Source organism: Adiantum capillus-veneris, chromosome 5 (genome assembly GCF_014529385.1).
Source record: "Adiantum capillus-veneris isolate H3 chromosome 5, ASM1452938v2, whole genome shotgun sequence".
In the NCBI taxonomy this organism is placed as follows: Eukaryota; Viridiplantae; Streptophyta; class Polypodiopsida; order Polypodiales; family Pteridaceae; genus Adiantum; species Adiantum capillus-veneris.
In genome coordinates this window covers 81801322-81945500 of record NC_140935.1, presented here as the reverse complement: position 1 = coordinate 81945500, position 144179 = coordinate 81801322, and the positions used below count along the sequence as shown (strand labels likewise).

The 144179-nt window shown below is 44.1% G+C and overlaps 1 protein-coding gene across 1 annotated transcript; it reads right to left on the bottom strand.

Annotated features, from left to right (window-relative positions):
* Positions 1-23597: 23597 nt before the first annotated feature.
* LOC147457603 (uncharacterized) lies at positions 23598-134350 on the bottom strand. The gene is made up of 10 exons (XM_086512472.1): positions 133783-134350; positions 94465-94549; positions 67813-68076; positions 67429-67731; positions 67239-67343; positions 26902-27001; positions 26502-26824; positions 26178-26363; positions 25462-25599; positions 23598-24436 (listed from the first exon to the last, which is right to left on the bottom strand). Exons 1-10 carry the CDS (start codon positions 134247-134249, stop codon positions 24212-24214), a joined length of 2196 nt encoding a protein of 731 aa, XP_086368598.1. The 5' UTR covers positions 134250-134350; the 3' UTR covers positions 23598-24211.
* Positions 134351-144179: the final 9829 nt, after the last annotated feature.

Below are 144179 nucleotides of genomic sequence, written 5' to 3'. Positions count from 1 at the left end.
TGCGGCATCGACGGCGGCTCCTTCTTCACAGCACAGGATCCTTCACGATGGAAGCATTGAGCAGTGAGTGACACACCCTGCCCCTTTGAGCTTGGCAGGCTCTTATAGTTGTGTGTTTGCAGCCTTTCAAGGCTTTCCCACAGTGCACAGGCAAGTTCCTAGCTTTGACACGTACAGCAAAGCGTACATTTTTGGTGTCGTTGCCGGGAATGCCTTGCATTAAGCTTAAGGAGCACTCAGTGCTACCTCTGGAAGCATTTCTTCCATCTGTTTTCTGTTTTTTGATGTGTTGTGTGAGAATTGTTAATTGGCTGCAATAGGCAGATTAACAGGTTTTTGTCAGCTTCTGTTAAGAGGTTGTAAGCTTTGTTAGTGCTGCATTGTATTGTTTTTGTTAGTTTTGCAAGATCTCTAATGAGCAAGTGTTAATAGATCTGCTAGTGAGTGTAGACAATGAGAAGTAGAGTAGATAGTGAGCAGTAGAGTTGATTGTCTGTGAGTTTGAAGTGTACTATGTTTGACAGTGTGTTAGCAGACGTAGTTAGTTGTTAATTAGTTGTGTAGGAAAAAAGAGGTTAGACAAAGCTCGCAGGAGCGGATGTGTGTGCATGGGAGCTCGGCGTCCATGCGGCCACATTATCCTCAAAAAAAGTATTTTAATAAAAAAAAATTAAAAATTTTGAAAAAAAAGTGCTCTGGATATTTGGGACTAGAAAGAAAACTCAAAACAAAAATTAAAAAAAAACTTAACTTAAAAGGAATGGATCGGGATCGGGATCTTTCCCCAAGCCCAAGCCTAAGCCCAGGCCCAGGCCTCAGGCCTCAGTCCTATGATATACTATACACACCACTTTATATATAAAGATTAGGACCTCAAGTGAAGGGAGGGCATGTGGGACAAGTTCCTCAAGTCCTCCACCATCCCCTTCACACTCACCCTTTGGACTTACTAAATCTAGCCCTCTCTCCACCTAGGAAAAGACTAGTTTTAGGATTCCGAGAGTTGTGTGTAACCGAATTGGGGGCTGTAAAGCACGGCACGTCCCCTAGCCAAGACACTTGTTTTGAGCTATCATACGCCATATTCCGTGGCTTGGTTAAAAAAAGAGACCAAAAATAGCAAAAAATTTGGGTTGTAAACACCTAAAAAACTAGGTGAGCGGCCTCCACGGGCACTCACCAACACCTCTAGAGTGTTGAGGTCATATGCACCTACGCTCTGGTCATGTGCTAGAGGACGAGCACATAGAGAGTGTCTCCATTTACACAAGCACTCATTATTCCTCTACCTTAGGCTCTAGGTCCTCAGCAGGAACCCAAGGTAGTACCACTCATGATCCACATATTGCGTCTAGTGAATCTTCCTCTAACTACGACGTCATGGAGGGTTACCCGATGCCTAATTCCGATAGCTCAAGCCAAGACATGCATGCCATGGGCCCACGGTCCGGACCGAGTGTGCTTAGCCGCTTGAAGGAAACCTTTAGTAGATCCACTCGTTCCGAAAACAAAGCTAACGATGTAAATGATGGGGGTGGGGAAGTAAATTCCCCATTCATGACCAATGTAGATCCTATGCTCGTGGAGAGTGTGCACATGAATAACCCCCTGACTCTTCAGAGCTATTCCCCTCCGAGAAAATACTACTTGATGGGAGAAGCCTTGCCAAAGTGCAAGAGGTTGAGCGATATATCCGTGTAGTGAGGGAAAAGGAAATCGAGAGCTTACATAGGACAGAGCAATGAAGAGAGTTAAAAGCAAAAGCCCCTATGTCAACATCCATGCTAGGCGAGCAATTGAGTGCTTCTGAATTAGTGACAACTAAGGTCAACCCATAGAGAGCCACATTGCATCTAGTTCAAAGGACACCCCTAGCACCTCAATCCTAGATGAAGCATTTCTAAACAAAAATTGAGAGTATAAACTACAAACAAAGACTCTAACCGACCTATACACAGGTCACACCTATCACATGGGTTGGTTAGATGTCTTACAATCCACAACGGGTGCTACTAGTGTAGAGGATCAACAACAAAGAGTTTGTGAGGTCATCCATAGGGTTATTGAGCTGCAGAGACAAAAAAAGGGGATCCACATGCCTTCAACGGGTCTCATGAGATTCTTGGATACAAGGAAGGCTAAGCAACCAACCTTATCGCAAATGGAAACTCCCTCTGTGAGTTCGATGGATCCTCCATATGTTGTTTTGCCAGGGGTCTTAGTACAATCTGAGCCCACAAGTGATAGATTTACCTTTCCAAGTCTAACTCATCTTTCTCTTGATGACACCACGACTACCATGCCTAACCCAGTGATGGGCATGCCAGGGAACATGCCATGGACCTCATTTGTTAGTAAAGCATCACTACATGGTAGCTCAATACCGGCAACAATACCTACAAGTGTGTATCAATCATATGCACCTATAGGTCCTCGTACTCATATAGCTCCTATCCCTACCATTATTTCAACAACTTATGCACCACAACCACAACACCCAAGCTCTTATTTCAACGGGACCATACTGGCTAGCATTAGCATGTCACATCCGATGTCTGTTATGCCTAGGGCCACACATATGAACTTTAGGCCACCACATGGCACAACACCGTACCAAAATTGGAACCCGAGGGCTTCCTATGCGCCAAGCCCAACGCCAATACCTACTCCACATGTAGTCTCTAGAGCGCCTTTACCCACGGTGCCTGCTCCCTTAGGTGACTTGGCAACATTTTCTCAAGCTATCGGCCGATCTATTGCTGAGAATATGTGTAACACACCAGACAGGGAGCCTAGAAGTAAGGCAGTACAAATAGCCAAGCTCACATAAAAATTTAGTGGAGACGGGGATGTGAGAAAGCATATCAAAGTGTTTGAACAAATATGCAATTCTCTAGGAGAACACATGACCTGCTTCAAGCCTAACCTTAAGTGGGAAGGCTGGGATTGGTATAGAACCCTAAGGGTAGAAGAAAAAATGATTTACCCTACTCTTAGGAGACTATTAAGAATACATACGAGAGAGAGTGCTTTGGGGTGTAGCATCTTAGCTCCAAAAAGCCCAACGATAGGAAAGAGAGTCCATGAGAGACTTTATTAGTTGCTTGAAGCATTTGAATTCTTGTTACAATCCAAATGAGCACTTCAATAATAACCAATTGCTTGATAGATTCATCAGGGGATTACGACATGAGGATATCTACAATGGTCTAGTCGCTAGAGGTATCACCACTTGGAAAGCATTCACCACCAATGCAATTAAATTGGAAGATAATTTAATGATTCAAGGAGAAAGAGTGTCTATTCAACCTAAATCTACAAGCTCGCAAGCATCGGGGCATCATCCAATGACCTTAAAGCCTATTGCTAAGGAGCCAAAGATATCTGAGATGACTTTATCAGATCTCACCAAGGCCATTCAAGAGAGTCTTAGAGACAATCGTGCTCCACAAAACAATCATATGTATCCAAGAAGGGAGCAACAATGGTGCTCCGTTTTCTATGGTCCGCATAGTACTAGTGACTGCCCTACTTTTAAAATTTTATGGGAATTGCAATGTCTGTGGGAGGTATGGTCATCAAGCTAAGGATTGCAGTATTTAAGCACGCAATGGCCAATAGACCAACCTTAGCATGGATGGACACACCTCGAGTGCCTGCATTGATGTCGGCCCCATCTCTTGAACAAATGTCACAACACATGGTCCCTAGGGCCCAAAATGTTGTTCAAACAACACCCTTACCACCTCTAGTGCTAGGACCGCAACCACCACATCCGAGAATCACTTCTGTGAATCAAATGGGTTGTGAGTCATCTATTGCTTGTTTGGAAGGCTATGAGGAAGATATAGACCCTAATATTGCGTATGGGATTGATGTACTTTCTTCGAAGAAAGTCCACAATACTACATGGAGGACTATTGGGGACAAGTCAAACCTGTCTATCAAGTAGTTGCTCTTGCTGCAAGAGTCCAGAATATCAATTACACTGCCAAGAGACCACCTCTTCATTCTATGAGTGTAGGGGTCCCCATCATATAGCCGAGCGTCCTATTAGGCTACAAAATAATGCTACACTAATGGAAACCAATCAACCCAGCACGTCTACATTGCCGATACTCATGTGTAATCGATGTGGCATAGATCATTTGATTGCCCAATGTCCGAATAATCCAAATGCACCAAAGATCACGCCATTAAACTTGATTGAGGTTACCAAGGAGCCATCACAAAGTACACCTATGGTACCAATAAATGTACTCACACGATCGATGCTCCGAAAACAAAATTATATTCTTGAGGAAAGAGACACAGTATCAATTGCCCAATCTCAAAAGAAGAAGAAAACACGAAGGAAGAGATGGCAAAAAGCGGCGAAGTCAGATCCCAGTTCAAAGACCAAGGGACTAGTGATGAACCCGTATATGTGAACGACACTGAAGAGGATTCTGATTCGGGTGAAATCATGGAGACCAAAACGACCACTAGGAAAGAAACCAGCAAGGAAGATCTTCATGAGCCACAATGGCCAGGACCCAAGAAGAAGATAGGAACTTACCCCAACCCTATAAAGGAGATTGAGCGAGTCAAGCAATTAAGGAGTTTGGTAGAAGAGACCCAAAGGGATCTAGACCAGCACCTAGGTAGATCCAGATTACAGACATAGTGTTTCCTACGCAACAACAACCTCACAAAGTCCATAGACCCCTAGCCATACCTAGTGTCATCCAAGAAGAAAGTGACTTGAAGTCATGGGAATTTGGGTGTACTCACTTCTTGTTGGAGAGAATGTTTACAGAGGGACTACCTGACCCTATCAAATAAATGGAGATCCCGTCTTCCCCGCGTCAAGGGACTGAAGCCCAAAAGGTGCCATTAAATATTGCCAAATTGATGGATTTCATGGCTTCAAAAGTCAGAACCACCATCATGTCCAAACTATATGGAGACCCCGAGCTATTCTTAGCTCTTCGAGCTTTCCTCAATGGAGAAGTGAGGGCTACCACAATTTACACAGATGGATGGAGCTAGGGAGATTCCAATAGAGGAGGAACACTTAGATTCACAACCTAACCTAGATGAGAACTCTGTTGTAAAGATACATGTTAACAAGTTGGGACAATACTTTGAGGGCAATGAATCCAATGCGACCATACCAATCACTACCAAGGGATTAACTGTGAAGGGAATCCTTGATGGTGGCGCTGGGGTTAGCATTATGACTAAAAATTGATGGAAAACTATGGGAAGACCTCACCTTGGGACCACAAACACAATAGTAAAGATGGCCAATGGGACTATTGTTAAACCTATTGGGATGCTAGAAGATCTCAAGATCAAGGTATTTGGACACAAAATAAGGAATACCTTAATTGTTATGGATTTCTCCAAGCACACTATGCCATCTAAGATGATCTTAGGACGTCCTTTCATGAGTAAAGCAAAAATGGTGCATGGCTGGTCTAAAAACCATGTCTACTTGCAGTTCCAAGATTCTATCATTCGAGTGGATCTTGTAATTGGTTGAGCACATCCTCTAGGAAACATATTTATAATTGATCATAGATCTAACATCATAGTTCACTCGTCCCCATTGTAGTATTGTTACACATGTAAAATGGACACTAATGTCGGGGAACAGTCTCCTTATATGGAAGTTCTACCTGGGATGACTGAGCCTCACAATATAGATTGGGTCCACCTAGCAGCAACCATAGACACTTGGAGAAATAGTGAAATGACATGGGTAACACCAGAGGGGGATGAAATGCCACAACTCGTACCCTTAAATATGCAAGAAGCAATGCATATAGCTTCTGATGACCTACAGGATTAAGGCTTGACTGACATTGGAACCAGTAGCGTCTTACAAGACCATAGCCCACACAATTCAGAGTCAGAATCATCAGTTGAAGTTGAATCTGAGGACAAAAAATCTCAGTTAAATCTTAATGCAAATGTGTGGACAAGCCATTCAGGGCCCAATGGTACCCTAGATGACAATCTATCCAAGGGAGCAGAAGACACAATTAGCGATTCATCTAGTGACTCTTCACTAGAGATCGGTTGTAATAAAAAACTAGACAAGAAGAGTAAGAGATATAAGAGGCGATGATATCGAGCAAATGTGCGTGCTAGAATAAATGAAAAGAAATCTATCGCAGAATGGATTAATTATATAGGGGCATGTGATGCTCATCAAAAGTTGGTAGATAACTGGGATGAATACCTTCAAAGCGTTATGTGGTGTAATCCACAACCCATTGACATCACACAGCTAGAGGCTACAGAGAAGCCAAAGTTGAGCCGTACTGTAAGGAGATGACAAAATCGAGAGTTAGCTCAATAACAAAAGGAAGCCGAAGTGAAATCACAGTTCACAGAACAACAAGACCCCACAAACTTACACCCTGCACCCGATCATTTCAAATCCTACACCATGGAGAAGCATAAGGTTGTGTATAAAAAGGCTCAAAGAAAACCTATTGATGGAAGCAATGGAGTATATGATGGTCCAGCGATAGTTAAGGAGATAGAGTTAGCAGACCCAGGAGAAGAGTCCAAACTTGTTTGCAAAACCCAAGATCTGATGGAGACTATGTACTTAAAGAACTTCTCAAGGAATTCAAGGATATATTTGCCTGGACATATCATGATATGAAAGGTGTTCCACATTTCGTGGTGCAACACACGATTCCCATGAGTAGCATGGCAAAACCAGTCCAGCAACGACCCTATCCAATGAATCCTAAGTATGCAAAGATTGTTCAAGAAGAGATTGAAAATCTTGTCAAATGCGGATTCATATTTGAGCACTCAGAATGGGTGTCTCCAATAGTAATTGTGCCGAAAAAGAATGGGAAACTCAGACTGTGCGTGGATCTCAAGAAGATCAATGCTGCAACTAGGAGGGACCATTACCCCTTGCCATATTCAGAACATGTGCTTGAAAGACTTGCAAGAAAGGAAGCTTATAGCTTTTTAGATGGGTACTCTGGATAAAATCAAATCACAATTGCACTAGAGGACCAAGCTAAAATGGCTTTTATAAACGAATTCAGAGTGTTTGCATTTCGTGTTATGGCTTTTGGCTTTTGCAAAGATTAACAAAGACTACTTTTAGAGAATATTTGAGGGAGTTTTGCGAAGATTTCTCAAATGACCTTTGTGTTTATTCTTCTTGGAAAGAACATTTATCATGTTTACAAAAAGTGTTTGAGAAGTGTAGATTCTATAGCATCTCCTTAAACCCTTTCAAATGCCAATTTTGGGTTAAACATGAAGTCATTTTAGGGCATATAGTGTCCAAAAATGGGATTTCCACATATGAGAGCAAAATTAAAGCCATTGTTGAATTGCCACCACCTACAAACTATAAAGGAGTTCAAAGGTTCATGGGCCATGTTGGTTATTACTGGAGATTTATTCTAAACTTTGCTGAGATAGCTCGTCCATTGTACAAACTTCTTATTGAGTTCCACTGAACCACGGAGTGTGACCATGCTTATGAGTCATTGAAAAATACCTTGACAAGCGCTCCCATTCTACAAGTGCCAGATTGGAGTGTAATTTTCCATGTGCATATTGATGCATCAAACTTTGCTATTGGATGTGTTCTAGCTCAACCAGGAGAACATAAATCGGACTACCCCATTAGCTTTGCAAGTCCTCAATTGGCTGACGCTGAGAGAAACAACACCACTACAGAGTGGGAAGGTTTAGCTATGATTTACATAGTGAATAAATTTTGCTACTACCTTCTTGCCAACAAGTTTGTTTTCTATGTTGATCATCAAGGCTTGTTGTATCTAGTAAATAAGCCTTGTTCCACGGGAAGAATTACCCACGATGGTTGTTAATTCTTCTTGAGTTTGATTTCATCGTTGTGGTGAGACCTTGTAAAAGACGTGTCATGGTGGATCATTGGTCACACATACCTAATGGTGAAGCCGCTACTGGAGTCGATGATGAATTGCCCAATACTTCCCTATTCCTAGTCAAGACCATTCTTGAATGATGCATACTACTAGGGCTAGAGCCATGATGACACTCCTCATTTAGGTATTGAGTGACGACTTGCATGGCTCCACAATGCACAATGCTAATGTCAGTCATCGCATGACTGACAACTCCCACTGCAAATGCACCAACCACATAAGCAAGATTGGGTCTCGAGACCAAAAGGTCAGACATGAGAGACCCAAAAGCTGACGAAACATGTACTATGTGTGCCAACCTATCCCTGTCAGCAACCTCAATGCCATATGCATCCTCATCAAGAACCACCTGACTATGCATCAAAATGTCAGCATCGTCTGGCAAAGGCATATCTGTTGAGAATGATTGCAAAACCGAAAAATCAGCACCATTGCAATCACACACAGCTGTTTGAAGGACATTGTCGTCCTGAAACGTATTAGACGCATCATAGAACAATGCATCAATCTCTGGCTCAACTGATGTCACCTCAACTGATGACTGACCAAGCACTGCATCCCCAAAGATACCACTGTCTATGTGAACATCACCACAAGACAAATGCACAACCTGCTCTCCATGCAGCACATCCACAAAAGAGACACGCCTTGCCTCTTGCTCCAAACATAGCTGCAACAAACCGAGACTACACTGTCTCAAACCTCAGACACATGCATAGGAAATACCAGGCCATTGCGGGCTCCTCTGGCAATCACTAATGAACCGCAATGCATCTGGAAAGACTACTCTCTAAGCAATACATGACAACCAAAAGCTGCCAACTATCTCACTGAGATCAAGCTCTATCAAAATCGTGTCCGAACTGACAAAACCTGTCAATGTGAGAGCTAAGCTCGATCACAAACTATGGCGATTAAACTCCAACCACTATCCCACAAAAGCATACACAAAGCAAAAGCTCAAGACATCTGCTGTGTTGAAACCGGTATGCAAGCAAAAACACAGTTGAAGATGTCCTCAACTGCAAATGGCAACACCTGTGGGAGTACTAGACTCAACCTGTAGCTGGAAGTCAAAATTGGAAGCTCCAAATAGTCGAGCACTCATAGTTGAAGATCAAAAATGCAGAACAAAACACGCTCGCAATGCACCACCCAAAAGGGAAAACACTGCACACTAATCCTGAGTGCTACAAGCAATCTCGATCGCACCAACGATGCGCATGAAACTGCTATGAAAATTTCGCCAGAGTTTTGTCAGCAAAACAGCTACAAAACCAGTAACCAAAGTGACTGCACGCTCAAAACAATGAGCAACCAAAGCGCATCAAACCACACTCCAAATGCATGCACCAATCTCCACACTTTGCATAGAACATTGTAAACACCTGCAAATCTAGTACACAAATACTTGCTCTACCTGTGACTGCCAAAAAACATGCTCAAGGCAGACATTGCCGAGCTCAAAATGCAATCACATGAGTCTCCTTGAGCATTAAACCACATAAGGCATACATCGTATCCTCCCACCTGTGACGAAACTCGCAGCAAATACCACTCTCACATCCGAGAGCAAACCATGTGTGGAATCCTCGACACACACTAACAACTGTTGCTGCAAAAAATTCAGCACTCAAAATTTTAAAATTCTAATATGATCAGCGTGTTCGGAATGTGCCAAAACCCCAAGGTAGACTCCTGGATCAAATGTATCCGAGTCCGGGTGTAAAAGATATACCAAAAACCTCCGTTCCAATCCAAAAATGTAGCATAAACTGCCAAAAAAGGGCTGAAAACTGCAACTCCTGAACCGTAGCTCGAATGAGGTTTCTGATGGTTCGAATGGCTTCAAAAGGGGGGTAAAACTTCAAGACACAAACACCTGCTGGAAACGCTCTCGGAAAGCTGAATTTATCGATGCCGAAGTCGAAACCCTGTTTGCACTCTTGAAAGTGTGCGCACGTGCAGAAGCGGTTTCAGGAATGAACCTACTCTGATACGGTTGTGAGTGCGTGGATGCGGTGAGCGTGCACAGAGAGTGCAAAGGGGAGAAAGGGAGAGAGAGAGAGAGCAGGACACAGGATGTGGGGTGGAGCTCCCAAATCTCACTATATATGCACCATGTGAGAATGTGAGTGAGAGCTCCTTATTCTTTGTATGTATAAAGAATAAGGAAGTGAATGTGGGCGGTCGTACACTGGCCGACGGACACGGTCAAAGCATGGTCAAGCACACCGCCTTTACCTAACATCGATGGCGGCGAGGCGGTTGAGCGCGGCATCGACGGCGGCTCCTTCTTCTTCGCAGCACAGGATCCTTCACGACAGAAGCATTGAGTGGTGAGTGACACACCCCTATCCCTTTGAGCTTGCTAGGCTCTTCTAGTTGTGTGTTTGCAACCTTTCGAAGCTCCCACACAGTGCACAGGCAAGTTCCCAGCTTTGACACATATGGCGAAGCGTACAAGATACTAGCCATTGTTTCCTCCCAAAGAGGGGGTGGGAGGGATGGCCTCCCCCGCTTGCAAAAATAAGGACAGATAGAACAAGGAAAGAAGGATCGGCTCCTGTGGCTCTCTCCGAAGCGAACCCCCCTCCCCTCCGGTAGTGCCAGCTCCTTTTGCAAACGACGATAGCGATGCGTTACCCATCTCTCTACCCCATGCCATCCCCAAGAGCCTCCCTGCTACATGCACAGGCTGCAAGGAAGCACCAAGAGGGCATGGTGTGAAGCGTCTACTGTTGAGGGTTGATAGATGCATGTGACAGGGGCCAAGCTAGGTAGGTGGATGAGGAGCAGGTAGGCATCAATTGGTGTAGATGATCAGAGCTTGTTTGAGACACTGATGTAATGTTTGTCAAAGGGAAATCACAACTAGGTGTAGGAGGACAAGGCAAGACATGAACCATGAGTGAGCACTATGGTAATTGTCAAATTTCGGCTAGCATGCTATCGTGTTGGTGATGCTGATCGGCTCAGGTAGTCACGGTGCCTTTTCGGGGGAACTCTGCTTTCTCAAGAACAAAACTAAATAGGTTGTGTCTCCTTTGCAAGCGCACGCCGGTAGCATAGTGATTAAAGCTCTCACTTGTCACCTCTCCGAGGTTCTCGCTGGTCTGGTGGAGTGAACCATGTTGACTTTTTGTCATAGTCTTATTGCTGATTGAAAGTGATGGGCAACTAGATGAGTTTACTTTGCCACGATGGCAAGCAAGCCTAAATTTAACTAAAACCAAGCACCATAAAGCATGCTTCTTCTTCGGTTTTTTTTTTTGGCCCGGAAAAAGGGGGGGGGGGGGGGGGGGGGGGAGGGGGCCCTGCAAGTACTAATTTAATTTCAAATGAGCCACTACCTCTCTAGGGCAGGGTGTAGGTACACATCAAGCTAATTTCTCTGACTTCTCAAATTTTTCACATCCTAATCTAGTAGCACCACATTTTATAATGCCACCTGTAAGTAATTTACCTAATCCCATCCTATTCCAAAAGCACCCAAGTACTCATAGCTTTACATATACGTATACTAAAGGCACTTCTTTCCTAGTAGGATTTTTCCTCTTGGTTACCCAAAGTACAAAGACCCTAGCATAGGGCAATGAAACATTTTCTCTTCTTTTTGGGGACAACAAGTATGGGGTACCTAGCTGTAAAAAATGGGAAAAGATCCCCTTAAAAGCGAATATGCTTGGGACGCACTGGCTGAAGATGCGAGCGAAGAGGAGGGGGAAATCCACGTGGAGGCCATGCCCCTTCCTTTCCATTTTCTCTCCCCCTCTTGTTGAGACTCTCTCTCTCTCTCTCTCTCACAGACTCGCACGCGTCAGGGGCTACAAAGTTCGTCGAGAGTATTTTCGCAGGGTGGGGAGGTGCAGGTCGAAGGAGGGAGGAAAGGGTGAGGAGAGGAGGTAGGCGGGGATGAGGTCGAGAGTGATTGTGCAGGAACGTGCAGGTCGAAGGAGGGAGGAAAGGATGAGGAGAGGAGGAGGTAGGAGGGGGCTGACGGCAGGGCTGATGTCGAGACTATTTTTGCAGGAAGGTGCAGGTCGAAGGAGGGAGGAAAGGGTGAGGAGAGGAGGAGGCAGACGGCGGGGCTGAGGTGCAGCAGTACTGGCCAGGGAGGATGGCGAGGGCCTTAGTGCGACTTAGGGGAGGAGAGAATCTCGAAAAGAAATAATGCTTTTTATTTAGCGTGGAGCCAGTATGTTGGTCAGAAAGGGGGGAAGTTTTGGAATTACACTTTCAACAAAAGATTCTTCAATGATACCAATGGAGGATGATGTTTGAAGATGGATGATGTCAAGTGAAGATTGGAGCTAAGTGTCGTCATAAATTTTCTTGCATTTAAATTTGTTGGCCGTTGCGACAAATCCTTGTAGAATTAGTGAGAGCTCTATTTTTAAGGTAACAAGTGTATTTCACTGCAAATCTTTGTGCTTACTAATACCATATGTAAATGGGCCTAGGAGGTACAGTAGTGAGCCTAGTTCAGAAGAAGGTTCTGACTTTGGCCTGCTACTTAAGTTTTTGGCCAAGTATAAGGACACAAATTTCCATAGGTACTATGTATTTTAGGAAAAGATTGAGCAAAATAGAGCTTCTGTTGTATGATTTTGTAAAGTTCTTAGTCTTCATAGAGCATGGTAGTGACCCAAGGGCTTCACAGATTCATGGTTTATTTTTGTACATAATTAAAATTTGTCTATTCATAATGGAAAGTCTTCTTGAGAAAGGATGACCTCATAAAATCCGACCCTCTACACTATATCGATGTTAATTTTTGCTTGTTTTGAATACCTATATCACTAACAAATTGATTAATTCTATACAAAATGGTAATTCTTTTTGAGGGGGAGGGCCTCTTAAAATCCGTCTATCTAAACTATGCCAATGTTAATATTTCCTTGTACTGAATATCTCTATCATCAATAAATTGATTAATTAGGCAACATCTAATCAATTACAAGTTTCAATTTTACACTCGTATAAAAAATCAAGGTCATTTTTGTCTTTTTGAAGAAAGAAAATGTTCTAGGTCAAGCAAGAAGGTTGAGTTTGCAAATCAACAATAGAGCTTTAACCAAAGATGCATGGAATTCTAAAGAATTATTTCTCGATTCTTGAAGAAGAATAATTGAGACTCTTGATAAAAATGAGAGAAATATTCACCAGACTAAAATGGAGACTTGCATCTCGATCAATCTTTGTGCTAATGGATCTCACAAGCAATTTGCATGATGCATGAGATTGTTGCCTTGGAGTTGTTTTACTCCAAGAATGCCATACCAGTGGTTACCTTCTTTATGAAGTGGTTATCTTCTTTATGAAACGGTCAATGTATAACTTGCTCTTTAGAATCGAAGATTATGTGTGAATCATATGATCCACCTTATGATGGGTATAAAAGAATCCAAGTCACCATGAATGGTATTAAGAAATAATTCTATGGCTTGCAATGAAAATGAATATTGAATCCTTTGTGTGTCAATGTACAAAAGATAAAGTACATTAGAAGAAAATTCAAAATTCCTAATGATCTTGAAGGTGCATGGGAAGATCTTTACAAGCCAATGAAAGACAAGCCGATCACTTAGATCAACAAAGCTATGAAGGTTGCGTAACAAAAGCAAAAGGCTGCTACCGACAAGTCTAGGAGGAGTGATTTCATTTCATGTCACATTTTGCAAAGTCAATAGTTATAGTAATTACGGATCACTTTCAAGAGTAGATTATAATGGGCAGGTCGTTAGGGGTGGCTTCCCAAATAGCTGATGTAATTTTGGTCTCTGGATGGTGTCATGGCTCAGCACAAGCATGGCAAGTTCTTGTAATTTTTTGAGATGATCAATATAATTCACTCACAATTGTGAGTTTTGCAGAAAAAAGAGTAGATTATAATGGCTCAAAAACCTTTAGTATGGGTGTAGGTAGTTGACATGTCCATGAATCTTTGCATTGTAGATCATTTGCAAAAGTTTTTTACTCTTTTCTTTTTGCAAAACTCACACATTCCTGCCATGCTCGTGACGATGGGAGCCATGGCCACTTCAAAGTTTTTGACTCTTGAAAGTTGACACTATAGCATTCAAGAATACAAAAAGTGGTCTTTCCTCATCCATGCATGTTTCTTTTTAGCTCTTTAAATTTGACCCCTGCAACTGATTTCTTTCATAATGTCAAAAAATGGATGGATTTGGAAGATGGAAAAAGAAAAATGACACAAAAAGTTCCATACATATAGTGCAAAAAGTGAAGAAAAATAGGACATATATATACATAAAATAAGAAAAATGTCACAAAAACTTCCCCATAAATATAGTGTAAAAAGATGAAAAATAGGACATATAGATAAAAATTCGGGTAGAAAAAGAAATTATACTATATATTTGATGATATATATCAAAATTAAAATGCATAATGTATGTGTTCAATGATGAAACATCCTATATGCTTGCACAAAAAAACGCATAAAGAAAATCATGTGGTGCAAGAGAAGGGTATTGAGGGGTACTTCAAGGAGATGGTAATTATTAACACTCGTAGGTCATAGAAATAAATAAGGACTTGAAGCTTGGGCCTATGCTTTGCTCATTTAGGGACTTAGCTCCTTGACTCTAGATTTTTTATGCTAAACAAGGCTATTTTATGATCCGCCTTTATTCTCTCAAGCTTTTAACAAAGAGTATATCTAGAAGTCCAATGCTCAAATCCTCAAAGGCAGGATTATTCAAGGCCATGTTGGTTTGTTCATCTGTGTGTGTTTGATTCTTGGTGGTGGTATCTTGGTTGCTCGGGATTGCTTATTATTGGATTTCCATTGATGTGTCATTGAAGCATTGTAAGATTTTCTTATTGGTGGTTCACTACTCTTGGATTGATCATGTTGAGCACATGATTTAGGTAACCAAATTTGAGTGTTCCTACCATAAAGTCTTTGTTCCTTGAGTAGCATACTTGTTGGTATCCATCCATTGCTTATACTTGGCCTTTGGTGTTTCTTTGTTTTGTACCGGAGTGGCAATAGTGCAAATTTCTTTTTTGGTATCCACATAATTTGCTTATGCCTCAACACCCTCACTAGTAAAACTATTTACCTAGTTCAAAATGTCACCCATTGCATCCCTTTTTAGTTCCACTTAGCACCTCAATTGTTGGCTCAAAATTTTTCCTAACCCATTAACCAATTGAAGCAAGAATCTATTTTCCTTTAGTGAGGATTTCTTCCCAATGACATGAAATTATTAAAGGTTAACCTTTTGAAGGTTAGCCCTTGTTACATCCATCAGATATTCCTTCTCCTCTTTGCATTCTACACTTTTGTGTTAGGAAATAGGACGTAGTTAAGTAGATATTAGAGTAGTTTACTTAATGGAAAGAGATAATTTTCACACACGAGAGATTATATATATATATATATATATATATATATATATAGAGAGAGAGAGAGAGAGAGAGAGAGAAAGAGAGAGAGAGAGAGAGCACGATATACATAGTTCACCCAATGTGGGCTTCATCCACGAGAAATCAACCACTCAATGGCTTTAGTACTTCAAATTAGAAGTAGGTTACAAAAGGATTATACCCTTAATGGAGCTCCCGTCTTGCTTCACTCTCACCACCTCACATACACCTTGTTTCATCTCATTCACAATGCATTTTGTGTGTAGAAGAGGCCTCCTTTTATAGGCCAAAAGGATTGTCCTCGCTCATGAGAGGCAGTCGTGTGTAGCCGCTCTTGTGTAGACAAGTCCAAGGTGGACTCTCCAATGCACCCATGTATGGCCGCCCTTGACAAAACAAGTCAGTTTAGAAATCGGCCACCGGCCATTGAATTCGGCCATCGGCCAAAGACTTCCGTCCACCAGCCACACCGACCATTGACTTTCAACCACCGACCATTGACTTTGGCCACCGGCCATTTTTCGAACACTTTTCGGCCGTCGTCCGGCGATAATATTCCGGTGAGTGATTTTTCTTACGCACGATGGCTTCTCCTCATAATGGGGGCCTTACAAATGTACGTTTTCAAAACTAAAATTACAAGGGGTGAATCAGGCTCCATACTAAACATTTTGAACCTTTGTCCACCTTGGCACCTCCCTTTTGCTATTTCTCTCCTTTACAACTATTAATTGTTGAGCTAACACATGCCACTGAAAGCGAGATTCCATATTTTTTCATGTCCATGATTATATTTTGTTATTTTTATTAGCGTGTATGGGAGCTCTTGTTTAAATACGAGTTGTTATGGGTTAGATTAGGGCTGATGGCTTTCAGTTTGTATTTAGTTTGTGTACGACACTTAGTTTGCCAATTTTATGAGCCATACTAGACAAGGGACCAAATTTTGACCATTGGCAAATTATGAAGGTAAATTTTGTAAAATGAACACAAGAATTTTGGATAATGAATTGAGCGCTCAGCGTGCTGTGTACTTCTATCTACCTACATGCTTTGTGTTCTTGTATCTCCCTCGTGTGAAGTCTCTTTAAAAATCAGCATCATGTTTCGAGGTGAAAGCTCTACACATCAACATAAGTCACTCATCGTATTTTTGTGCCTTGGGCATGGCCCTCTACATGCAGTTTTTAGTCATATATTTTGATATAAGTATGTGTTTGTGATTTGAAAGTAGTTGTAGATAAAGCTTGACATTAAAGCTATAGGATATGTTGTGGCCAAAATTCATATGCTAAATTTAGACCTATTTTTTAGTATCATTTTTGTATCTGACAATATTTGAAGGATTTGAGGCCCTAGAGTGATCCTAAATAGTTTTTCTGTCTCTGTGGGTGGTAACTTTGGTTGCAATTAAATACCATCTGCTATGTGAAATGCAGGAGTTAGACTAGCAGCTCAAACTAGCTTTGAGTGATTTGGATGTCCCTTGAGATCAACGTTTGATTTTAGCATGTTGTGACTTAGCTTTTTAAGACCTTAACACCCTCTCGTAGCCTCCACACATCAATCAAAACAACTACGTCCTTCGAATTGATATTTTGGTCCAAGGTTATCACTATTATTGCAAATAAGTTTATTGAAGTTGGGGAATCTGATAATAACAACAAGCTTGACCTATGCACGAATTCCCATTTGAGCGAGTCTTGCTTTGTGATGGAGATCTTCCACCCTCTTGTCTTTGGCCTACCAAACTTCATCAGCCTCTTGACCAATGAAATGCATGAGTTAGACTAGTTGGTGCATATTAGCTTTTAGTGATTTGGGCATCACTTAAGATCAGCATTTGATTGAAGCATGTTGTGACTAGATTTCTTGGGAGCTTAACACTCTTATAGCATCCATATACTAGTGGAGTAAGCTACGTCCTTTGAATTGGTAATTTTGTTCAGGGTTCTCACTCTACTGTAATAAGATTAGTGGAGTTGGGAAACCCTATAACATTTGATGCCATTGTTGGAGATGAGACAACTTAAATTAGAGAAAACCATGTACATAGATTCATTATCCGGAGCTTCCTCTAAATCACTTTAGAGTATCCACCTTATTTTGTGAAGAGGCCAAAGCAAAGTAATTTCCCAAGGAAGAGAGATGTGGTTGACACCATGGCTGATAATATTGTAACAATTGTAATATCTTTCACAAATACAACCATCAAACAAAGTGAAAGAAGAACAAGAAAAGGGTACTACAAGGCAAGAAGCCTGTCAATTGCAAGAGTTGATCAAGCATTGTAAAATGAATCTTCATAAAAACCAAGGAGAAAGCTCTAAAAATACAATCCAACAAATGCATATAGAAGTGCATAATGAAAATAATTCAAGGAGATTTAGGTAGGTCATATCAATCATTCAAACCAAATCAAGTCTTTATCTTCTACATTGCCACAAACAAGGATCACAATTGTGCTAGGATGTACAAATCAAAATTAGCATCATCTGTGTAGCTCTATTGGTAAAACAAAGGAAAATATGGTCTCACACTAGGTTTGAAACAATCTTGGCAAGCCTTTGTATGCAAGGCAGACAACACAATGGCAGTTATATTTAACATTTAACATTTAGAAGAAATCAAAGAAGGTAGAATTTAGAGTGATGGCTCTAAGGAAAATGCTTGAAGATATAGTTCTTAGTCAATAATAAATGGTATACAGCCAATGCTTTAAAGGATCTACAAAGCCAATGCTCAAATAAGTAGTTCTTAGTTGGATGGTACAAAACCAATGCCATAGAGGATCTACTTTTTTTTTCTCCATGCCAGACATAGTTGCAAGTTCAAGTAGCTTTGGTGGAAGAGTGAAAAAAGAAGTCAAATGTAGCAACTTCAAAGTCACAAGGTTTGTTGGTCAACTCCTACTCTTGTGAAGGCTATATATCAAGAGAAAGGTGCAAGGGAGAATGTGGCACAAGAGTCTTTATAAGCACAAGAAATGACTCCTTGCACTCGGCTCAAGCAAAGAATCAAAGGTCTATCAACCAAAATATCCTACCATAGGATCTTTGAAGGAGAAACAAGTGGAGAAAGTTTTTGTCTCAAGCACTTATATTCAAACCAATGATTCAATATGGCTTGAAGATTCACATGTAGCAAAGAAAACAAGCACATGGGTGGATAGCTTCTCGGTGCAGCTTAGAAGTACGAAACTACTTTGATGGTCAAAGACAATTATTGGTACAAAGATAGGTCATAGCCTAGGCGGAGAAGCCAAAGACAATTGAGGCATCAAGAAATCATCAACCAAAGAAGGGGGTGAAGGCAAGTAGAGCTAAAAGAGAGTGAAGATGACGATCAAAGATTTTTGCCTCTCAAGAACTTTCCAACAAGCAATGAAAGTGGGGGTTCTAAAGCCTCATGTTGCAACATAAAGATGTAAGAATCTATCAATTGGATATTATGTTAGGCATGAAAAGCAGATGGTTTTAATCAAGCTACTTGAAGCACGAGGATTTTAACAAGGTAACACTTGGATATGGGTTTCAAAATCTTCTCATAAGCTAATTCAATATATACACAAAGGACATGAAGCAAGGTCTACACTAGAAACAAAGGCTCGTATACAATGGCCTATTTGGGAAGTAAAGCAAACAATGGAATTTTTCAAAATTCAAGAAGGACGGGTATTTTTGAGGATTCAAACCTACACTTTCTTGATGACATGTTTGCAATAAAGTTGAGAAATCACTAAGATGCAAAAAACATCCTTTTGCATAGTCAGAGTCGAGCAGCCAAGCTAATAAATGAGTAAGACCTTAGTTCCAAAGCTTCAAGTAACATTTTATGGCATCTTAGAGTCTTTGTCATTATAAGTACTGCTCAAGCTAGCACATTTCAACATATGCAAGTTGTGTTGCTCATGCTAGTATAGGTGAGTATAAGAGTTGAAGTCTATGTAGTTTAAGCCTAGTGGAGTAAGTAACAAGTAGAAGAACCTAATGCGAGAAGATGCCAACCGGAAGAAGAAATCCAAAAGACACCCACACATTGAACTCTATGAAATATGAGTGGAGATGCTTTTACATAAGAAACCCTTATTGAAAAATTGGAAACTATTGAAAGGTATTTTGATATCACATGTGCTACAATTTTTCCTTGAAGCACCTATCAACTCAATTTTTGCACTGCAAGCTTTCCTTGAAAGTTCTCTTGTATGCGTATAGAGCATCCCGTCATTGGCACTTGCATTAGGTACTCCTCTTTTGTTTCTCGCAAGCATTCACCTTACATGAACATGTAATTAAATGCCAAATGCTCAATTTAAGTAAGAGTGTATACCAAAGGCACCTTCTTCTCATAGGTTTTTTCCCTTTGGTCATTCACTTTTGGAACTTTAAAATAGTACATTCTCCACTACCCTCTTGTACATATTTCTTCTACAAAGTACAATAGTAATTCGGGGGCTTGCTACAAGTACTTGATGGAAAAAAAAGGGAGAGTGGGGACCTATAGGTTTAGCTATCCTTTTCCAACGGTAGATCTAAGCTTCGAAATCAAAAAAGATGCACGAAAGTGTCAAACAATTCATCTAGTGGAAAATAATGTGCAAAAGTCAAGATTTCTTGACCCAATAGCTGCAGCAAGTCAATATGAACCCATAAAAATTGTTGTAGTTCAGTTTGGACCACCATGCCAAGTTTGAGGTCAAGGAGTGCATTTTAGAGGCCTTAAGCTAGAGCAACCTCCCTACAGAGGTTCCACAACTCATAATTGCTCTGTGAATGAATCATCAAGGTATAGACACTTGGAGAAAGCAAAAAACCCAAGTTTTGGCATAATGTTTAGTATCACAATACTGAGATATTTACATATTGGACTATGATCATTACCATTTGGGTTCAATTTGGACTTAAGGGTACTACACAAGGGCGATTTCACACTGTTTCACACCAAAAGTGCTATACAAGGATAAATTTATGATTTCAAGTTTGCTTTTTAATGCATAAATGTGTTCTAAAGTATGTGGAGGATATGTGGGACAAGTCTCATTGAACTTTGAAATAATGTCTAGTATCGCAATATTAACACTCACATATTGGGGGGCAATCACTTCACCAATCCTTCCTACCATAGTTTTTTCACCATGCTCACCAAGTTGTACATCATTTAGATAACAAAACTCCACTGTATCAAGTGAATTTGTCATTTTCAAACTTCGAAGTCAAAATTGGGCCTCATTCATCATTCAATGATCCGAATGTATTAAAGACTACATAGGTTCATTGTTTTCATGCGTTTACTCAACTTCTAATGTCAAAAGTCCAACTTTGGTATAAACTATCACAATAATTAACAAATCTTCACAATGGGAAATTTTTTATTAGTAGAGGTTTTACCAACGTTTGAACTAATTTACACTTCAAAAATCACTACTAATCACACCAATAACCATTTTCAGAGTCTGCACAATTGCTTTTGGGATTTTCACCATCTTTTACAAATCCAAATCACTTGGCACTGCATAAAAACCTTCAAGGGTAGAAGAACATCTAAGCCATGCCATCTAGCTTGTATGAAATTTGTCTACAATACTTAGTTTGTCAATTTTATGAGCCATATTGGACAAGGGCCAAATTATGTCCATTGACAAAGTATAAAGGTCAATTTTTGTAAAATAAACACAAATTTCTTGGATAATGAATTGAGCGCTCAACATGTTGTGTACTTCTGTCTACCCACATGCATGATCTACCTATCTATCCCTCACGCAAAGTTTGCTTTTGAATCTGAGAGCGACATCGTTTTTCCATATGGAAGCTCTATTTCATCAACGTAAGTCACTTTGTCATCTTTTTGTGGTTTTAGTGTGGCCCTCTACATGCTAATTTTTGTATCTTGTGATTTAAGTATCCGTTTGTCATTCCAAGAGTAGATGTGGATAGAGTTGGACATTACAAAGCTATAGTGTATGTTGCCAAAATCGACGTGCTAAATTTAAACCTATTGTTTCGTATCATTTTCACATTTGGCATCCATTTGATGGATTTGAGTCCCTACGGTAGTCCTAAATGATTTTGAGGCCCTAGGGTAGTCCTAAATGATTTTGTCCATCTCTGTCATTAATTTTATCTTATACAAAAAGACAAGAAATAGGTTTTCAGATGAACTAAGTCGTCATCTTCAAGGTTAGAATATAACAAACCTAAATATTTCTAAGCAAGGTTAGGACTAACACTTTTAAATAGGGGATGGGGGCAACCAGTAAAATCAACCTTCACTTCTTTCTGCTACATCAAGAGCAAGTAAATCCAATGCAAGTAGTCCCATCAGCTAGTAGGTTCAATGTAAGGGGGAGCCTTTCAAGGCACATAGCTCTCCAATCAACACATGGAAGCCATCAATATTCACATGGGCAATGTAATGCCTAATATAAGGGCAAGAGATCCCTACTTAGATAATAAGATTGAGGCAAAATAGTCTTACATTGTCCATGAAGCAATAGTCCCACTCCACACAAGTGATGGGGCCATAGCAACACATGTGTACAGAGATAGTACCCATCAATAATGCTTCAACGTTGCAAATCCACTGAAATCATTGCATGCAAAGGCACGAGAGGAAAAATCTCCATGAGAAATGACAACCTCGCGGTGCGCGCGCGCGTGCACACACACACAGAGCCTTGTTTTTTTTCCTTAAAGCAAAGAAAAAAACTCCCAAAAATGTTCAGAGATAGACAAACAAGGCAATAAGACCCCACAAATTGCTTTAAAAATCCACAATGGAATTTTCAGAAATGTGCAGTCAACAATCAACCTCATGATTATAAAACTTTAGCACTAAACCGAATTCTAGGTCTCCATTGTCTACCCAGCATAGCAATACTTCCAACAATGGATATCGGAGTCATAGGATTCTAACCTTAATTAAAAAAGCCCTATCCATAAAGCCCTCGGAAGCTCTTTAGATTGCATTCAGATCTCAAACAATGCCCTCATCGAATCAAAAAATTAGACATTATTTCTTCATTAAAAGGAAATCTCTCCTTTTTCTCTAAAAGTTGAGCTGCCCAACTATAATGCACCCTGATTTGCTGAGTTTTAAACCACCTTTGGGAGGCCAAATCAACCATCCTCCGAAGAGACCACCTTTGTTTAGTTTGTGGTCTGTGGCACCAAAATTATGTGCACCTACAAAAAATGGGGTGCAGCCCCATCCATTTCCAAAAGTAGAGGGACTTTGATTTGCATTGTACTACAATGGAGCATCACCAACTAACAAGAAGGCTGCTCATAAAACCCAGGAGCAAAAACAAGCACTGGCCGAGCTCATAAGTTCGATCAATCCCAGAAGAAGAAGAAACATAATGACTGAATTGCCTAGAGTCATGTAGCAATTATCCATGGTTTCCAAGAACTCAAAGATCTCTAGTGCTTGCAAAGGAAGGGCAATGTTTGTTGCTAAGAAGTTTCCAGTGTCCCACCAGACCCGATGCCTCGTATGCAACAGAGTTAATATCAGACGGTGTCGAAGCTGTAAAGATGTTTCATTTTCTCGGCAAGGCAATTGAGAAAATCTGCAGCCCTTTCCCATTTAGAGGAGAATTATATAACAGAGGATCATATGCGAATACTCACCCAAAACACACACAAACGTTGGCATTCTAAAACTGAAAATGAAGCAGACCCACATGAGACTCTTAAATGAAAGGACCCATTTACAAAGTAAAATACCTAAGAAGATTGCAATCATTCAATGTTTCACGCGTAAAAGTCGAATGTATGCCTAACTGCCTTCTTCACTAAGACAGCCAAAAAGAGCTGCAAATGTGGAAGAATTTCATTTTTCTTCAAACCTTTCAAACGACTATCAACCCAGATGGTGTAGACACATTAAGTGGACATGTTGCAAACTTTCACACCAAGTGGTTGAACATCCCCACATACAAGCCATGTAGGTACATTGTGCCTGGTCTCAATGAGCCCCGAGTACAATTCAACCGTGAAGTTGAGCTGACATGCAACATAATCTTATTTGCTTTCCCATTTTCATTTTTGCTTTCCTACGCCTGTTAGGCACATCTCTGTTATACGCTTTGCCACCATTTTCTGGGGAGACAACATGAAACTCTGCTTAGACTGACCTCTCCTCGGTATTCTATGATTTGATACTCAGGAGAATTCTCCCTACATGCTAATCCTGCAACATTGGTATCATTTTTGACATCTATGTGATTTGTGCAGACTTTGTATACCAAACCACACTCATCACTCGGCAGAAGATAGACTTTTTAAAGAAATTTGACATCTGCCATAATCGGTTTACATGATAAAACACAAAGCAAGCCTTGTAATATAGTAAAACAAGGATACCAGCAAGTGTCATATGACACGCAGATTTTGTGGATGTAGGATGTAAGATTCAAAAATCATGCAAAATTCGCTGGAGACTGGGCCTCCTTGTTGAACCCTCCAGAGAAGATGCACCGATACATGGACTGCCTGTTGACTCTAATAGGATGCTTAACCATAGCAACCACCAATTTCCCGGCTTCGAGCACATTGCAGCATACTCTGTCAATCTCTTTATCGAACCTGGCATAAGTGTAACTTGGGCCTTAGCTCTCACGTGTATGCGTGCCCATGCCTGTCTCGGCAACGAAGCCAGCTTTCTTTCTTTCTTCGCCCAACTTTGGTCAAAGAAAGCAGCAACCAAGGTCTCTTACACATGGCACGTAGCACTCCCTGCACATCATACCGCTTCCAGCATTCTGAACAGCACGAAATGTGTGTTGTTTGCTTTCTTCGTTTTCAAATAATGTTGTCATGGAAGGTTCATCATGCCATTAGGGCTATTTGACACCACCTTCAACTGCAGTCTTTCAGTCACAAGGCCGAAGAGGCTGCACTAAGTTGTGCCTCCGAGTAGTGTCCTTCTAGCTTTGCAAGGATCTCCGCTTGTCCATCTTGCTTCAAGTTACTGATTAGTTCATCCCATCCCTCATCCTTGCCAACATTCAAGTTCTCTCTTTTGGTAAAATCCAATAGTTTGTGCATTGAAGTATAGAAGCCCTCTTTCGCATAGGCAGACAATATTGTTGAAAGTTTCACCTGCATCAACACTCTTCACTGCATTACTGTGATACGAAGTAACGAACATCCTCTTTCGTGAAAATAAGCCTAAAATATAGACCTCAACTCAAATAAAAAACATTGAACCCTTCTTAAGACTTTCTTATTGAGAAATCCTTTTGTTCGCAAAGGTTAACATCAGTAATCTACAAGATGAAGCAACACCACACAAGTCATTGCCTGTTTGTCTAATTCACAAAACCTCCTCGATCAACTCAAGCATGCATTTGCAAACAGTAAGGATCTAGGCACACATTAAATTTGCATAATAAATATATGAGTCCAGTGTCACAATGATCGTACGTTCGAATTAATTTTGATAGAATAAATAAAGTTTGTGAGTAAAAATTCTCTGACATTTGCACATGTTATTAAATCATTGATTTATTGGTACCTGTTTTTGCCAGTTACAACTTCGAGTCCGAGTATCACATACCAAGGATTGCAAAGGAAACTTCTTATGCTTATGCATACATGAACAGTCAGACTACTATGTAGTGTGTTACTTGAAGAGCTTTTGCAAGTAAGATGCTTCAACTTTATTTGCGTATGCCTTTTCTAAAAGCATTTGTAAGTGAGTAATGGTTTGTTTATCTAGTTTTGTTTAGTAGCAAATAAAGTGATTTAGTTTTTTCCCCCTTATGTCCCTTGCTTTTGTAGTTTTGTCAGTGTTTCATGATTCATCCCCTCTTATAATTCGTTAGTTCAGACTATTCTGAACTTAAGAAGGTATATCTATATAGCTTTGCAAGTAACTTGATCATCAATTTGTAAAACTCTTTGCCTTCTAAATTTGCTGTTGTGACAAAATGGTGTCTTCAAAACCATGTGTTTAGTACCCGAGTGATATGGATGACCAAACAGATGCGAGGCTAGTTGTGAAAGCTCATGCACATTGAAGATTCTGTTGCTTCATATAAGCCAGGTGCACACATGCCATATACAGTACTTCGCTTCTGTAAACCTTTCAGAAAATGTAAATTCCTTGACGCCCATTTACTGACCTCATTCAAAACCTTTGAGGCCATAGAGCCATATCCAAGGAGCTCGTCTACGATATCCAGGTTTGCTCCAGACGGGTTTGTTCCAGCAAGAATAAGAATATTCTGCAAGCAGCTTGGCAGAGGAGAGATGCCGGAATCCTGGCAAAAGACCAACATCACTGATTGTTATCAAAGTCATCGTCAATCTACATAAGCTTCCTACAAGTGCCTGCATTTTATTACATACCCCAAACAAAAACCTAGCAAAATGAAAAGAATGTGAAGCGTTACAGTGCTATGTTATGCATCTTTTCAACCTTTGACTCTACAAATAGCAAACCTACCACTATCATTAACAACTCCACGCTTACAAGAGTTCCCACCGAAAGCAGCCACATACAAAATTTCAACCAACATGAGCTATCCACAAGATTTCAGCAGCAACATGCCCATTATATCCAGCGTATTATAAGGCCCTTAACTTGAAGCACCCACATTCAGCAATCACCAAATCCTTCTTTATCTATCGGTCTTGCACAACCATAATGGATCTACACAAGAAACTCTGGAACTTTTCTTTCAGATCAAGTGACCATAGAGAAACTTTATAGGATTGCATAACCTCCAAGATTAACATACATTACTTACAGTGGCCAATGTTCCCAAAGCACAGACATAATGCAATTTTTAAAACTGAAAAGACAAATGTCCAAGAAGCCAGCTTTATAGTCACTCACTGCCATTGTTTTGTATTCAGTGAAAGCTTCATCAAGCCTATTTGCTGTACAAAGAGCATCAATGACTGAGCACCAGAGTGTTGCAGAGGGATGGACACCATATTCTCTTGATTCACAAAGAAGCTTTAGAGCCTCTTCTACTTTTCCAGTATTTGCTAGCTCAATAATCAAAGGGGCATAGCTGTTCTGCAAAGTCAACACTTGTTGAGTTTCTGTAGATTTTTCCCTCTTCCAGAAGAAAATCCTTGTAGCAAAAAATAAACTTGTGCGCTACCAAGGTCAATTTGATCCCGAAAACATGACAACAGGTTAATCAATCCATACCATATTTGGCCGAAACTTCCGAGCTTTTAAATCATTTAGCGTGTGAAGTGCAATATCTAGCATTCCTTGCTTGCAAAAGAAGCATATCAGAATGTTGAAAGTTGCACGATCTGGAGATACACATTCCTTATTCATTCTCTTTAATGTGTTCATGACCGCATCCATTAAACCTAGCTCACAGAAGGACTTAAGCACAGAGTTAAAAAGAACTGGATCAGACAGCCCTTCCTTTCTATTCTCCAGCTCCTTGTATAAAGAAATCACCACATCCGCATGGCCCATCTTTGCATAAGTTGTAATGAGAATAGCATAGACATAATTTCCTGGAGGAGAATACGAGCAGGTTTATTATCCAATGTAAACAAAATTCAATTGCCACATTAAGAAGAGAAAACTTCACCTGGATTGGAATCCTGCTTTTTCATATCCTCAAACAATGTTTGTGCCCTTTCCACAAGACCGGATTTGCAGTATGCATCTATCATGAGCGAATATGTTACCTGTAAAAGCCAAGCAGAAACTAAGCCTCAAAGATAAAAGAGCTTACTGTTCAGCTTTTGCAATAGAATATGCACATTCTCAAAGCTTCATTTTGAGACAGTAAATCATAGTTCACTTTTGTTGTCGTCACCTACTTTAAGCTTTGACAACATTAGGATGACTCAAATATCTGGCGTAAAACGTAATCAATTTAATTAGTGAGCAAAGCTTAATCAAGAGCTACAAACAAATACTGACACAGCCAATGAGGACAACAAGCAAATCCTGGCACAGCCAATAAGGACGTGGGTGTTCATCTAGTCAACAAATTTAATAAATTTGGCGCAAGCTTAATCACTTGGCCCGTGAGCCAGTCCTAAAGTTCACCATTGAGAAACAGAAGCATGTGTTACGGAATGCCAAACTACATCTCTGAGAAACGTCAAGCACACATGTCTAATAATTATGGCATACAGAAAGTCTTTCATTGTTGACAGCATAGGAAATCGTGTAGCAAGGTACCATCGAAATTCATGTTAAAGTTCAAAATTCCATTTACGGCTTACATGGCAATCAGAAGTTTGCACTGGTCTAGTTTCATCAAATCAGTGAGCCAGTAAATTACAGTCAGTTTGCATGACAAGAACACCATGTTAGGAGAAAAGGCCCTTTGAGGACATGGGTTCCGTTCTTGAAAACAATCCGCTCTTTCAACAAAACCAGCACAGTGCTATTAAAGAGCCCGAAAAAACTGCTGATTTCTTGAACATTTCCAGACTAAGGAAACATCGACAATCTTCAGAAGCAAGAAAGGAAATTTCCATTGAGAAGCCCATTCTTAGGATTCCCTTTCTCCACTCTTTAAGACAGAGTAAAGAGCAAGGTGTGTGTTTGCACCAGACGCAGATGCCAACGGCTATATAGTTGAACGGAGATGTACCAGGATTCATTTATTGCTGTCACGTTCACACACGAGAGAGAGAAAATGAAATGAAATGAAATGTTATATTAACGTCTTCAAAAGGCCAAAGTGACCTATGAGACCAGCAAGTTACAATGTGGTGGATCTGATACAAAGTCAGAGTCAGAGTAACAAGATGACAACAATGACAAAAATGAAATGACAAATGCCACAATAAAATACTATGGAATCCTAAACTACTAGGAGAGAGAGAGAGAGAGAGAGAGAGAGAGAGAGAGAGAGAGAGAGAGAGAGAGAGAGAGAGAGAGAGAGAGATGAAATAATATGCAATGTTATATTAACGTCTTCAGAAGGCCAGAATGACCTATGAGACCAGAAAGTTACAATGTGGTGGATCTGATATAAAGTCAGAGTAACAAAAATGACAAAATGAAATGACAGAATAAAATGCTATGGAATCCGAAAACGAAACTAGGTGTGATCTAAGCAACTAGGTGGGATAGCTAATTCACAGATCACAAAAGATCCAGCATCGGTCGTCGCTGGCGGATCTCATCAATCTCCTCCATGGTCAATAGCCTGACCGAGCGTCGTGCATGTCGGGCCAGAGTGATCCGAATCCTCTAATGCAGCCTCCGTTGATGCTGTGTAGTCCTCCGTAGTCGTGGGCGTCTATATCTCCCTAGCTCAGTTGCTCGGTCGATCAATGCGCCTCTCGTTTTAGGCGGCGAGATCTCCTGTGGTAGTAGCTCCTCCGAGTGTGCAATGTCTGCTCTAAAGAAGTCTGTGATCTGTCTCTGAGACTGGCTGGCCTCTCCCCTCATCAGGCTCTCTCTGTGTCTGAGCAGCTCGAGAAAAACACACCCAAGCATCTCTGATCCTCATACCGCATGACTCTGGAGAGTGGTCTGAAGCCCTCCCTGAACAAGCAGTGGAAGCGGCCGCGTATCTCGCAGTAGACGGGGCAGTGGCATGTGTAGTGCAACTCTATGTCGGGCTCCAGGTCACACAGGAGGCATGTCCTGGCCTCTACTGGTACTCTGCTGTATCTCCCAGTCTCGATCCGCAGCTGGTGTGAAGAAGTGTGTCTCTGGCAAATAGCACATTGTATCCCATGAGACAAGTGGGTGTCCATGTATTTGGGTCTTGTCACAAAACCGTCCTCCGTAAGCTGGAGAAGATGCTCTCTGTAGAAAGCCATCTTCGAGCCCAGCTCATGTGCTAGCTGTATCCATGTCCTCTTGGTGTCTAGCTGAGTCAGGTCCTGGCGGATGAGCCTGGTGATCTCGGACTGTGTGAGAGTCAGAGAGGGTGCATCCAGTGAGTACTGGAAGGGGGGCAGTCTGTCGATGCTGAACCCATGCGCCCGAAACCATGATGTCATCTCCCCATACCAACATGCCGTATCTACCTGCACGGCTAGCTGTCGAGAGGACTCAAGTGCAAGGCGAGCATATCTGTTTCTAGGAAGTTCCCACATGGGGTGTATGAAGGAGACCAATCTGGTGAGCGCCTCAACCACTAGTGGGGGGGCAGCTAGCTTTGCTCGGATAATGGCACGTGGTACTGAGACCTTGGCTCTAATGAGCCATGAGATCATAGAGACTAGTAGCTTCTCCATGCCCCCCATCCATCAGTGCGACATGTCCTCCCATGATGGTCCAATGAAGGTCCCCAAATCTCAGCTCCATAGAGCAATGCAGAAGTCACCAGGGTGTCAAAGAGCCAGAGCTTCGTCCGAGGCTCCTGAAACAGAACATGTAAACACATCCTCTCCAATCTACCCAATGTTGCATGGGCTCTGGTCAATCTAGTCTCTGTTGCTCTTCTCAATGAAAATGCTAATATCAGCCAAGCCCTCACACATGGCACGGTTAAAAATAACTGCTAGGAGCTCTACTAGTAGATCTCTGGCATGCATGAAGTGCTCAGCCACTAAACCATCATGATCATATGCTCTCCCCGTCCTCATCTTGTCAATGGCCTTCCTCACCATCTCAATGGTGAAAAAAGCACATGTGTGGGGGCATGGATGGGGGGGTCGGGAAGGGGCGGCTGTCCAGGAACTGTGTACAAGAATGACACATATTGGCCCCAGTTCTTTGTAGAGGTAATGGCGGGGGGGGGGGGGGGGGGGGGGGGGGGGGGGGGGGGGGGGGGGGGGGGGGGTGGAGAGGGAGGGAGCGCTCATGAAAGAGCCGCCATGCCTCACGTGAGTCTTGACTCAAGAATAGCTGGTATAGATCCTGCTCTAGGCGAGCCAAAAATGCCCTCTTCTTCCACCGCACTAGGCGTCAGAAGTTAATCTGTGACTGTCTGTGAGGAATGGCCCCCAAAAGCACCTTCCTCTGAAGTCTAGCTCTGATCTCGCGGCATTCCTCATCATATCATCTATTCTCGGGCATGCTCCCAAAACGACGTCTCTGCTCAGGCTGTGTGTGTGGGTATGCCTCCGTTGCTACGTCATGTAACGTTTGTGTTAGTATGGTAGTAAGCTCCTCCAAAGGTCGCCCTGGCTCTTCTATACACAAGCGTCTGTAGATCCCATCTATGTATACAGAGTCCGTCTCTCATGTGAAGGTGTAGCGAGTAGGAGCTGCTGCCTGTGGCCTGTGTGCTACACTAAACTCGAAAGAGATGGTCAGCGACACAAGAGCATGGTCCACTGCCACACCAACAGGTTTGGGTCCAACCGTGAAGTCCTAGATACTAGAGATGAGACTCGGCTGCGCCATGACATAATCCACTGTGCTAGCTCCATGTCTATGTGGAAAGCATGTAAAACCCCCCGCATCGGAAAATCTCTGTAGACCATTCAAGATGACCAATCCATGTGCAGTCCCCATTGTCTATCAAGTGTTGTCCATACTCAGTATGCTCCCCATCCTGTGATAGTCTGGATAGGCCCGTCTCTGCAACATCCAGCTCTCTCAGCATCTCCTCTGAAGTATCATAAAAAACTGTCTGATGATGGACAGTCCTAGCATTGAAATCCCCTAGAATGATGATGTCACCATCTCTAGAGAACTCCCAAATGTCATAATCCAAAATAGAAAAGGGGTACTGTCCTCTGGGTGGTGCATACACTGACGTACTCGGGGGGGAGTAGCAAATAGCAATGTAAAGATATCTGTCTGTCTCTGCTCTCAATCTCATCCACACACCTAGCTTGCTCTTCCCTTCAAGCTATATGTATCAATGGCTGCAACTCCTCCCTGAATAACACTGCCACCCCACCTGAGCCCCGCCCATTGTGCTTTGATCGTGTCTCCTGTCTACATGCGGTCTCCCATCTGTATCCACTAATGTGAGGCATAGACTGCCCAGGGGCTTGATGTGTCTCAGAGTAGAAGATGATATCTCTCCCACAAACTTTCCTCAAAAGCACCCACATCTAGACGCGTAGATCCATTACAATTGCAAGTAGCAACTTTGATTGTGGTCCCATAGGTCTCACACCGTCATGTGGAGCATGGCTCCAATATCACCACTCTTCCATCTCGGTAAAAAGCAATCTTACCTTTTTCCCTTGCCGCTCTAATCTCTGGCATTACTTCCTGCATATGAGCTATCTGTGAGAGAGTAAGGTCATCCCCGAGGAAGATGCCCGTTTTCTTAAGAGTTTCTCTTCTTCAAAAAGTCCTTCGCTTCCATGGAGGGAAAACGAAGGATGAGTGCCCTTTCTTTCGAGGTTTCCCCCTTGCTCCCATTTTTCTTGTTGCCCACTCTCCAAGCTCTTGAGTGCATCGGCTCATGAACCCCCATCAAAGCCATGAGTTCTTTTACCTCTTCGTCCACATTATCTTTGTCTTTAAAACCGCAAATCCTCACATGTAGAGAGCACACACGCCTTCTTTGCTCCTCTTTAAGTGTCAGGTTAATGATGGTGGGTGTGGACATAGTTTTTTCCTTGCTTTTCCCTTTCTTGGCAACCTCAATCCACTTCTCGGCCTCATTTGCCTTCTGTTGAGTCTTTGTAATAACGTCCACCCAAGAGGTCGTCATTTCTTTGTGATGCTCTTTCCCCCTCTTTGATGGCTCGCACTTGCTCTTTGATCGTGTTTAGCTCTTCTATTACTGAAGGTTGCAATTCTCCCTCTTCAAGAGTATTTCGTGATCGTGCCTCTGCGAGCTCCCTCTTGAGTGACGCAATCTCTTTGTCTTGGGCCATCACACGATCTCCCAGTGTAGCTATCTTGCTTTCTTGGGCCAACACGCGTTCGTGGAGCATTTTTATTGTGCCCAATAAGTTGCAGTTGATCTTGTCAATTGTTTCGGTCATTTCTTCTTTGCACTTTTGAACTGCATCTTCTAAAGGGTCAAGCTTATCGTTCTGTTTCCTCATGCTTGGTCGCCGCAAAAAACGCTCTCGCTCAATAATAACCAGGCAGCAAGTGAGTATCCACAACCCGATGCGGGTATATTCACAACCTCAGTTCACTGCGGACATTAGCAATAGAGCAAAAGAGCAAAAGAAAAAAATAAGATGAAAAACATTGCGCCCGCTGTCCTGCACTGAACCTGTCAAGCCTTCCAAGCATACAATCTATGTTTTCAGCGCGTCGTCGTCGCCATCGACATCGTCATTGACATAGAGTCAAATTCCAACAGATAAAGATTTGCAGATTTCAGCCATTAGCATTCTCAAATTTCAGCCTGTCTCGTCGTCGTCATCGTCGTCGACATCGTCGGCAAGTCCAAGCATTGTAGAGATTTGTGCGATCATAAGTAGACCGCTCTCGCCATAGAGAGTGGGGCCTTCGCACGAGGGTTTGACAACATTCTGGTGTCGTATTCTTCTCTCTCTATCTCTAAGTCTCATGCACCTTCATTCACAATGTCCATTCACTTTGTTTGTGACCACTTTCACTCTCTCATTAAAGCACCGAAGGCTCTCCCTTCCCTAAGTAAAAGGAACCTTGAGCACAGTTGGGAGCACTCATCTTGAGCAAAGTTCAACATTCAATTCCGCTACACCTTACATTGGTATCAGAGCTTTGGTAGTGTTCTATATCACTCAAGGAAAGAACCACAAAAAAAATAAAAATAAAAAAAATTGCTTGTTGCGGTCGCACGTAACCCAAGTCCACTTGGGCGTGTCGATTCCTGATCGTGTTTTTGAAGAGTGACACGAAACCCAAGAAAGAAGGGCTTGTCCAGCCTCCCCTTGTTCTCTTTTCACTCATTGAGAGCGGACCGTGCACTTAGCGACCGGCCAATCAACGTGAGGTGGGAAAAAACAACCTTGGTGTGAGAGCAAGGCCGCCAAGGGGTGCGCCCGCGGAAAAGAGCAGACCTCGGGTGAAGAGAAGATCGTTCTCTAACACAGATTGCAAGCGAAAGAAGAGCCCCAAGAACCTCAAGACCCCCAAGAAACCAAGACCCACAAGAACCCAAGTTCCTCGTGAACTTAAGAACCCAAGACCACAGGAATCCACAAGAACCCACGACTTCAGTGGATGGTCATCACTCAAAGCGAAATGGATACTTCGCTAGGAGGTGATGAGCATGAGAGAGACGAAGAAGAATTTTCCCCACCAGGAGGTTTTTCTGACCCTCCCCCTTCCCCATCTACGACAAGTATTGCACTAACTCCTATGGAATTGCCGCATTTGTTTATGGACAAGAAGTTAGAACATGAAGAGGAAGGGCAGCCATAGATCGTGACTACAAAGAAAGAAAATCAGAAATTGAGCGTAAATACGAAGACAGAATGGCAACCATAGCACGTGAGCGCGAGGAAAGAGAAGCCAAATTTGATCACAAGAACAAAGAAAGAAAAGCAGAAATGGACCGCGAGAACAAAGGAAGAAAAGCAATGAACGAACGACACATGAAGGAGATGTTGCAACTCTTTTCTCAAGTACAAGCACATATGCAAGAGATTCAGGAAAAGGAGACTCTCTCCGTCTCTTCTTCTCCAACGCATGACACACACGATTTGCATGATGATAAGCATGATGAATTGACTGATAATGATGAGCATGATGATTTGGATGATTTGGATGAAAATGACAAGCATGATGATTTGCATGATCAAGATGTGATTTCTCACAAGCATGATGATTTGTATGAAGATGACGTGATTGTTCACCAAGATGATGGTTTAATTGATGCTTTCTGTAGTGAAGCTAACCTCAATGCAGATTCCATCAATCAGAAAGAACCGATCTTGGCTCTCAAGTCAAGGTCCACAGAACCCCCACACGAAGATTCGATCAAACACGAAGAACCGATCTTGGCTCTCAAGCCTCGGTCCAAAGAACCCTCACAGGAAGTACTATGTGTTCGTATGATTAGTCAGCACGCATTGTATGAGTGTTTCATTCGTCTTTATGTGATCCCTTTTCCTAGGCATGACATATTGTACGTTCAGCACGTTACACTCAAAGAATAAACACGGATGTATGCGGATTGTTCATGAAAAGCTGAAAAGTAGGCATTCAAGGAAGTCACATTCCATGTCTCTTTCTTGGCACGACCCAGTTGTAGACAAAGCACAAGAAAGTATGAGCATCAAGTAGGGGCATTTCCATTGTGAATTGCAACAGTTGATTGATTTACATCAAAAACATAAGATTCAATCTCATTGTTTGCGTGTGTGTGGTGAACGGTTTGGCATGCCGTGTATTTGTTCATCTACATTGCATGCACGGTCTTTTAAAAAGACAAGAGATTTTCCAATCACTTTACATGGAATAGGTATGTTCATGTTATTGTGTTGGAAGTGGTTTCAGAAATTTTCAACCATGGAGATTCTTGAAGAAGAAAGAAGCATGGCTCTAGACGAAGTTAAAGTATCGAAGGAGCCACAAAAGACTTTGTGTCGCTCTCGAAGCGGCCCAAAGAAGCAAGCGTTGCAGACCTTTATGAAGTTCAAGTACCGCACGACCCACACATCAAAGTGGGCCGGCAAAGAGTCCCTTCCAGGATTCCGAATGCTATTGGCGATCTCCCTCGACGCCATACAGTTCGGTACCAGTACCTCACTTTGAAAAGGAGGGGATGTCACGTGACACATCCAACCCCATGTGTCCGTGGACAAGCTACAGCATGAAAAGGGTTAAGTTCAGTCAAGTCAATCTATCGTGGAAGTGATCTCGCACTTTTGTAAGCGTTCGCAGACCGTGCATGTCCAGACACTTAGATTAGATGCATATCCTCTGGTTGCACACAACATAATCATCAGCATTACCATCAAAATCCATCAAGAGCATTTTCCAGTGCACAGAACCTATTTTCCCTATTTTTGACATTTTTAACTTATTATTTTTAAGTGACTTTTGTTGGGAACTACGTAGGGCAAATTTACTAAGTTTGCATATATATAAACCTAGCGCTAGCACTTCCTGGCAGAAGAGGCAGCAGGAACAGTTTGTTCAATACACAACTTCTCAGCAAGACTCCCCCCCGCGACAACTCTGGCGTTTTCTTTCACCAGAAGGCCTAGCGTTTTTGCATAAGATCAGCCAGCGTTTTTGCACTTGTAGATTCTCGAAGACATTAGACAACAGATCAGCCCTAGCGTTAGCAGATTCCCCATAGAAGAAAGCAGATTCCCAGCGTTAGCAGATTCCACAGCAGATAGTAGTTTTCAGCCCTAGCGTTTTTGCATCAACCTGAGACCATCACGTTTTTGCAGATCTTCGTGACAAGACCTCAGTTAGCATCAGCGTTTTCAGTTTTCAACAGTCAGTACCCGCAGAAGAAGCCCCCAACCTCGCATATCTCACCTTCCCGCAGCAGATCCTCGCCGCATGATCAGATCCCATGAAGTTTGCAGATTCAGCCCGGAAAACGCAGATTTCAGCATCTGTGTTTTCAGCACGTCCTCGTCGCATCGTCCTTATCGACGCCGTCATTGACATAGAGTCAAAATCCAGCAGATAAAGATTTGCAGATTTCAGCCATTAGCATTCTCAGATTTCAGAGTATCTCGTCGTCGTCGACATCGTCGGCAAGTCCAAGCATTGTAGAGATTTGTGCAATCATAAGTAGACCGCTCTCGCCATAGAGAGTGGGGCCTTCGGAGGGGGGTTTGACACCGTTCTGGTGTCGTATTCTTCTCTCTCTATCTCTCAGTCTCATGCACCTTCATTCACAGTGTCCATTCACTTTGTTTGTGATCACTTGCACTCTCTCATTAAAGCACGGAAGGCTCTCCCTTCTGTCACCAGCGTGTGACTACTATCTATCCTTCTTGTTGATTTCTTTCTTATTATCTATTTACTTTCACTTTTTGGAAACACCCCTCGGGAAATCTAACTGCCCTGCATTGCATAGCTAGTGTGGAACTGTCCAAAGGGAGTCCAGGCCTGAGGGCAAGACAGCACTAAGGTTGGACAAGGACTATGGTTAGCCAAGTGGGGTCATTGACTAGCCAAAGTGGAATCCTTTGCTACAGAGGCTACATTTCAGTTCTGGATGTGGCCGCAGTGTACAAAGAGGGTCGGATGACCTAGAAAGATACAATGGCAACATCTCCTAAAATTTAGGGAACTGCTATTTTGGGACCTGAAAATGTGTTGGCGTCATTACCTCCGGAATGACAAGGGGAACATTTTCTTACTCTGCCGTGAAGTCAATTGGGCAACCGGTTGGGAGATTTTTAGGCGGCAACCCCGAAACGGGAAAATGCTTATAAATGTGCCAAGTGGCACCTTCTGGTGCACCTCATTTTCAGTTTTGTCACAGGTTAAGAGCTATGGAGTGCTTGCTTTCCCTCTTATGCACAGTGCGGTGCCAGGAGTGATGCCTTGCACGCTACGCACTGCCCTCTCTCTCCCTTTGGCAGTATGTTATGCCCCTCTAGTGGGCTTTTCATTTGACCAATGTACAGTTGTGTGGGTTCATGCGCGATTGCCGAGGCAAGAGCCTCTTGCACAGGTACTGGATTAGCTAGCGGCTAATCCCCCGCAGGTACAGGTGAATTCGGAGAGGTTTCACGCCAGAAATCTCGTCCGATTCAAAGGGCAAGTAGCCCTACAGGTGCGGGAGCTCGAGGACTTGCTAAGGATGCGACCGGCACGCGAAACGGAGTCCGAAACAGTAAATTACAGCCTGCTGTGTATTTTTGCAGGTTTAGGGTTTTGGCCCTAAACGGGACCCTAATACCCCCAGGAGGTTCGGGGACGCAAGGGGACCGCTGTACAGGCGATCTGGCGCATTTTCAGGGCTGAAAACAGAGAATTCAGCGTGCTGCAGATTCTCGCCAGGTTTTGCAAAGTGCCCGTATGCGTCGGAAAAGTCGGCCAATGCGTGGGAATACTGACTGTGAAGGGTTCTAGTACAGTTATGCTGCCGAAATCAAGCCAGAACAGTCAAAATTCAGCCAAGGTTGTACGGGGCAGCTTGGAAAGAACCACAGCGTATATTCCCTCTTTTAAACAATAAAGAAATACCGAAAGGGGCGCCTATGTTAGGGGCCAATCTGGTGTCGGTCTTCTCATACAGGTGCATTCTAGCATCTGTATCCCATTCCCCTCTCTTGTGTCACTATAGCGCAAGTAAAATAGACGACTAATAATGGGCGAAAGCTAAATCAAGGTTTGAAGTAAAGTCTACCGCCCTTTTTGGATTGAACAAGCCGGTTAGATGGTTCCATCGACGGGATTAAATCACTTTTTCCCATAGAAGTGAGCCTTGGTCAGATTGGGCTTGAAGACACAGGGGATCATAGACTAGACACAGGGAATTGCAATTATGGCTGACAGACCAGATGATGTGACTGAAGAGGTTTCCTCTTCACAGGGTCAACAGACACATCAAGTGGGTGAGTCCTCAAGACCACCACAGACAGATGACGATATATTCAGGACCCATTTGGCTACTGCTGTGGCTATGTTCACACAAGTAATGCAGAACCCGAGGTTTTTAGCCTTTCTGCAACCTCCTGTTCCATCTCAGCAAGTTGGGTCACTGCATCATATTCAAAAGCCTGTTAAGGCTCGAGCACAGGTGATTCATACCGCACAATCAATGGGAACACCTGTACACTTGACGGAGAACATGCAGTCTCCACAACCTATGCCTAAGGTGCAAGAACAGGTGGCTGAGATGTCAGTCTTTCAAGCTGTACCAGTTCAGCCCGCCACCTTTCAGCAGCCTATAGCTGGTTCTAATGGGCAGGGAAGCAACCTACAGGCTATACAACAGGTCTTCCCACCACCTTCAGTACACCCTGGCTATTTTGGAGGTGGATCAGAATTCCAGAGCATGGCTGGTCATGCACCTTGAAATCAGTTTTACACGCCAAGAACAGTGTTTGGGGGTGCTCAAACGATGATGCCTAACCCCATGTACAGTGTCATGGGTATGCAACCAGGGTTTCAGAGCACTCAGGGCCAATTTGGGATGCCACAGGCAAATTTTGGTATGGCTGGAATTACAAATCAGCAGCCAAATATGGCATTTTCAGGTCAAGTTAATAGCGGCCAAGGAACACAGATGAACCCTAATAGTGTTCCCATGTTTCAGTCACTTCCATATGACAATTTAACGCCGCTGGAGAGGCCAACTCCGTACAAAGAAGGTGGCAAAGGTGTGTCATTCACGACCTTTACAGGGTTTGATGACAGGAAGAAGAATCTCATTCCTCCAGCAGTTTGACAAGGCCTATGCGGGGGGAAACTTTACAGAGGCTTCAAAGGTCCGCAAGGCAGCCACTTTCTTGACAGGGAATGCGGGACAATGGTGGACAACTTTATTGCTTCAAGGGCAAGCTCCGTCCACATGGATTTACTTCAAGCAGATTTTTGCAGTAGCATGGTTATCTGATGACTTTGAAGCAGATGTCATGACAGAATGGCACCAGCTAAATGCTGCCACTTGCAGAAATCTGGATGATTACAATCGGAAGTTTTGGAAAGCTCTACTTCCAGTAACTTCCTATAGGTTTGTGCCATTCACAGAACAGATAGAAAAATACTGTTGTGGCCTACCCAAAGGATTGAGAAAATACTGCACGAAGACAAAAGTCACTACTTTGACGCAGCTCATCGAGGTAGCAAACACTGGCAATGGTTTGCTCAAGGGAGAAGATTGTGAATTTAACACTGGCGTCAAGGCAGGATCAGGCAAGAAAAATTCAGCCAAGAAGCACGTTCCCAATGAGGCTCCTAAAGGGACTCAAGAGTCAGCTAACGCAGGGAAAGACAAAGCTACGACTGAATCAGAAAAAGGACCAGCAAAGAAATGGAAAAGACGTTTTCATCGCAAATCAGAAGAGCAAAAGAAGGTCCTGAGGACAGAGAACAAATGCTTTATATGTGAGCACTGAGCAGCCTGGCCACATTGCTTACAACTGTCCTACAAAGAAAAGGCCAGCTGATTCTGATGACAAGGAAGACAAGAAAGGAAAGAAGCCCATGGCTGGTCTAGTGCCAGATATGGTGGGCGACAAGCCAAATTCAGATGCAAGTGAGCTTTGCAGAGCATGGGGAAAGGTCAGGGATCAAACAGTGCTTATCTTCTTTGATCCAGGTGCCAAAGTCAACTTCATTTCCCCAGAATTGGCTTCAAAGGTTGGAATCAAACCTGAAGAGATGGGGTATACAGCAGAGGCAGGTTTGGCATGTCTTGGCCATACAGAGGCTGTGACACCCATCATTGGAAAGTTGCGTCTACATATCCAGTCCTATGTAGATGCTGAAGAATTTTACATCATGCCACTGGAAGGATGTGATGTGTTGTTAGGTATTCCTTGGTTGTTTCGTGTACAGGGAATCATGGATGCCTACAACAAAAAGATCACTGTACAGAGCAGGGGAAAGACTCACATTCTGGATGTAAAGCTTATAGCGGAGTCTATTCCTACTGTATCAGCTTCTGCTATTATTTCTGTAATGAAAAAGCATCTTTCTACGTACTTGGTTTTTGCACGTGAAGTGTCAGATTGTGATGAATCAAATTTATCTGTGCTAGATAAAGAAAGGTCAATGTTTTTACAACAGTATAGTGATTGTTTCTCCGATTCATTACCATCTCAATTACCGCCAGAGAGACCCGAGGACCATGCGATAGATTTGGTTCCAGGCAGTAGCCCACCAAATAAGCCTCCGTACAGGGTTAGTGCGGCTCAGCAGAAAGAGATAATGGGCCAAGTACAAGAGCTGTTAGAAAAGGGGCTGATTCAGCCCAGTTCATCTCCATTCTGTTCTCCAGTGTTGTTGGTGCAGAAAAAGGATGGCTCATGGCGTATGTGCATAGACTACCGTGCACTGAACAAGAATACCATCAAGAATAGGTTCCCTATACCTAGAATTGATGATATTATGGACAAATTAGTAGGAGCAGCTATGTTTAGCAGGATAGATCTAAAGAGTGGGTACCATCAGATCCGCATTAGATCAGAGGATGTGCACAAGACTGCTTTTAGCACAACGTTTGGCCTTTACGAATTTTTAGTGATGCCCTTTGGTCTCACAAATGCTCCTGCTACGTTCAATAGGATGATGGACAGAATTTTCCGTCCACACCAGCAATTTGTTGGTACATTCTTTGATGACATGATAGTCTATTCAAAGAATGAAGAGGAGCATAGGCATCACTTGGCCATTGTGTTCAAAGAGCTACGTAGTCACAGGTTGCTCATCAATGCAAAGAAAAGTGAGTTTTTTCTGGAAGAGATTCACTTTCTGGGACACATTGTCTCAAAGGATGGTGTCAGAATGGATCCTGCAAAAGATGAAGCGATCAAGTCATGGCCAAATTTGAAGACGGTGCATGATGTCCGAAGCTTTTTGGGACTATGCTCCTATTACAGAAGGTTTATCCGAAATTTCGCTGAGACTACTTCACCTTTACATGCTCTTCAAAAGAAGGCAGTCACCTTTAGATGGACACAGAAAGAGATTTCAGCTTTTAATCTCTTAAAGGAAAAGATGACTTCAGATCCAGTCGTTGTGTTGCCAGATCTTAGGAAGTCATTTGTGGTCCAGTGTGATGCCTGCGGTAGTAGCATTAGTGCAGTGCTAATGCAAGATGGCAGGGTAGTAGCCTATGAGAGCAGAATTTTGCAAGGGCCAGAGATGACCATGCAGGTCTATGAGAAAGAGTTACTCGTTGTGATTCATGCGCTCTTAAGTTGGAAACACTACCTGCTAGGTGCAGATTTCGTTGTCCAAACGGACCATCAGACCTTGCGATACTTCTTGACACAAACAAAGTTACCTGAGAAGCATATGCGATGGGCAAATATCTTGTCCATGTTTCATTTTCAGATTGTGCATGTGGAAGGCAAGAAGAACGTTGTGGCTGATGCCTTGTCAAGGAAGCAACAAATTTCAGCTGTGTCAATTCCTTATCATCATGAACTTGATGATATGAGAGAACAGTATGCAAATGATGAAGATTTTGCAAGGGTCTTCGAGCAGCTAATGGATGGACAACGTCATGAACACTATCTTCTTAAAGATGGGTTCATGATGATGCATGGCAGATTGTGTGTCACAAAGCCATTGCGACGCAAAGTGATGGAAGAGAGTCATGTCCCACCGTATGCAGGGCATCGTGGTATCGATGCTACAGTTAAAGCGGTTGAGACATTCTTCTACTGGCCTACATTGAGAAGAGATGTAGATGCCTTTGTGCGAGAATGCCTAATATGCCAAAAGGTCAAGTTTGACAGGCAAAAGGCACCAGGGTTATTGCAACCACTACCTATTCCAGATAAACCATGGGAAAGTATTGCTATAGATTTTATCTTTGATCTTCCGAGAACGCAGACAGGAAACGATGGTATTTGGACCATTATTTGCAGATTCAGCGAACAAGCTCATTTTATTCCTGTCAAGGAGAAGATAAAGCCAGATCAGATGGCACGCTTGTTTATGAGCAATATTTTCAAGTATCATGGCATGCCACAGTCCATTGTTAGCGACCGTGATCCACGCATGACAAGTTTGTTCTGAAGAGGCTTGTTTGAGAATATGGGCACGACGCTCAAATTCTCTTCGTCATTTCATCCTCAAACAGATGGGCAGTCAGAAGAGGCAAATTCTATTGTCCTATGTCAGAGCATAAAGGAAAATGGGAGCAATATTTGCCATTGGTGGAGTATGCATACAATAATACAGTGCATTCATCAACTAGCAAGGCACCTTTTGAGATAGTTGAAGGTTGCAAGAAAGTTCCTCCCATACTGCATACAAAGGACAAGATATTTGAAGCAGATAAGTATTGTTCAGGACATGGATGAAATGTACAAGAAGGTCAAAGTGGCCTTAGAAAGGACTCAAGCAAAACAAAAGAAAGCAGTTGATCGTCACCGTCGTGAAGTGGTATATTCACTTGGTGATTGGGTGCTTTTATGCTTTGAAAAGGCAAGGTTAAAGAAGATGAAGGGCAAGGAAAGACTGTTTCCAAAGCTCAGCATGCGTTACTATGGGCCTTTTCAAGTGTGCGACATAATCAGTGATGTTGCATATAGGCTGAAATTGCCTGACAGTTGGAAGATTCACAATGCGTTTCATGTGAGTCTTCTCAGACCCTATGTGGGTGATGTGCCAGAAGATATGCCAGCTGAAGATCAGCCGGAAGTCGAGGAACTTGACGAGATCTTGGTCCCGGAACAGATTTTGGAACACAAAAAAAGGAAAGTGAAAGGCAAGATTGCTAGGCGATACTTGGTAAAGTTCAGAAACTATCCACAATGGATGCTAAGTGGATGGAGAAGGTGAACTTGCAGAGTCACCAACTGTGTTATCACTTTACCTGAAGCCTTCGATTTGCAACCTACTTGACCCCTTGAGTTTCAAGCTAAATGGATTGTCAGTGTGACAATGGCTTCTGAAACAAATGATGTACATGGTATTTAAAGTGAGCTCAAATCAAAATACCTGTTACATGAATGTTAGAGCTGTACAGATTGTCAAGTTTGGCAATTGCTCTTATGGAATGTCCAAAGTTTGGTTAGTGCTATAGAAGTGAGTATTTCTTGTCAGTTTGTCAAGGATACATGTGATTGTTCTTTTGAAGAGTACATTGTGTAACTGCCTTCTTAAACTGTCGGTTTGGGTATGCTCGAAAGTGTTACGGGATCCAACGTGTACTATAAGACAGTGGCAAAATGTGCAGCTACCATTTTGTCATTGGAAAGTTAGTGACTCAAAGCAATGGCAGAGTGCGCAGCTACCACTATGTCATTGGGACAGGGTTCACACGCAAGCAATACATGAGTCGACGAGGTGTTGAACACACCAGGGTTGACAATGAGCATGTATGTGTCGTATATGTGTCGACAGGTGTTGAATACATCAGTGTTGACTAGGAGCATGTACGACATAGATGCAAACGAGGACGTTTGAGATTTCAAGCGGAGGGTATGTCACCAGCGTGTGACTACTATCTATCCTTTTTGTTGATTTCTTTCTTATTATCTATTTACTTTCACTTTTTGGAAACACCCCTCGAGAAATCTAACTGCCCTGCATTGCATAGCTAGTGTGGAACTGTCCAAAGGGAGTCCAAGCCTGAGGGCAAGACAGCACTAAGGTTGGACAAGGACTATGGTTAGCCAAGTGGGGTCATTGACTAGCCAAAGTGGAATCCTTTGCTACAGAGGCTACATTTCAGTTCTGGATGTGGCCGCAGTGTACAAAGAGGGTCGGATGACCTAGAAAGATACAATGGCAACATCTCCTAAAATTTAGGGAACTGCTATTTTGGGACCTGAAAATGTGTTGGCGTCATTACCTCCGGAATGACAAGGGGAACATTTTCTTACTCTGCCGTGAAGTCAATTGGGCAACCGGTTGGGAGATTTTTAGGCGGCAACCCCGAAACGGGAAAATGCTTATAAATGTGCCAAGTGGCACCTTCTGGTGCACCTCATTTTCAGTTTTGTCACAGGTTAAGAGCTATGGAGTGCTTGCTTTCCCTCTTATGCACAGTGCGGTGCCAGGAGTGATGCCCTGCACGCTACGCACTGCCCTCTCTCTCCCCTTTGGCAGTATGTTATGCCCCTCTAGTGGGCTTTTCATTTGACCAATGTACAGTTGTGTGGGTTCATGCGCGATTGCCGAGGCAAGAGCCTCTTGCACAGGTACTGGATTAGCTAGCGGCTAATCCCCCGCAGGTACAGGTGAATTCGGAGAGGTTTCACGCCAGAAATCTCGTCCGATTCAAAGGGCAAGTAGCCCTACAGGTGCGGGAGCTCGAGGACTTGCTAAGGATGCGACCGGCACGCGAAACGGAGCCCGAAACAGTAAATTACAGCCTGCTGTGTATTTTTGCAGGTTTAGGGTTTTGGCCCTAAACGGACCCTAATACCCCCAGGAGGTTCGGGGACGCAAGGGGACCGCTGTACAGGCGATCTCGCGCATTTTCAGGGCTGAAAACAGAGAATTCAGCGTGCTGCAGATTCTCGCCAGGTTTTGCAAAGTGTCCGTATGCGTCGGAAAAGTCGGCCAATGCGTGGGAATACTGACTGTGAAGGGTTCTAGTTCAGTTATGCTACCGAAATCAAGCCAGAACAGTCAAAATTCAGCCAAGGTTGTACGGGGCAGCTTGGAAAGAACCACAGCGTATATTCCCTCTTTTAAACAATAAAGAAATACCGAAAGGGGCGCCTAAGTTAGGGGCCAATCTGGTGTCGGTCTTCTCATACAGGTGCATTCTAGCATCTGTATCCCATTCCCCTCTCTTGTGTCACTATAGCGCAGGTAAAATAGACGACTAATAATGGGTGAAAGCTAAATCAAGGTTTGAAGTAAAGTCTTCCGCCCTTTTTGGATTGAACAGGCCGGTTACACCTTCCCTAAGTAAAAGGAATCTTGAGCACAGTTCGGAGCACTCATCTTGAGCAAAGTTCAACATTCACTTCTGCTGCACCCTACACACACACACACACACATATGTAATAAAATGAAATGTAATATTAACATCTTCAAAAGGCCAAAATGACCTATGAGACCAAAAGGTTACATGTGCTGAATCTATTACCAGGTTTAGGTATAAAAAGTACAAAAAGAACTGAAAAGAAAATAGTGGGTAGAGGTGGGGTGAAAGCTGATACAAAGGGAAGACAAAGGGTGAGCTGATACAATGGAACTCTCCGACAGTCGAGGCATCATATACATATACATCAGTATCCGAGACGGCTCCTATGTCCCGCCAGTATGGTATGGATCCTTTGTCGCAGTATGTGGCGATATCCAGAGGGCCCTCTCATCCGTGGGCAACGGAACCGCCCCAGCTCTATCGCCCGATCAAGAAGTATGCCTCTGGTACCTCTGGTGTTGTTATGTTGTGGGGATTGCTAGAACTCCTTTGTCTGTGACTGAAAGAAATCTGTGACCTTCCGCTGTCGCTAGATCTATCCCATTGTGCCCCTCTTCAAGAGGTCCTCTCTGTGTTTGCGAATCTCCAATAAGTATAATCCGAGGCATCTCTGATCCTGGTATCTCATGACTATAGAAAGTGGCCGAAAACCCTCCCTGAATAGACAATGAAAGCGGCCTCGTATCTCATAGTATACTGCGCAGTGACAGTGAAAGAGGCATCTTATCTCATAGTATACTGGGTAGTGACATATGTAATGTAGCTTTGTCTCTGGCTCTATTTGGCACACTTGACAAATCTTGGACTCAGCGGGTACTCCTCTAAATCTGCCTGTCTCGATCTCTAGCTGATGTTAGGATGTGCGTATCTAACCAATAGCACATCGTATCCCGTGGGATAGATGAGTATCCATGTATCCTGGTCTAATCACAAAACCATCCTCCGTGAGTTGGAGAAGATACTCTCTATAGAAAGTCATCTTCGTACCTAGCTCATGTGTAGGTTGTGTCCATGTCCTCTTAGTATCCAACTGAATCAAGTCCTGTCTGATGAGCCTAGTAATCTCTGCCCTTGTAAGGGGGATGGAGGGTGCATCCAGAGAGTACTGAAATGGGGGTAGCCCGTCCATACTAAAGCCATGTAACTGAAACCAAGATGCCATCTCTGCATACCAACATGATCTATCTCCCTACAATGCCAGCTGTTGCGAAGACTCTAGTGCTGATCGAGCATATCTGTCTCTAGGGAGAGCCCAAGTGCTATGTATAAATGAAACTGATCGAGTGAGTGCCTCCACTACCAATGGAGGAGTAGCGAGCTCCGCCCTAACAATGTCATGTGGTATTGAGGCCTTGGCCCTAATCATCCGAAAAATCAAACACCAATGGCTTCTCCATACATCTCCATCCATCAGTACTGCCAGCTCTACTATGATGATCAATTGAGGGGCCCTATATCTCCACTCCATACAGCATGGCCGAAGTGATCAAAGTGTCAAAGAGCCAAAGCTTTGTCCAAGGTTCCCGGAACTAAATTTGCGAACATATCCTCTCAAGTCTCCCCAATGCTGCATAGGCTCTGGTCAATCACGTATCTGTTGCATGCCTCAAGGAAAATACTGGACCATTGAAAGCCGCCCCAAGATAGGTGTATGTATCTGCATACTCCACAATCTCTCGACCATATGTAAAAGTGGGGACGGACCTCCTTACCCACTACGCCGTGGTGTTAAACACCATTACCTTGGTCTTACCAAGGTTCACAAACAATCCACTGTCCCGTGCAAATACATGCAGTGCATCCAAATGACGCTACATCCCTTCTAGAGAATCGGAGATCAGCACAATATCATCAGCATATAACGGAATCCATGTCCCTGCAAGCTGAGCACCTCTATCACCCTCTGTATATACATAATCTGAAAACTCATCTACATATATCCCAAAGAGAGTCGGAGATAGGGGACAACCCTACTTCACCCCAATGGTGGAGTGAACCATGTCGGACATGCCCTGAGTAGTGCATACATGTCCTACCACTGTCCTGTATATACATAATCTGAAAACTCATCTACATATATCCCAAAGAGAGTTGGAGATAGGGGACAACCCTGCTTCACCCCAATGGTGGAGTGAACCATGTCGGACATGCCCTGAGTAGTGCATACCTATCCTACCACTGTCCTGTATAAAGCTAAGATCCTCGAGATCAACTCTGTGGGCACTCCCAAGTCTTGCAATCTGTGTATGAGTCTAGCTCGTGGCACTGTATCAAAGGCTTTGCGGAAATCCACAAAGCTACAATATATCCTCCTACCATGGTGTCTACCCTCCTCAATAATAGCTCTGAGTGTCAAAATCTGGTCAAGAGTGGAGAAACCTCTCATGAACCCTGCATGTCCTACTGCCCATGTGCCCTCTCTCTCTGCCCATCCACTTAACTCATGCTCAAGAATTGATGCATATAGCCTAGCCAGAGTGTGACCAACCATGATGGTTCAGTAATTCCCGGGAAGCATAGGATCTCCCGACTTGAGATCGGCACAATAGTGGACATACTCCAAGTCTCAAGGAAACCCTCATACATGGCTCTATTAAACATCATAGCAAGAGGCTCTACAAGCATATCTCTCCCATGGATAAAGTGCTCTGCTACCAGACCATCATGATCATGTGCTCTTCTTGTCTTCATCTTGTCAATGGCTTTCCTTACCCTCTCAACAATAAAGAAAGTACATGTTTTTGGGCATGCCTCTAGAGAGTCAGGCAAAGGTGGCTGCCCCGATGCTGTATAGAGAGATGTAGCATATTCCCCCCATGTCTCTGTGGGAGTGATGGCTGGTGGTGGAGAGTGCTCATTGAAAAGCCTCCATGCCTCACTAGCGTCCTGACTCCTAAACAGCTGATAAGATCACGGTCCGATTGAGATAGGTAAGCCCTCTTCTTTCGTCGCACTAGGCGGCGGAAGATAATAAGTGATTGTCTATGTGTAGTAGTACCCATGGGCACCTCTCTGTAATCTGATCCTTGTCTTTCTACACTCCTCATCATACTAATTGTTATGAGGCATGCTCCCAGATCGTTTGCGTGTAGGCTGGCTGTGGAGATATGCCTTTGATGCTGCATCATGCAGCCTCTCTGTCAGAATCTGGGTGAGCTCATCTAGTGATCCTCCTGGTTCCTGAGTGCATAGCTGCATGTATATCTCATCAGTGTACACGTGATCCGTCTCCCTCGTGAAGGTATACCGAGTATGTGTGGAGGCCTCTCCCAATGGAGCTATGTTGAACTGGAACAATAGAGTGAAAGACAAGATAGCATGATCGACTGCTACCCCAACCGGTCTAGTTCCCACCATGAAATCCTGAAAGGAAGGAATGAGTCCTGGTGGAGCCATAACATAATCCATTGTACTAGCGCCATGCCAATGTGGAAAGCATGTAAAACCACCAACTGCAGGGAATCTCTGTAGACCATTCAAAATGGCCAATCCTTGTGCACTCCCCATATCAAACAAGTATCTGCCATACTCAGTGTGTCCTCATCTTGTGATAATCTAGACAGGCCCATTTCTGTAATATCAAGCTCCCGCTCTCAGGTATCATAGAATACTATCTGGTGGTGGGCAATCCTAGCATTGAAATCCCCCAAGATAATAATGTCGCCGTCTCTGGAAAACTCCCATATATCATCATCTAAAATAGAGAAGGGGGACTGTCCTCTAGGTGATGCATATATTGACGTACTAGGAGGAAAATAGCAAATAGCGATGTAGAGATATCTGTATGTCTCTGCCTTCAGTCTCACCCACACGTACCTCGCATGCTCATCCCTCCAAGCTATTTGTATCAAAGACTGTAGCTCCTCCCTGAATAAGATTGCCACTCCTCCTGAACCTCGTCCTCTGCGCTCTGATTGAGTCTCCTGTCTGCAAGTTGTCTCCCATCTGTATCCGCTCAAATGGGGCATGGACTGCCCCGGGGCTTGATGCGTCTGAGAGTAGAAAATGATGTCTCTCCCTGTGAAACTATCCTCAAAGGCCCCTACATCAAGGCGCAAAGATCCATTACAATTCCATGTAGCCACTCTGAGTGTGGTCCCACAGGTCTCGCGCTGTCATGCGGGACGCTTCTCCAGAATAACCACTCATCCATCCCTATAGAAGGCCACTTTCCCCTTGTCTCGAGCTGTCATTATCTCGGGCATAACTTCTTTTAGATGAGCAAGCAGTGTGAGTGTGAGTTCATCTCCAAGGAATATGCTCGTTTTCTTTAGTATAGGACGCTTCTTCAAGAAGTCCTTCTTTGCCTCCATGGATGGGAAGTGCATGATTAGAGCTGTTTCTTTTGAAGTCTCCCCATTTCCTTGTGTCTTCTTCCCTACCCTCCATGCCTTTGTATGAGTAGCCTCACTACCCATCATGCGGAGAAGTTCTTTGAATTCCCTTTCCACATTATCTCGGTCTTTTAGACCGGTTATTCGTATGTGCAAAGATCTAGTCTTCCTTCGCTGCTCTTCTTCTAAAGTCATGTTGATGATTGTAGGAGTGGGGATAGACATGGTTTCTCTCCCTTTCCCTTTCTTAGCAACTTCTATCCATTTCTCTGCCTCATCAACCTTCTTTTGTGTCTTCGTGATTACATCCACCCACGAAGAAGTCTTCGCTCCATTCTGTTTCTCTTCCTCTTTGATCATCCGTACATGTTCCTTGATGACCTTGATTTCCTCTATCATCGAGGGCTGGAATTCACCTTCCTCTAGTCCATTGTTTGCTCTATCAGCAAGCTCTCGCTTGAGAGCTGAGACCTCTTCTTTGAGTGCTTGTGAATCTGCCTTTAAGTGCTTGTATCACTACATGCAATTCCTCTTTCTCCTTCCATTGCGTGCCTTTGTTGAGGAACATTTGAAGAAGGTTGGCCTTCTCCTTCCACCAACCTTCCATCTCTGCTTTCCATTCCTTCATCTCCCTTTCCACTTGTGTTATCCACTTGTTTGTAAGCATGAAGATCGCTTTCGTACGGGACTTGCAAACGGGTGAAGCGCTCATGACCTCCATCGTAACGGCCCCTATGCGAAGACCAGCAGGGCTGCGTGAACCAGCAAGTCTGTTGTTGTGTGCCGCCTTATTATTGCGTGAACGGTTATTGTCTCAGAGAAGAAAGCTTCGTCTCATTTTCCCGCGTCTCGTTGCATTCAGAATCGTTTTGGGAGACCTGCCCTTATTTGGGCTTCTGATTGTGATCACCTTCATATATGTGAATCTCTTATCCGATTAAATGCTAATATCAATACTACAGATTCACACACTCGCAAATCAGCAATTCATTGGGGAGCTAGAACTGGGAGTTTGCTAATTGTCCGTTTATTGGTACCATATGGTGCAATCATAAACAAGGAGGACAAGTATGGCTTGATACCATCGTACCTCGCAAAATCAAGAGGTCTTGACGGCAAGGAGGTTTTCCAGTACCTGCTTGCAGAGGATGCACCATACAACGAGCTCAATACATTTCGCATTTTTGTTATTGAGGATTAAATTCGGGTCGAGATGGCAGCATTGGAGGCGGCGACAGCAGCAACTGATGCTGTCAAGAGTCGGTAGAAATCTGTTTTTCAATGGAAGTGCAGCGGCAGCAGAGCTAAAGGCTGAGGGCAGAGAGCAACCTGCAGCAGCGCGCAGCCTGAGCACATGGCGGAACAGAGCAACCTGCAGCCTGAGATGGTCATGTAGGGCCCGCGCAGGAGCAATCCCCCCCCCCCCCCCCCCCCCCCCCAACAACCCCCTTCCATGGAAGCGAAGGGCTTTTTGAAGAAGAGATAAACTCTTAAGAAAACGAGCATCTTTCTCGGGGATGATCTTACCCTCTCACAGATCGCTCATATGCAAGAGGTAATGCCATAGATAGAGCGGCAAGGGAAAAAGGTAAGATTGCTTTTTACCGAGATGGAAGAGTGGTGATATTGGAGCCACGCTCCACATGATGGTGTGAGACCTATGGGACCACACTCAAAGTTGCTACTTGGAATTGTAATGGATCTATGCGTCTTGATGTGGGTGCTTTTGAGGAAAGTTTTAGTGGGAGAGACATCAACTTCTACTCTGAGACACATCAGGCCCATGGGCACATTATGCCTCACATTAGTGGATACAGTGCCACGGAATGAGCCCATGGCCTCATATTTAAAGGCCCTAGGCCCAAAAGCAATTTACATGAAATGCCTTCGAACTCTAAAGCTTCTGGTGCAAAAAGCAATGCCAAAAAGCTGCCAACGTAATTTACGAAAATCCATACAGCTTGCCACGTCAGCATGTCAACGCAAAACGCGGAAATCCGTAACGGCCTGCCAGATCAGGACTGTTAGCATAATTTCCGTAGCGTCCGTACTGCTACCACGTCATCAGCTGCGTGTGTGTGTGGGTGGCTTCTGCTTTATTTAAATTCCTTTATGTCACTGCGGCCCCATCGGACGGAGTCCCCATAAGTTGGTAGGACTTCTTCTTCTGTTACTAGTTCTTCCTAGGGTTAAGGCCCCTTGGCATCTTGGTTTCAGTTACATGGCTTTAGTATGGACCGGCTACCCCCATTTCAGTACTATCTTGATGCACCCTCCATCCCCCTCACAAAGGCAAAGATTATCAGGCTCATCAAACAGGAGTTGATTCAGCTGGATACGAAGAGGACATGGATACAACCTACACATGAGCTAGGTACGCAGATGACTTTCTATAGAGAGCATCTTCTCCAACTCAAGGAGATGGTTTTGTGATCAGACCAGGTAACATGGATACTCATCTATCCCACGGGATACGATGTGCTATTGGTCAGATACGCACATCCTTACATCAGCTAGAGATCAAGACAGGCAAATTTAGAGGACTACCCGCTGAGTCCAGGATTTGTTAGATGTCCCAAATAGAGCCAAAGACAGAGCTACATTACATATGTCACTGCTCAGTATACTATGAGATACGAGGCCACTTTCACTGTCTATTCAGAGAGGGTTTTGGGCCACTTTCTAAAGTCATGAGATACCAGGATCAAAGATGCCTCGGATTATACTTACTGGAAATTCGCAAACACAAAGAGGACCTCTTGAAGAGGGGCACAATGAGAGAGATCCAGCGACAGCGGAAGGTCACAGCTTTCTTTCAGTCACAGACAGAGGAGTTCGAGCAGCCCCCACAGTGTAACAACACCAGAGAGAGAGAGAGAGAGAGAGAGAGAGAGAGAGAGAGAGAGAGAGAGAGAGAGAGAGAGAGAGAGAGAGAGATGAAATGAAATGTTATATTAACATCTTTAAGAGGCCAAAGTGACCTATGCGACCAAAAGGTTACAATTGATGAATCTGATACAATGTTTGAGTACAGAAAGTACAACGAATAGAAAAACTGAAATTGAAACGAAATAGGTGGAGAGGGGTGATGGGGTGAGGGCTGATATAATGGGTTAGCTGATACAAAGCTAATACAAAGATGGATACACATCTGTGTCGAGCTGTGAATAAGTCAGCCCTTGTGTGCTCATCTCTATACAATTTTCTCCCTCTACTTCTGTACTGTCTTGGTGTGTGTGTGTGAGGTGTTGTGCATGTTGCTGTACATTGGTGAGAGTGCTGCTACTTAGGGTTTTCCGAATTTATGATGAATAGTTTGTGCATCTATAAGCGACGCAAAGCGATCGATTCTTCCTCTACTTCTGTACTGCCTTGGTTCGCGTGTGCGCGCGTGTGTGTGTGTGTGTATTCTCACATGCTTCATACGGAACGGCAATCGTGGGATCAATTTATGATGACATGTAATGGACTTGACTTGTGCCCCCTATCGCATGCTACTGATCCAGGATTCACTTTTCAACATAATGCTCAATCTATGTATTGCGCTCGGCTTGATCGCTGGTATCTTTTTCACATGCAACAATATAATAACTTTGTATGCAAGTTGAAGATTGATTATGCTATGTGTCTTTCGGATCATTTTCCTGTATGCTTGAAGCTTCGTTTTGGCTCTTTTGATGCCAATGATCGCCTGCCCAAGAAGAGGCTATTGCATGTCAATAATGCTTATCTCAAGCATGAGCCTTTTCGGGCTATGATTGTGGATATCATCCCGCCTTTGATCTCCCGGATGTATGTTGATATGGACATAGCCTGGTTCCGCTTTGTTATGCGTGTTCAATGTGTTATCCAGGATTATGGCACAGATTATTTGTCACAATTCAGGGAACAGGTTACTCAGGCGAAGGATGCTTGTAGCAAACTAATGCACTTGGCGAATCATTCTTCTCTTACTGACACTCAAGCGACTGAGTTGTTTTCTGCTCGCGCTGTGTTACGGCACAATGATGAGAGGAAATTGGTCAAATGGCAAACTCGAGCTCGACAACAAGCTTTTGCAGATAAAGGCTGTTCTAAACAATTTTTCCGACATTTGCATCACTCCAAGCAATCTCAAGCTATACGAAGAGTTAAGTTACCGTCAGGGGAATGGACCTCTACTTTACAAGAGCTAGCACTCGGCTTACATTCTCATTATGGCAAGATTTTTGAGGCCCCTTCTTCTCCCACGAGCGCAGCTTGTCAAGCGCGTCACATGTTTCTATCACATGTTACTCCCATCCTCTCGATGCGGCAAGCTCAAGACTTGGAGGCTGTTTTCACTAAGCCGGAATTGCATGCCAGCTTGCTTGATTTGGGTCGATGGAGGGCTCCTGGTTGGGATGGCCTCTCTGTGGAATTTTTCTTGTCCTGGGATTATTTAAAAATGCCTCTGTTGTTCATGATGAATACAGCTTGGGAACAGCAGGAATTGCCCTCCTCTTGGAAAGAAGATTTGCTCAAGCTGATACCTAAGCATGCATTGTGCGAAGAATTCTCTCATTGGCAGCCTATTACACTTATGCCTGTGGTATATAAATTAATGGACAAAATGAGCTAACCAACTCAAGTGCTTTTTGCATGAAGGCTTGCATCAATCTCAATACGGCTTCATTCCACGACGTCAAATTACTGATAACCTCACGAATGTCATCATTGGTATGGAATATGCAAAATACACTCGACAGGATGTATTGGTCATGCAGGTTGACATTGAAAAGGCCTTTGAAATTGTGCTTTGGGATTATATTGCGAGCACCATGCAACACTTGGGATTTGGGCCTAGGATATCCCGTGTCGTGCTGTTCTTGTATGCACATAACACTTCTGCGAGCTTGCTGGATGGATCTCTTACAGAATCTTGGCCTTTGGGACGGTCGGTGAGACAGGGCTGCCCTTTGAGTGCTATGCTCTATGCGATTGCCACTCACCCCTTGTTTATGTATTTGGATTCCTTGACTTCTAGTGGCAGGCTACATGGCCTGTCTTTACCTTCGGGATGGCAATTTGCTGGTCAGGCTTATGCGGATGACTCTTTGTTTATGCCTCGTAACCACTACGAGGATGTACAGCAAATTATGCATACTCTTGACTTGTTTGGATTGGCGGCGGGTCTCAAACTTAACTTTAGTAAATCCAAGCTTTTGCCTCTGAAGGAGTGTGTCTGGCATCGGATATTATGGCCTGGGGAGATTGTTCCTCCACATGTTTTGGTTGTCATTTGGGTTATCCGTTGGGTTGGAATGTATTGGCGATGCAAAAACTAGATTGGGTGCTCCAACGTCTACATTCCAAGTTAAATTATTGGAAACTGTCCACGTAGCCACTTCATGTACGTCTCAGGATTGTCCAATGCATCCTTGTGGCTTATGTGCAGTTTTACTTGCCTTTGTTATCCTGGCCTCGGTTGCGCTTGCAGTCCCTCATGTCTAATATTTTAGAGCCTTTTTGGCGGACCTTGTCTACCAAGAAGGGTCTTCGGCTTCTCTCTATGGACAAGCTGTGTTCTCCCAAGCGGCTTGGAGGGTTAAATAATTTGGACTTGCGACGTCATCTTTTGGCCCGGAAGCAATGTTGTTGCCAGTATTGGTGGAGCAGCAGCAACCCTGGGCTCTCATGGTCACACATTTGTGTACGCACATTGTCACCCCAGCTTTTGGTCATTGGAAACCGACTTATTGGGATGTTGTTTTTGGGATGCTTGAAGGACACATTCCTGAATGTCCCTTTACTTCTTCTCTCATTGTTGATTGGAAAGTTGTCACTTCGCATTTGGCTTAGAATGGTCGACCATCAGCTGTAGGTAATTCTCTTCGTTTGGAGAGTCTGCATTGGAGCAGGGCCTTCGCTTTCACTTTGGTTCAGCGGTCTCCTCGTCAAGCATATTTTTTTGCCCAAAAAGGAATCTGTCAGGTGCATCAGGTGCTGGATGGCTCGGGTTATGTTATTTCGTTCGTTCATGCAGTGTCCCGCTTTCGGTTGGGTCCTCACTATTCTTCTCTTTGGCAGAGAATTCAAAGGATGCTTGCTGATTACTCACCCATCCCTCCTTTGGATGTGGACTCTCGCTTCTCTGATTGGAATCTAGCTACGACTAGATTGGACTGCATCTCAGCTGGCAATGTATATGCCATCCTTCAGTCTGATATATGGATTGTGCATCATGGTAATCGGTTGTGGTTGCTCTCTGAGTCATCCTTGTGGTGGCAACACACAATGTCTCGTATTTGGCAAAGTCGTCTACCTTTGAGGGAATGGGTTTTCTTGTGGCGCTGCTTGGTGGGAGCTCTACCTGTTGGCAGTGTGTTGCATACTCGGCATATTGCACCTCCCCACTGCCCCAGATGCCTTGAAGCTGAGGAGACCGTGCCACACTTGCTATGGCGTTGTCGCCACTCCAAAGCCTTCATCCGGCAAGTGTCGACTGCTCTTCGACTTTGTTTTCCTTCCGGCTCTTTTCATAGACGCTTTTGGCTTTTTGGAGTGCTTTGGCCATTGCATTCTCAATTTGCAGTGTTCTTCACTTGGGTCAGATTTTGGACCCTGTGGACTATCTGGCACCATAGGAACTCCTTAATGTTCCACAGCACCTATGTTGACCCCTTCCACTATTTAAAATCATCTCTTGGTGAAGCACTACATTTTTCTCATGATGTTGGAGACATCACTCTTGATGCCTACAGGATTTACTTTGACTGTTTCTAGCTTTCGGTGCCTTATAGTGCTCAGATTTTTGTATCAGTTTCTTTTCGTGGGTTTTCCTCGCTTTGAGGTTTCCCACTTGTAAAGTAATCAAAGCAGATTTACAACAAAAAAAAAGTGTGTGTGTGTGTGTGTGTGTGTGTGTGTGTGAGGTGTAGTGCGTGTTGCTTTACATTGGTGAGAGTGCTGCTACTTAGGGTTTTCCGAATTTATGATGAATAGTCCGTGCACCTATAAGCGACGCAAAGCGATCGATTCTTCTTCAGTGAAGGCTATATCCCTCATTAAGGAATGCTTGCACGAGGATTTTGAGGATGCCTATAGGGCCAAGGAGGGTCCGGAACCTGAGGAAGGGGTCCTTATTCCCATTCAACAACTGATGGATCCTGTCGATACAATTTTCTTCCTCTACTTATGTTCTGTCTCTGTGTGTGCGTGCGTGTGCGTGCGTGTGTGCGTGTGCACGTGCGTGTGCATGTGTGTGTTGGTGTACATTGGTGAGAGTGCTGCTACTTAGGGTTTTCCGAATTTATGACGAATAGTCCGTGCATCTATAAGCCACGCAAAGCGATCGATTCTTCTTCAGTGGACGCTATATCCCTCGTTAAGGAATGCTTGCACAAGGATTTTGAGGATGCCTGTAGGGCCTAGGAGGGTCCGGATCCTGAGAAAGAGGTCCTTATTCCCGTTAGACAACTGATGGATCCTATCGCCCAATATGCACTAAATGCAGTTATACTTTTCTTTCCTGGCAAAATGCCTACGGCTCAGGACGTAGGACAATGGGTGGAATTCTTGCTTAAGCGTCAAGTGGTTCAAGGAGTTTACTTCGAGGCCCGAGGTTTCTATGAGGTCATGTTGGCAGACAGTGAGGCTAGGGATGCCTTGCTTGACATGTCACCGTTGGTTCTTTAACACGAAAATGACACATGTGTTGCCATGGGTTCTTACCAAGGATTATCAAAGTCTCATTCGACACAAATGTCTAGTTTGGGTGAAGGTGGTGGACTTTCCCCACACATGGCGTCACTTTCTTTCCCCTACTGCCCAGTTGGGTAAAGTGGTTTGCCCTCCCAGGTTGGATGAAGATGCTAATAGATTCTGCATCTTGTGGGATACAGACGTCCCCACGCCAGCAGGTATGACGATCAACTGAGGGGACTCAAAGGTAGGGAAACGACCCTTTAAGCTGAAAAGGGGCAAATTCGCCAACTCATGTTTTCCTTGTGGTGAATTCGGTCGTATGCAATCTGAATGTCCGGAGCCGCACCTCCAACCTCCTCCTCTAGCTTTACCGCCTACATAGCCTTCCCCTCCCAGAAAGTCCCCCCCCCCCTCTTGGTGCTTTGACTTTTGCAGCACCTCCTGTTGTGGATGAAGGGAAAGGTAAGCAGGCTTTAATGTCCTCGATTCCTCATTCCTCTGTATCAAAAGAAAAAGTAAAAGAAATGGGACAAGGCAAAGACAAGGACACATCAAAGGAAGCCTAGACAGTTCCCAGAGAGACAGATAAGGTTCGAACTCCAGCTTCTTCCTATTGAAGACTGCATCTCAATCAAAGCTCCCTTATCATGATGGGAGGAGGTGGCGCGTTCACATAAGAAAGCTGTTATAGGTGAACCAGCTTCCTTGTCGAGTACCCTTCAGGCCATGCCTTGTAGCCATTATCACGATGTACCTGCAGTTGCTTCTTCAGCATATGAAGATGTGATGATGGGCACCAATAACTGATTCTCTAGCTCCTTTACCCTCTGTACATACTATATATCGTATGCATAGTTCTTTGAAGTGCATTTCTTATACCGTGTGTGGGTTATGCAATCACAATAGGGAAGGTTAACCTAGCACTATGTACATACATGTAGGGCAGGTGTGGTAGTTCTTCAAGAGCATAATTAGCATCATTTTGCCCGCCAGGCATCTTACTTTGCGGGATATTGGATAGCTTATGCAGGCAATGCCAATTATTCAGGAGTGTTGATGCTTGTTCCGCACAAATTTCAGCCAACTCTTGCTTTTAATGACCCAGATGGTAGGTGGATGGTGGTTCAATGTATTCTTAATGGGGATTCGGGAAGTCTTTGAATTTGGAGGGGTATATGCTTTCACAGCACCTCCCGATCACGCAAGATATCTCCTTGTATTGTTGGCGTTCGGATGTTTGTCTTTGTGGAGATTTTAACAATGCGCCAAATCATGCCGACCACTAGCGTCACATATGTTGTGTGTGGAATGTCAAACATGGGATCATATGATGGGTTCTTACAATGCATTGGACTGGTGACCATTGTTACATGATGGAAATTCAGGATTCACTTTCCAGCATAATGTTCAATCCTCTTACCGAGCTCACCTTGACCGCCAGTATCTCTTTCATAAGCAGCAGTATGATGCCTTTGTGTGTGATTTGAGGATCGACTATACTTTACGTCTTTCGGATCATGCTCCCATATAATTGCCTTTTCGTTTTGGCCAATCGTTCATGTTGCTCCTTTGCGAAGGAAACGGCTTTTGCATGTCAATAATGCAGATTTGAAGCATGAAGTTTTTTGTGATATGACCATGAATATAATCCCACCCTTGATCTCCGAGATGCATACTGATAAGGATGCTGCGTGGTTCTGCTTTGTTATGCGCGTTCAATGTGTTGTTAGTGATTATGGCAAGTACTACATGTCTCAGTTGCGGGGATACATGTTAACGATTAATGTGTATAAATAATTCTTTCTCGCTTTCGGAGGCTGAACTTAATGCATTACTTTCAGCTCCTCACACTATTATTCGACATAATGATGAGAGAAAATTGGCTAAGTGGCAGATTCGTGCAGGGCAACACGCCTTTACTGGTAAAGATTGTGCTTGCAAACAGTCCTTCACGCATTTGCATCATTCTCGTCAATCGTAGGACGTAAGCAAAGGCTTCATTTGCTCACTTTGGGAAGATCTTTAAAGCTTCGCCCCATCTTACGCAAGAAGCCAGACAAGCACGCAATCTTCTTCTATCGCATGTTGCTCCAATCATTTCTCTACAGCAGGTACAAAATTTGGAAGTTGCTTTCGCTGAGACGGAGGTTGCATGCAAGTTCGCTAGACTTGGGCAAATGGAAATCTCATGGTTAGATAGATTTACTGTTGAATTCATCCCGTCTTTCTGGGAACATCTTAAGCAACAATTACTAGTAATGATGAATACTGCCTGGGATGAGCAGGATGTCCCCCTTTCTTGGAAGGAAGGGAGGGCTGCTCAAGCTTGCCAAATCACGCTTTCTGTGAGCCGTTTTCTCACTGGCGGCCCATCACTCTTATGCCAATGGTCTACAAGTTGATGGCCAAAATGATAGTCAATCGTATTAAAGACTGCATCAAGGACTTCATCAATGCCTATATGGTTTCATACTTCCTTGGCAAATCACTAGACAACCTACTGAATGTTACCATTGGCATGAATATGCAAAATACACTCACCAAGATGTAATGGTCATGCAAGTTGACATTGAAAAGGCTTTTTATACTTTGTTTTTGAGGCCCTCACTTCCGGTGGCCGTTTGCATGGTCTGGCTCTCCCTTCTAGGAAACAATTTATGGCAAGATCTATGTTGATGACTCTCTATTTATGGCCACGAACCATAAGGAGGATGTACAGCAGATCATGCATGTTCTGCATTTGTTTGGTTTGGCAATTGGACTGCAGGTCAACTTTCGTAAATCCAAGTTACTGCCTTTGAATAAATTTGATTGGCACAAGCTTCTCTGGAATTGGGAGATTGTTCCTCCTTGGGTCATAGTACGTCATCTGGGATGTCCGATCAGTTGGAATGTGTCCACGACACAGAAACTAGACCGAGTACTCCAATGATTGCAATTAAAGCAAAGCTATTGGAAATTGCCAACTTGGCCATTGCATGTGCGGCTCACAATCGTCCAATGCATTATGATGGCTTATGTAAAATCCTGTTTGCCTCAACGGTGCCTTGGGTCTTAAGTCTTGCATATTGGAGCATTTCTAGCGCACATCCTCCCACAAGAAGGGGTTGCATTTTTTAGCCATGGATAAGTTATGCACGCCCAAGAGATTGGGTGGGACTAATATTTTGGGTCTACGTTGCCATGTTTTGGCCTAGAAAGCCATGCTCCTACCTGTTCTGGTGGACGTTCATGCTTTCGCATTTATGGAGTGGTATTGTCACGCCTTCCTTTTGTCATTGGTGCCCCTCAAAATGGGATGTCATCTTTGGACAACATGATGGTCATATTCCACAATGTCCCTTCGTTTCGTCCCTGCTTGTTGATTGGAAGGCTGTCACCTCGCATTTGTCTTGGTATTATCGCCGGTCCCATCAAGGTAATTCCCTTCGGTTGGAGAGCATACACTGGAGTAAAGTGTTCTCTCTCACTTTAGTTCAATACTCTCCTCAACAAGCATACTTCCTTTTGCAAAAAGGGATATCCCAGGTTGATCTAGCGGTGGATGATTCAGAGCAGGTCCTCTCCTTTCTTACCGTTGCTCTTCATTATGAGTTGGGAACCTCATTATCGACATTTGTGGCAACAAATTCAGCAATTGCTTACTGGTGTTTCCCCAGTGCCTCAATTACTTGCGGATTCCCGCATTTCGGATTGGAATCTCGCTCATACCAGGTTGAATTGCATATCGGCAGGGTCAATTTATACTTTGCTACAGTCTAATGCATAGATAGTGTCTCATAGAAATCAGTTGTGGTCGCTATCCAAGTCTGAGTTGTGTGGTCGCTATCCAAGTCTGAGTTGTGATGTCAAAAAACGATGTCTCACATTTGGAAGAATCATCTACCCCTCAAAGAGCGCATTTTCTTATGGTGATGCAAGTTGGGAGCTTTACCGGTTTGTACTTTGTTGCATGTGCGGCGCATCGCCTGTTCTCACTGTATCAGATGTCGTGGGGCTAACGAGACTCTGTAGGATTGCCAAGTGTCCTATGCTCTACGCCTTTGCTTCTCCTCAAGGAAGGTTCTAGATTTTGGAAGTCCTCGAGCCGCCACAGTCTCCGTTTGAGGTCTTCTTGAGTTCGGTCAGATTTTGGGTCATGTGGACCATATGGCACCAACATAACCGTCAGGTGTTTCATGCCATGGAAGTTGACCCTTTCCCTTACTTCAATTTTCGCTTGGACAAGCACTTCACTTTGCTCATGATGCAAGACACATCTCTCTTGAAGCTTATAGGATTTACTTTGCCTGTTTCTAGTTTTCAAAGCCTCATGGTGCTTCGTCTTCTCTATCTCTTCTTTATGTGGGTTTTCCCCTGTTTGAGGTTTCCAACTTGTAAATTCAATCAAGATTTACAACCAAAAAAAAGTGTGTTGTGTGTGTGTGTGTGTGTGTGTGTGTGTGTGTGTGTGTGTGTGTGTGTGTGTGAGAGAGAGAGAGAGAGAGAGAGAGAGAGAGATTACAAGTTTTAAGCAAATTTTATCCCCATAGTTCTGCTCTGTACATTCTTTGTTTTTTGCTAGTGTGTTTCCTTGGTGTGTGTGCGCGCGCGCCCGCACGCGTGTCACAAACTGCTAACGTGTCGAGCCACTGAGACCCAGAGGGTTAGGACTCCCGGAGCCTAACCCTAGCCAACTTGTAGATCCCGGCCAAGGGCCTAAACATATAATGTGCAGCAGAAGTGAATGATGGTGTAAGCTCAGGATGAGTGAACAGCGAGTGCTCAAGGTTCGTTTTACTTTAGAGGAAGGCAGAGCCTCGCTTAGAGAGAGGATGTGCAATGACCAAAACAAAGAGTGGAAACTGTGAGTGCAAGGTGTACGAGAGTGCTAGAGAGAGAGAGAGAGAGAGAGAGAGAGAGAGAGAGAGAGACGAAACCAAATGGGGTCCCAAACCCCCCTCCAAGGGCCCCCCTCTCTATTGCTAGAGAGGTATTTTCTTTAGATTGCACAAGGTCAGGTACAATGCTTCTAGATGTTGTGGTACTTGTCGACGACGATGAAGATTGAGGGCTGAAAATGAAAAACGCTAGGACTGAGGCTGGCTGAAAACTGAGCGCTGTCCTAGGGCTGAATTGTGCAACTGTGTCGGCGACGATGAGGCTATGCAAAAACGCTGGTGGCTGAAATCTGAAAACGCTGGCTGAATCTGATGGCGCTAGTGGATTCCGGCGAGGATCTGGTACGGGAATGGTGTGGAACCGCGAAGCTAAGGGCTGATCTGCTGATGCAAAACACTAAAGGCTGAATCTGGAAACGCTGATGTCTGCTGGCAAAAACACTAGGCTTGGTTTGGGTCTGCTGCAAACGTAGGCTCTGCTCCTGAAAGGTTCTGCTACTCTGCTCCTCTGCTCTCTATTGGCGCCCCTGACCTCCCTTTATAGGTGCAAATTGATGGGTTGAGCAGTGTAGGATTAGCCCCCACATTTGCTTCATAAAAGTCACTTATTAATAAAATAAGTGTCATAAGAGGTTGATCACATGCACTCGCAAAAATGGGTTCATTTGATTGAAAATGCTCATGCTGGGTACTGGCACTTGATGCTAATGATCATGGATTGTGCAATCAAAGAGTATGCAGCTACTCAAGTGTTTGGACATGCACGGCCCGCGTACAGGCTCACAAGGTTGCCAGAACACTTGCTAGGCTACCTAAACCCTAGTAGTAGGAATAGCTTGTCCACATGCACATAGGGCTCAATATGGACGTGACATCCCCCCTTTTCAAGGTGAGGTACTGGTACCGAGCTGTATGGCTTCCATATTGTCTGCCAACAACTCTTGGGAGTCTGGGAAGCACTCTTCGCTGGCCCACTCTGCTACGTGGATCATGTGATACTTGAACTTCAGGAAGGTCTGCAATGCTTGCTTCTTTGGGCCACGCCGAAAAGGACACAAAATAATCTATTGCAACTCCATGTCTTTAACTTTGTCTACGATCTTGGGTTCACCTTCTTCAAGAATCTCCGCCGAGAAAAATCCGTGAAACCACTTCAAACACAAAACCATAAACATAACCGTCCCTTGTCGAGTGACTGATAAAATAACTACTAGTCCTAAATGATTGTGCATGAAATGCAGATGAACGATGGCACGGAATGCCACACTGTTCACCAAACTCATGCAAGAAATGAGATCGAAACTTGACCTTTCGACCTAAAGCTATCAACTGTGGCAAACCACAACCAAAATGCCAATGCTTGATAGACAATCGTGCTCGTGCTTTTCCTAAGACTGTCTCATGCCAAGGAGTGAACATGCATGAGTGAATCATGTGCATCGTGCAATACGGAGTTCCTATGAGAAGGTAACACAAAAAGACAGTGACGAAAATACAAGAGGCCTTCACGAATGAGAGACTCGGACAATGAGTACTGACTAATCATGCAAACCCAAAATACTTCCTGAATGGGTTCTTTGGACCTCGACTCGAGAGCCAAGACCGGCCCTGCGTGACTGATCGTATCTGCAATGAGGTTAGTTGTACTAGAAACACAATCTACCTTCATAAGTTCAAAATAGTCTGAACTCACGAATTATAAGAGGGAATAAAGCACTCATAAACTATAAACGCAAGGGCACAAGAAAAGAAAGGATAAACAAAAACAAACAAACAAACAAACTAAATCACTTTGTTTGCTATGAAACAAAACTAGATAAAACAAAACATTATTAACTTAAAAACGCCAAATTGCTCACAAGACTGGAACCATCTAGCCTGACGGTCACCCCTAGGTGTACTCGGTACAAACTGGAGCAACGTGAATGCTTGGTGATCCCGACAAACAATCACATCTCTATCATACAAAAGACGTGAATCGTGCTTCGGAGAAGAAATGACAAAAAGCATAGTTATACAGAACGAGAACGGGGAACTGTAACGGGGGCCTCTGAAACGTTTCCGAAACTGGGTTCCGAAACGGGGGCCCTGAACAGCAAAACAGGAACAGGGTCCGGAACGGTCAACCTAAAATATGCCGGCGGGGGGGGGGGGGGGGGGCTGTTTTTCACTCTTGAGAGCGAAGCTTGAGGGAGAGGGTTTGGATCATCTAGGAGAGGATCGGAAGGATACCCACCTTCCCCCCCAATGAAGTTTGTGCCATATTGATGGCGCTTGAGGCTTGAGCCATATTGATGGTTGCCCGTTCCGCTTGAGCCATATTGAAAGATTTTAAAGAAAAAAGGATCCCCCTCTTGTGTGAGTTTTGAAACCTCCGCCAAACGACCACCTGTCTCACTCTCTCTCGTGCTAGGAAACGGCTACTTTTTTTGAATCTTACCACCCGTTCTACCCGCCTATTCTGACCGCTCATTCCGCTGTTACGTTCCGGTTCCGGAATGTTTTTCCGTTCCCGACACCGTTCGGCGCCCTGAACCGTTGGAACGTCGTTTCAATATGGTTAGGGGCCATTCCGCCCATTCCCTGTTACTATGATAGAAAGAGATTCCTTTTCATCCAATGACTCATTCTTTTCTAGACTGTGGGACTGTGTACTGAGAGAAACTATGAGACTGTTGTTTTTTACTCTTTCGAAACATGAGAGTGAGAGACTAGTGGCAAGGACGGAATGTTCTTGTCACAGCGAAGAACCACGGGAGTTGCTCCTTCAACTATGAGAGATAGAGTGTTTTCTTTCTAAGCAATGCATGGATTATAACCTTTAAACCACTTAATGCCAAAAATCAAATCACAACCTTTGAGAGGAGAAACCACAAATCTACGACGAAAACCGACATTTTGGACTAACACTGTCACATCAGGACATTCATGCGTGGAAGAAGAGTGCATGCCAGGAGCAAAACTAGAGATCACATTGGGATCTATTGAAAGAGCTTCTAAACGTGCGCTCTTTACGAGAGAATCACTAATCACGTCATGCATACTACCCGAATCAAACAAGATCACAATGCGTTGACTATTCACATGACCTTAACACTGCATGAGAGACTCATCTACATGATCATGAGAAACTTCGGACACATTAGTGTTCTCACTGAGTGCATTAACAGATGATGTGGATTTTGTGGGTTCTTTAGGTGCTTTCTTAGGACAAACTCGTTTAATGTCACCTTTAGCGTGACATTCAAAACATCTTCTTTCTTTTGCATATACGGCTCGTTCTTCAAAAGTTAACCTACCTCCTAAGATACCTTGAGCAGTTTTTTCATCAGGCGTCAACTTAGGGGTTTCCTGAGTCTTAGCCTTTCCTTTATCATCATTGTGAGAGTTCTGTGCGCAAGGTGTAGAAGAATTATCGTCATGCTTACTAGTGGTCTTACCATTCGGTTGTTTCTAAGAAGTACTCGATTTGTTCTCCTTTGGCTTACCTTTGTTGTGCTTCATTTCTTGTGCCAGAGCAATTTTGACAACGTCATTGTTTCGCAGGGTTGAAGACTTGCACGTCAAACTTGATGTACTTGTCTAACCCAAAAAAGGAAAGCCTCTTTTCGGTCGGCATCCGATTTGCATAATTGGACGCTGATCTACAAAATACGGTTAGAAAAAGGCATAACAAGAGTGCCATTTTGCTTAAGACCACACCAATCTTCTTTTAACCGATCTAGGTATTGTGGTGGCATAAAGCGAGCCTTGAGCTTGTCTTAGAAGTCGCCCCAACTGAGAGAGAGGGGTGCGCCTTCCTCGGCATGCTCAAGATGCGTAGCCAATTGTGACTCCTGCCAAGCTTGATACCAATCAATGACATCCCTTGCTAGATATATGGCAGTCGTCAAAACTTTAATGTTACTTGTTTTCTTGTTAGTCGCAAAGTAAGCATTCAATTCATGCAACCAAAAACACAGATGCATCCATCTTACCATCATCCTTACTAAACGTCAACTTCTAAGTGACTGGATTGTAAGAGTCAGTCGCCTCTACCTGTGCTACGGGATGATTCGCTACGAGATGATTCGTTGGTCTCCTTGAGTGGCTCGCCTTTCGTAGAGAGTACCTGTAGAACCAACTCTTACATGCGTTGGTCTCTCTACACCTCTCGTTTTAACTCCATAGCCACAGGCTTTGCTTCCGCCACTATGCGTTGAACCTCGCGTGCTCACGCTCGAGGTCCATAGTTGCCCTTCTTTCTTCAGCTGCTAAGCGTTGAGCTTCGCGTGCTTGCTCACGCCGAAGCTCCATAGCTCCCCTTCTTTCTTCACAGTCGCAGTCCATGTTGGCACGTTGTGCCTCTCGTTGTCGCATCATCTCCATCATCGACTTGACCAAAGCCTCCATAGGGTTTCGTGCAATCCGTGGCGTAGATGGAGATCGGGGAACAATCGTCCTGGTCTAGAAACTTCGTCTTCTCCAACTACACTCCCATCACCTTCACGCAAAGTATCCAATCCGCTTCGAGTAATGACCATGCACTGAGTTCTTGGGTACTTGGGTTCTTGAGGTTCTTGAGTTCTTGAGCTCTTGAGGTTCTTGAGTACTCAGGGTTCTTGAGTACTCGGGGTGCGTGGGGTTCTTGAATACTCGGGGTTCTTGGCTTGCAATATGCGTTTAAGAAGGCTTTCCTCTTACCCAAACTCAACTCCTTGATGGGAATGGGATCGTGCTAGCTATGGTGCATGAAAGAGAAACATTGTGCACACAAGTGAGTGTGCGTTGGCTAGATTATCACTCAAGCGAATTAGGTTCCAAGATCAATTAACTTGGACTCATAAACACGATCTTGAGTATTTGCTAAGCCATCACAAGCTCACCATAAACAAGGGAGATGTGTTGCAAAATAGACTTGTGTTTATTCATTCATGAAATGAGCTTTAAGTAGCTCTACAGCCTTGCACCAGTACATGTGGGATAATTTACCTTTTCCCTCCTTGATTCGTACTCTAGTACTCTAGTACAAAGCTTTCCTGCGGGTGCACCCCTAGGCGGCCTTGCGCTCACACCAAGATTGCTTTTTCCCACCTCACGTCGATTGGCATGCCGTTAAATACAAGGTCCGCTCTCAATGAGTGGAAAAAGAGGAACGAGGGAAGGCTGGACAAGCCCTTCTTTCTTGGGTTACCTGCGACTCTTCAAAAACACAGATTAGGAATCGACACGCCCGGTGCACCACACCCGAACTTGGGAGCGCTCAATATTGTGTGTTTTATGACAGAAAGGCTACTATAGTTAACCTTCAAGATTCCCCAGTCAAGGTATGGAAGGAACAACTTCCACAGGGACTTCATCGGTAGAGACTGGTTAAAAACTTTCCCTAAGAAAGGAATGATGTAGTCCAAATATTGGCAGCTGTAATCCTACTAGCTTTTGGGCTTCATATCTCTTCAGACTAAGTCAAAGCCTACTTCAATGTTTCCAATTTTTAGAGCACTGTCAGCCATAACCTGAACAAACAGCAACTAGCTATAACAAGAGACAACTAAGTGAACAAACAGCACTCGCTAAAACCAGAACAAATGGCAACTAGCTATATCAACAGAGGACTAAGTGAACAACCCAAAAATAAGCTTGTATCAAAGAATTGCTACTCTAGATAAAAGCACAAAATAAACTACACTTAGCTTACTGCTCCTGGAGGGCAACTTAGTGATGGCATTTCTTCAAAAATTCTGGTTGCTTCTTCAATTTTGCCACAGCTCATGTACGCTTTCATCAAAGAATTCAATATTACCTGATACAGAGCGAGTACTGCCAACAGTTGAATGAGATAAGCCATTGCAACTTCATCGGAAACATATCTTTATCATGACACCCACCTCATTTAATGGCAGCCCTGCTTTCTGGAAGTCTTCAAACACCCTTTCAGCCTCCTCTGACTTCTTCTTTTCAGCATACATATTCAGCAATGGTGCATAGTGATAAGGAGCTGGCTTTATACCATTGGTTTGCATTTCCTCAAACAGAGCGTTTGCCTCATTTTCGAGACCAGATCGGGCACACACGTGAAGCAAGGATGAATAAATAAATTCATCAGGCTTCAACCCTCTAGATGACATTTCTTCGACATAACCCATTGCTTTTTCATATGCGCCTGGCCGCTTGGCACATGCTGCGATGACCTTCATGGCAGAAAATTCTAGATTAGCTTAAATAACATGGCACGTTTGTTTGCTAATTTGCTTCCAAATATTTACACTTACAGTGCTGTAAGTGTACGCGTCCGGCTGAAAACCCTCTGACTTTAGTTCCTCAAAAATAGTAAATGCCTTCTCAATGCTGCCTGCATCAATAAGTGCTTTCAAAAGTGCATTCCCCACATACTTGTTCTGCTTCAAATCCAAATCTGTCAACCCATTGTAGGCACGTAAGGCTTTAAAATGAAGCCCTGCCTTCCCCATCAATGTTATATACACAGATAGGCTTTGCGCTCTGAGCTTTTTATTAACCTTCATCCAGTCAAAAACCTGATACACAAAATATTGAAAGATTGATACAGAGAATTTTTCACAAATCAGTTCAAGAAGCCATAGAACAGAGCTGAATTTTATTCAAGAAGCCATACAAGAGGATCCAAACTGCGACATGAACACAATGGGAAAAGAATGTGGAGATTATTAGTGTGAGCGTGAATGGACTCAATGCAACTAAGAAGGATCAAAGGACAACCCATACAAAAAGGGAAAAACCTCTGTGCCCTGGCAACCTAACAAGGGGCATGAGAACGGGAACATGCCAAGGCAGTGCCCTGATTGAACAGAGCCCTTTGAGAGAACAAGACAAAACTCAGACGGATGACCTGGTCTAGCCAAGGTGTTATAAACAGCATCAGTATTATAACCCAGGATATGCAAGGAGCTAGCAAGAGATTCACGAGACAACATGTTATAAACAAGTCACCTTGAGGTTCTTGACCAGTTCTCTATCCATAGAGGGCTGACAGTGAACTTTGAGAAGGCCAAGGTAATGATCTTCCACACTTCGAGAGTGGTTCGGACGGCTGCAATGCTTATGGCAGCAGGCCGGACTGGTAGAGGTGGTGGAGTTCTATGTGTACCTGGGAGTCACCTTTGCCAGCTCAGCAGGGCATTTCACCATGACAAAGGTGGTTGTGGATAGACCGCACTACAGGATATGCGGCTTTGGCCATGCTTGAGCAGAGATGCCACCAGGAATATTTTCATGAGTCCGGCACCTCTACCAGTCAGGAGAGCAGGGATTCACAGGTCAGAGAGTGGTAATTTGGAGTACACAGATTAGGCATGGAGAGATTACCCCCTTTCCAGTACGACCCGGATTCACACCTCATTCATCTCTCACACAGTGAGAGGACAGGATTTACAGCAGCTCTTCATCAAAGAGACTTGGACCGCACCTCAACAGCCTCTTCCTTCACAGATGCTCTACTACAGAGACCAGTTTATGACCGTACTAGACGAGGGTTTCATCCATGCATACATGCCACATAGCTCACGGGTGGTGATTTGCCAGCTCAGGGTATTATCACCATAGTAGCCAAGGTACGGGGCGGGACGTTTAATACGCAGGGTACAATACACGTTCTAAACGTATTTTGAGAATAAAACGTTATGGCGAATGTGAGACTATTTGAGATCTCCGCGGCTTATCTGAACTCATGCTAGCCTGTGTAGTAAGTGGCTTTTGGGAGCTGTCTGGACAAGAGGTGATACATCAGAAAACGTCACTTTTCAAAATTCAACCTCTTTCACTGGCTGTCTATGCATCTTAGTCTCATTAAAGAAAATATCACTACTACGGATCACTGATCGACTTTCCGGATCCCATAAATCAAAGATAAAATACGTCAACTTTTTTATATATGCATTTTAGGGGCCCCATCAATCTCTCTCGTACAGGCAGCAACCCCTCTCCCGATCTCGTAGGTAGCTCCATCACATGTGCCCCAAACGAGGAAGCTTTTGACCAACAGTGTAAAGACCCTACTGGCCCATCATCCCGCCTAGCCCAATCAATGTGTGTGCTCTTGCCTAACTGACAGCCTTCTGAATCTGTCACATATGCATTCCATACAAGGGGCTGCCTCGCTATCTCCTGGATACACGAAGGTGGGTGGCGAATCAAAGCAAGACATAATTCCTTCCAAATCCACAACAAGAAGCGCATATATGATGATAGATGAGACATATCCAAGGGTGCATCTATGAAGATGAATCTTATGGTCGGGCGCCAAACGCCTGTAATATCTAGAGTGCCAAAACGAGGAGATGTATGTGACAAAGCATGGTGTAAAAATTGTTTCCAAGGCTTAGCCCCTAAAAACAATCCCTAGTCCTCCCTCCTCTCTACCCAAAATGACTTGTGTCCCAATGGACTCGTGGTCGAGTGTTTGTAGAGCCATCTAGGCCACCCCACAAGAAGTTGCGTAAAAGGCGCTACAAACCCGCCATGATGCCTCAATGAAGAGTCATGCAAGATGTGGTGAACCAAGCCGTCACAAGAAGAACCAAATTCATCACAAGGGCTCTGCCAACCAAAGATAAATGCAAGGATGACCAATGGCAAAGTTAAATCTTGATAGATTGCAGCACAGGTGCAAACTGCTGCTCAACTGACACATCAATACCGACATGGAAACCAAAATATATGCAAGTCTGCCCTCTAGGTAGCCAAGTGAAATTATCATGCACACCCCACTGACAATCCGCAACCACCCTTGCAAGAAAACCAAAAGACTTGTTAGATTTAATGAGAGCACCGTTGGCCAAGCAAAAGGTCGCAAGAGCATCCCGTAGACTATCCAAAAAGGGTGTGTCATACCTGACAAAGAGCAAAGTATCACTTGATTTGAAAAATCTGGCGAGTCCGCCAAAGGCATAGCATGACCTCTTAACTGTGGTGTTCTGTTGCGCAAGAATAGAGACATGGCCTCAGCAAAAAACAGAAAGAAGTAGGGTGCCAAGGGACATCCCTATCGGCCTGAATGAGACAGATGAAAGCGCCCTGCAAAGTAGGCTCTAATCGTGACAACGCTAGAAGCAGTACGGTATAATGCAAATACACCTCTAATCCACCGCAAGGGGAAACCCATCCTCTGAATAGTGCCTCCAAGAAACCCCAATCGACTCTATCATAAGCCTTCTCAAAATCAAGAAGCATAAATGCTATAGGCTGATTTGTCTGACTAGCCCATTCAATTGCCTCATAGAGAGTGAAGATGTTATCCAAAATGCAGCGGTCTTGTACAAAACGTGTCTGCGAAGCATGGATGAGATGAGGCCTAGAGGTTTTTAAGCGAATGTTGATCATGCGAGCAAAGATCTTATACACGGAGGACATGAGAGTGATCGATCTCCATTGTCACACGGACGATGTATCTCCGCCTTTCATAGAGAAGGGGGCGAGTAACTTATGGCACATAACCTCTGCAACCACTAGTTGCACATGAGGCCAAACCTCTTCTCTAGCATGCAAAATATCATTAGTAAACTGATCAGAAGTAAACAAATGCTCAAAATAATCTGAACCTATGTCAAGTACCTCATCATGATCCGTATGTAGCCTCCCTACACAATCGCGTAAGGCTCTAAGGAAGTTCCCTTTGGGACGTTCCCGGAAGTGTGCAAAGAAATCCTTATTCATGCTATTCGCTTTGGATATCCATGTCTAGACCGAAGCATGATAGGCACATTCGGATTTCTCAGTCTGAATGTGACTAAGAGTCTCCAGGTAACAACTTCGCACTCTCCCAAGAACTCAACTCCTCGAAACTCCTCTAGTTGGCAGCAAATGCAACTCAAACGATCCTGTAACTCTCGCTCCCTTCGGACCAGGCCTCATCGCCTCTCTGTAGCTGTTTGTCTACAAGCCTCGGAAGACGCCATGATGGATGTAACCACATGTGACGCGGGGTCAACAGAACCAGTGTGTGTCCAAACATCTTGAATCAACTGAGACATGGAAGCATCATGTAACACCAAGTCAGGTGATGTACGCAATCCTCGTCTAGGTATAGAGGAGGTCTCAAATCTCAAATGCAAAGAAAGTAAGGCATGATCAGAGAGCACTCTAGCAAGCCAATTCGTACCATAAGATGTTGTCCAAGGGCCCACATAAAATCTATGGTCGCTCGAGCTGTAACAAACTGCTGACGTGTCGAAGCCTTGAAGAATGGAGTCAACTTATAGATGTCGGCCAAGGGGCCTAAACCCTAAGAAGAACAAGTAACAGAAGAAGAAGTCATACCAACTTATGGGGACCCCGTCCGATGGGGCCCCAGTGACATAAAGGAATTAAAATAAAGCAGGACCTACGCAAAAGCTGATGACGTGGCAGTTGTACAGTAATTTTCGAAAATTGCGTTGACATGATGACGTGGCAGGCTGTGTAGAGATTTTCGAAAATTGCGCTGATTGATGACGTGGCAGGCTGTACGGATTTCCGTAAATTACGCCGGCAACTTTTTGGCATTGCTTTTGGACCAGAAGCTCTTGAGATTGAAGGCTTTTCACTGTAAATTGCTTCTGGGGCCTAGGGCCTTTAAATATGAGGTTAGGGCTCATTCTCTGGCATGCTTCCTGGAGAAGGTGCAGAGTCTGGAGTACCGGCTTGTACTGTGTTGATGCAATATAAAGAAATACCGAAAGGGGTGCCAAGGTTTGGGGCCAATACTCTCTAAGGTGGAATTCCGCCACTCCGTGTCGCATGTCGTCTCTCTCTTTCAGTTCAATTGTTATTGAAGTGCTAAAAGTCTATTCAATCTATTCTTTTCTATTGGCATGTGGTGCCCGTCTTGTGACACGAGCAGACGACCCGACTCCCTTCTAAAAACCCACAATACTGCAATGTCTACGGAGTGCAAGCCACATATGAAGTATGCAAAGCATCTGTACCAAAAACTGCAAAAAGGAATCTGTCCCAAGCATCTCTCTCACACGGTGCTACATATGGTAAAGATGGGGGTTGAATGTCTCGCCACTCCTCAATGGTCTCTACACTGTCAACAACCCACAAATCCACAAATGGCATTACATTTACAATCTCGAGCCAAAACTCCACTCTCATGAGCTAAAGTGGGGGATGTGTCAACGGCTACAAGACTGAGGATCAGTGTCGAGCTCGCTCGATCCCTAGCCGAAGCCTTGGAACAAGAGCCAATGGAAGCACATCCTCATCATTTGGTACTGATCGTAGAAGCTGGCTTGGGGCAAAGGAGCAAGCAGTTATAAATCAAGAGCCAAAGTAGAGATTATTGTCAACTCCGACCATACTCACATAATGCAAGGGATCGAAATAGTATGGTCCACCGATACAACCAATGGTAAATGATAGCAATCTGCTATGTGTAGCCACTGTATAGCTCCTATGGTCTATGCCAATCTATCCGTAGCAATGCATGATCAAATGCAGCTTGCCGAAGCCTAGATAGCCTGCAAGGTGTGACGAATAACAAAATCCATCATTGAAACCTATGTCCATGTCTTCGTGCCAGCAAAAGGTAGGGAGACGGAGAGCATGGGACTCTGCTGGCTACCTAGAACAGAGTGTAAAATTACAAAAAATAAAGGATTTCTATCATTGTTGTACTCAACTCTAGAAAACTACCAAGTTGGCGGCACAAAAGTTATGAAGGATCAAGGAACATGAGGGGTAGTGTGACGCACAGAAGAGGTGGAGAGGGTGTTGGGGAGTGGGGTGTTGCGATCCATTTGTGCATGTACCTGTTGATCAAAGGACCAAACTTGACATGAAATCTATCAAGGGCATCTTCATGGGATATGGAGATGAGGGAGAGATGGGTTATCGAGTTTGGATACCTCTATACAGGAAGATCATACGTAGTCGAGATGTAGTTTTCGATGAGGTTAAGTTGCTAAAAAATGCTACACATGTAGACATTGACCAAGAAGAAGGCCAAGTTTCAGCATAATCAGCCAACCATAAAGCCACCTTTGACTGAAAATTTGATCCCTTTTAATGCTGAAAATGAGAAGCAATCTATTGTGCAACAGCCAGAAGAGAATGGACAACAAATAGTGCACACAATGGTATTATACCACATGACCAGCATGCTGAAAATGAATTACAGCAACGAGGTAATGTTGAAAATCAACCGCCAATTGATGGTGTGCACATTCCGGACAATGTAGACCCATTGGCAGTCGATGCAGATCATTGGGTGCGGAGGTCTACACGTGTCAGAAGGCAACCAGAGAGGTTCTAGCTATCTATGGATTGCATTTTGTTGACGAATGAGGGAGAGCTTCTTACATTCAAAGAGGCCCAATCTTGTGAATACAAAAGTAAGTGGAAGCTTGCTATGAAATCGGAGATGGAATCACTGTATGCAAATAATACATGGGAGCTTGTGCTTTTGCCCAAAGGTAGGAAATCTATTCCTAATAAGTGGGTTTATAAGGTCAAATGTGTAGATGACCAACCCAAGTACAAAGTGTTACAAACTTGCGCGTTCGATTACAATGCTTTCAAGAGGGGGGTATGTCACAAAGTGATGATGTGGCAGACAGCAGAAACCCTAAAATTCCTGCAAACCCTAATTTGTGCCAGAAAGCCTAATTTCTAAAAATAGTGGAGGCTGAATTTTTAAAAAAATAATAAAAATAAAAATAAAAATGATGAGCGACGTAAATTTTGATTTTTCTCTACACAATGAGAAAGAGAGAGAGAATGCTTTTGCTTTCAAGTTCTTGACTCTCTGTGAGAGAGAGAGCAATTGCTTTTGATTTGAAGCTTTTGGGGCTCTGCTTTTGGGCATCCCTTGTAACCTTTAAATTAGTGGTGAGGGCCTCACTTCTCAGAACATCTGGACGCAGAGTCTGAGAGTGAATCCCGACCCACCCTCTTGTACTTTGAACTGATTAATATAAAAAGAAATACCGAAAGAGGCGTCAATCTTTGGGGCCAATATCTCTAGGCACGGAACTCCGTCGGGCCAATGCAAATCTATTGCATGGTGCTGTCGCGGTTGATTCTTGACTTGGAGTGACGCCTGCAAAACCGACAAAAGCCATAAACCATCTTAGCAAACACTGACTGTTAGTACCTACGTAGTAGGACACACATCTAGCACATGTACAAAATCGACACTCACATCACACAACATCACAGGACATCACATGACATCCAACATTCATTCGGATCTTAGACCATGATTTATCGGCAATGTAGCTAGCAATCACATCTAGGTCCAATCGGGACCTCATCGATGTCGGATTGACTAACCCCTATTGCAACCATGTCTATTAGAGATCAATCAGACCAAACTGCTGCAGTCATTTCGGCTATCAGTTCCTGCACTCAAAAGAAGTCAAGAACAAATCAGTATCATTATCAGGAATTCCATTTCATAAAGTGATCCAACAGAATACTGTCAGCTCTCCGTATCCCTGAAGCTCAAAGAGACATCAGTCACTTTAGTATCAAAATCGAGGCATCTATTGACAAAGGAGCGGAGTAACTCCCCTCTTGTGCATCCCACTGCACCAGATCTTCGGCCAAGCTAAATTTCTGGGTTCCGTTTGGAGTAGACTATGCTAAACCAAAACATCGAGGTAAAGTTTCACAATCCGAGGAGTATCTGCTAGGTCCTCCTCCTCCATCCACTTCGCATCAAATGCAGGAAAGTTCTTGAACTTAACCAAGAACCGCCTTCGGACTTTACGCTTCTTCATATCCGTATGTGCCAAAATCTGTTCAGGAACAAGGGTCTCCTCGTTTTCTTCCACTGCGAGTTGCTCATCAGGCTCCCCATCATCAGACACATCACCCTTAACAGGTTTCAAGAGACTCACATGCAATGCATTGTGAATCCTCCAAGTATCTGGCAGTTTCAATCGGAAGGAGACATCATTTATCTTTTCAGTAATCTGGAAAGGTCCGTAGTATTGCATACTAAGCTTTGGAAAAAGCCTCTCCTTTCCCTTTTTCTTTCTTAGGCGTGCCTTCTCAAAACGTAAGAGCACCCAATCATCCTCCTTCAGTTTCAAGTCGCGACGATGGCGATCCGCTGCCTTTTTTTGTCGTTCTTGAGACTTCTGCAAAGTCTCGCGAACCTTGGCAAAAGCCGTATCCAAATCTCGCGAATATTCATCCGCTTCAAATATCTAATCTTTTGTGCTCAGGAAGGATGGAACCTTCACAGCACTTTCAACAATCTCAAATGGCGTCTTCCCCGTCGAAGAGTGTATCGTGTTATTGTAGGCAAATTCCACCAAAGGTAAGTTCTTTTCCTGTTGAGTCTTCTGATCCGAGATACAAGACTTCAATAAATCTAAAACCACTGAATTGGCAATCTCAAATTGCCCGTCAGTCTACAAGTGGAACGATGACGAGAACTGCAACCCCGTGTCAATGTTCTCCCAAATTGCCTTCCAAAACAAACTCATAAATCTGGGGTCTCTGTCGGAGACAATTGTCTCAGACGTGCCATGTAATCGGAAAATCATCGTGATCATTCTGTGTTCTCGGGAGATCAAAAATGAAATCCATTCCAATATTTTCCCAGGGGCGGGTAGGTATGGGTAAAGGCTGTAACAATTCCTATGCCTTATGCCTGTCAAACTCGACCTTCTAGCATACAGCGCACAAACTCTTCCACATCCTTTTTGAGCCTCGACCAATAGAAGTATCTCTCTACCCCTTCATGGTGGTAGCAATGCCGCGGTGACCCGTAAAAGGAGGGCGGTGGCATTCAGTCATAACCTTTTCCCGCAACGGCTGTGTAATGCACAACATAGTCTTTCTCATCAAGTAGCCTTCCCGAAGGGAGTATCCAGCTATTGTCTCCCCATCCCGTATCCGTGTGAAAGTATCTACAAAATCTGTATCTGTGGCATACTGATCGACCATATCCTCGAAGCTCCTATGATGTATCGCGGAAATAGCCAGAACCAGCGGCTTCCGAGACAAAGCATCTGCCACCACATTCTTCTGTCCCTGTACATGGACAATCTGGAAGTGAACTGTGACAAGATGTTGCCCACCGCATTTGCTTTTCCAAAAGCTGCTTTTGTGGCAAGAAGCAGCGCAAACTCTGATGGTATGTAAAGACAGTAAAATCCACTCCCGGTAATGCCGCCACTGAGTAAAAGCATGGATAACCACCAAAAGCTCTTTCTCATAAATTTGTGCTCTCATCTCCGGCCTAGAGAACAATCGGCTCTCGTAAGCAATGACATGGCCTTCTTGCATCAAGACCGCACCCAGACTATGACCATAAGCATCACAAAATACCTCAAATGACTTCTGCAAGTCCGACAAAGTCAAATATGGTCCTGTAGTCAATTTCTCTTTCAATGTCTGGAAGGCAGTCACCTCTGTGGATGCCCACGAGAAAGGGACATCTTCTGTATCAAGATATGCATAGGGGAAGCAACCTCTGCAAACTTTCAAATGAACCGTCTGTAGTACGAACACAGTCCCAATAATCTTTCAACTTCATGGACTTTCTTCAAATCGGGCCAATCACAGATAGTGTCTATCTTGGCCGGATTCATTTGCACTCCTGTTGCTGAGACAAAGTGTCCCAAAAAATGTATCTTTGAAGCATATGATCTCTGTGTTCTGCTTCATTCTTGGAGAAAACAACGATATCATCAAAGAAAGTGCCAACAAATAACCTGTACTCTTGAAAAATCCTGTCCATCACCCGGTTCCTAGTTTTTTTCGTACCCGTGTGGTTGCCTAGCCGTACTTCCGTACTCGGCTGAGTACGAGAACGTATGGAAAGTGATTTCGTACCCGGCATTAAATTTGGGGCAAAAAATTTTCGCCTACAATTTTTTTGCCGCGGGAGTTGGGCTGCTGACTCTGTTATGCAGGCATTGCAGCACGTCAATGAGTTGCGAGCTGCAAACCAGCAGCCAGCCCATTCTCTCGCCCTCTCTTGCTAACCTTCAGCTTCTCCCGTGCCCACAAGCTAGTCTCCAAAATCTAATTTCTGAACTTTCTATGATTTTGTGTTTGTGTATAAAGTTTAAAACATGTTGGTGTAGTATGTAGGCTTTTAAGTATCCTATATAGTAGGCTATCTGCTGACATGTGGAATTTCCAAGTAGTCTCATCCGTACTTCCGTACCCGTGTGCGTGCGACGTGTGGTTGACGTATGGAAAAACTATGATTCCGGTTAAATGTCGCAGGAGCATTGGTTAAGCCAAAAGGCATCACCAAAAACTCAAATAACCCAAAAGTCGTCCGAAAGGCTGTCTTGTAGACGTCTCCCGGCGCGATTCGGATCTGATGATATCCACTCTTCAAGTCAATCCTGCTAAAGCACGAGGATCCCTGTAACCTGTCGAGTATATCATCGATCCTAGGAATTGAAAATCTGTTCTTTCATTGAGAGCGCTATAATCGATGCACATTCTCCAAGACCCGACTTTCTTCAAATCCAACAACAGTGGAGAGCAATACGGTGAAGTACTATGCCGGACAAGACCCTTTTCCAAGAGGTCTTTCACTGGGTTCATAATCTTTTCATTCTGTACTCGACTCACACGGTAAGGTGGCCGGTTCGGTGGCGTGCTTCCAGGTATCAGATCAATGGTTTGATCTTCGGGCCCTCTGAAAAGCAATCGGCATGAGTGTGGAGAAAAATATTGGCGTTCTTTTGATAAGGTCAAAACATATTCAACCTTTATCCATCGTTCAGTTCTCTCCCAAAAGAATGAGTAAGAAACTGAAGTTCATCAAGTACAATTTCTAAGCCCTTCATTTATCAAAGTCGCTTTCTCGGCCCGGTAGTCAACCACGGCGTAGTTCTTGTGGTACCAAGGAATCCCGAGTAGAACGTCACTCGCGTGCCCTAAACACCCCTATCATTGCAAACGAAGTTTGCCAATGCTCAGTGTAATGGCAACATCCCATCCGGGTGCCAGTCGAACTACCTCCACCTGTGGCGTCAGTCTGTCGGACATAATTCCAAATCGAGCCGCCAATTCCAAGTGAAAAGAAGTTTGCCTTGGCTCCTTCAAAAGAGCTTCTTGATCCTTCACTTTGCCCCAAAAGCGGCAAAGTTTGTACTTTCATTCATTAGATTCAGTGCAAGTCCCACGCCACGTGGTACCAGTTTTGCTTTTCTATCTGCTTTTCTGCCACGTTCCTCAGCTGCTCTCAGGCCTGTTGTCGTCTTTATCATTCTGTTCTTTCTGTGCCTTTTTAGGGCACTTCACGGAGATATGTCCATGTTCCCCGCATCCAAAGCACTTCCCCTCTCTAATGAAGCGAGCTCTCTCCTCAGGAGTAAGCTTGGGTCGTGCATCCTTTTTCTCTAGGTTGCTCCTTTTCTTTCTACTTTCATTCCCAAAAGTCTGTTCGACCCGTTGTGTCATGGCCTCATCTGTGGGGTAGGTCAGACTGCCAGAGTGAATGGCAAAGCCCCGCTTCGCATGACTCATCAACTCCTGAACAGAAGCTGACTTCTGTTCCAAGCAGTGATCTCGGATCTCTGTAGGTAGACCCAAGGTGAACCGCTCAATCTGTTCTCTGAATGAGATCTTCTTGAATGAAGAGGCGGGTAGAAAAGAGCTCCAGAATCTTTCACAATAAGCATTGATTGTATCTTTCTTGGTCATCCGAAGATGGTTCCAAGCAGCTCGTATATCTCGTTCATATTCTTGCGTCAACCAAGAAGAAATAAAAAGCTTTTTGAATTTCAGCCATTTAACTGGCGCAGTCTTGTTTAAAAGAAGCGTGGACCACCAAGTACGAGCATTCCCCTTAAGGTAAGAGGTAGCTCTCCGAATCTTGGAGTGCTCTGAATAGCGTCCTCCCGCAAAAGCAATGTCAAACTGTTGTATAAAAGACAAAGCCTTCGAAGCATCTGAATATCCTGAAAAAGTATCAAAATTGATCAAGTGGCCACCTTCCTTGAACTCTCGACCTTTCTTGCTTTTATCTTCGAGAAAGTCATACTGGTTGTCTTTGTAAAAATTCTTCTTGTTCGCATAGAAGTTTCCATCATCAGAATTTGAGCTGTCTGTAGACGATCCTCAGTAGAACTATCAGTCACTGGGCGAGATGTAGCCTTCTTTGCCTTTTGCTTGCCCTTTCCGAAGCTTTGTTTCTTGCTTCGCTTTTTACCTTTTCTGTCTTCTTCGCTCGAATCTGAAGAGCTAGAAGAACTGTCACATGAAGAAGAAGAAGAAGAAGAAGAAGAAGAAGAACTGGGTACTCCTTTAAATCGAACACGCTTTTTCCGTTTCTTTGCCTTGTCAAAAGTCGACTGACGACCCAAATATCCCGGGAACTCAGTGCTTTTCTTCTGCTTTTTGACTTTCTTTTGCGCGTCAAAAAGCTGAGCAATCCGTGCATCAACCACCTCTTCTAATTCCTTCTCTGAATATTTCTTGTGAGCAGAAGGTTTCTTGAGAGTGGGTGTAGTGGTTTTCTGCCACAGCTCATGCACTTCTTGAAAAGAAGTCTGGCTCATAAATTTTGCAAATTTTGGGTCCTTCGCAAAATTGAGGATCATCTTCGTTGCATCGCCGATCAATTGGCAACGCTCAATCTCTCGCAGCTCCACGTGAGTTGGCAGAGGCGGGCCATACTCTGCCGAAATCTTCGTTGTGATCCATGCCCGCATCTCCAGATGCAGAGGGAGTCAATTGATTCTTGCGTGAAGCCATAGGTGCCATGGAAAAAAAATTGGGGATCGGATTTCTCGTAGAAGAGAAATCCGCCGTACTTTGATACCACTGTAACAGACTACGACATTCCAAGTCAAGAATCAACCGCGACAGCACCAAATAACCACTTCAAAACAATTCACAGATCACAATAGATTTGCACTGGCCCGGCGGAGTTCCGTGCCTAGAGATATTGGCCCCAAAGACTGGCGCCCCTTTCGGTATTTCTTTTTATATTAATCAGTTCAAAGTACAAGAGAGTGGGTCGGGATTCACTCTCAGACTCTGTGTCCAGATGCTCTGAGAAGTGAGGCCCTCACCACTAATTTAAAGGTTGCAAGGGATGCCCAAAAGAAGAGCCCCAAAAGCTTCAAATCAAAAGCAATTGCTCTCTCTCTCTCACAGAGTTTTTGTGAAAGCAAAAGCATTCTCTCTCTCTTTCTCATTGCATAGAGAGAAAGCAAAATTTGTGTCGCTCATCATTTAAAATTATTATTAAAAAAAAAAACAGTCAGGCAATTTCCGGAAATTAGGGTTTCTGGCAGAAATTAGGGTTTTTGTTGTCCGCCACGTCATCACTTTGTGACACAAAGCGCGTTTGGTTGCTAAGGGTTATGCACAAAAGGAAGGCATAGACTTCCAAGAGATCTTTTCACATGTGGTGAAGATGACTACACTTCGTGCTTTGTTTGCTTTATGTGCTCTCTTGGATTTGGAGTAGGATCAAGTGGATGTAATCACTGCTTTCTTACATGGTGACTTGGATGAGGAGCTATACATGCGGCAACCTGAGGGCTTTGTCATTCCAAGAAAAGAGCATTTGGTATGCAAACTGAAACGCAGCTTGTATGGGCTGAAACAAGCCCCTAGACAGTGGTACAAGAAGTTTGATACTATTATGCTTAACCATGGGTTCAAACGCAGTCATGCAGATCACTACCTATACACTAAAAAGGCTCCAAATGGTAGTCTTATTGTGCTAGTCCTATATGTGGATGATATGTTGATTGCATGCAAGCATAAGGAAACTTTGAATGCTTTGAATTCAGCTTTCTCTATGAAAGATTTGGGTGCAGCTCAACATATTTTGGGTATGCGCATAGCAAGGCATAGAAAGAGACGTCTTTTATTCCTTTCTCAAGACAAGTACATCAAGAAAGTGATTGAGAGATTTAATATGGCTGATGCTAAGCATCTTCGTGTGCCTTCACCACCACACACAAAGCTTAGCAAGCATGATTGCCCAACAGATGATGCAGCTGCCCATGCTATGAAAGGTATTCCTTATGGATCAACCTGTGGTTCTTTGATGTATGCCATGGTTGCTACACAACCGGACATTGCTTATGCAGTGGGAGTTGTTAGCAGGTTTATGTCTAATCCTGGCAAACCACATTGGGAGGCAATGAAGAGCATTTTTAGGTACTTGAAAGGTACACAAGACACATGCATATACTATGGAAAGGGTACAGTGTATGTGCGGGGATTCTGTGGACAAAGGTCAGAACACAAGATAACCCTGCAGATGTTCTCACTAAGTGTCTTGCTAAGACACAACATTAGCATTGCTTACACTTAGTGGGAGTTACTTAAAGGTACCCCATCGGGCGGGCCTTTAAGTGGGAGGTTGTTGGGTCTAAAGGCCCTCTGACTACCTCTTGTGTATATTTTTTACTCACTTATACCTTGGGTGTGAACCACCCCTAGGGTCATTTAAGTGACCCTTATAACTTGTACCCTCAAACTAATAAAACACAACATTGAAAAGTGTGTTGAATAGCACACGCAACCCAATCTGCATCGAACTCTCTCTCACGCTCTCGCTCGTTCTCTACAGCAGAAACTCAACGCTATCTGCTCTCTCTCTCTCTCTCTCTCTCTCTCTCTCTCTCTCTCTCTCTCTCTCTCTCTCTCTCTCTCTCTCTCTCTCTCTCTCTCTCAGACGGATCACAAACTTCTTTTGTAGAGTGAATATTGTGCAACCGGAGGTACAGCAACCACAGCAAAGCTCATACTCTCCTCACACCAAAGGCATGCTGATCGACCGAGCGACTGAGCTCGGGAGATCCAGGCACCCACGGTTGAGGAGGACTACACAACATCGGCGGAGACTACATCAGCAGATTCGGGTCACCCTAGCTTGATATGCACGACGCTTGGTCAGACTACTCTGACCATGGAGGAGATTGATGAGATCCGCCAACGATCGATGATAGACTACACAACATCGGCAGAGACCACATCAGCGGATTCGGGTCACCTGGCTTGATATGCACGACGCCCGGTCAGACTACTTTAACCATGGAGGAGATTGATGAGATCCACCAGCGATCGATGATGGACTTCCTGTGATCCTGATGAGGATTGTATACCATGCTCACTCTTGTATCTGCCCTTGTGTCACTTCTGTCTCAGCCCTATATCAACCTTTGTATCAGATATTGTATGAACCCCCCACCCCACTTAGTAGCTAGGGATTTTTTATATTTTTTTCAGTACCCCACTTTTTATATTTTGTACCAAGACATTGTACTAGATTCCACTATGTTGTAACTATGTGTTCATAGGTCATTTTGGCCTTTTTGAAGACATTAATATAGCATTTCATCTCTCTCTCTCTCTCTCTCTCTCTCTCTCTCTCTCTCTCTCTCTCTCTCTCTCTCTCTCTCTCTCATCGACGCATAGACCAAAGAGAGTTGGTGACAACGAACATCCTTGTTTAACCCCAATAGTGCTTGACTTTCATGCTTTTGTTGTTAGCACACAATCTAGAGGATGCACAAAAGCTTATGGTTGTTCTTGAGGACTTTTTGCTTGCATAGTGGGCTGATTGTGAATGAATACAAAACAAAGGTTATGCTTGTGAAAACCAACCATAAGGAGAAGCCATGCATTGAATACAACAATGAGACACTTGAAGTTGTTGAGAGCTTCAAGTACTTTGGCCTTGAGGTTCCGGCCAATCACAAGTGGCATGAATGTGCTATGCATCGTTTGGAAACCAAAAGAGAGCGTACTATGCATTTGAGAACACGTGTAATGCCGGAAACATCAAGTGTTGGGTTCTCAAGAAGTACCTTTTTGACACATTGGTGACACGGATTCTTCTTTATGGCATTGAAGTATGGGGCGGGAGCACCGCAAAATCTACTTGGAAAGATTTTGAGAATGTCCAAAAGCGTTTTCTTACAAACTTTCTCCAAGTTAAGAGACACACACCATATATGCTCCTCCTTAAGTCAGGATCTCTTTCCATTGAGGTTATGGGCATGGAAAGGGTTGTGAGTACATGATAAAGATGCGTCAAAACCCCTTACATCAACTTCCTACAATTGCATGGGAAGCAAGCAAAAAAGTTCAAAAGACACATAAAAGCAAGATCTTGCATCAAAGATAAAGAGGTTCCTGGCTCACTACTGCTGACCCCCCCCCCCCCCCCCCCCCCCCCCCCCCCCGCGCTGCCCCTGGGCTGCCTCCACCCTCGCCTATCCCTACGTGCTGCCCCCCATCCCTCGCCGCTCCTGAACGTTGCTCCTCAGCCGCCCACTGCCCCCCTCCTGGTCTCACGCTGCCCCACGGGCTGCCCGCTACCTGCCTGCGCGCTGCCCTACTCCCCCCCCCCCCCCCAAATCCCGCTTGTGCTCCCGCGCATTATCCCGCACCTTATCCGGCTGCTCCACACACCAACCTCCCCCCCCTCCCTGCACATTGGCTCGTGTAGCACTGTTCTTTTTGGGCAAGTGCTCGGCGCTCGTCTGCAGTCTCTCTCCACCGCTCGTTCGTTTCGCCACAGCAGTAGACACGGATGGAAGCTCCAGCTCCGCCTCAGAGGGACTCGTCCGAAGCCCCCTCGCCCGACCCCGCTGAGCCCACCATTCGACTTGCACTTTCTCCGACAGAGCAAGCGAGCCTTGCCGCAGAGGTAGAGCGACTGCAGGCAACTTCTGTCATCTGCAAGATTCTCGGCACCCGACCTAGCAGAGGAGAGCTGCGTGACCTTCTCTAGGCCTACCTTCTCGAAGAGGTGGGCAAGCTCCTACACGTGCAGATACTCGAACGAGGCTACTACCAAATCGAGTTTGAGACCTCCGAGATGGCGTCCAAGGTCATCGCCATTAGTCCACTGACCATCCGAGCAACACGTGCCCACTTTCGACAGTGGCGACATGGTTTTGACCCTGCTTCGCATGTTCTAGTAGAGGAGACAGACATTCCCATCTCAGTCTGCTTTTCAGGTTTGCGGAGGGAGTACCTACCACTTTTGTCCAAGATCGGCTCAGCCATTGGGACTGTCCTGGAGACACCTCGCACGGCAGCCTCAGTACCTGCCAAGGCGGCTGGCATTCCCTCAGTTCGCATTTTGGTCAGAGACACTCACACGCTCCCGAAGGTTATTCTTCTGCCTCGGGTGAGTGGGGGTTGGTTTAGACAAAGTGTGGAGTATTCGGGCCTTCCGAACCAGTGCTTCATTTGTCAACAGATGGACCATCTAGCGAAGGCCTGCCCACGGAGGAGGCCTCGATCTACACCACAGCCTCAGTCCCAGCCTGCAAGGACTGCCAACAGACACAGACAGAGACAGCCCACAGATGCAGAGCCACCCTCTGAGCCTGGGGCTCCAGCGGAGGAGGGATGGCACCAGGCCCGTGGTAGACGACGTCAGGGGCCACAGCGTCAGCCTGGCACTCAGAGTGGTCCTCAGGCGCCTACTCTGCAGCAATGGGTTCCCACGGAGAACCGGTTTGGTCCTCTTGAGCAGGATGAGGTCCCTGCACCAGCCCCCTCCCCAGCTTCACCTTTGACAGCCCCTTCCCCCCCAGAGTGCCCCCCCTCCTCCTCATCCTCCCCCCCGCCTGCTGCTCCCACCGCCTCTTCCTCCCGCCCCTCTACCTCTGCCGCTCCCTCCCGCCCCTCTTCTCCACCACTCCCCCCAGCTCCTTCCCCCCCCCCCCCCCCCCCCCCCCCCCCCCTCCTGCTTCAGTTCCACAGTCGACCCAAGGGGCAGGGCCTTCTCCGGCAGCTAGCACATCTCTTGGCACCGCCTTTGCCACGAGTCACTTAGCGAGAGAGGAACAGCCCTTCTTGCGACCCCCTCTGCAGGTACAGACATCTTCCCTTGCAACTATCCCTCGTGGTCAGACAAGCATTGACATCCGGCGCTGATGGGACTTCTTCGACTACGGCTTCACTCGTTTTCTCGGCGACCCTCAGCAGACCATGAGGCAGCCTGCTTCAGGGTCCATGTTCTGTTCCTTGCCGCTAGGGGGACAGAGGCCTTGGACTCAGCAGTTGGCTTCTCCTTCCCCCTTTGCGACAGAGACCAGACAGAGTGGACTCTCGACTCAGTGTTGGGATGGTTGCACACTCAGGTCCTAGAGTTCTCTCACCACATGGGAGAACTAGGAGTTACAGACATGCTCCAGACTTTGTCGCCATTGGCCAAGTTTGCAGTGACACCTCCAAATTCAACAGGATGTAGACACATTGTGGTTTACTTCTTTGCCGATACACAGTGTTGGCCATGCTATATATACATTCATGAGGACTCCTGGACAGAGGAGGTGGCTGTACGTACGGCCCGCTCTACTTGGGCTTGGGCTAGGCACTCGATGCAGTCACGCCTATCTAGAGGACGCTCGGATGCGGATTACTCCCCAACCAAGCCAGCCTCCAAGATAGCTCGTCTAGTTGCTGCGGCAACATCTCTTCTCTCTCGCTCCCCATGAGGATCGTCTCATGGAACGTGCAGGGACTAGGTGGGCCCCAGTTTCAGTGTCAGCCGGGCCGACTGCATCAGAAGCTTCAACGCTGCCTTGTGGGAGGAGAGATTGATCTCCTTATGCTTCAGGAGCACCATCTGTGTGAGAGCTGCATTAGACGTTGTGGTCAGCTCTTGCGTGGACGATATGATACTTTTTGGTCAGCTGCTTATGGACCTGGAGGCATCCAAGGTGGGGTATGTATGACTATTGTGGACTCTTTGCAGCAGGCCATTGTGGGCAGAGGGATTATTGTGCCAGGCAGGGCTCAGTGGATTACTATGCAGGTTCAGGGTGGCCTAGTGGGTTTCCTGAACATCTATGCGCCCAATGTGGCGAGTGCTTGTGCAGAGTTTTCGTCTCAGATAGTTGAGTCTCTGTCGCTGGCAGAACATTGGTGCATAGGAGGGGACTTCAACATGTTGGAGGACCCCTTCTGACAGGATTGGTGGTAGCCATGCTACAGTGCATGGAGTTGAGCTGGCAGCTTGGGAGAGGTTTTGTATGACTCTGAGGGTTTCGGATGTTTGGTAGCACTCTGGTTTTGAGAGGCCCCCAGACAGCCTTGCCTTCTCTCGATCGGACCGCAGAGTGGGAGGAGTGAAGCTATCGCGGATAAATCGCTTCTACACTAGTGACCACTTCAGTGACTTGGGCGGGACAGTGGGCATTCTAGCAGGGACCTCCTTCTCGGACCATGCACTAGTGATCCTCACAATAGCAGACAGGCAGAGGAGTGGGAGCACGATGCTTCGCATCCCAGAGAGTCTTGTTGGACTCGGTACTCAGAGAGCGGGTAGAGGCTCTTTGGACAGAGAGCTTGGACAGGCAGGAGTCTCCTGCTGACAAAGTGGCCTCATGCCTAGCCCAGATTAGCCGCTTTTTTCTCCAGGAGTCTCTGGCTTGCCGGGATGCCGCGAGAGAGGAGGAGCAGCGTCTCAGACGCGGCATTGCTTCGCTACAAAGGATGCAAGAGCAGCATCCAGACAGTCCTTGGTTGGAGGAGCAGTTACAGCAGGCTCGACAAGAGCTTGCTAGCACAGAGGAGAGGCGGCATGAGTTTGCTTTTCACCGACAGGCATCTCAGTGGACTCAGGTGGGCGATAGAGTGACTAGTGCTTTCTTCGAGGCAGAGGGACCTTGGCACTCGCATGCCAAGGTCAGTCAGTTGAGGAGGCTAGATGGGTCAGTTGCTTCTAAGCCCGAGGATATGCGTGCAGTTGCTACTGACTTTTACCGTGAGTTACTGTTTGCAGAGCCCCAGTCAGAGCGTCAGGATGCATGCAGGGAGCAGGTTTGGGCACAGATGCCTTGTCTTGTGACTGAGAAGATGCGTCAAAGACTTGAGCTGCCACTTCAGCTTGAGGAGCTGCACACAGCTCTTAGGGCCCTCCCCCCTGATAGCTGTCCAGGTGAGGATGGGTTGACTCCCAGTTTTTTCTTGGAATACTGGGACCTGCTTGGCCCAGATCTCTGTAGTGCTTTTCAGTACATTTTGCACACAGGAGTGATGCCTGACAGCATGAGTGAGGGCCTGATCTACCTCATTCCCAAGGAGGGTGGCTCCTTGGATGAGATTCGACAGTGGCGCCCCATCACCATCCTCAACTCAGCCTACAAAATTCTTGCCAAGGCTCTGAGTTTGAGGATTCAGGCACTTCTAGAGAGCCTTATACATGGGACTCAGACAGATTTTGTCAAGGAACGCAGTATCCTTGACAACATCTTCACTTTTTGGGAGGCTTCTACCCTGGCACGACTCCGTGGTGAGGACCTCGTGATTCTTCTTCTCGACTTTGAGAAGGCATACGACAGAGTTGACTGGGACTTTCTAGAGGGCACTCTACGCAGGATGGGCTTCTCAGATGCTTGGATTAGAGGGGTGTCAGCTTTGTATAGACAGGCTCATAGTCAGGTACTTTTGGCACGAGGTAGAGGTGATCGCTTCATGCTTACACGATCGGTCAGACAGGGCTGTCCTCTTGCTCCCTTCTTCTTTCTGTTCTATGCGGAGGCGATGAGCAGGTTTTTGGTGTCGAAGCAGGTTGGTCTACAGGGCTTAGCACTTCCTATTCGGGGAGATGAGCTTTTGGACGCTGAGTTTGCCGACGACTAAGCCTTGTACTTAGATGGCCAGGAGGCCAACCTTCACAGGTGTGAGCAGGCTCTGGAGACATTCTGCTGTGCATCGGGCGCACTGATCAACTGGAGAAAGACAGTAGCTTTCTCGGTTGGTAGTGCTCATGTGCCTGATTGGATGCCAGGAGAGGGTTTTAGGTGGATTCCCCCAGGGACTGCAGTTCGCTACTTGGGCTGTCAGATGGGTTTAAACTTGTCTCCCGAGCAGCAGATTGCTCCCCTTCTCCAGTCTATCAGGAGAAAGTTGTTACATTGGAGCTCAGCACGACTTTCTTTGGCTGGCAGAGTAGTAGTTGCCAACCAGGTGTTGTTGGCGACTATGTGGTACATCACTTCTTGCTGGATCTTCTAGAGTTCTTGTATCAGCCAGGTAGAGAGGCTGATCAGGAACTTCCTTTGGTCAAGACGTGACACTCAGATAGCCCGAGCCAAAGTGGCTTGGCACGTCATCACTCTTCCTTGTTCACAGGGAGGGCTTGGGATCATTGATCCAGCACAGCAGAGCAGAGCCCTTCTTGGGAAGTTCATCGTCAGAGGACTTCTTCCAGGTGAGGAGCCCTGGAAGGAGTTCTTGCTACAGCGGCTTCGTGCTAGGGTGCCTCAGGCAGGAGGCCCTTGGCAACCTTCGGCCAGATGGATCTTCACAGAGATGCGCAGAGTTGGTTTGAGCAGGAGACTGGACGACCGCTTCGCTGTGAGCTTGCTTCGATCTTGGGAGCTCTTGCGGCGTGGCTTATAGCAGAGACAGCCTACGTGCACGGAGGAGCGCCTACGGCAGCCCCTCATCTGGAACCCCATGGTTAGCACTCACAGAGGCCACTTGGTTGGTAGTCCGCCTCATGTTTCCTGGGGTCCCATGGCAGCGGGTCCAACACGCTCTTTAGGTGATTGGCTAGAGTTCACAGGTTTGTCAGAGGAGGTGCAGGGTCTTCAGCTACAAGGCATGAGAGGGGTGCAGAGCATGTGCCAGGACATCTCAGAGTCAGTTCCAATTGAGTGGCTCACACCTCTCGAGCCAATAGCACCCCGGTGGATGGGAGCCTTCACACGACTAGAGGTTCTCATCTCAGTCGGGGCCTGCTCAGAAACTGTTCCATCCCTTTTCTTCGAGCTCCAAGGTGGGGGACGCCTTCAGCGAGTTTCAGTAGAGGCCCCGCAGGTGGCTCAGTGTTGTTTTCAAATGATCCGAGTAGTGGGCATCTGTGGGAGGACTTGTGTCATAGGTCCTGACCCAGCAGCTCTTAAGACTGGACACTGGAGGCTGTGGGCTTGGGAGTGTTGTCCACTGGCACGAGTACAGTGGGATCCTGGTGAGTAGCTATGGAGGGATCCCTTCTCTTCTGCAGACCACTCAGGAGTTCTGTTCTTTCAGTACACTGTTCGTCTGGGACGTCATACAATAGTTGCACAGAGAGAGGCCCGCCCCACTACAGCACCTCATTGGCAGGAGGAGGGTCTCACAGCTGAGTTCTTGGCAGCATTTTGGAAGAGGTTGTGGGACTCCAAACAGTCGAGGCGAGTCACCTTGTTTCAGTGGCTGGTCGCACACAGAGCTACAGCAGTTGGGAGCTGGCTAGTGCATAGTGGTCTCTCGGCCGCATGTGCAGCTTGTGACCATCTTATGGAGAGTCAGCGTCACTGTCTGTGGGACTGTCCCTCGGCCCAGCAAGTGTGGCTACGAGTTCTTCGGTTGATGCCTGCTCTATCCACGGCTGGACAGTACACTTGGGGAGCAGCGGCTTGGTCCACCCTCACGGGCCCGTCACTTCAGTTTGAGCTATCCTCCACAAGCAGGATGATAGAGATGCAGGAGGGGCGACCTACACTTCAGCCTACTACAGAGCTTACTCCACAGGAGTGGTGCAGCGAGAGAGAGGAGTCTTGGGAGCTCATCAGTGGCCTGACACTCTGGTTCATCTGCTGGGCCCGTTGTTTCCGCATCTTTGAGGCTCGGCATAGTTACCGGGGAACGCCCCCGTTCCGGCGTTCCAGGGGGCAGTTCCCTTCCCGAACGTTCCGGAACGTCCCGAAATGTCTGACGTTCCGGGTGGCCAATGCAAACCGGAACGGCCGTTCCGGAACGTTCCGAAACGCCCCCGGACCGTTCCGGAATGCCCCTGGAACGGCCAACGGCTACAAACAAATTTGGCAAAAATTGAAAAAATTGAAGTAAATGTTTGGGCTTCTTTTGAAAGTGTGCAAGGCCTCAAGGACTCATAAAATGCACCCCCCTCCCCCTTTCTCTTCACAAGCTAATCCTCAAGGCTCAAGCTCTCTCCCTCTCCCTCTCAAGACTCACTCTCTCAAGGCTCAAGGCTTCAAGCCTTCAAGCTCTCTTCCTCTCCCTCCCACTCTCTCAAATCTCTCTCTCTCTCTCTCTCTCTCTCTCTCTCTCTCTCTCTCTCTCTCTCTCTCTCTCATCATCTAGTCATAGCAAGGTTGAATGGTCTTCAAAACGAGTTTTTCGTGAGTATTAGAGTCAAAGCACTCTAATAATCCTTGTATTTAAACACAAGGAGCTAAAAATTGCACTATTTGGGTGTTTTTTATACCTCCCGTTCCGCGACGTTCCCGTTCCGGACCCCTAGCCGTTCCCCCGTTCCGTGGGGATCCCGTTGCCGTTCCCGTTCCGCGTTCCAGGTAACTATGAGGCTCGCCCTATGCCACCAGCAGAGACTATATGCGATTTTTGGCTAGAGCTCAGAGGACAGCTCGAGGGACTACAGGGCAGCTCTGACCGCATGCGGGAGTGCAGAGAGGCTTTCCTATGACTCTGGCGTCCTGAGCCCTTCTACACCATGGTCCAGGGTGTACTACAATGGCACTACCGACCACCTGTGAGGCTTTTCCCTCCCCCCATTTCTTGATTTAGCCCCATTGTACATATGCTGGTTTTTTCATTGGGAGAGTCCCACCATGGTTGTTGTAGCCCTCTCTTGAAGAGGTGGTTGTAGCCCTATGGGCAGTTTCAGTAACTAATAGAAGGATCTTTTTCTCGGAAAAAAAGAAAAGCAAGATCTTGAGCACAGGATGGATGCAAGACATAAAGAAGTGGTTTGGGAGATGGATCATGGGATGCATTACACTTGCTACATGATGCCTCAAAAGACTCCCAAGTGAATGAAGCTTTTCTACAACGCCAATGTATTACGGCTTGGGAGGAATCCAGTGGGTCACGCTTCGTACATTACACCACCCATGTTGCCCCCAACTACAAAACCATGTTCTTCGCTAAAAGAGGAAACCATACTCACCCTTACATGCTTGAGCCTATCTCCTTGTCAGCGATACGCACTATCACAACCATTCGGCTTAGCTCCCACTCCCTTCGATGCGAGACGGGCGTTGGGGCAATGGAGAAGAGTCAAATCCATTGTGCACATTATGCTCACTGCAAGTTCGAGAATCTGAATACCACACACCACTAGAGTGCTCAGCTTTTGGTCACATCCGAACTTGCTTCCCTCACATTTTTAGCCATGACTTAGACCTACACACTTTCCTCTCCCAGCCACAGTGTGGGCTCTCCATTGCAACTCTCATCACCACAATTTGGAGCATTGAGAATCACTCATCATCCACACACATACTACATCACATGTAACTTTGGTTCCATAGGTCATATTTGACATCCGAGGATGATAATAAAATCTCTCTCTCTCTCTCTCTCTCTCTCTCTCTCTCTCTCTCTCTCTCTCTCTCTCTCTCTCTCTCTCTCTCTCTCTCTCTCTCTCTCTCTCTAAGGAGGGAGATCTATGGTAGCATCTCATCTTCTAGCAGCACTATGGAGAGGAGAAAGACATCTATATCGGCCCGCACCTCCCATACCCCACCAGTCCCCCCTCCCATCACCAAGCCATCTCCATAAGAGTCTTACTTGGTTCAAGAAATGAAGAAACTTCAAGTGGGCCCAGCACTTCGTTTTGAGATAGCTTGAGTCAACACGATGATTGTGATACAAGAGGGCCGGCCTACACTCCAGCCCACCACAGAGCTTGTACCTCAAGAATGGAGCAGAGATAGAGCGTTCTTGGGAGCTCATCTGCAGCCTGACACTTAGGTTCATCTGGAGAGCCCGATGCTTCCTCATTTTCAAGGGTCAACCTGTCCAACTGGCAGAGACTATACATGACATCTAGCTGTAGCTGATCCATACACTCAGGGGACAGTTTGAGAGGCTTCAGGGCAGCTCCGACCGCATGCGGGAGCCCTGCCAGGCCTCCTTGCGACTTTGGCAACCAGGGCCCTTCTTCACCATGGTTCATGGGGCACCTAGATGGCAGTACCGCCAACCATTGTGGTTATTTCCTGGTCTTATATCCTGATTTATCCGTCATTTGTACATATATTTCTTTTCACTGGGAGAGTCTCCCCACTTTTGATGCAGCCCTCCCTAGTAGGGGCAGGTTGTAGCCCATTGCACAGTTTTCTTAACTAACGGATCTTTTTCTTGTCAAAAAAAAAAGAAAGGTCAAGCGGAAATGACAACCATGAAGCAAGAGATGATGGAGAAAGACGAGCTCATTCTAAACTTGCAAGCGTAGGTCCAGCATATCAAGATCATGCAGTAAATTTCCAGAGCAGACTCCAAGCCAGAGACTTTGAAGCAAACATTGACTGACCAAGTGTTAACGGTAAACTCATCTAGCTCTAGACGTTTTCAACAGAAATTTAGAAACATAGATGTCTATATATAACGCTTATGTAGAGAGGTAGATATATCTACTTATGCATCCTGTGGAGTCCTAGAGACTAAATTCTATGTTTCAAAGACACCAATAATCAGTAACGTAAAATTTATTATACATATATTGATCAAAAAAGGTTATGCGTGAGTCATGAGATGAACCACTTGCAAGCTGTATAATGATTCTTTTTTCACATTTACAACAACAAACTATTCTGATAACCATCGAATTATTAAACTAACATACTCTTAAAACAAGCCAACCACTTTATTTCACACCAGTAAACTACTGTATCAGCAAATGATTGGAGTAAGAAGCTACTCTAATAACCAGCAATTTAGGCTAGAGATAGAAAGGGGAAATTGTACCCCTGCTCAAAAAAGTGCGGTTCAGAAAAAGAACTCGTGCTTAACGTTCAGTACGTACTGAAAAATGTACCGTACAAAAAACACACAGATCAAATGAATACATTGTGCAGATTCTCAAGAGGTCTGCTGTCAAAACCCACCCCATCAGGCTCATATATAAATGATAGAACCTAAAACGGCCTCTATATTACAATTCGTAAATACACTCTGCAGAGCAGTGTGTGACACAAACACAAGAGACACACCATTATTGCAATAATTGAAATACATACATTCAGAATATTCTTGTTGAAAAAAGGATAACTCTACGTGGACTAGATAGCAGAAAGGACACAAATCTACTTGGACGCCTTCTTGACACACACAAGTAAAACAAACGAAGTACAAAAGAGGGACATCTACGAGGGTAGACATGTCACCATTTAGGGACCAGAAGAGGAAAGCGCCACCTATAAGCCAAGAATGAAAATTGCATGAAGTCAGAGAGCAGCCTCCTCGTAAAAGGAAGAGCAGAGAGTATTGATAAGAAGAGCAAAGGACTCACCCCACAAGGTAACAGCGGACAATATCAGTATATAAGCTGAGGCAGGAGAGCTGATACTAGTCCGTGACTCAAAGCTTATAGCATGAAGCATATGACAAAGGCACAAAAGATGCCTACAATGGTGGAGGGAAGTGTAGGCAAGCTAGCAGGAGAGCTGATACTAGTCCAGGACTCAAAGCTTATAGCATGAAGCATATGACAAAGGCACACACGATGCCTACAATGGTGGAGGGAAGTGTAGGCACGACTCAGCAGATAATTGTGTGTCCCAAATTCATAGACGACTTTAGTATAAGATAGTCACACCGTGCACTGATTGCATAATCAAGTCAACCTAGAGTTTCAAGCTGTGCTCATCAAGCCCAATTTTCAGCCTTGTGTCTATCTCACATGGCTTATTTCCAAGTTCATGCTCTTGCCCCTTGTATCTGTTGTAAGTGGAAAATGCTGACAGAACTCTAGGCTCTAGCCAATTGGTCAAACTCTATAGCATTACAGACATTCATCAATCTAACTATGTAAAATTGTCATTTCATGAGAAATGTAGAACACCAGAAACAAAAGTGTCTAAATCAAAACCAAAAAAAACTAACAACAAAAATGCCCGTTTATTCAAGTTTCTTAATACCTTTAGTCAAGAATAGAACATCAGCCTTCAATGCATGCATCAAAGTAGAAACCCATGATAGAGTTACTTTTGATGTACTACAATATGAAATCACAATAACCATACCAGGCCAACTTTGTCCCATTGTCTCGATAATAGAAGCTGTCGCAAGAGATTACCAAAATCTGAAGGAGCTAACCGATAACGTGCTCTGCACCAGCCAAGAGAAAAGGCAAAGCACAAAAAGATTATTTCCAGCTATAATGTAGAAACCGCACACTATTTACCAGGAATCCTAGAAGCTTATTACCATCAAAACTACACTTAGAGCCCTGCTACAGATTGTCATGAAAAAAGTAACAATCAAATTCCTGCACATACTTTTTTGTGTAAGGACAACATTACTTTGACTAAAGCTATCAAACTAAAAACGGAAGCCTGGCCGTGTGGAAAACTGAACATGGCAAGACGCGAACTTGTGTGCTCAAGAAGGATCAGCACACTAAATAGCCAATGATTAATCAAAACCAACATTTACAGCTTAAGCTAGCAAATGACCAATGTGTAGGCACCATTGAAACGGGGTATGTCAAGGGAAAACGGGTATGTGAAGGTTGTCAGGAAAAAGAACCCACAAGGGCTACTATTTGGTTACTTTCAAAACTGATGCTATTAATCTAAAGTTGCCCTTCCATGCCCCATCATTTGGCTGGCACCCTTCAAAATGATGTCTTAAGCTGGAAAGGATCGTCACTCAAGGATAGGTACAAGGCCACACCACACCTCTTGCTGCCAACCAAGATCTTAATGTACATCACTTTACAAGAGAGTCCCAAGCAAAATCATGAAAGCAATAATGTGAAGGTCTTCCTACACATCAGTGTCAGCATCTGTAGAGATCAGAAAGAACTAGCATCATCAACTTCTTCCAGTCGATTAGTCAAATCTCATTATGCAGGAAGGTCCTTTCCACTTCTCTTCTAATGCCGCACAATATCACCCCCTTTTGTTCATTTTTGTGTCCAGGATTAGAAAGTGTTCCAGCAATAGAAAACTTAAATATACCTTTAGCTACAAATTTGTGTTTTATGGCTTGTTTGAGAAGCGGTTGCAGCAACAAAATGGTGCGGAGAGACAACCTACAAGTCCCTAAGAAAACATTTTGAACTAAAACTTGTCAGCCCAGGTCTATAAGCATAGTCCCCCACTCCCTCAGCCAAACTAACACCCCCTCAAAATTCCTTATGTTGCACAGTTTTACCTCAAATCACTGTTCAGGTTTTTGGCTTCCCAATAAGTAGAGTTATAATGATCTCATGTTCAAGATTGGTAAGGCTTTGATTGCAGACAGGTGTTTTGGCATGGTTAGCTACAAAAGTCCAAATGGGGAGAAGAGCTTTAGAATGGACCAATGGTTAGATAGCGTGCGCTGGAGGGGATACATCCCTTTACTTGCAAATTACATATACCACTTTTGGTTATAAACGTGTTGCACCTTTGTCTGTATGCAGGCTTCGATTCGCTCTTCTCTTTGCCCCATTGTCTATTCTCATCTTTTTTGCTATTTACTCCAGCATGTACTATAAAGTATCGCAGTCCACTCTATGACACATCTCAGTGTAGTCAAACTTCTTGGTCCTGATTGCCAGCATGCATCGTTAAAGTTTCCATCATGTCCGGTGCTCAGTTTACACCACAGCTTCACATTGGTTTAGAGCTTATACAGCTAGTGTGTCTCCCGGGCTGGCCACCCACTTCATACGCATTTAGGCTGCATGTGGTACTGGCTGGACACTTTAGGTCCACCCACCTAGTTGTGGCCGTGCGCCCACTTATCCTATTTTCATAGGTTTTCCATATTTATGGGTTGTTGGGTTTATTGGTGAACATTGCTCAACCCAGCCCTGACCTCGTATTTAGGGAGGGGTTGGGGACACTTAGTCCATATGTGATAAAATCTATGCCCACTCGAGCTTTGTGGTCATATGGTTAAAGTGGGCTGATCAACCCCCTTCACATCTCTCTCTCTCTCATGCAAAAAAAGTGCCTGTATACTGTGTACAAAAGAGGCCTCTTGAGATGCTCAAAGGCCTATCACCCTAAGGATGTACAAAACGGGGAGAACAACGAGAGGGCTGTGTATACATCAAGGTGGCCTGGATGAGGAATGCAAAATGAACCAATGTGGAGGTGCGTATGCCATGTGATGGAACCATGAAAACAACTGAAGATCTCGCCCATGTGCGAAGAACGGCATATCTACGCCTCTTGGCTGCCCTCGAGGAGAATGCGGAAGTAACCCACTTGCTGCAAAGAGTATGCAGCAGCTCCCTCCAAATAGTTGTCACAGTAGTGGCTGTAGGAGATCTGTGGCCCACAATGTGAGCACAATGAGCCTTCTATTATAGGCTTGGACACTCCAAGTGAGAAATCAATAGTAACACACGAACAAAAACTGTAAATAACTGAACTTGAGAGACACACAAAGAGAGAGAGAGAGAGAGAGAGAGAGAGAGAGAGAGAGAGGAGAGTTAACACAAAGCGGCAGAGTTCCACCAGCCCCAAAGACAAACGGCCCTTTCGGTATTTCTTTCTTGATTGCCGATCACAAAGGTACAACTTCCGAGGGTCCAACTCTCCACGACTCTATTTCCAAATGCCCTCCCAAAGAGTGGCCAAAGGGCTCTTATAAACTGAACAAGGGGTGCCTAAAAGCAAAGCCCCAACAGCATCAGATCAAAAGGCACTTTGCCCAAAAGCTTCTGGCCTTAAAAGCATGGCCAAATTTGGCGATTTCCAAATCAACCTGCCACGTCATCAGCTTTGCGCAATTTTAGGGATCTCAGCTATGTCAGTAGTTTTTAAGAATTTTAGGCCCCTCAGCCTGATAACTTCACGTTGGTTAGGGCTAGGTTTTTAAACCCTTAAGCCCCCTTGTCTTCAGTGTATGCCACGCCACTAATTTGTGACATACCCCCCTCTTGAAAGAATAGCAATCGCCCTCAATTGGCCTACAAAACACACAAAGGACATAAGCCAGCTCAATAGACACTGACTCTATGTACTCATGCACCAAACTAAACACATCCAACACTTACACAAAAACATTAGTCACCGAACATTCACATTTTCCATTGAGGGTCCCCAATAGAAATCATGATCATTGTAACAAATTTAGCAATCACATCCAGACCGTGCCAATCTTTTCACGGATGTTTTGATCCGCTAAATCTAATTACTACCAGATTCATATCCATTCCAAGCAAACATGCCAATGACCATCCAAAGAAGAGAGTAGCATTCACAAAGCATGCATTTCACAAATTTGGCACATAATTCACACTGAATACAGAGGTGCAACATTCAATCTAATCATCTCATCTGGTCCAGAACTTTCATCTTTCCAACACGTACTCTAGCAATACACAAATGAAAGAGCACATGTAATCAAGTTCTGGGAAATTTCCAATTTGATGTACATATTTTCATAAAGTCATTGCGCAAAGTACTATCAGCCTATCAATACCTCAGACGTACAAAACATGGAGGATCTCCCGACTACCTGGAATCTAGGAAATTTCCAATTCAATGTACATATTTTCATAAATCCATTGTGCATAGTACTGTCAGCCTATCAATACCTCAAACATACAAAACATGGAGGATCTCACGACTACCTCGACCGCCTAAGGGCACACGTCGGCTGACTAACCACCCGGCCATAGCCACCATCCAGCAACACCCCCTTGTTGGGGCCAACTTTCGAGGACTTAGGCATGCACCTATTGTCAAAGGTGCAGCCTAAAGGGGTGAATCGGGTGATGATCTCGTTTGCAACCACAAGCAAACCTCCTCTCGGACCGGGCAGCCAATGGATCTCAAATCTATCGCAATAGTTCTCCTCGTACACATGCTCCTATCCTGAACCGCCCATCGTACGGGCACAGAAACCACCTACAAGCAATCATGCGTTATGTAGGGTGTCTACATGGCAAAGAGAGGGAGTGCTAGCAAGAGGAAGAGAGATCGCTATACAAAAATGCCAGAGAGAGAGAGAGAGAGAGAGAGAGATGAAAAAACACTAGACAGAGAGACGACACACAAAAAATGCTAGCAAGGGGAAAACGCTAGAGAGAGAGTGTGCCCAAAACGCTGGAACTTTGCACTGAGCCACATGCCAAAAAGTACAAGGGGGGGTGTATATATAGGTAATTACTAGAATTTCCCTACCTACTCGAAAACCCCACGATCTTGACAAATGGCCTAAAAATGCTAATAAATATATGAACTCACTGAAAGTAAGATCGGACACATATTTAGTAGCAGAACTGCAGAAGACTCTAGACTTTGATCCAAGAAACCCTAAAACGGGGGTCCCGCCTCATGCCAACCTACCGGATGAGCAACACCGTGGAGTGCATTGCCAAGAAAGGTACGTCTACCTCAAATACCAGCCACAAAAAATCCCTCACTCCCTAATCTTCTCCTGGAAGATATTGGAGCCACCAACGCCGATAGGAATCTAAACTCTTAACACCCCCTCTCAGCTCCTTGATGGGAAACAAGTCCAAGGGAGCTGGCATGAGAGAAAAATGTCGCCTGTGGAAGAGGTTTAGTGAAGCTATCAACAGGGTTATCTAACATCGGAATGTACTCTAGTCGGAAAGAGCCATCCTTGGTCTTCTCACAAACAAAATGGTATTGTATCACTACATGCTTGGTCCGGGCATGGAGCACCGGATTCCTCGCAATGGTTACACAACTCTATTGTATCTCTAAATGCTTGGTCCAGACATGAAACACTGGACTCCTCGCAATGGCTATACAACTCTGGTTGTCAAGTACATCATGGTCGTCTGCTGGGGAAATCTCATCTCCAAAAGCAGCCTCCGTAACCACAATGACTCACATGTTGCACTTCAAACAGCCATGTACTCTGTCTATGTGGAAGATAAGGCAATTATCAACTGTTTCTTGCTGCTCCATGAAACTGCACCAAAAGAAAAGGTGTAACCTGTAGTGTCGTCCATCTCAATCCCCACCCCAATATGAACACTCCATCATCCTAGATGATCCTGGAGTCTGTACCTCCAGCCGCATAGTGAATGCCTAATGACTTGGTCGCCTTTAAATACCGCACAATCCGAAGAGCATGTTCCAAATGTGACTAGGCGAGTCTCTGCATGAAAGAACTAAGAAGTCCCACTGGGAAACTAATATCAAACCGGGTGTTGAGAACCCAAATAAGAGAACCGACCAGTTTCCAATACTTTGTAGCATCCGCTACATCTGAGCAGTCATATTGTGACAACTTCTGACTGGGATCCATAGGGGTTGTATAGGTTTACACTCAGTCATACCAAATGCTTCCAACAACTCTTGGATATAGCCCGAGAGAGAAAGATGCCCCCTTCAATCTGCCATAACTCCAATCCAAGAAAGTAGTGAAGCAAGCCGAGATTCGTCATCTCAAACTCCTTAGCCAAGGTCTCCATAGTACTGCGGATGTGCTTAACATGGCTACCCGTAATCACAAGATCGTCCCACATAGAGGATAACAAGAGTCACCAATCCTCCCTCACTGTAAATGTATAAATTTGGGTCTGCAAAAGAACGTCATAAGGAGTGTCGTAGGAAGAAAGAGTTTATCTTCTGGTACCACACTCGAGGGGCTTACTTTAGTCCATAGAGAGCCTTTAGCAACCTACAAACCATGTCTCTGAAATATGGATCCTCCAACACTGGAGGTTGCTCCACATACACCTCCTCCTCTAAGTGGCCATTGAGAAAAGCCGAAACTGCATTTATCTGAAACACGGGCCACCCAAAAAAAGGCAACAAGGGCAAAAATTGTCTGAATGGTCACCATCCTCACAGTTGGTGCAAAGATCTCGTCATAGTCCACGCCCTGTGTCACGTGACACATCCAACCCTATGTGTCCGTGGACAAGCTACAGCATGATTAGGGTTCAATCAGTTCAGTCAGTCTAGATTAGAAGTGATCTGGCACTTTTGTCAATCTATTCGTAGACCGTGCATGCCCAGTCACTTAGTATAGATGCATATCCTCTGGTTGCACACAGTATTATCATCAGTATTTCCATCAGAATCCATTAGAATCAATTAGGGGAATTTTTCAGTGATTTTAGCCTATTTTCCCTATTTTTGACATTTTTCACTTATTAATTTAAGTGACTTCCCAACAAAAGTAGGTAGGTCAATTTTGCTAAGTTTGTATAGAAGCAAACCCAAGTTAGCACTCAATGCCAGAAGAGGCAGCAGGAGCTCCCCGCTCAACAGGCATCTTCTCAGGAGGAACCATCAAGACCTTCAAGCCCTTAGCGATTTCCCTCTCCCTTGCCTTGGCGTTTTCCCTAGCCCTAGCGTTTTCTGTTTCCAACACATTGCCACCAAAAGCTTACCTCATAGTCCCCTAGCCTGGCGTTTTTCAGCCTTGCTATCATCGCCAAGATCCCCCAGGTACCAGCATTTTCACTCATGCTACAAGGAACATCAGCGTTTTTCATTTTCAGCCTCATTGGCATCAGACGGACCAGCGTTTTCAGCCATTAGGAAAACTGCAGATTCAGCCCTAGCTACTTGCAGAAGATCCCATTTTCAGCCCTCAAAAACGCAGCCAAAACAGAGTTTTCAGCCACCCGAAACAGTCCCAGATTTTCAGCCATAGCGTTTTTATGGATTACAGATAGAAGACCTGTCACAAAAATACGGAAGCATAAACTGACGTTTAGTTGCACTTCAAATACTAAAGAGAATTAGAGGGAGAGAGAAAACTTGACACTCGATTGGGGACCAGAAGATGGGCTGGTTCCCCCCCCATAAAGAGAATATCTTTATTACTAAGGGAGAATCTTTACAAGCACAGGAACGGGGCATACGCCCGTCCTCTATTCTTTCTTCTATTCTGTTCTGACTACTGATTGAGAAAGTGTTTCCACTTTCTTTCTGCTTAGGGGATTTCCCTCTTTTGCGAGACTGGTTGGAAGCTCTCGAAAAGAGAGTCTATCTTCCAAAACAGCTCATCGGAAGCTCTCACAGAGGAGAGTCCATCTTCCCTTATGTGTTGCCTTCATGCTCATTCATTCATGCATCGAACACAAAAGAGAAACAAGCAAAATGCACACGCACATGCTTGCTGTAATTTTCTGCACACAACCTGAAATTCTTACCTGTGAAAACCCCTACGCCGAAACAGAGGTCTTCTTCGCGATGGAATCGCGCCAAACTTGATGTAGACTTAGGATAAGGAGAGAGAAGAGAATTTCTATGGCTGATCTGCTGCAAACAGCCCTAATCGAGGTGATTAGGGGTTGAAAACAGAGAATTACAGAAGCCGCACTCTGCTAAGAGAGCGTCTACGGGAGCTTCTCACGATAAAACTTCACCAGAAGGGTCTATGATTGTGAGATCCCTTGTTCTTGACAATGGGAGCACAAGGCTACCACATATGTCGCAAGGGGCTGCTCTCAAGCTTCAATGGAGGGCTCCACCGCGTAGAGCACGCTCACATTAGGGGGGGTAGGTGCACTGCCAGCCCTGAAAATGGGAGAGGGGGGCTCCTAAATAGCCATCAGGGAGAGGGGGCGCTAGGAAGAGAGAGAGGGTGAGAGTGAGAGTGAGAGAGAGTTAGTTTGCATTGGTAAGTGTGCCACTTGGCACACTTACTTTAAAAACTTAAAAACCATTCAACTTTTGACTTTAAAAACTTCTAGCTCATTAATTAAAAATGTGCAACTAACTAACAAATGCTACCAATGATTCTTTTATGAGAACACCAAAGGTCTGCTGACGCAATGCCGCACTTGCACTGCACCGCCTTTACCTGTTCACACTTGTCTGGCCGCCTGCCCGAGCACAAACCGTTAAATTTAATTTAACGAAACTTACCCTAAGGCTTTATTAGCTTTATTAGCCTTAGGGTCACTGTTCTAAGGACCCCATCTCATTCATGTGCTTGTACTGACGCGCGTATTTTTCCTGAGCCTAAAGTTTGAGGCTACTGCTTACCCCTTTCTGAAGACCCGATTTCCCAATCACTAGGGCTTCAGGGTAATTTCTGCTAAGGTCCCTCTGAGGTGTTGTGGCCCGCATTTAGGCTCACCTGAGGCCTTAGAACTGCTAGGTCTATTCTGGTGTGCACACAACTAATTAGATAATTCTTTTCTCGTAAATAAATTAATTATTTACAAAGTCTGACTTAGTTACATCCCTCTTGGTTCTAAACAGTTGACCTCAATTGTAGAGCGTCAACATAACTGTGCAAGATGTCAGGGTAGTCCTTGAGATCGGACTCAATCATCCACTTTGCATCTAAAGGAGTGTAATTCTTGAACTTGACTAAATACTTTCGATGTAGACTCCCCGACTTGAGTTGTCTCTCCGAGTGGTGTATTATTTGTTCAGGTTGAAGGATTTCCTCAGTCTCTTCGACTTCTGGAGGATCTTCTTGTACGGGCTCCACTGGAGGAGGTCCAACATAGGGTCGGAGGAGACTGACATGAAAAGCATTATGGATTCGCCAATTATAAGGTAAATCCAATCTGAAAGTCACATCATTGACTTTATCTGTAATTTTGAAAGGGCCGTAGAATCTATGGGAAAGTTTGACAACTTTCCCTTTGCCCACCCGCTTTTTCAATCTAGCTTTCTCAAACCGAAGCAGAACATATTGTCCTTTTTCAAGATTGAGATTCCTTCTGTGCTTGTCTGCTTTCCTCTTCTGTTGCTCTTGAGTACGAAGAATCGCTTGCTTTACTTGTTGATGGGCAATATCAATATTGCGCACAAATTCATCTGCGGCGAAGATGTTTTCTTTGGTCACCATAATAGGATGTAAGAGTGGCTTCCCGTAAATAATTTCGAATGGGGCTTTACCAGTTCAGGAATGCATGGTATTATTATACGCAAACTCAACTATTGGTAATTACTGTTCCCATTCGGATTGTCGTTCCGAAACATAGCACTTGAGGAGATCTAAAACAGTGGCATTAGCGATTTCGCTTTGACCATCTGTTTGAGGGTGATAAGCTGATGAAAAATCAAGCTTAGTTCCCAAGTTTTCAAACAATGCCTGCCAAAATAGACTAGTCATGCGGGGATCTCTGTCGCTCACAATAGTCTTTGGCAATCCATGGTGTTTAAAAATCAAAGCTAGAAATATTCTAGCCATGTGATCAGCTTTGATCGTCTTCTTCACTGGAAAAAAATGGGCTTGCTTACTGAATCGGTCTACTATAGTCCAGATTGCATCATTTCCATTCTTGGATCGAGGAAGATCCGTAATAAAATCCATGGCAATACTTTCCCATGGCGTGTTAGGCACAGGGAGCGGCTCAAGCTTGCCAAAAACTTTATGTCTGTCATATTTCACTTTTTGGCAAACTAAACACTCACGTACATGTTTTTCAATGTCCGCACAAGTGTTGGCCAAAAGAAATACTTTTCGAGGGCACTAGTGGTGGAAGCAATTCCCCGATGCCCGGCATAAGGAGAATTATGTGCTTCATCCATCACCTTTTGTCGTAAGGGCTAAGCTATGCATATTGCTTGTTGACGATAGAGTGTATTATCCCTGATAGAATAAGGTGGCTTTGAGTGACCAGCCTTGAGGCTAATGCCACTGTTTTAGATCTCCTCAAGTGCTATGTTTCGGAACGACAATCCGAATGGGAACAGTAATTACCAATAGTTGAGTTTGCGTATAATAATACCATGCATTCCTGAACTGGTAAAGCCCCATTCGAAATTATTTACGGGAAGCCACTCTTACATCCTATTATGGTGACCAAAGAAAACATCTTCGCCGCAGATGAATTTGTGCGCAATATTGATATTGCCCATCAACAAGTAAAGCAAGCGATTCTTCGTACTCAAGAGCAACAGAAGAGGAAAGCAGACAAGCACAGAAGGAATCTCAATCTTGAAAAAGGACAATATGTCCTCCTTCGGTTTGAGAAAGCTAGATTGAAAAAGCGGGTGGGCAAAGGGAAAGTTGTCAAACTTTCCCATAGATTCTACGACCCTTTCAAAATTACAGATAAAGTCAATGATGTGACTTTCAGATTGGATTTACCTTATAATTGGCGAATCCATAATGCTTTTCATGTCAGTCTCCTCCGACCCTATGTTGGACCTCCTCCAGTGGAGCCCGTACAAGAAGATCCTCCAGAAGTCGAAGAGACTGAGGAAATCCTTCAACCTGAACAAATAATACACCACTCGGAGAGACAACTCAAGTCGGGGAGTCTACATCGAAAGTATTTAGTCAAGTTCAAGAATTACACTCCTTTAGATGCAAAGTGGATGACTGAGTCCGATCTCAAGGACTACCCTGACATCTTGCACAGTTATGTTGACGCTCTCCAATTGAGGTCAACTGTTTAGAACCAAGAGGGATGTAACTAAGTCAGACTTTGTAAATAATTAATTTATTTACGAGAAAAGAATTATCTAATTAGTTGTGTGCACACCAGAATAGACCTAGCAGTTCTAAGGCCTCAGGTGAGCCTAAATGCGGGCCACAACACCTCAGAGGGACCTTAGCAGAAATTACCCTGAAGCCCTAGTGATTGGGAAATCGGGTCTTCAGAAAGGGATAAGCAGTAGCCTCAAACTTTAGGCTCAGGAAAAATACGCGCGTCAGTACAAGCACATGAATGCGATGGGGTCCTTAGAACAGTGACCCTAAGGCTAATAAAGCTAATAAAGCCTTAGGGTAAGTTTCGTTAAATTAAATTTAACGGTCCGTGCCCGGGCAGGCGGCCGGACAAGTGTGAACAGGTAAAGGCGGTGCAGTGCAAGTGCGGCATTGCGCCAGCAAACCTTTGGTGTTCTCATAAAAGAATCATTGGTAGCATTTGTTAGTTAGTTGCACATTTTTAATTAATGAGCTAGAAGTTTTTAAAGTCAAAAGTTGAATGGTTTTTAAGTTTTTAAAGTAAGTGTGCCAAGTGGCACACTTACCAATGCAAACTAACTCTCTCTCACTCTCACTCTCACCCTCTCTCTCTTCCTAGCGCCCCCTCTTCCTGATGGCTATTTAGGAGCCCCCTCTCCCATTTTCAGGGCTGGCAGTGCACCTACCCCCCCTAATGTGAGCGTGCTCTACGCGGTGGAGCCCTCCATTGAAGCTTGAGAGCAGCCCCTTGCGACATATGTGGTAGCCTTGTGCTCCCATTGTCAAGAACAAGGGATCTCACAATCATAGACCCTTCTGGTGAAGTTTTATCGCGAGAAGCTCCCGTAGACGCTCTCTTAGCAGAGTGCGGCTTCTGTAATTCTCTGTTTTCAGCCCCTAATCACCTCGATTAGGGCTGTTTTCAGCAGATCAGCCATAGAAATTCTCTTCTCTCTCCTTATCCTAAGTCTACATCAAGTTTAGCGCGATTCCATCGCGAAGAAGACCTCTATTTCGGCGTAGGGATTTTCACAGGTAAGAATTTCAGGTTATGTGCAGAAAATTACAGCAAGCATGTGCGTGTGCATTTTGCTTGTTTCTCTTTTGTGTTCGATGCATGAATGAATGAGCATGAAGGCAACACATAACGGAAGATGGACTCTCCTCTGTGAGAGCTTCCGATGAGCTGTTTTGGAAGATAGACTCTCTTTTCGAGAGCTTCCAACCAGTCTCGCAAAAGAGGGAAATCCCCTAAGCAGAAAGAAAGTGGAAACACTTTCTCAGTCAGTAGTCAGAACAGAAGAGAAGAAAGAATAGAGGACGGGCGTATGCCCCGTTCTTGTGCTTGTAAAGATTCTCCCTTAGTAATAAAGATATTCTCTTTATGGGGGGGGACCAGCCCATCTTCTGGTCCCCAATGGAGTGTCAAGTTTCCTCTCTCCCTCTAATTCTCTTGAGTATTTGAAGTGCAATTAAACGTCAGTTTACGCTTCCGTATTTTTGTGACAGAACCTCATTAATTTCTAGCACACATACTTTTCCATTTCTAAACAATAGTCCACCTTTAATGGAATATTGTCTCTGCCTCATCTCTCCAACGTGACTCACTTGGGTTTCCGAATCACCAAGCCTGTATGCGAGCCACGTCCTACTTCGACCTTGTCCCATATCTTGCCAAAATGGCTATCAGAACGACATAGCCCTAGAAGAGAGAGAAATCCGTCGAGATTTTAGCATAGACAGCAATACCTTCCAGAATTCGACTGAGTGCATCAGCAGCAACTCAATTGCTGGATCCTTTCCTGTAACGGATCTCAAAATCAAACTCTTGCATAAGTTCAAGCCATATAGCCTTCCGGTGTCTGAGATCACCCTGATCATAGACATAGCGCAAAGAGTGATGATCTGTCCATGCAACAAAGGTAGAGCCATGCAAATAATGCCGCCACTTCCTCATAGCGTTAACTACCGCATAAAGCTCTTTTTCATCTGTGTGAACGCATTTCAACGTCAGAAGGCTTCAAGCTTTCAAACACAACAGAACATTCATCTTGATAAAGTATTGCACCAAGCTCAGAATCACTAGCATCTGTTTCAACAATAAATGGCTTGCTAGGGTCCACAATATGCAACATTGGAGCAATACTAACCAAGTGCTTCCGTGTCTTAAGCTCTCATTGAGACACTCGTTCCAAACAATAGGAGGGTTACCGTTACGGTGAGGTCCCGAAGTCTTCAATCTTTTAACCCTCTTTCAAAAGTTGCGTTGAAAACTTGCAGAAAAACATTTGGGAGTGATTTATGTACATCACGCTGAATTGCTCATGTGACAAGCTATACGGATTTCCGGAATTTGGGGCTTTGCTTTTTGGCATCCCATGTACTGTTTATAAGAGCCCCTTGGGCCAGTCTCTAGAAAGCATCTGAACGCAAGAATCGCGGAGAAGTGCACCCTCGGGGAGTGTATGAAGCAAAAAATAAGAAATAACCGAAGGGACGCCAGTCTATGGGGTGCATCTAGGGACGGAGTTGCACCACTCTCTCTCTCTCTCTCTCTCTCTCTCTCTCTCTCTCTCTCTCTCTCTCTCTCTCTCTCTCTCTCTCTCTCTCTCTCTCTCTCTCTCTCTCTCTCTCTCTCTCTCTCTCTCTCTCTCGACATCCAGAGTGCAGATGAGGATGGATCCTCACCATTTCTTCCATCTTTGTTTCACACACTGTTACATCCAGTTTACCGGGTACCTATTGTATCAGTTGCTATACCCACGTAGTTTTAGATTGTAGTAGTAGTAGTAGTATTTTGTTCCACTTCTAGTTCTTTTCTAATTCTTTTGTACCAGACATGGTATTAGATTCACTATTTTGTAACTGATTGGTCTCATAGGTCATTTTGGCCTTTTGAAGACGTTAATATAACATTTCAGTTCATTTCATTTTCTCTCTCTCTCTCTCTCTCTCTCTCTCTCTCTCTCTCTCTCTCTCTCTCTCTCTCTCTCTCTCTCTCTCTCTCTCTCTATATATATATATATATATATATATATATATATATATATATATATATATATATATATATTCAAGTTCAATTCACTTATTTGCACTTTCTCTATGTGTGTTGATATTGATTTCGCGGTTGGAGTGTCCAAGCTTGTAACAGTGGTATCTAAGCTTAGAACGATTCTTCTTCTACGAAGCAGTCGATCCTTTCTGGCGCAAATGGGTTCTCACACAAAATCCAACAGAAACGATACTCCTCTGACTACTCATTTGCAGGGAGATAAAGAAAACATGAATTCTAGCGGGGGAACAAAGGAAAAAAGTTAAAACGGTGATTCCAACGAGCGTAAGCCTTTTCCGAGGAGTCGGAGATTTTGGCAAATTTCCCAAAGGACCCAAAATAAGTGAATCACCTAAGCAACTACGCGCTTGATGAGGTTCACTCTAGATGGGAACAGTCCAACCATTCTACTCTCGAGTCGGTAATGAAGTAAGAAGCAAAGCCGAGTGCAGAACCATATAACCGGCCCGTACAACGTAGAGGGCGGTACTATTTCAATTGCCTGTTAACTTTACACAGAGCACTGAGAAGGGAAGAGAACACAGTTGCGGCGTCCAGCGACTAGAATGTCACTGCACACACGAGACCGACACCCTGTAGGCCCCAAAGACTGGCGCCCCTTTCGGTATTTCTTTATTCAAATTAAGGTAGACGATCCGACCACTTTGCACAAGCTTTCACAAAGCTGTCCAAACCTGGCGAGGGCTGAAAACGCAGGTTTTCGACCTGATTTTGGCAACATAACGGCACAAAAACCCCTGTAGGTCAAAAACACCTGTCTAGAACGGATTCCCTCGCTATCTGGAAGCTTTCTGGTGAGCTGTCACAGAATTTCAGCAGGCTGTAATTCCCTGTTTTTCACTGCCGGGTGCCCAAAAGCCTGTACATGCATCCCAAGGCTCTCACGAGACTCCCCCGGTGTTCCCTTGCAGTTTAGGTGCGAAACCCTAAACCTGCAGAAAAACACAGCAGGCTGTAATTTGCTGTTTCGGATCGTTTTTAGCGGAGCGAACACGCCTACGCGTGTCCCAAGGGCTCCCACACGCAATGGAACAGTTCCCATGTGAATTGGACGAGTTTTCACGCGAGAAAACTCTCCAAACTCGCAATCTTTCGTGATGGAACTGTGCGTACCTGTGGGGGATTAGCAATTAGCTAATCCGGTTCCTGTTTAGAAGGCTCTTGCCTTGGCAAACGCGCATAAACCCCCAAAACTGTACATAGGTCAAATGAGAAGCCCACTAGTGGGGCATAACATATTGTATGTAGGGGAGAAAGAGAGCAGTATGTAACGTGCGGGGCATCACTCCCGTCACCATACTGTGCATAGAGGGCAAGGTAAGCATTCCATAGCTTTTGTACCTGCTACAATCCACCTGAGGCTGAAAATGGCGCCCCCTCTGTTGATATGCAGCTCGTTTTTGCCTCCCAGAGTGGCAGAATCGCTCACAGGCTGACACGTCGCCCAGTTTCCGAGTTTGGGCTTTCCCTGCTAAAAATATCTCAACTGGTGCGTCAGTTGACTTGGCAGCAGAGCAATAGAATGTTCCCCTTGTCATTCCAGAGCTAATGACGCGAACACATTTTCCGGTCAAAAATAGCAGTTCCCTAAATTTTAGGAGATGCTTCCATGGCGTCGCTATCGGTCTCCTGACCATCATTGAAGACTACCATTTGACCAACATCTACAATGTGGGTTAATTTACTGGCCCCTTTCAACTTATAAAGTTGCAGTGACTTGACGAGTGGCCCAAATTCCATTTTGGCGCACACGAGCTTTCATATTCATCAGAATTCAGTGCTAACTGGCCCGGGCACTCCCTGTCTGACCGACCTAGATCCCCGATGTGAGAAACCCATTTGGCTGCAGCCGTTTCACACTGGCCATGCAATGTCCACTTGCACCTTTTCAAGGGTTTTGGGACAAACAAGTAAAAATAAAATAAATATATCTAATACTTATCTACGGAAGGCAACAGGAAAAATACACCTCCTGGTGACACACCCCACCCTTGAAATACTGCAAGCGACCTCGCTTGCATGCCAATAATACATGTAGATATCTCTTGATATCACATATATTCTATGATGGGAATCCAAGATATACATGTTTCCGGAAATGTAGCGTTGGACGATTAAACAATCCCACCAGCCTGGCTACGACACATATATCAAGCATAGAAGTCTTCTAGTGTACTCTTGAGCACAAACTTCTCTAGCTAAATTCTGTATGGAAAGAGTAGATACAATTGCTTAACTACTCTCTTGAGCATCATGAACCATGCTCTTGCCTTGCTCCAAAAAGGTTGCATCAAGTCACTGTGGGTTCCATTTGAAAGGCTTCAAGATACAATTGCAATAGCTGAGGTGAATCAAGCAATTCAGACTCTTCCATCCATTTGGCATCTAATGATGGATAGTTCTTGAACTTTACCAAATAGCGTCTTGCAACCTTTCCTCTAACCTTTCTTTCTTTATGTGCCAATATCTGTTCAGGAACAAGGATTTCATCCGATTCTTCCACTTCGGGTTGTTCCTCATCAAGCATATTCTCTGGCACATCACCAACAAAGGGCCTTAGAAGGCTGACATGAAAATCATTATGTATTTTCCAGCCTTCTGGTAGCTTTAACCTGTAAGCTACATCGCTGATCTTTTCTGAAATCTGAAAAGGACCATAATATCACATACTGAGCTTAGGAAACAAGCGTTCCTTGCCTTTCCTTTTCCTTAACCTGGCCTTTTCAAAGCGCAAAAGTACCCAATCACCAAGTGAAAATACAAGTTCACGACGGTGACGATCGGCAGCTTTCTTTTGCTTAGCATGAGCTTCTCAAGAGCAATCTTTATCTTCCTGTATGTTTCATCCATATCTTGCACATACTTGTCTGCCTCAAATATCTTGTCCTTAGTCTGCAAAATGGGCGGGACTTTCTTCCCTCCTTCCACTATCTCAAATGGTGCCTTACCTGTTGATGTATGCACAGTGTTATTGTAAGCATATTCAACCAATGGAAGATGGTGTTCCCAAGTTGCCTTGTGCTCTGACACATAACATTTGAGCAGGTCCAAGACAGTAGAATTTGCCTCTTCTGACTGTCCATCAGTTTGCGGATGAAATGAAGAAGAGAACTTGAGCGTAGTGCCCATGTTCTCAAACAATGCCTTCTAGAAAAGACTCGTCATACGTGGATCCCTGTCACTGACAATTGACTGAGGCATCCGATGATATTTAAAGATATTGCTCATGAATATCTTGACCATGTGTTATGGCTTTATCTTCTTCCTAACAGGAATGAAATGGGCTTGCTTACTGAACCTACAAATGATAGTCCAAATCCCATCATTTCTTGTTTGCGTCCTTGGAAGATCAAAGATGAAGTCCATTGCTATACTTTCCCATGGCCTATCAGGGATCGGCAATGGCTGCAACAATCCCGGTTGCTTTTGTCTGTCAAATTTGACTTTTTGGCATACTAAGCATGATCTTACAAATGTGTCAACATCTTGACGCAAAACTGGCCAATAGAAGAATACCTCAACCCCTTTCACTGTCGCATCAATTCCACGATGCCCAGCATAAGGTGGAGCATGACTTTCCATCAAAATCTTTGGCCGTAACTGTTTAGTAACGCATAACTTTCCATGCATCATGAGAAAGTCGTTCTTAAGCATATAGTGCTCATGATGTTGCCCATCAACAAGCTGGTCATAGATCCTTGCAAAATCTGAATCTTCAGCATATTGTGTCTTCATTTCGTCTAGTTCACAATGGTACGGAATTGACACTTCTGAAATTTGGGGCTTTCGTGACAACGCATCAGCCACCATGTTCTTTTTCCCTTGCACATGCACAATCTGAAAATGGAACATTGACAAGATGTTTGCCCATCGCATGTGCTTCTCGGACAACTTTGTCTGTGTAAGAAAATATCGCAAGGTTTGATGATCCGTTTGGACAACAAAATCAGCCCCTAGCAAATAGTGTTTCCAACTAGTGAGAGCATGAATTACTGCCAGCAATTCTTTCTCATAGACTTGCAAGTTCCTTTCAGTGTTCAAAAGAATTCTGCTCTCATATGCGACTACTCGGCCATTCTGCATTAGAACTGCCCCAAGACTATGGCCACACGCATCACATTGAACCACAAAAGGTTTAGAAAGATCTGGCAAAATAATTACCAGATCTGAAGTCAGCTTCTCTTTCAAGTGTTTGAACGCTAAAATTTCCTTGGCTGTCCACTTGAAAGTGACTCCTTTTCCTTGCAGTGCATGGAGTGGAGAAGCAATCTCAGCAAAATTTCGAATGAGCCTCCTGTAATAGGAACATAAGCCTAGAAAGCTTCGAATGTCATGTACGGACTTCAAGTCTGGCCATGACCTAATTGCTTCCACTTTAGCGGGATCCATGCGTACCCCATCCTTTGAAACAATGTGCCCAAGGAAGTGAATCTCTTGCAAAAAGAACTCACTTTTCTTCGCATTAATGAGTAGCCTATTCTTGCGTAGCTCCTTGAAAACTGCGGTCAAGTGATCCCTATGCTCCTCTTTAGACTTTGAGTAGACAATCATGTTGTAACAGACTTGGACACTCCAAGTCAAGAATCAACCGCGACAGCACCAAATAACCACTTCAAAACAATTCACAGATCACAATAGATTTGCACTGGCCCGGCGGAGTTCCGTGCCTAGAGATATTGGCCCCAAAGACTGGCACCCCTTCCGGTATTTCTTTTTATATTAATCAATCATCAAAGTACAAGAGAGCGGTTAGGGTTTCACTCTCAGACTCTGCATCCAGATGCTCTGAGAAGTGAGGCCCTCACCACTAATTTAAAGGTTACAAGGGATGCCCAAAAGCAGAGCCCCAAAAGCTTTTAAAATCAAAAGCATCAGTTCTCTCTCTCTCTTAGAGAGTCTTTTCTCTTCTTTTTTTTTTTAAAAGCAAAAGCAAAATTCGCGTCGCTCATCATTTTCCAAAAAAAAAAAAAAATTAATAAACCGCCTCCGCGATTTCCGGAATTTAGGGTTTTTGGCAAAAATTAGGGTTTGCAGGAATTTTAGGGTTTCTGGGAGAAATTAGGGTTTCTGATGTCCGCCACGTCATCACTTTGTGACATACCCCCCTCTTGAAAGCATTGTAATCGACCGCGATTACGCCTGCAAAACCGACAAAAGCCATAAACCGTCTTAGCAAACACTGACTGTTAGTACCTACGTACTAGGAACACACATCTAGCACATGTACAAAATCGACAGTCACATCACACGACATCACAAGACATCACCAGACATCACAGGACATCACATGACATTCAACATTCATTCGGATCTTAGACCATGATTTATCGGCAATGTAGCTAGCAATCACATCTAGGTCCAATCGGGACCTCATCGATGTCCGATTGACTAACCCCTATTGCAACCATGTCTATTCGAGATCAAGTAGACCAAAATGCTGCAGTCATTTCGTCTATCAGTTCCTGCACTCACAAGAAGTCAAGAACAAATCAGTATCATTATCAGGAATTCCATTTCATAAAGTGATCCAACAGAATACTGTCAGCTCTCCGTATCCCTGAAGCTCAAAGAGACATCAGTCACTTTAGTATCAAAATCGAGGCATCTATTGACAAAGGAGCGGAGTAACTCCCCTCTTGTGCATCCCACTGCACCAGATCTTCGGCCAAGCTAAATTTCTGGGTTCCGTTTGGAGTAGACTATGCTAAACCAAAACATCGAGGTAAAGTTTCACAATCCGAGGAGTATCTGCTAGGTCCTCCTCCTCCATCCACTTCGCATCAAATGCAAGAAAGTTCTTGAACTTAACCAAGAACCGCCTTCGGACTTTACGCTCCTTCATATCCGTATGTGCCAAAATCTGTTCAGGAACAAGGGTCTCCTCGTTTTCTTCCACTGCGAGTTGCTCATCAGGCTCCCCATCATCAGACACATCACCCTTAACAGGTTTCAAGAGACTCACATGCAATGCATTGTGAATCCTCCAAGTATCTGGCAGTTTCAATCGGAAGGAGACATCATTTATCTTTTCAGTAATCTGGAAAGGTCCGTAGTATTGCATACTAAGCTTTGGAAAAAGCCTCTCCTTTCCCTTTTTCTTTCTTAGGCGTGCCTTCTCAAAACGTAAGAGCACCCAATCATCCTCCTTCAGTTTCAAGTCGCGACGATGGCGATCCGCTGCCTTTTTTTGTCGTTCTTGAGACTTCTGCAAAGTCTCGCGAACCTTGGCAAAAGCCGTATCCAAATCTCGCGAATATTCATCCGCTTCAAATATCTAATCTTTCGTGCTCAGGAAGGATGGAACCTTCACAGCACTTTCAACAATCTCAAATGGCGTCTTCCCCGTCGAAGAGTGTATCGTGTTATTGTAGGCAAATTCCACCAAAGGTAAGTTCTTTTCCTGTTGAGTCTTCTGATCCGAGATACAAGACTTCAATAAATCTAAAACCACTGAATTGGCAATCTCAAATTGCCCGTCAGTCTACAAGTGGAACGATGACGAGAACTGCAACCCCGTGTCAATGTTCTCCCAAATTGCCTTCCAAAACAAACTCATAAATCTGGGGTCTCTGTCGGAGACAATTGTCTCAGACGTGCCATGTAATCGGAAAATCATCGTGATCATTCTGTGTTCTCGGGAGATCAAAAATGAAATCCATTCCAATATTTTCCCAGGGGCGGGTAGGTATGGGTAAAGGCTGTAACAATTCCTATGCCTTATGCCTGTCAAACTCGACCTTCTAGCATACAGCGCACAAACTCTTCCACATCCTTTTTGAGCCTCGACCAATAGAAGTATCTCTCTACCCCTTCATGGTGGTAGCAATGCCGCGGTGAATTGGCAATCTCAGATTGCCCGTCAGTCTGCAAGTGGAACGATGATGAGAACTGCAACCGCGTGCCAATGTTCTCCGAAATTGCCTTCCAAAACAAACTCATAAATCTGGGGTCTCTGTCGGAGACAATCGTCTCAGGCGTGCCATGTAATCGGAAAATCATCGTGATCATTCTGTATTCTCGGGAGATCAAAAAAAATGAAATCCATTTCAATATTTTCCCAGGGGCGGGTGGGTATGGGTAAAGGCTGTAACAATCCCTGTGCCTTATGCCTGTCAAACTTGACCTTCTGGCATACCAAGCAACTGCGCACAAACTCTTCCACATTCTTCTTCAGTCTCCGCCAAAAGAAATCTCTCTCTACCCCTTTCATGGTGGTAGCAATGCCACGGTGACCCGTAAAAGGTGGACAGTGGCAATCAGTCATAACCTTTTCCCTCAACGGTTGTGTAACGCACAACATAGTCTTTTTCATCAAGTAGCCTTCCCGAAGGGAGTATCCAGCTACTGTCTCCCCATCCCGTATCCGTGTGAAAATATCTGCAAAATCTGTATCTGTGGCACACTGATCGACCATATCCTCGAAGCTCCTATGATGTATCGCAGAAATAGCCAGAACCAACGGTTTCCGAGACAAAGCATCTGCCACCACATTCTTTTGTCCCTGCACATGGACAATCTGGAAGTGGAACTGTGACAAGATGTTCACCCACCGCATCTGCTTTTCCGAAAGCTGCTTCTGTGACAAGAAGTAGCGCAAACTCTGATGGTCTGTAAAGACAGTAAAATCCGCTCCGAGTAGGTAATGCCGCCACTGAGTAAGAGCGTGGATAACCGCCAAAAGCTCTTTCCCATAGATCTGTGCTATCATCTGCGGCCTAGAGAACAAACGGCTCTCGTAAGCTATGACATGGCCTTCTTGCATCAAGACCGCACTGAGACTACGACCACAAGCATCACAATATACTTCAAATGACTTTTGCAAGTCCGGCAAAGTCAAAATAGGTCCCGTAGTCAATTTCTCTTTCAACGTCTGAAAGGCAGTCACCTCTGGGGGTCCCCACGAAAAAGGTACTCCTTTCTGTGTCAAGATATGCAAAGGGGAAGCAACCTCTGCAAACTTTCGTATGGACCGCCTGTAGTACGAACACAGTCCCAAGAAGCTTCTAACTTTATGGACATTCCTCAAATCGGGCCAATCACGGATAGTCTCTATCTTGGCCGGGTCCATTCGCACTCCTGCTGCTGACACAATGTGTCCCAAAAAGTGTATCTCTAGTAGGAAAAATTCACTTTTCTTTGCATTAATCACTAACGTGTGATCTCGTAATGCCTGAAAGATTTGAAGCAGACGATCTCTGTGTTCTGGCTCATTCTTGGAGAAAACATTGATGTCGTCAAAGAAAGTGCCAACAAATAGCCTGTACTCTCGAAAAATCCTATCCATCATCCGGTTAAAAGTCGCAGGAGCATTGGTTAAGCCAAAAGGCATCACCAAAAACTCAAATAACCCAAAAGTCGTCCGAAAAGCTGTCTTGTAGACATCTCCTGGCGCTATCCTGATCTGATGATATCCACTCTTCAAGTCAATCCTGCTAAAGCACGAGGATCCCTGTAACCTGTCGAGTATATCATCGATCCTAGGAATCGGAAATCTGTTCTTGATGGTGATTTCGTTGAGAGTGCTATAATCGATGCACATTCTCCAAGATCCGTCTTTCTTCAAAACCAACAACACTGGAGAGCAATACGGTGAAGTACTAGGCTGGACAAGACCCTTTTCCAAGAGGTCTTTCACTGAGTTCATAATCTTTTCATTCTGTACTCGGCTCACACGATAAGGTGGCCGATTTGGTGGCATGCTTCCAGATTTCAGATCAATGGTATGATCTTCAAGCCCTCTCAAAAGCAATCGGCATGAGCGTGGAGAAAAAAAATCTTGGCGTTCTTTTCTTCAGGTCAAAACATTTTCAACTTTTATCCATCGTTCAGTTCTCCCAAAAGAATGAGTAAGAAAACTGAAGTTCATCAAGTACAATCTCTAAGCCCTTCATTTATCAAAGTCGCTTTCTCGGCCCGGTAGTCAACCACGGCGTAGTTCTTGTGGTACCAAGGGATCCCGAGTAGAACGTCACTCACGTGCCCTGAACACCCCTGTCATTGCAAACGAAGTTTGCCAATGCTCGGTGTAATGGCAACATCCCATCCGGGTACCAGTCGAACTACCCCCGCTTGTGGCGTCAGTCTGTCGGGCGTAGTTCCAAATCGAGCCGCCAATTCCAAGTGAAAGAAGTTGGCCTTGGCTCCTTCAAAAGAGCTTCCTGATCCTTCACTTTGCCCCAAAAAAAAGCGGCAAAGTTTGTACTTTCATTCATTTGATTCGGTGCAAGTCCCACGCCATGTGGTACCAGTTCTACTTTTCTATCTGCCTTTTCTGCCACATTCCTCAGCTGCTCTCGAACTCTCAGACCTGTCGTCGTCTTTATCATTATGTTCTTTCTGTGCCTTATCAGGGCACTTCGCGGAAATATGTCCATGTTCCCCGCATCCAAAGCACTTCCCCTCTCTGATGAAGCGAGCTCTCTCCTCAGGAGTAAGCTTGGGTCGTGCATCCTTTTTTTTCTCTGGGTTGCTCTTTTTCATTCTACTTTCATTCCCAGAAGTCTGTTCGGCTCGTTGTGTCATGGCCTCATCTGTGGGTTAGGTCAGACTGCTAGAGTGAATGGCAAAGCCTCGCTTCGCATGACTCATCAACTCCTGAATAGAAGCTGACTTCTGTTCCAAGCAGTGATCTCGGATCTCTGTAGGTAGACCCAAGGTAAACCGCTCAATCTGTTCTCTGAATGAGATCTTCTTGAATGAAGAGGCGGGTAGAAAAGAGCTCCAGAATCTTTCACAATAAGAATTCACTGTATCGCTCTTGGTCATCCGGAGATGGTTCCAAGCAGCTCGTATATCTCGCTCAAACTCTTGAGTCAACCAAGAAGAAATAAAAAGCCTCTTGAATTTCAGCCATGTAACTGGCACAGTCTTGCTTAATAGAAGCGTGGACCACCAAGTACGAGCATTCTCCTTAAAGTAAGAGGCAGCTCTCCGAATCTTGGAGTGCTTTGAATAGCGTCCTCCCGCGAAAGCGATGTCAAAGACACAGCCTTCGAAGCATCTGAGTCTCCTGAAAAGTATCAAACTTGATCGTTAAACTCTCGGACTTTCTTGCTTTTATCTTCGAGAAAGTCATACAGGTTGGCTTTGTAAAAATTCTTCTTGTTCGCATAAAACTTTCCGTCATCGGAATCTGAGCTGTCTGTAGACGAGTCCTCAATAGAACTGTCAGTCTCTGGGCGAGATTTAGCCTTCTTTGCCTTGCCCTTTCCAAAGCGTTGCTTCTTGCTTCGCTTTTTATCTTTTCTGTCTTCTTCGCTCGAATCCGAGGAGCTAGAAGAACTGTCAGAAGAAGAAGAAGAAGAAGAAGAACTGGGTACTCCTTCAAATCGAACACGCTTCTTCCGTTTCTTTGCCTTGTCAAATGTCAACCGATGACCCAAATATCCCGGGAAGTCAATGCCTTTCTTCTGCTTTTTGCCGTGCTTTTTGGCTTTCTTTTGCGTGTCAAAAAGCTGAGCAATCCGTGCATCAACCACGTTCTCCAGTTCCTTCTCCGTATATTTCTTGGAGGCAGAAGGTTTCTTGAGAGCGGGTTTCGGGAGTGGTGTTGTGGTTCTCTGCCACTCCATCTGTACCTCTTTCAAAGAGGTCTGGTTCATATATTTTGCCATCTTCGGGTCCTTGGCAAAATTGAGCATCATCTTTGTTGCATCGCTGATCAACTGGCGATGCTCTATCTCTCGCCGCTCCGCCTAAGTAGGCCAAGGCGGGCCATACTCTCTGCCTGAATCTTCGTTGTGATCCCAGCCCGCATCTCCAGATGCAGAGGGAGTCGACTGGTCATTGCCTGAAGCCATAGGTGCCGCGGAAAAAAATTCGGGGATCGGATTTCCCGTAGAAGAGAAATCGGCCGTGCTCTGATACCACTGTAACAGACTTGGACACTCCAAGTCAAGAATCAACCGCGACAGCACCAAATAACCACTTCAAAACAATTCACAGATCACAATAGATTTGCACTGGCCCGACGGAGTTCCGTGCCTAGAGATATTGGCCCCAAAGACTGGCGCCCCTTTCGGTATTTCTTTTTATATTAATCAATCATCAAAGTACAAGAGAGCGGTTAGGGTTTCACTCTCAGACTCTGCGTCCAGATGCTCTGAGAAGTGAGGCCCTCACCACTAATTTAAAGGTTACAAGGGATGCCCAAAAGCAGAGCCCCAAAAGCTTTTAAAATCAAAAGCATCAGTTCTCTCTCTCTCTTAGAGAGTCTTTTCTCTTTTTTTTTTTTTTTTAAAAAGCAAAAGCAAAATTCGCGTCGCTCATCATTTTCCAAAAAAAAAATAAAATTAATAAACCGCCTCTGCGATTTCCGGAATTTAGGGTTTTTGGCAAAAATTAGGGTTTGCAAGAATGTTAGGGTTTTTGGCAGAAATTAGGGTTTCTGTTGTCCACCACGTCATCACTTTGTGACACATGTCATCAAAGAAGGTACCCACGAAGTTTCTATGTGGTCTAAAATTTCTGTCCATCATTGTATTAAATGTGGCAGGAGCATTTGTGAGACCAAATGGCATGACAAGAAACTCATAGAGACCAAATGTTGTCCTGAACGCAGTCTTATGGACATCTTCTGGTCTAATGCGTATCTGATGATACCCGCTCTTTAGGTCTATTCTTGTAAACAATGACGCTCCCTCAAGCCGATCAAGAATGTCATCTATCCTCGGTATGGGGAACCTGTTCTTGATAGTATTCTTATTCAAGGCGCGATAGTCAATGCACATGCGCCATGAACCATCCTTCTTCTGCACTAAGAGTACAGGCGAACAAAAAGGGGATGAACTGGGCTGAATCAGCCCCTTCTCTAAAAGCTCGTTGACCTGACCCATAATCTCTTTCTGCTGGGCTGCACTAACCCTGTATGGTGGTCTATTCGGTGGACTAGAACCTGACACAAGATCTATAGTATGATCCTCAGGTCTCTCAGGAGGTAACTCCCCTGGCAAGTCCGAAAAACAATCACTGAAACCACTCAAAAAAGTTGACCTGTCTTTATCTAAGGTAGACAAATTAGATACAACTTGAGGTACTTCTTTTGCAAAGATCAAATACGCAGAAAGATGATTCTTTATTACAGATGAAATAGCAGAAGCAGAAACAACTGGAACAGACTCCCCTTTAAGCTTTACATCAAGGACATGAGTCTTTCCTCTATGTACAAGGGTAATCTTTTTGTTGTAAGTATCCACCATAGCATGCAACCTGTAACACCATGGGATACCCAGTAACACATCACAACCCTCAAGCGGCATAATATGTAATTCTTCCGCATCCACATAGCTCTGAATGTGCAGACAAAGCTTTCCCAGAATGGGAGTAACAGGCTCTGAATGTCCTGGGCATGCCAAACCTGCTTCGCCTGTCATACCCATCTCCTCTGCACGAATGCCCAACTTTGATGCCAATTCTGGTGATATGAAATTTGCACGGGCTCCTGGATCAAAGAAAACCAGCACTGTCTGGTCTCTAACTTTGCCCCAAGCTCTGCATAGCTCCGTGGCATCTGTGTTTGGCTGATCTCCGACCAAATCTGGAACAAGTCCTACACTCGTCTTTGGCTTCTTCCCTTTATGGTCTGACTTGTCATCCTTATCCTGTGACTTCTTCTGTGGGCACTCATTTGCAAAATGTCCTTCCTGTTCACAAATGTAGCATTTCTTGGCCTCCCTAAGAGCTTTCCGTTCTTCAAAAGTTTTGCCAGAAAAATGCCTTTTTTGTCCTTGTCCTCGTTCCGAAGAAGATTTAGACTGCTTCTTGGACGTATCAGCTTCTTGAGTGGAGGGCTTCTTTGCAGGAGACTCAGAAGGCTTTGCTGCAACATTGCCCTTGGCTGAAAACTGTTTGCCCTGGGCCCCTTTCATGTGGCTATTAAATCCATCGGAATCTCCCTTCGACAGATTGTTGGCCACTCTTGCATTCTCTATCAATTGAAACAAATTCATGACAGTAGTCTTTGTGCAGCAGTCCCTGATTTTCTTGGGCAATCCGCAACAGTACTTCTCAATTTGTTCTGACAAAGGCACAAACCTGTAAGAGGTGACTGGCAACAGTGCAGCCCAAAACTGTTTATTGTACTCTTCCAAATTCGCACACTGTTTAGCATTCAACTCGTGCCATTCTGTCATCACATCCACTTCAAAAGTGTTTGTCAACCATGCAGGCGCAAAAAGCTGTTTGAAATGGACCCACGTTGTTGGGGCTTGACCTTGGTTCCACAATGCGGTCCACCATTGAAGCGCATTCCCTTTCAAGAAAGTGGCAGCCTTGCGTATCTTTGAAGATTCCGTGAAGTTGCCTCCAGCATAAGCTGCATCGAACTGCTGTATGAAGGTCAAAGCCTTTAATTGGTCCTCAGTTCCTCTGAAAGTTTCAAACTTCACTCCCTGCCCACCTTCCTTGTAATCCTTAGGCTGACTCAAAGGAGCCACATTATCATAAACAGGTGCCTGTAACAGTGGTGCTCCATGAGTGTTCATTCCAGCACTCGCATCAACTGTTTTCCCTGTCATATCTGCATTTTGTACGCATGGCTGCGAAAAACCAGCCATACCAAATTGTGTTCCAGGCACTCGAAACTGGCCATAGGCACCCTGAAAACCTGGTTGGACACTCATGTTCACGTACATAGGGTTACCCATGCCTGTTTCCATTGTCCCGAACACATTCCCTGGCATATAACCTGTGGAAGGTCCAACCATAGCTTGAAACACTAAACCACCTCCAAAATAACCAGGATAAGTATTAGGTAATGGAAGGGTCTGACGCATAGCCTGTCCATTGCTCCCTTGACCATTCACAAACGGTTCCTGTCCAGCTAAAGCAAGTTGCTTTGGATCATTGGACATTGCTAGTTGCTCAACCACATGGGCTTTCCCTCGAGCATCATGAGTCCTCTGCGCATTGGAAATCTCCTTTTCCTGCAACGGCTCAGTCATGCCCTATGTAGGAGGCTGAAAACCCTGTGTCGGAGCCTGTAAGAATTCCTACATCCTTGGGTTGTTAGCCAACTGCTGAAACATGTCCATGCAACAACGCAGTTGAGTTCTAAACAACCTGTCCTCTTCTTGAAGAGTTGAAGGAATTTTCTCTCTGCCATGTGAGGAAGATCCCTCTTCAGGTACTTGGTCTCTCTTCTCTGCCATATCGACAAGCTCTGTGTTGCTTTCACCCACAACAATCCACGCTGCACTTTTTGAAGAAAAAGTGACTATCCCGTCGATGGAACCATATAACCGGCCCGTACAACGTAGAGGGCGGTACTATTTCAATTACCTGTTAACTTTACACAGAGCACTGAGAAGGGAAGAGAACACAGTTGCGTCCAGCGACTAGAATGTCACTGCACACATGAGACCGACACCCTGTAGGCCCCAAAGACTGGCGCCCCTTTCGGTATTTCTTTATTCAAATTAAGGTAGACGATCCGACCACTTTGCACAAGCTTTCACAAAGCTGTCCAAACCTGGCGAGGGCTGAAAACGCAGGTTTTCGACCTGATTTTGGCAACATAACGGCGCAAAAACCCCTGTAGGTCAAAAACACCTGTCTAGAACGGATTCCCTCGCTATCTGGAAGCTTTCTGGTGAGCTGTCACAGAATTTCAGCAGGCTGTAATTCCCTGTTTTTCACTGCCGGGTGCCCAAAAGCCTGTACATGCATCCCAAGGCTCTCACGAGACTCCCCCGGTGTTCCCTTGCAGTTTAGGTGCGAAACCCTAAACCTGCAGAAAAACACAGCAGGCTGTAATTTGCTGTTTCAGATCGTTTTTAGCGGAGCGAACACGCCTACGCGTGTCCCAAGGGCTCCCACACGCAATGGAATAGTTCCCATGTGAATTGGACGAGTTTTCACGCGAGAAAACTCTCCAAACTCGCAATCTTTCGTGATGGAACTGTGCGTACCTGTGGGGGATTAGCAATTAGCTAATCCGGTTCCTGTTCAGAAGGCTCTTGCCTTGGCAAACGCGCATAAACCCCCAGAACTGTACATAGGTCAAATGAGAAGCCCACTAGTGGGGCATAACATATTGTACGTAGGGGAGAAAGAGAGCAGTATGTAGCGTGCGGGGCATCACTCCCGTCACCATACTGTGCATAGAGGGCAAGGTAAGCATTCCATAGCTTCTGTACCTGCTACAATCCACCTGAGGCTGAAAATGGCGCCCCCTTTGTTGATATGCAGCTCGTTTTTGCCTCCCACAGTGGCAGAATCGCTCACAGGCTGACACGTCGCCCAGTTTCCGAGTTTGGGCTTTCCCTGCTAAAAATATCTCAACCAGTGCGTCAGTTGACTTGGCAGCAGAGCAATAGAATGTTCCCCTTGTCATTCCAGAGCTAATGACGCGAACACATTTTCCGGTCAAAAATAGTAGTTCCCTAAATTTTAGGAGATGCTTCCATGGCGTCGCTATCGGTCTCCTGACCATCATTGAAGACTACCATTTGACCAACATCTACAATGTGGGTTAATTTACTGGCCCCTTTCAACTTATAAAGTTGCAATGACTTGACGAGTGGCCCAAATTCCAGTTTGGCGCACACGAGCTTTCATATTCATCAGAATTTACTGCTAACTGGCTCGGGCAGTCCCTGTCTGACCGACCTAGATCCCCGATGTGAGAAACCCATTTGGCTGCAGCCGTTTCACACTGGCCATGCAATGTCCACTTGCACCTTTTCAAGGGTTTTGGGACAAACAAGTCAAAAATAAAATAAATATATCTAATACTTATTTACGGAAGGCAACAGGAAAAATACACCTCCTGGTGACAAGAACAGCAGAGACTATACTCGCAGAAAGAGTTTAACAAAGCTCTTGAAAAGAAGACGAACCAATTGATGAAAAGCATGAAGCATGCTCGAAAGAATAGAAAATCAATAGATATCCCCGATTATTTGGGCCAGAAATCGACTTTCGAGGTGGGTAGCAGATCCAAGAAGCGTGCTAGTTTCGAGGATGACCCAAATTTTTCTTCGTCTTCAAAGAGTTCTGACAGTTCATCGTCCTCTAGTTCCAAAGAGGATGTGAAAAAGAAGAAGACGAGGAGAAAACGCAAGAAAAGGAGATAGACAAAAAAGTCTAGAGAGACAGAAAGCAATCTAGCGATTCAGAGAAGGAGATCTCGTCCCCTTTTGACAGTTCAAACAGTGAAAAAGAGAAAGTAGAACATGGAGTTCAACAATGCGGGTCAAGAATCAGGTTTGACACGTTTTCACACTACAAGCACACCCATCGAGCCCTTGAATGCATACTGCAATTTAACATTGCCTTTTGGTCGTTTCTTGGAACGCTCCAAGGTTCGAAGGGCGCCTTTTGGTTGTTTTTCGAAGCGCTCCAAGGTACGAAGGGTGGCATCTTTTTTGGAAGGAAACGCACATGGTGGTCTACTCTATTGTTCAAGAGAAACACCTAAGAAGTGGATAAAATTAAAGAGAATTTTCACTTCGGCTTGGTTGACAGAAGAATATGAAGAAGATGTCATTGCGGCTTCGCATCATCTGAGAATGAAAAGGAAGACACTTTGATTGACTATAGTCACAGGTTTTGGGATACCTTTTTATCAGTGTCCTCATTTCAAAGGATCACCCGCAGACTACTAAAGAGATTCAATGGTACTGCTTGAGATGGTCAAAATCTATTTAAAGGTTTATGGGACATGCCAAGAAGGTTAATGAGGCGGCATTTCTTCGCGATGGAACTGTGCGTACCTGAAGGGGATTAGCAATTAGCTAATCCAGTTCCTGTACAGAAGGCTCTTGCCTTGGCAAACACGTATAAAATCCCCAGAACTGTACATGGTCATCTAAGAAGCCCAACTAGTGGGGCATTACCATATGTGCAAAGGGGGGAGAGAGATGCGCGAGAGCAAATCGTCGCCCTACATAGAGCAAGGGAGAAGGCAAGCTTTCCATTAAAGCTGTGAGCACCAGCACCCACTACTCACACACACTGTAGCACACCAATGAACAAAAATGAGCCTCCACTCTCACATTGGGCGCCCCCTCTTGCTGATGCTTTGGGAAAAGTATCTGGAGCCGCAATTTGCCTCTTGAGTTAATTTCCTAGTACCCACCAACTTATAAGTATAGCGAGGCGCCTAAATGACTTTGAGCTGAGCCTAGACACCCTTTTACTGCACGGATTCCAGTGCCGATTGGCCCCGACCACCTCGTGGTGACCTGCCCTTCCCGACTGCGGGTGAAACTCTCGGCCATCGGCCGTTTCACACTGGCCATACAATGTCCGGGCATTTGCAACTTCAAAAAGAGGGTTACAAAAATTAAACAAAAATCATAGGAAAGAAACCAACAACTCAAGTTAGCAATTGCCACATCCTCGTGACATACCGCCCTCTTAAAATCGCAAACGTCCTCGATTGTGTGCCATATATACATGCCATAGATGATTTAGTGTGGTAAGAACCCTTTTATCATCGCATGTATCCGCACGAAAGGCTATCAAAACATGTGTACAAATGACTTAATGAGACCTTCATACTTATGTCAAACAATGTACACTGCTATTGCATTGAATCTATGAGTACATTTGATGTGCTAGTTCTGTCGTTTACCCCTCTTTGCAGACATTGGGTTGGGACATACATAGGCTGTAACCCAAAGGCCTCAAGGTAAAGCTGCAATACATTTGGTGATTCTGACAGTTCATGCTCTTCCATCCACTTTGCATCCATAGGTGAATAGTTCTTGAACTTCGCCAAATAGCATCTTGCAACATGTCCCTTAACTTTTACCTGTGCAAGAGGCTCTTGCCTCTGCAAACGAGCATAATTCCACAATATTGTGACGTACCACCCACGACCAAGTAAGCTCAAAATTCAAGATGATTTACCAATGTGTCATAGAATCCAAGCAATCGCCTCAAAGAATCGGCGAGTAGGGTGCCACCTGGCAAACCCACATCACTCTCGCAGGAGATCTAGCGGCCAATCTACCACCGTGAGACCTCTCCCTATCTCATCTTGGTTCATACTTGCAAACCCTAAAAACGCGGTAGAAAATCAGCCCTAATTCGACCACTTTTTGGCAGGGCAAACATGCGGAATTTCCTATGTGTCCTGTGAAGAGGAACCCTCTACCCTGGTGCCATCCGTCCTGTCAACCATAGTGTAATTCCAAGTTCATGTACTCTGTGTCTTCACCAAAACAAACCGAGGCTCACTTCTTGAGGAAAAAGTGATTCTATCCTGGCAATGGAACCGTGAAACTGGTCCGTAGGGCGGTGGACTTTGGCTTTCACCCGAAACTTTACTTTAGACTTTAGGACACAAAGGAACTTCACGAATAAGTATGTGACTGGAATTCAATACTTCAAGACAAACGACGGCCCTGGCAACTAGAGCGCTACCAAGCAGACAATGACACCCTGTTGGCCCCAAAGACAGGCGCCCCTTTCGGTATTTCTTTATTCTTATTATACTTGAGAAAAACCTGTAAACTTCTACAAGCTGTCCCACTTTTATCGGGCTAAAATTCCTCTACTCCAACCCGATTTCGACAACATAACCACAGTAAAAGTCTCCACGGACAAAATCCCAAGTAAACAAAGACTTTCCATGCACTTTAGAGCACTTTGCAAAACCTGGCGAGACATTACAGCTCGCTGAATTCTCTGTTTTGCACTCCGATTCGTGTGCCGATCACTTATGTGGATAGCCCTCGAGCTCTCGCACCTGTAGGGTCACTTGCCCCTTGAATTAGACGAGATTCCTCGCGAGAAATCTCTCTAAATTGTCATGTACAAGCACAATGGTTTCCCGAGGCTCCCCTGGCAAATAAACGATCCGGACGCTTGCACCCTCACCAAGCTGTCCATGGCGCAGGTTTTTGGCCCGATTTCGCCAACATAATGGCACAAAAATCCCTGTAGGTCAAAAGTACACGTCAAGGACACTTTCCCTTGCGGTATGGAAGCTTTCCAGTGAACTGCAGGTCAATTTCAGCATGCTGTAATTTTCTCTTTTGCCATTGTTAGGTGCCTACTGCCCTGTACACGCATCCCAAGGCCTTTCCGAGGCTCCCCTGGCAATTCCCTACAATTTAGGTGCAAAACCCTAAACCTGCAAAAAAACACAGCAGGCTGTAATTCTCTGTTTTGGACCATTTCGAGCGGAGCGAGCACGCCTACGCGTGTCTCAGGTGCTCCCGCACGCAATGGGACAATTCCCCTGTAAATCGAACGAGTTTTCACGCAAGAAAACTCTCCGTCTTCGCATTCCTTCGCGATGGAACTGTGCACGTGGGACATTACCATATGTGCAAAGGAGGGAGAGAGATGCGCAAGAGCAAATCGTCGCGCTACATAGAGCAAGGGAGAAGGCAAGCTTTCCATTAAAGCTCTCAGCACCTACACCCACTAGTCACACGCACTGTAGCACACCAATGAACAAAAATGAGCCTCCACTCTTAAATTGGACTGGGCGCCCCCTCTTGTTGATGCTTCTGGCAAAAGTATCTGGAGCCGCCATGTGTCCAATTTGCCTCTTTTGAGTTAATTTCCTAGTACCCACCAACTTATAAGTGTAGCGAGGGGCTTAAATGACTCTAAACTAAGCCTAGACGCCCTTTTACTACTCGGATTCCAGTGCTGATTGGCCCGACCAACTCGTGGTGACCTGCACTTCCCGACTGCTGGTGAAACTCTCGGTCGTTGGCCGTTTCACACTGGCCATACAATGTCCGGCCATTTGCAACTTCAAAAAGAGGGTCCCAAAAATTAAACAAAAAACATCTGAAAGAAACCAACAACTCAAGTTAGCAATTGCCACGTCCTCGTGACAAACTTTACAAGGTGTAAACGAAAAGTAGACCTTGCTTTTGCATCAAGTGATTTCCAATCAAGGTGGTACCAAACGTACTGTACGTGGCGTATATGTACGTACTGTACGTTGTTCCGTACAGGAAAAAAATTTATGTACATAAAAATACGTACTCTTGTAAAAAAACCACAAAGTACTAAATTTTCTAGGACATTTTTAATAAAAAACAAGAGAGAAGCCAAAAACTTATAGAGACATTCAAAGACACGTTTTACAAGACAACCACATACTGTGTAACTATTGCAAGAGACTTGGATTTTTATTTTAAATTAGCACCTTACGAGCTTCCCACCAAACAAAAAAAAACCAAAGAAAACAAAAACAAAAAAAACAAAAAACAAACCAGCGTACGGATCGTTCCGTATGGTACAGATCCGTACAGAACGTCCGTACGGTACGGAACCGATCCGTACGTACGTTTTGATCCAACCTTGTTTCCAATGGGCATTTCTGTAACCATCACCCTCTTGGCATTCAAACAATGGCTCTAATTGGTTCTTCTGAATCAACACATCTTGGATCTATTCTTTCCAGATGGAGAAGTTTGTGCCATCATACTTCCAAATATTGTAGATATCCTTTTCGAAAGACAAGGCCATAACTTCCAAGAGACAATTTTATGGCAAGGATCTAAGAAAAGTTTAACAAAGATTTGCTATAGAATCTCAATTGAAAAACGGGTCTATAAAGCTATCAAAACACTGACACCCTGCATGAGGAGTTTCTCCATTGAATCTGATCTTAATCAAATTCACTGAATCTGACCTAAACTTATTAAATCTGACTCGCCAACACGGCTTATGATGCACCTGCTCCTCTATATACATAGCCTGTGGCAATGTCTCGTAAAGGTGTATCACCAAAGAAATCTCAACGTTCAAGAATCTCCCAGCTCAAAGAAAACCTCATGCACGACCCTCCAAAAAGGGTTAGCAAACTCACTGATTCTGATCAGGGCTCAGCAAAAGAGCACAAGCAGTCTCAGCTACCCAAAGCGCATGAACCGCAAGCAAATACAATGCTCAAATGCATCCCGCGAAGATCCAAAACACCCACAAATCCAAGAACTGCCAACAAGGGAGCCTAAGATGTAGCTCTCTACAAAAGTTTACAAATCCGTAATCCAACCACCTATGAATCAAGCATGTAATTGTGCGTACAACATGTCAAGACTCGGCTCTCAACACACATGGCATCCATGGACTATCCAAAACGCATCCACAACCTCTAAAACAACCTACAATCTAACCACAATCGACAGACTTCAATAGGAATTTGAAAAAGCTTTGTTCTACAGAAATGTGGACCACATCGAAACGCATAACCGTCGCGAACGGTTTGCCCATAACCTATTTACAATAAGAATAATCAAACTGTAAAAAATTGGGTCCGAATGTAGACGACCTGCAATCAGTCTGCGGAATGCAGAGTAAAATCAGTGCAGAATTTTGGAAAACCGTCCAACTGGAAAGTTGTAGGCCACAACGATTCCAATAAGGAAAAAGGAAATTAAGCCGAAATTCGCCTTCTACATAGAGATATCGTTGCTGCAAAACAGACCTAACTTTTCCGAAGCTTCATTGCTTTCTCCACCGCGACGCCTCAATGGTGTAAGGCCTTCACTCAAACTCTAATACAGTTGATTGAAAGGATCGGATTGCAAGAGGAGTGCGTGTGCATGCATGCAAGGAAAAAGAAGAGAGAGAGAGAGACACGGAATGGGTTGAGCTCATACAGCAAGAATACATTGTGCTCCTTATTCTTTCAATAAGAGTAAGATTTGTTAGTAGGATGCAGGTAGGTGTCGAGCCAGAGTGGCCTTTTCCCCAATACATGGAGCAAAGTCTCTACAGGCTCCAAGCTCTTTCGTCACTAACCGATACTTCTACAGGTGATTTATGGCATTATCGGTTTGGCCATTTGAATGTTGATGCTCTTCCTCGTGCTTTTCATAAACAATTGATCGAAAGCTTCCCCGATATTTGGAGTAACCATGGGAAATGCGTCACTTGCATTTGTGGGAGCTACTACAATTTTAGAGTTGGTTCACACAGATTTGTGTGGGCCTATGAAAAGTTCTTTTATTTTATGTTGCTCGAGGATGATTTCAACTGCTTTACTTGGGTATACTTTCAAGAGAACAAGACAGAGGCCATTGATCTCTTCAAGAAACATTCATGGAGAAGGAAAGCAGCAAAATGTTGAAGTCAATTCGATCAAACAAAGGTGAGGAGTTCACCTCTAATGCTTTTATGCAAAATTTGTGCAACCATGGCATCAACCGGCCAAGGCTTCGGCCAGTAAAGTGGAAGGTCATTGGTGTCAAAGTGCATCTACAAGACAAAGTACAAATGAGATGGGTCATTCATTGGATAAGCACAAGGCACGGCTCATTGCCAAGGGCTATTCTCAGAGAACATGTGTGGACTATGACGAGACATTTGCACTGACCACAAGGATGGCGACTATTCGGACAATTTTTAGCTCTAGTAACCCATTATCGATGGTCCATGTTTCAGATGGATGTCAATTGGGCCGGCCTTCCGCAACGACTTAGAGGAGGAGGTGAGGTGTGTAACAAACTTGGACACTCCAAGTCAAGAATCAACCGCGACAGCACCAAATAACCACTTCAAAAACAATTCACAGATCACAATAGATTTGCACTGGCCCGGCAGAGTTCCGTGCCTAGAGATATTGGCCCCAAAGACTGGCGCCCCTTTCGGTATTTCTTTTTGTATTAATCAATCATCAAAGTACAAGAGAGCAGTTAGGGTTTCACTCTCAGACTCTGCGTCCAGATGCTCTGAGAAGTGAGGCCCTCACCACTAATTTAAAGGTTACAAGGGATGCCCAAAAGCAGAGCCCCAAAAGCTTTTAAAATCAAAAGCATCAGTTCTCTCTCTCTCTTAGAGAGTCTTTTCTCTTCTTTTTTTTTTTTAAAAAAGCAAAAGCAAAATTCGCGTCGCTCATCATTTTCCAAAAAAAAAAAAAAAAAAAATATTTTTTTTTTTTAATAATCCGCCTCCGCGATTTCCGGAATTTAGGGTTTTTGGCAAAAATTAGGGTTTGCAGGAATTTTAGGGTTTCTGCTGTCCGCCACGTCATCACTTTGTGACATACCCCCCTCTTGAAAGCATTGTAATCGACCGCGATTACGCCTGCAAAACCGACAAAAGCCATAAACCGTCTTAGCAGACACTGACTGTTAGTACCTACGTACTAGGAACACACATCTAGCACATGTACAAAACCGACAAAAGCCATAAACCGGCGGAGTTCCGTGCCTAGAGATATTGGCCCCAAAGACTGGCGCCCCTTTCGGTATTTCTTTTTGTATTAATCAATCATCAAAGTACAAGAGAGCGGTTAGGGTTTCACTCTCAGACTCTGCGTCCAGATGCTCTGAGAAGTGAGGCCCTCACCACTAATTTAAAGGTTACAAGGGATGCCCAAAAGCAGAGCCCCAAAAGCTTTTAAAATCAAAAGCATCAGTTCTCTCTCTCTCTTAGAGAGTCTTTTCTCTTTTTTTTTTTTTTTTTAAAAAGCAAAAGCAAAATTCGCGTCGCTCATCATTTTCCCAAAAAAAAAAATTATTTTTTTTTTTTTAATAATCCGCCTCCGCGATTTCCGGAATTTAGGGTTTTTGGCAAAAATTAGGGTTTGCAGGAATTTTAGGGTTTTTGGCAGAAATTAGGGTTTCTGCTGTCCGCCACGTCATCACTTTGTGACAGGTGTATGTGGAGAAACCTCCAGGATTCTCACTTCCATAATTGAGCAACATGGTTTACAGGTCGTGGAAGGCTCTTTATGGCCTAGCGCAAGCCTCTTGAGCGTGATACCAAAAGATTGAGGTAGACTGGAGATCCGCCTACTACCTAGGTCTGAGAGGAGTTGCAGACTTAATCGTCATCCGATTCACCTTTTCTGTTGCACCTTTGATAGGCAAGAATAAGGATGTTTATGTTGTTCCTAAGAGACAGGGCAAATGCATCAAATTTATTGGCTGATGGATACTCTATGAGATTCCAATATTATACACTTTCCTCCATATTGGCATACTCAATGTAACGGGGACGGGCACCACATGCCAACGGAAAAGAATAGACTGAACAACTTTAAGCACTTCCAATAACAACCGAACTTAAAGAGATGCACGACACACAAGACGAGGAGTAGCGGAGTTCCACCCCAAGAGAGCAGTGGCCCCAAACCTCGGCGCCCTTTTCGGTATTTCTTTATATTGCTTCAACTCGCTACAACGTCGGCACTCGATCCTCTACACCGTCACGCAGAAGCATGCTAGAGAATGAGCCCTTGGCTCATATTTAAAGGCCCTTGGCCATGAAAAGCAGTTACATGAAAAGCTTTCAAACTCAAAAGCATCTGATCCCAAAAATTGGCGTAAAAAACTGCCACTGCATTTCACAAAAATCCGTACAGCTGCCACGTCAGAAGCGCAAAACGCAGAAATCCGTAATGTCTGCCACGTCATCATCTTCTACGCTTTGTGTGTGTGTGTTGGTCCCGCTTTAGTTTAATCTCTCTAGGTCACTTGGGCCCCATCGGACGGGGTCCCATTAGTTGATGGGAACTCTTCTTTAAAAATATGCCACTCGACGAGACTTTATAAGTTGGTAAAAACTTCTACTGTTGCTTTTGCTTCTTTTGTTGCTTCTTCACTTAGGGTTTAGGCCCCTCGATCGAGGATCTACAGGTTGGCTCCGTTCTTCAATGGCTTGACAAATCAACAGTTTGTGACACTCAAGGTACTATCAGGTGGTCTCAACGACTACACTAGGTTGAGATATATGGAGTCTTATTTAGAGGTGAACTATGCTTTGATGTCTTTGGTGATCAACGACGAAGAGCCTCTTCCAATTAAAGAGGCCCTTTCTACAACCAAAGCAAGAAGTGTTAGTGGAGCACCTCTTAATTCTCGGTCCCAAGATCGCGAATCAAGGATAACAGGTTGCAAAAGGCTCCCTATGGCTTAAAGCAAGCTTTGTGTCCTTAGCAAGTAAGAATTGATGCTTTCTTCTTCTGACATCACTTTCATCTTTCTTTTAGAACAAACCCACACTTAAATCTTTTTCAAAGAAGGTGGCCTGGCCACACTTGTGATCCTCTTTGTGGATGCTCTAGTTATCACATGTATGCTAGCAGATGGAAACCTTGGCAAAGGAGTTTAAGATGACAAATCTCTACTTACTTCAATATTTCCTTGGACTGGATTTCATATAGAGACAAGTATGTTCCTCTCTCAACAGCAGTAGGTCCAAGACTCAAGAGTTGTTGAAGGCCTTTGGCATTTCCAGATGTAAGCCGATCTCTACCCCAATAGAGTCCGAACTCCCACCTAGAAGTACGACCTTGTTCCTACATCACTATGTACTATGGCATCACCCAAAGCTTTTGTGCATCTAGTGCCATGTGACATTTCAGTGATGATGTGGAACAAGTTGCTATGTGGGAACTTTTTCCCGATATGGCATATTTGAAGAGCGGCTCCTTTGACAATATCGTGGGGCTTAGGAGTCAGTCGAGCATGTAGAGAAGATCCCTATATAGAGACCCCTTCACCCCTTTAGCAAATGGCAGCAAATTATTTTGGGTAATCCCCCCCTCTCTCTCTCTCTCTCTCTCTCTCTCTCTCTCTCTCTCTCTCTCTCTCTCTCTCTCTCTCTCTCTGAACAGGTAGGGATGGTCGGGAGCAAATAGAGAGATGCACCCAAAGACAGATTATTGATTTCTTCACACCAAACACTAGACAGATAGAGGAGCAGCCGCTGGCATCTGTATCTTGGCTCTTTGTATAACAATATGACCTGCACTTAGCCCCTGCGTCACAGCCTGAGAGTACGCATACTCTCCCCTTGTGAAGAAAGCACTCACTGTGAATGAAAAAATGATTGCATTGGAACGAGTTGATAAATGCATTTTTGGGTCATGTTCTTTTTAACCTCTCTAATGGAGGGGAGCCCCTTGCAATCTTGGTTTGCAGAAACATCCACATTGTTTCAGACTATCACAAAATATCTCAACAATGGCACACCAAGTTAATTGAAGTTATATCTCTTGCCTTAAATAACAGTGTGGGGAGATGGAGCTTACTTGTCTAATGCAACAAGGAGGTTTGATCGGTTGTTCAGGAGAGACTCGACGATAGCTGCACGTTCCTCTCTAGAGAGAGACGGGAGTTCTCTGTGAGGTCTCGTCCAGACATACTTCGACAGAGTTCCTTTGACATCAGATGTTGATGCTGGAGTCCTAGTGCTAGCAGAACCGTGTGACCCCTCCTCTTCTTTTTTTCCTTCTTCTTCTTCCTCCTCTTGCGAATTTGCAGCTTCACCATCTGAAGAGGAGACCACATCTTCAACGCTCAAAGCCTCCTGACCATCGCTATAGAACCTAGCTGTCGAAGCTGGGTCGAACGTTGGAGTCTGTAAAGCCAAAGAGCGCAAAGGGGCGCTCGGTAAGAAGACATGGCGATGCTTATCCACAGATAAGGCAGATGAAGAAAATGGAGCAGATTGAAAGAGAGCAGCAGACGATGGTAGCAGTAGTTTCGAGCTCGCCATTGCTACAAACTCTACTGCTTCAGCTTTGTGCTCGTAGTTGCCATGGGGCTTATCTTGGTGAAGAGCTTCGTGCTCATAGTTGCCATTGGCTTTTCTTTGGTAATGAGCGTTTGAAATATATATATATATATAGTGAGCGCAGTATTGTATGATATATCTATATCTACATGCTATTTATTAGAGCTAGGTCGCGCCCATGATAGCAGAGGGAAGGAACTTCGAAAATGCGGATGCACAAAAGCTTATGGTTGTCCTTGAGAACTTTTGTTGGCATGTGAGTTGATTGTGAATGAATTCAAATCAAAAGTTATGCTTGTGAAAACCAACCATAAAGAGAAATCGTGCATTGTGTACAACAATGAGACACTTAAAGTTGATTAGAGCTTTAAGTACCTTGGCCTTGAGGTTCCGTCCAATCACAAGTGGCATGAATGTGTTATGCATCGTTTGGTAGTGGAAAAGAAATCATATTATGCATTTGATAACATGTGTAATGCGGGAAGCATTAAGTCAAGAAGTACCGATTTGATGCATTGGTGACATCGGTTCTTCTTTATGGAGTTGAAGTGTAGGGCTAGAGCATCTCAAAATGTACTTGAAAAGAGTTTGAGAATGTCAAAAAGAGTTTTCTTACAAACTTTCTCCAAGTTAAGACACAAACACCATATATGCTCTTACTTCTTGAGTCGGGATCTTTTCCAATTGAGGTTATGGACATGGAAAGGGTTGTAGAGTACATGATAAAGATACACCAAAGCCCCTCACATTGACTTCCTACAATTGCATGGGAAGCAAGCAAAAAAGTTTAAAAGACGCATAAAAGCAAGATCTTGAGCACGAGATTGATGCAAGACATAAAGAAGTGGTTTGGGAGATGGGATGTATTACACTTGCTACATGATGCTTCAATTGACTCTTAAGTGAATGAAGCTATTCTAGAACGCCAATGTATTACGGATTGGGAGAAATCCGATGGGTCGCGCTTCATACATTACACCACACATATTGCCCCCAACTACAAAACCATGTACTTCGCTGAAAGAAGAAATCGTACTTACACATTTACATACTTGAGCATATCCCCTTGTCAGGATACGCCCTATCGCAGCCATTCAGCTTAGCTCCCATTCCCTTCGATGCGAGACAGGGCGTTGGGGCAATGGATAAGAGTCAAATCGACTATGCACATTATGCTCACTACAAGTTTGAGAGTCTGAGTACTATAGACTACTACAGTGCTCAGCTTTTGGTCACATCCGAACTTCCTTCTCTCACATTTTCAGCCATGACTTAGACCTACACACTAACCTGTCCCAGCCACAGTGTGGGCTCTCCATTGCGACTCTCATCACCACAATTTTGGAGCATCGAGAGTCACTCATCAGCCATACACATACTACATTACATGTAACATTGGTCCCATAGGTCACATTTGACCTCCGAGGACAATAATAAAATCTCTCTCTCTCTCTCTCTCTCTCTCTCTCTCTCTCTCTCTCTCTCTGCCATTTCCTTAGTTTACTGCATCCCACTTCTACACGCTTTCTCATTCTTTCTCTCGTCAAGGTCATTGGTCATGGGGCTAAAGATATCAGTTGTGCAACCACTCGACCTTCACTAGCAGAATTGAGCTCGTCAAATGTTCAATGCATGCCATGTCAGCAATCAAAATCTAAGGCTTGCTTGGATGAGCCAGTGAACACCACGTCAAAGCAGTGGGAATTGAATAAGTATGCGAGTATATCAGCATGCAGAATGTTGCTCGTTGCCTGCAATGATGGAGTGCCACCTCAGTAGTCAAAATTAACTGTGTGTGATCAGTCAAGCCTTACTCCCACCGAACATTGACGGTCGAAAATGGTCATCCATTAACAATTCGCTTCAGAAAGTTCTCCCACCATGGATATCGGCATTTGTTGATCGCCACGTGGTCACCCTTTCTTTCAGGGAATGGTCAGTGGATAACCATTCCCTACACCTTCATCCCCTTTTTTAGAGAGATCCCACTGCCATGATGTCTCCCTCCCTCTCCCTCTCTCTCTAGCCATGTACATAGAGAGAGAGAGAGAGAATATAATAGAGGCGATATGTGTGTGTACACACATACACACACACACACATGTGTATACACACACATATTTATATATTACATATGTATTTATACATATACATGTGGGTGGATGTGTTCGCCACCTCCCCACTAAGGATATTGCTAATGGGGAAATCCAGTGAAGAGAGAGCACACGGAGGGGGAGGGGAGAAATATGGGGCGGGAGGGGACCAAAGAGAGAGAGAGGGGTAGTCGGAAGGAGGGGGGTGAAGAGAGAGAGAGAGAGAGAGAGAGGCTGGGGGGGGGGCGATATAAGGTTGAGAGCGAAAAGTGCAAAAGTGATTGGGTGAGTGGGAATAGATAGATAGATATATACATACATACATACATACATACGAATGTGTGGATGCATATTTTACAAAAAAAATCATAATTGAAGAAAATACGAAAACATTTAAAACTCTTAAGAATTTGTTGTAATTACACTAAAACTTGTGAAATTTTGCTGGTTTTCTACAAGGCAAGGTCAAAATCTAATGAAGATTTTGCAATTTTAACTCATTAAAAATACATCAAATCTTTTTTTTAACAAAGACTATGCTGGTGTGTGTGCGTGCATGCGCACGCATGCACGTGCACATGCACATGTGCGTGTGCGTGTGTGTGTTGTTGTTGTGTGTGTGTGAGAGAGAGAGAGAGGAGAAAATTTAACATGGCTGGATTTTGTTTCATGAAACATTAATATGGTATGATAAATGGGTCATATCCAAATTATGTGTTGAGAAACAATACTGTGATATATGTGATGATGATTGGGAATATGCAAGGCTGAGTCAAGTTCATTTAGTGGTTTGAAGAAAAGGTTCAAGGCTACCAAGATACTTCAAGGAATGTGGTTTTATGAGGAAAGATTTGTGAAAAATAAGTAGTATGAGGAAATATGACAAAAATCTTGGATGTGAGGTCGCTATGGATGATTTGACGTATGGTTTTTTTATTTAAAAAAAAGGGGGGGAAACTCTGTCAATATTCTCCAAAATCTGGGGCCTTAGATTTTTTATAATAAATGAGTCATTCTTGCATAAATAGAGTTTTTTTTCACTCTTAGATGCTCCATAAAGCTATATAATAGGTTTTTGGAAAAACACAAGGGAGGTTGAAAACAAGTGGGTCTCAAGTTAAGGATAGCTAGTATACTTGTACAAATGCTCTCACACAGTTATGATTCATTGGTGTCTCCCTTGCAGGTGGGATGTTATGCCCCTCTGTTACTCCAATTCTCCTCCTCTATCTCTCCTTAATCCCCTCTTTTTCTCCAGGAATTTGATTTGTTTTGGTTTTCCCGCATGCCACTAAAAGCATATTTGGAATGTTGCCACTACATTACATGATTTAGGTCTTACTATGGAGGTTGATACCCTCCTTGTGAATAGACCCTCTTTTGATGATGCTGATCCGAAAGTTCATAAGAGATGGTACTTACCCAATGGAAAACCTCGTCCCTCTGTCATAAGAGACTTCCTGAAACGTTGGTGACCACGTTTCCTCATCAAACTAGAAGTACCCATTAAGCCAGAACGTGTCATGGAATCGGAAAGTGTCATTACGAAACAAGTTATGCCTGATAGGTAGGCAAAAAACCTCCCCCCCTAATATATACAAGGAGAGCGAGGGGGTCTAGGGGTATGGGACAAAAATAAGAAGCTGAATAGGGTATTTTGATACTTCTCTTCCCATCAAGGTAGCCCAAACTCTAACTTGCTACTTTTTGTTGGATGGTGGCAGGTATAGGCCTCTTTTTTCGATGTTTTTCGGGTTCGTTCAGTCTCCTACCAGAACCAAATGTACCAAGAATAAGTTTACTAATAAAAAAACTTGTCTTTATCCAATTGTCTTGTGTCAAGTGTCAATAAATGGTTCTTTAATGAAGAGATGCCAAATATAAACTCTCTCTTTCTCTCTCTCTTCCACATGACAAAACACTCGCCCCTTGTCTGTCTATGCAATAGGCTTCTATAAGGTGTATGTGTGTGCGTATGGATCTCTCTCTCTCTCTCTCTCTCTCTCTCACACACACACACACACACACACACACACACACACACACACACACACAGAAAAATTGATAGATATTTTGTTTTTGAGAGAAAAGCCTCTAATTTTCCATTATTATATGATGCAACTGATTGTTAAGAATAGAAACGCATGGGCTACATGAAAGCATCAATAGGGCATTACATGAAGTGTCAATGTTGAATGTTAGTTGATAGCATGTAGGCATAAGCTGGCAAAGGTGTAATTTGTGCGCGCGCGTGTGTGTGTGTGTGTGCGCTCTTTTCTCTCTCTCTCTCTCTCTCTCTCTCTCTCTCTCTCTCTCTCTCTCTGGTTGTGTAAGAGGGAAAGGGTTGTTATACAAGACCGAGCGAAGACAAGGGGAGGCAAAAACCAAAGGTAGAGGAACCAAGGTTGGCAATGAGAACTGCAGGCATCACGACAAAAAGGAGAGGGGACAAGGGAAATGATTGTTGTAATGGAGTGCAAGGGAGGAGACACATAGACGCATGAGGGGAAGGAGAAAGAGAGGGGGGAGGGGGGGGGATCTTAAGAGGTGATGGAATTTTTCTTAACCAACCTTTAAGGACCTTGAAGAAAATAGATCCAACTTAAGAGGTTGGGTGGGGAGTTTGGTTGTACAATGTTATTACTTATCTAGTTTAATTCAATTCTCTCTTTTGGAGAGAGTATTGAAAAAAACAAGCGGAAAGTCCACTGTGGCCTTCGTAAGGCTATTGAGAGGAATTTAAATAATAAGAAGCTTCTTTGATAGAGAGGGGAAACCAACAAAGTGACATTAGTATTTTAAAACATTTGTTATCATATTATATTTTAAAAAAACAAGTATAACAATGAACTATTTAGATTACAACATATTTCAAAAGCATAGAAAATAATCACTAAAAAATACTTGAAATCATGGTAACAAACCGAGAAAAAAAAGATGAAAGAGTATTTATGTGACACTCAATAAATACTCAACGCTTCTCTTTGACGAGAGAGGTACAAAAATGTTAAAACCCTCTCAAAAAGGTCTACAAGAAAAAGTAAAAAAGAAAGCTTATTGCCATGTGACGCTGATTAACAAGCTTTATCCAATGGTCCAGTCCACACCTACACCCAAAATGCAACTCTTTACTAAGGCCTTTATGTAGTCCAAAAAGAAAAGAATATTTTTATTGTTTACATGATAAGGTAGGTTTGGTATAGGAAATAATAAAATTTATAAACCTAACTCTCTTCTCTTGCTTGTTTTAAAAGAAAAGGGTTGAATTTAATTGAATTGTATAAAGTGAAGCTTCACTTTGGCATTATAAAAGAATAGAATGCAAGAAAGGTTAAGACATGTGAGGCTGTGAAATAAAAAGATCCATTAATATGTGTGTGTGTGTCTCTCTATATATATGTGTGTGTGTGTATTTTATATATATGTGTGTGTGCGTCTATATGTACACACACACACACACACATATATATACACACCCACTCTTTACTTTCAAAAGAGTGGAGGCTCCATGCAGAGCAACTCATGTGGGCCAGGATGATACCCTACTCTATATATTATCAAAGGGTTATAACCTTGCAAGGAGAGAGCATTGTTGAAGACCTCTTGGGACCTGTCCTACTACAGAACGAGACAACAGATACGTGTATGGATTCTCAGGTGGTAGAACACTGAGTAGCCTATCTTTTTTTGTTGACATCGATAACAAGTGCACACACCTAATGACACTTGCATTCCACATTAGAAACTAACTGTGTGTTTTTTCTATGTGATGGCTGCAGGTATAGGGTGTGGGCTTGCAATTGGGAAGCCATTCTGTGTTTTTTTTCCTCCTTAAAGACATTCATATGCAGTGAAAATGATCCTCCTGCAATTTTGTAACACCATTGGTTAATAAAGCTTTTTTGATGATATTGCATGGTGTCTCTTTATTGTTAATTGTCTCCTACACACACACACACACACACACACACACACACACACACACACGGAGAGAGAGTTTAATTATGTAGGTGACTTTGGCATTTTAAAATAATAGAATGCAAACAAGGTGAAGAATCGCAGTGGTCTAATAAGGAAATGTAATGCAAAAGTTGATGAGGGTTGTGTTTGTAGAATTTATTTTTTCACAACAAATATTTTGAAAGGTTGCAAAGAGTGTATTTTATAAAGGGGGTAACAGATATATGGAAAAATGTGACTTATAGGTCAAGTTATTCTAGTGGTAAACGTGGAGAAGTTACTCGTTGACCATATTTGGAAGTTTAGTTTGTTGCTTTTTGAGTTAAATGTTGTGGTGAACTATGTAAATAAACTAATGTGATTATTTCAATATAGGTTGGGATTTTAGAGTTAATATCGACATTTAAATGTCATCAAAGTATGATCAAATGGCCTAAGTAGTTTTGTGTAAAAACTCAAGTTATTAATAATGATATTTCATGAAGATGGAATTATTTAATGTGAAGGTAACATTATTTAATGACATTTTTCTTCTTGCAACATTCTCTTGATCAAACATTATGTATATGTATATATGAATTTTTCCTCTGAAATGTATTTTTGGGAATGTCTAAATTTAATCCTTAATAATCATACATGCTGTGATTTTTTTCCATTTAAGGATAATTTATAATTTTTTAGTTATAAATTGTATGAAAATGAATAAAAGGTTGAAAAGAAAGTCATTGAATCCTTAAATGAAGGGACCAAATTACAATGATGGAAAGACTCATTTACATTATAAAAGGAAGATAAAACCTTTATAAGACTTTCCTTAAAAGATGAAAACAAAGAATTCAAGTGAGCATTACCAGAAGGAATCAAGTTACAATGATGGAAATATCCATTTACTTTATAAACAAGTGAAAGGGTCACAACGACTTTCAAAACAATAAGAAAGTGATAAAATTGTTAGGTTGAATTAAATTGGTATTAATGTTTGGGAAAGGATTGCCTCAACTTAGTCTTGAGCCGATTGAAAATCGAGACTAGCTAGCTGCAAACCATGGTAAACGAAAGAAAAACCGATAAAATATGTGAGAAAGTCGTCCAAAAATTTTGCAAATCTCAAAATTTCTGTTAGTATTTGTGGTTTTCTTCTTTGTGAGGAGGAAACTTGATCAGCAACTGCTTAATAAAAGAGACTTTCTTGAACGTTAACACTGACTGGAATCAAGCTATAAAATGCAAGAAATGTAAATCCATGTGAAGTTGTGAAATGAAAGGTGAAATAAAAAGAAGTAGTTAATATATGTGTGTGTGTGTGTGTGTGTATGTAGAATTTTTTAGAATTATGCAAGGCGAAGCTTCACTTTAGCATTCTAAAACAACAGAATGCAAAGAAAAACATGTGTGTGTGTGTGTGTGTGTAAAATTTACTAAAATTATGCAAGGTGAAGCTTCACTTTAGCATTTTAAAACAATAAACAATAGAATGCAAAAAAAGTAAAGACATGCCACGATGTGACATGAAAGGTAAGTCTCCATCATGCATTTGAAAAGAATGAAAGTCTCCCTAACCCAACACAACACTAAGGGTTTTTTTTAGAAAGCCCAAAATATATGTAATCTTTATAAAATTGTTCTTTTCAACTAAAGAGGACACACGTTCACCAACGACAACCTCTGAGTCAGTGGTTGAAAAATTGCACCATTTATCCACCACATCCCTATGGCTTTATAAAGGCCAAAAAGATCAAACCACGTAAGATGTAAGCTTTGAAATGAAAGGTGAAATAAAAAGACCCACTTAATATGTTAAAATAAAAATACCCATTTAGTACATTGAAATTAAAAGAACGTTTAAGGTAAGTCTCAATCATCACTAAAAACTTTGAAAGTATGTCCAACTCAACTCTCCTATTTTAAAAAGCCAATGAATGTAGCTTTGGGAAATTGCATTCGAAAGGACATGATTTCTTTCTTTTTAAGATTTCTAAGGATCTTTTGAGGAACACATGCCTCAAAACTAGAATTAAACAACCTTCACCCATATGGATACGAAGGCATTTAGCAAGTCAAAAAAGATTTGGAACTTTTCTCAACTCCTTCCTGTAATTTTTCAAATGAGAGTGAGTACACTTTCATATCTTGTTTCGAACAAAAGTCTTCATGTAGTTACCTTTCCAATCTCCATTTTTGAAATGTGACTCTGATTGCAAGGCTATTCAATCAACATGTAAGGAATTCTTACAACCAACCAATGGATTTTTCTCCTCCATGAAACCAAATTCAAAAAATGAATTTGACATTTAGTGAGCTCAAAAAAGGTAAAGCACAGATATGGCCTTGCCCTTTGGCATGCCAAAAATATCAATCTTTTGACAGGGAAAGGTTTGGCACTCAAATTATGTGACCAACATGCACACACATCCCATAATAATGTTAAGGTTCAAGTCAAGTGGTCGGCCTCCCATCACTAACCACTAGCTTATTCTTTGGATATAATGAAATAATAATGAGTGGTGAGGTATTCTTCTTCTCACCGAGAGCTCCACCAAACCTGTGTCTCTTGTTGCACTGCACTGCACCACGCACTCGCATGCACACACTCCCGCGTGCTCGGACTTTGAGTACAAGATAAGGTTCAAAGCTTTAACAGAGAGTGAAATTCAACGAGTACTAGCGTTTTCAAAGAGCTTTTATTGTAGTGTTATCTTCAACAATAGACAGGGCATTTGGACTGTGTGTGGGAAAAAATTGGCAACGTTAAGTTCTAGTAGCACTACAACAAACACACAGGTAGCGTTAAGCAAGAAAATTGGTAACACTGTGAAGTGAAAAAAGCATAGCGCTAATGATTTTATGCAAGCAATATTCAAATTTTGAGTTGCACAGCAGATAGCTCTAATAGTTTTTGAAACAACATTGAAAAATTTTCAGCTCTGTGGAGTGCTACAGAGAGGAAGAAGGCAAAGCTACAAAGAGAGTGAGCAAGGAGAGGTGTACGCAATCGACACAAGCAATTCCACAAGAGTGCGTGTGTACATGCATACACACACACACACACACACACACACACACACACACACCTTTGAGAAAGAGGAGAAGCGAGAGAAAAGAGAGGAAAGTTCTCAGTCGTGGTCTCTCTCTCTCTCTCTCTCTCTCTCTCTCTCTCTCTCTCTCAGCATTACCATGGAGGAGATCAAGGGAGGGAGGATTCGGCACACACATAGATCAGCTTGGTGTTCTCCATACACACACTTTAGCACTCTCGACATCGACATCAAATCAGCCTGGCGTTCTTACACACACATACATAGATTTTCATCTTTCAGCACTCTCGGCATCTGCATCGATGCTCTAGGCATCGGCATTGGCATCGACAAGTAGTTTTTGACACACACATGAGTAATGATCTTGGTGTATGCTCTTTGGGGTTTAGAGATCTATTTTCTTTGAGTTTTTCACCATAGCCATGTCAGCTTATAGATACAGGTGGAGACAAGTTCACATGTGCTCGTTTGCTACAGGAGTTTCCCTCTTCCCTACAGGTTTTAGAGAGCTTGTTACTGCATACTTGTTTTGACACATGCATGGCATCTGTGGTCCCATGCTTAGCCTAGTTGGCTATGGTTTACAGATTCATGTTGTAGTGGGAGCATGCATCAATTTTATGCATGATTAGCACTTGTGCTGCTACTGTGCTCTGTTGAGAGCAATTTTTTCACTTCCCGTAGGGTGAGCCATTAGTACAGATTGCTTGCACCATTTTCACATCTGTTTGTGTGCAGATCTTGCTAAACTAGAAGGGGCTCACGTTATATGTATGTTGAGTTTTGGATACTGCCAATATATGATGCTTGTGGAGCCGATTTGG

Coding starts and splice junctions, on each gene's coding strand:
- LOC147457603 (XM_086512472.1), bottom strand. CDS start 134,249: ATGGCGAGCTCGAAACTACTGCTACCATCGTCTGCTGCTCTCTTTCAA. Junction 68,077..94,464: donor AATGGGACAAAGTTGGCCTG/GTATGGTTATTG, acceptor TTTGTGTATCAG/GTTTTTGACTGGATGAAGGT. Junction 67,344..67,428: donor CAGGGCTGCCATTAAATGAG/GTGGGTGTCATG, acceptor GCTCTGTATCAG/GTAATATTGAATTCTTTGAT.